We start from the raw sequence: 140,103 nt of genomic DNA, 5'->3' as shown, positions 1-140,103 counted from the left end.
TATTTTTGTTCTATTCATATATATGTACAAAGATTGAAGTTGTACTTGGCGCTATAAATACAATCTTCTAAAAAAGTAACCATAATAAGAAAACTAGCTGATTTTAACTTTAAGCTAAAAAATATTGTGTCTATGTACTTTTCATGATCAGAAAAACTTTGACAAAAAACAAAAGTTTTTTTTATCATAAAAGTTATGATAAAAAATAAATATTTTTTACAAAAAAATATACTTCAAAGCCTTCAGTGTTAAATCTATCTACACACCCATCCAACAGTTACTGCAAATATTTATTTTTGGTCTGATGGCCCCCCTTGTGGTGGATTTGTGTTCAAGATGTCCGCGCTCAGGAGTTTTTGTTCAGTGTTTCTATTTTCTGTGTCACTGTGGCTCCCGAGCGCAATAATAAACAGCAGAATCTCCAGCTGTCAGGCTGTTCATCTGCAGATACACTTGACTTCTGCTGTTTTCTCTGGAGATGGTGAACCGGCCTTTTACTGAGTCAGAGTAGTAGATATAGGTGCTGGTATCACTGATAGTAGCGACCCACTCCAGTCCTTTTCCAGTTGCCTGTCTGATCCAAGCTATGTCAGGAGTGCTACTAAACCCAGAATATGTGCAGGTCAGTCTGTGAGATTCTCCAGCCCTTTTAACCACTGATTCAGACTCAGTCAGTGTTTGACCATCAGTACCTGCAGAAAAACAAATCAATATTAATTGCCTTTCAAGCAAGCTTTTAACTTGATTAAAAACATCTTGGTTCTTACCGTTCCAGCTTACAGATACAATAATAAAGGTAAGGACAACCTGAAATCTAAACATTGTAAAAGCCATTTGCTTCTATGCATTCAGTGTTTGCCACTGAATCACTCTGTGGCAGGTCTGTGTTGAACGAACAGATGTATAAAAGTGGAGGAGTTAGTATTTGCATTGACTCCTCCTCCTGGTGAAGAAACAGATTCTTGTCATTCATGAATTTGGCTAATTATTTTACATTGTGTCCAAATATTTTAATATTTTAAGTCATTTTCAAATAAATGCCATCTGCTTCATTCCATTGAACAGATAGGAATACTTTAAATTTATGTCTGTATTTATTTTTTTTATCTAATCTCAAAATGCAAAATCTATTTCTAATGGATTTAAATCTTCTGAATAGTCCTATAATTATTTCTTCTGTGTGAAGCATCTTGTAAATATGAATGGGTTGGTTGTGATGAAGAAAACTGGTGTTATGTTTCCCTGGTGGATTCTTGTTAAAATGAATAACTCACAGAGGAGTTTGTTCAGTTTTTCTTCAGTGTTTCTGGTTTCTGTGTCACTGTGGCTCTCGAGCGCAATAATAAACAGCAGAATCTCCAGCTGTCAGGCTGTTCATTTGCAGATACACTTGATTTCTGTTGTCTCTGGAAACGGTGAACCGGCCTCTTACTGAGTCAGAGTTGTACATGAAGACACTGTTCCAGTTGATATAAGAGATCCATTCCAGTCCTTTTCCAGCTTCCTGTCTGATCCAAGCTATTTCAGGAGTTCCACTAAACCCAAAATATGTGCAGGTCAGTCTGTGAGATTCTCCAGGCCTTTTAACCACTGATTCAGACTCAGTCAGTGTTTGACCATCAGTACCTGCAGATAAATAGACCAATTAAAATTGTCTTGCCACCATTTCTTTACATCAATCATGAACTTTTTTTTTCTTACCACTCCATTTTAAGGACAAAATGATGAAGACAAGGAAAACTTCATATCTAATCATTGTAGAAGCCATTTGTCTTTGTTCAAACTGTGTTTGCCAATAATTCACTGCTGCTCTTAAACTAACAGACTTGTAAAAGTAGAGCAGTCAGGATTTGCATTGACTCCTCCTCCTGGTGGAATAGAAACACAAATCATCTGATCAAAAAAGCAAAATTGGACGATTATTTCAGATTATTTTCAGACATTTTGAGATTTGAAGACATTTTTAAATAATTTGATGTTGATTCCTGTTTTACCAAAACATCTAAAGCTTTACAGCAGATTTCACTGATTTCAACACAAACTGTCAAATTAAGTTATTTTGAAATCATAAATTAACAATAAAACTTGAACCCAAATTGATTAAGAAATTACATTTAATCTGATTTTAGTGCATTTGGAACCTTTTTATTGATGTTTCACTCTTGTTTTGCCACATGATGTTCTGTGCAAAACCCTGCATTTTATTAAACACAATGTTTGTCTACTAAACATGTTTGTCTCTTTTTTCCTTGTGTTAAACATTAATCAGGTGAGATAGAGTTGGAGATTAAATAAATGATGGATTCCAAATAGATCAGTAAAGGTGTTGGTATAAGTTAGGAAGAACTATTTTAACAACACTGAGAGTTTTTAGAGTTTAGAATGAGATGCATGTATCCTCTGTATATTTTATGTCTTCAGTTCTGATTGAGAGAATTAAACCAAATAAGAAGAATATAATATTTGTACAATATTATTGTTGGTGACAAAAAACAAATATTTATTTAGTAAACTAAATGTTTCTGACAAACCTTTCAGTGGAAGTTGAAACACATTATTTATATAAAATCATATTTTATGTCAATGTCTCCTTGAATACATTATAAATATAACAGTTTCAATTTTCTGAATCAAAATCAGCTTCAATCACCATATTTTTGTTGTAAGGACCTATTTCTACAAAGTTTTTACAAAAGGGTAAAATAAGGTTGACTAAGTTTCCACAGATGGAAAATGAACTAAAACCTCCTTTGGTGGTTTGATATAATCTGTTTTTGTTCTCAGGGGTTTTTGTTCAGCTCTGCAGCTGGTTTGTGTCACTGTGACTCTCTGGCACAATAATACACAGCAGAGTCTTCAGGCTGCATATTCTGTCCATTCAGAGTCACTGTTTTACTGGAAGTGTCTAAGTCGATACTGAATTTGTTTCGAAGTGAATCTTTGTAGCTAGAACCTCCAGTATATTTCCACCCAATCCACTCCAGTCCTTTCCCAGCAGGCTGTCTGATCCAAGCTGTTGCATAGGTGCTCATAGAATAAGAGACCTGACAGCTGATGGTCAGACGTTGACCTGGCTGCACAGTCTCAGAGGCTGGCTGGGTCAACTGTTCACACTTTATACCTGTAGAGAAACACATTAAAACTGTATTGTTACCAACAATGAATTTAATTTACTGTCATCATGCTGTAAATGATTCTGTGTCAGTGGGACTCACAGGATGCAGCAGCCAGCAGCAGCAGCAGAGCTACAGAGAACATGTTGGTGTTGAAGATGATCTGATGGGAGTTTCTCCTCCTCTGCAGCTGACAGCATCAGATCAAGACTTTATAACACAATTCTTTTCATTTGCATAACACACCAGCCCCACCAAAATCACATGATAAAAATACTTTTAAGGTGCTGTTGGCTAGTATTAAGAAATAGTATGTTTCCAATTATATTGTCCTTAAATTAATTCTGAGATGTAAATATTTGAAACTGAGAATTAATGTGTAAAGTTTAAATATGTAAACATCCTCAGCAAATTAAGTATTTGAATAATGTATTTTAATATTATGGTTGATTCATTCTTTTGTCAGGTTGGAACAATCATATAAAAATCACTAACCATTTTTAAAATAATGATTTTTGTGCATGTTTCAATTCATTATGTGTTTCTTTTCTTATCTACAAATCGTCAAAATTAAGCAAACACACTCAAACATTTATTCAGTCATTCAGTAATAATACACCTCAATTAAACACTTCTGCCATAATTTCAAGGTTTTAAAACTTTATTTTTTACTTGTTAAAATCAGATAAATCTATCTACTCCTTTTCGCTCCATGTTGTCTGACCTGATTTACAAAGCAATAGGTAAACGAGGACACAGATTTGTTGCAAGGAAATATAAGAGCTTCTTCCACATTTTAGAGCACATGACTGGAAAGAATGACTCCATACTCTTGTGTATAACATCTAATCATAACATAAGTAAAGTTACCAGAGAGGTGAGTGTGACAGTCATGTAAGAAAAGTGGTGTTAGGGCTCCCCCTGTGGTGGGTTTTTGTTAAAACTATTCATGATTACAGGAGTTTTTGTTCAGTGTTTCTGCTTTCTGTGTCACTGTGGCTCTTCGAGCGCAATAATAAACAGCAGAATCTCCAGCTGTCAGGCTGTTCATCTGCAGATACACTTGACTTCTGCTGTTTTCTCTGGAGATGGTGAACCGGCCTCTTACTGAGTCAGAGTAGTACATGCCGCTGCTGTCATCCCAGATAAAAGCAATCCACTCGAGTCCTTTTCCAGCTGCCTGTCTGACCCAAGCTATGTCAGGAGTGCTACTAAACCCAGAATATGTGCAGGTCAGTCTGTGAGATTCTCCAGCCCTTTTAACCACTGATTCAGACTCAGTCAGTGTTTGACCATCAGTACCTGCAGATAAACAAATCAATATTAATTGCCTTTCCAAGCAAGCTTTTAACTTGATTAAAAACATCTTGGTTCTTACCGTTCCTGCTTACAGATACAATAATAAAGGTAAGGACAACCTGAAATCTAAACATTGTAAAAGCCATTTGCTTCTATGCATTCAGTGTTTGCCACTGAATCACTCTGTGGCAGGTCTGTGTTAAACAACAGATGTATAAAAGTGGAGGAGTTAGTATTTGCATTGACTCCTCCTCCTGGTGAAAAAATAGATTCATGTGATTCATGAATTTGGCTAATTATTTCAGATTGTGTCCAGATATTTTAATATTTCAAGTCATTTTCAAATAAATGCCATCTGCTTCATTCCGGTTGTAATTTTGAAAAACAGGAAGATATTTTATGAACTTTTCTTTAACAGAGTGTGTGACTCTAATATTGCTTCGTAATGTTCTTCGTTGAGCTCTTTGTAAAGGTTTGTGTTTTTATTTGACATTTATTTCTTACAAAACATGTTTGTCTTTCTTCTCTTTGATTTTCACTTTAAGAGAGTGAATTAGAAATTAATTCAACATAAAAAGGATGTTGAATCCTTAATTCAACATTAAGGATTGTTGAATTAAAACATTAACAGAATGTTTTACTGTTAACTGAATGTTAACTATAAAACATTCAGTGTATTTTTCCTTCATGTTCAGTTAAATAAATCAATTTCAAAACTCTTGTCAATAATCAATAAACCTTTAACTGAAGGTCAAACTTTCAGGTCCTGGGATTTTTGATCATTGGTTCAAGTGATTTGATGACGTATTATACATATTCACTTTTTTAAATCTGTTTGTTGGTTGTTTGTTTCGAATCCATATCAAGTATTGATAGAGACACAGATTATTGAAATATTCTTTATAACCTATAAAAATGTCAAAAACAGTAAATCACATCATGTATGAATAGATCTTTTTTTTTTTTTGGTTAATTGTCATGTTGTCACAGTTAAATTTTAGTCATAACTGTTTTAAGTTAAAATAACAAGGAAGTCAGAGATCTCCCTCTGGTGGTTTGACAGCCTGTTCAGGGGTTTTTGTACAGCTTTACTGCTTGTTTGTGTCACTGTGCCACTCTGTCTGGCACAGTAATACACAGCAGAGTCTTCAGGCTGTAGATTCTGTCCATTCAGAGTTGCTGTTTTACTGGAAGAGTCTAAGCTCCCTCCAAATTTGTTTTTTAATGAATCTTTGAATTCTGTGTCTCTACCAATCCACTCCAGTCCTTTCCCAGCAGGTTGTCTGATCCAAGCTGTGTAGTAGCTGTTCTGATCATAAGAGACCTGACAGCTGATGGTCAGACGTTGACCTGGCTGCACTATCATAGAGGCCGGCTGTGTCAGCTGTTCACACTCCACACCTGTGAGAGGAAACATTAGAACTGTTATCAGCAATAAATATTCAATTTGAATATGTTTCTGTCTCAGGGAGACTCACAGGATGCAGCAACCAGCAGCAGCAGCAGAGCTACAGAGAACATGTTGATGGTGAAGTTGATCTAATGGGAGTTTCTGTTCATCTGCAGCTGACAGCATCACATCAATTGTATTACATCTGACACTTCTGATTTGCATAATTGCAAACCAACCATATCAGAAGCACGTGATAAAAAATTGCTTTACATATGATCAACTATGGACAGTGTCCTTCAGTACATAATGATAATTTCACATTAATTCTCTGATTATATTACAAAGGGACAATCTAAATATTAATGTAGTTTTTAAGTAGTTTGAGTTTTTATCAGTATCATTGAGCCACATGCAGAGAAACTCTCAAGAACAACAAAGAGAGTTTAAGAGAGTGATCTGCTTTATTTTATGTGTAGAACTACAACTGTATTCTTGAATAATGTTTTTAGCTAGTGATATTTATTTTGACATTCTAATAAACATATTAAGAAAATTCTGTGTATTTATAAAGAGAGAACATTAAAAGATATCAAATATTGTACAGATAGGAATACTTTAAATTGATGCCTGTATTTATTTTTTATTCTAATCTCAAATATTAATGCAAAATCTATTTCTAATGATTTATATTTTCTGAATAGTCCTATAATTATTTCTTCTGTGTGAAGCTTCTTGTAAATATGAATGGGTTGGTTGTGATCAATAAAACTGGTGTTATGCTTCCCCTGGTGGATTCTTGTTAAAATTATTAATTCACAGAAGCGTTTTTGTTCAGTGTTTCTGCTTTCTGTGTCACAGTAGCTCTTCGAGCGCAATAATAAACAGCAGAATCTCCAGCTGTCAGGCTGTTCATCTGCAGATACACTTGACTTCTGCTGTTTTCTCTGGAGATGGTGAACCGGCCTCTTACTGAGTCAGAGTAGTACATGCCACCATTGTTGTACCAGATATAAGCAATCCATTCCAGTCCTTTTACAGTTGCCTGTCTGATCCAAGCTATGTGAGGATTGCCTAGCCCAGAATATGTGCAGGTCAGTTTATGTGATTCTCCAGGCCTTTTAACCACTGATTCAGACTCAGTCAGTGTTTGACCATCAGTACCTGCAGATAAACAGAACAATTAAAATTGTCTTGCCACCATTTCTTTACATCAGTCATGAACATTTTTTTTCTTACCGCTCCATTTTAAGGACAAATTAATGAAGACAGGGAGAAACTCAATTTTAATCATTGTAGAAGCCATTTGTCTTTGTTCAAACTGTTTTTTGCCACTAGTTCACTGCTGCTCTTATGCACATACATGTATAGTGAAGCAGTCAGGATTTGCATTGACTCCTCCTCCTGGTGGAATAGAAACATAAATCATCTGATCAAAAAAGGCAAAATTGGGCGATTACTTCAGATTATTTTCAGACATTTTGAGATTTGAAGACATTTTTAAATAATTTGATGCTGATTCCTGTTTTACCAAAACAGATAAAGCTTTACAGCAGATTTCACTGATTTCAACACAATCTGTCAAATTAAGTTATTTTGAAATCATAAATTAACAATGAAACTTGAACCCAAATTGATTAAGAAATTACATTTAATCTGATTTTAGTGCATTTGGAACCTTTTTATGGATGTTTCACTTTTGTTTTGCCCCATAATCTTCTGTGCAAAAACCAGCATTTTATTAAACACAATGTTTGTCTACTAAACATGTTTGTCTCTTTTGTCCTTGTGTTAAACATTAATCAGGTGAGTTAGAGTTGGAGATTAAATTAATGATGGATTCTATAAAGATCAGGAAAGGTGTTGGTATAAGATAGGAAGAACTATTTTAACAACATTACAGGTTTTTAGAGATTAGAATAAGATGCATGTATCCTCTGTATATTTTATGTTTTCAGTTCTGATTGTGAGGATTAAACCAAATAAGAAGAATATAACATTTGTATTATATCATTGTTCATGATAAAAACAAAGATTTATTTAGCAAACTGAATGTTTCTGACAAACCTTTCAGTGGAAGTTGATTATTTATATAAAATCATGTTTTCAATCAATGTCACCTTCAATACATTATAAATATAACAGTTTCAATTTTATGAATCAGAATCAGCTTCAGTCACCAACTCTGTGCTTACAGGTGAGGAATTTGACTTTTGTTTATTTTAATTAAACATATAAAAAGATTAGACAAAAGCCATATTTTTGTTGTAAGGACCTATTTCTACAAAGTTTTTACAAAAGTTTAAAAAAAGGTTGACTAAGTTTCCACAGATGAAAAATGAACTAAAAGCTCCTTTGGTGGTTTGATATAATCTGTTTTTGTTCTCAGGGGTTTTTGTTCAGCTCTGCAGCTGGTTTGTGTCACTGTGGCTCTCTGGCACAGTAATACACAGCAGAGTCTTCAGGCTGCATATTCTGTCCATTCAGAGTCACTGTTTTACTGGAAGTGTCTAAGTCGATACTGAATTTGTTCCGTAGTGAATCTTTGTAGTTAGAACCTCCAGTATATCTATATCCAATCCATTCCAGTCCTTTCCCAGCAGGCTGTCTGATCCAGTGTGTTGCATAGCTGCTCATAGAATAAGAGACCTGACATCTGATGGTCAGACGTTGACCTGACTGCACAGTCTCAGAGGCTGGCTGGGTCAACTGTTCACACTTTATACCTGTAGAGAAACACATTAAAACTGTATTGTTACCAACAATGAATTTAATTTACTCTCATTATTCTGTAAATGATTCTGTCTCAGTGAGACTCACAGGATGCAGCAGCCAGCAGCAGCAGAGCTACAGAGAACATGTTGGTGTTGAAGATGATCTGATGGGAGTTTCTCCTCCTCTGCAGCTAACAGCATCAGATCAAGACTTTATAACATGATTCTTTTCATTTGCATAACAACAAACCAGCCCCACCAGAATCACATGGTAAAAATAACTTTTATGTACTGTGGACCACCATTGAGAAATGCTGGTCAATTTCTCAAAACTGTTATATGTTTCTAATTATATTGTCCTTAAATTAGTTTTGACATTTACAAACTTGAAATTGAGAATTCATTTGTAAAGTTTAGATATGTAAACATTCTGGCTCAATTAAGCCTTTAAATGATGTATTTTAATATTATGGTTCATTCATTCTTTTTTTCAGAGTAGAACAATCATACAAAAATCACTAATCATTTTTAAAATAATGACTTTTGTGCATGTTTGAATTCATTTTGTGTGTTTTTTCTACACATTATCAAAATTTTGCTAACAGACTCAAACATTTATTTACGGTAGTCTTTCGGTAATAATTCCCTGAGAAGTACACCTCAATTAAACACTTCTGCCATAATTTCAAAGATTTAAAGCTTTATTTGCTACTTGTTAGAATCAGATAAATCCAAATTACTTCTTTTCCCCCATGTTGTTGATCTGGTTCACTAAACAGTAAGTAAACAAGATCACAGATTTTTTTGCCAGAAAGTATGAGAGCTGCATCCATGTTTTACAGCACATGATCTTATCTGTAATCATAATCATAACATAATTAAAGCTACTAGAGAAGAGAGAGTGACAGTAATCTCAGAAAAGTGGTGTTAGGGCGCCCCCTGTGGTGTCTCTTATTGAAACGTTTCATGATTACAGGAGTTTTTGTTCAGTGTTTCTGCTTTCTGTGTCACTGTGGCTCCCAAGCGCAATAATAAATAGCAGAATCTCCAGCTGTCAGGCTGTTCATCTGCAGATACACTTGACTTCTGCTGTTTTCCCTGGAGATGGTGAACCGGGTTTTCAATGAGTGAGAGTGGCTGGTGCCACCACCACTGTTGATATAAGCAATTCATTCCAGTTCTTTTCCATTTGCCTGTCTGATCCAAACTATTCTAGGATCGCCACCAAACCCAGAATATGTGCAGGTCAGTCTGTGAGATTCTCCAGGTCTTTTAACCACTGATTCAGACTCAGTCAGTGTTTGACCATCAGTACCTGCAGGAAAACAGTTAATTATTGTCTAACCACCAACCCTTTTCATCAATCATAATGTCGGTAAAAAATATCTCTTTTCTTACCACTCCAGTTTTCAGACAAGATAGTAACAAGAAGAAGAACCTTAAATCTAGTCATTGTAGAAGCCATTATTCTCTGTTCATACTGTGTTTGCCACTAATTCACTGCTGCTTTTAAACTAACAGACATGCAAAGGTTGAGCAGACAGCCTTTGCATTGACTCCTCCTTCTGAAGAAGAAATAGGATTTATTTGATGTATAAAAACAAAATTTAAGGTTGATTTCAGATTTTACATATTTGTACATTAACTGTCATATTATATCATTATTGTTATACATATTTAATTTCTGACCGGTTACGTAATTTGCATTTATTGATGTTTTTGCGGAAGAAACAAACAAGATATTTTCCTTTGAACCTCATGTTGATGAAAATCTGAAGAAACAGGAAGTCATAAAATATAACATGAACAGTTTTTAACAAAGTGTGTAACTATGGTTTTTGTCACCCGTTGATCTGTGCAGAAACTTTTGTATTATCTTATTAAACATTTTGTTCTCTCTCTCAAAACATGTTTCTCTCTTTTTGCTTTGTTTTACACCAGGGGTCTCAAACTCCAGTCCTCGAGGGCTGCTGTCCTGCAGTTTTTAGATGTACCACATGTACAAAACACTGGAATAAAATGTCTTAATTACCTCCTCCTTGTGTAGATCAGTTCTCCAGAGCCTTGCTAATGACCTACTTATTCTATTCAGGTGAGGCAGAGGCACATCTAAAAGTTGCAGGACAGCGGCCCTCGAGGACTGGAGTTTAACACCTGTGTTTTACACAATGAAATTAGATGATTAAGAGTTAGAAATCAAATCAAGAATGACTGCATGAAAAGTTTCATTCATTCATTTGAAGTGTCAATGATGCCTGAGCCTCTAAACTTTACATCAGTCCTTCAGATTCTGATAGAGTTTACAATCATTAATTCATATATTCATTATTTTAAATGGAAATTCTGAAAATGAAAATAACTATCTAGTTGTGAAATTTAAATTTCTATTTGTAACAGTTTAGCAAAAGAGAATTTTATAGTATAGATTTTTTTTGATAAATCATTTGACATAGGTTTATGTAATGCATCTTACTTTAATATTGTTGAAAACCAATTTATTGAAATATTTGCATATTTGTTGCACCCATGCAAAAGTTACACTGACTTTTAGGTAGCTTTTAAAGCAAATTTAACATTCCTCTGAAGGACTTTCAAGATATGACACATATATCAAATAGAGTGATATGAATTTATTTCAAACACAAGATCTGACTTTTTAGCCAGATATAGACAATAAATGAACAACCCCCCTAGTGGTTTGAAATAATTAGTTGATGGGATTTTGTTCAGCTCTGCAGCTGGTTTGTGTCACTTTGGCTCTCTGGCACAGTGACACACACCAGAGTCTTCAGGCTGCAGATTCTGTCCATTCAGAGTCACTGTTTTACTGGAAGAAACTATGGTGATACTGAACTTGCTTCTGAGTGAATCTTTGAAATATGGGTGCATCCATCACATGATCTGCCAATCCACTCTGGTCCTTGTCCTGTTGGCGGTCTGATCCAAGATGTCCAGTAGATGTTCAGAGAATAAGAGAGTCTGATGGTCAGACGCTGACCAGGCTGCACAGCCTCAGAGTCTGGCTGTGTCAGCTGTTCACACTTCACACCTGGGGAAAAACACAGTAAAACTCAATTCTTACTAACAATGAAGATTCAGTTTTATCATCCATCAAATGTTTCTCTCTGAGTGAAACTCACAGCAGCAGGAGAGCAACAGAGAACATGTTGGTGTTGAATGAATCTGATGGGAGTTTCTCTTCTTCTGCAGCTAACAGCATCAGATCAAATCTATAAACCATGATTCTTCTGATTTGCATAATACCAAACCAATCCTGAAAAAAACACACAATAAAAAGAAACATTTTTTGTGTACTATTTACCATTGTGAAGAAACAATATGTTTGCATTTTTGATACTGCTCTAAAATTATTTGTGTGATTTTAATGGAAATGGTTGACATATGTATGCTTTATGCAATGTTTTAACAAAAAATGCATCTTCTGTACATAAATTTTCATTTTAACTGAAATGTTGTTTCAAGACTTGAGTAATCATGCAAAAGAAAAATGTTCTAAAATTCAAAATAATTTATTTCGTAGTTGTTTTTTCTTATATGGGCTCATAATTATTCATGCAGGGGTCAAACATTTATATTTACCACAATTAATAATTCAATAAGGCTCTTTGAAAAATGCAACCTCAATGGAATACGTCTGGCATATTCTTGAAGATTAAAATCTATCAATATTTGTTACTTGTTCAAATCTGACAAATCCACTTATGTGCTTTTTCCCCAGGTTGTCTGACCCACATCATAAAATAATAAGTGAATGAGAAGTTATACTTTTAAGTGGACAGAATGAGAGTTGTATGGTGTTTGTTCAGCTCAGGATTGAAAGGAACGACTCCATCTCATAACAATAAAGACAAAGGAACCAGTAAGGGGAGAAAGCCAGTCGCCTAGAAAAGAAGTCTTACATCTCCCCCTGTGGTGTTTCTTGTTGAAACTATTCATGATTACAGGAGTTTTTGTTCAGTGTTTCTGTTTTCTGTGTCACTGTGGCTCTTCTAGCGCAATAATAAACAGCAGAATCTCCAGCTGTCAGGCTGTTCATCTGCAGATACACTTGACTTCTGCTGTTCTCTCTGGAGATGGTGAACCGGCCTCTTACTGAGTCAGAGTAGTAGATACTGACGCTGCCATCACTGATATAAGCGATCCATTCCAGTCCTTTTCCAGCTGCCTGTCTGATCCAAGCTATGCGAGGAGTGCTACTAAACCCAGAATATGTGCAGGTCAGTTTATGAGATTCTCCAGGTCTTTTAACCACTGATTCAGACTCAGTCAGTGTTTGACCATCAGTACCTGCAGAAAAAACGGATAATTATTGATTCTCTCACCACCATCTCTTTTCATTAATCATAATTAAAATTGTCTTGCCGCCATGTTTTTATATCTATAATGAATTTGGTAAAAAAAAAAAACTTTTTATCTTACCGCTCCAGTTTAAGGACAAGATGACAGCAGCAAGAAGAAACTCAATTTTATTCATTGTAGAAGCCATTTGTCTTTGTTCAAACTGTGTTCATAACTAATTCACTGCTGCTCTTAAACTAACATACATGTATAGTGAAGCAGTCAGTATTTGCATTGACTCCTCCTCCTGGTGGAATACAAACATGAATCATCTGATCAAAAAAAACAAAATTGGACGATTACTTCAGATTATTTTCAGACATTTTGAGATTTGAAGACATTTTTAAATAATTTGATCTTGATTCCTGTTTTACCAAAACAGATAAAGCTTTACAGCAGATTTCACTTGTTTCAACGCAAACTGTCAAATTAAGTTATTTTGAAATCATAAATTAACAACTTACTTGAACTGAAATTGATTAAGAAATTACATTTAGTCTGATTTTAGTGCATTTGGAACCTTTTTATTGATGTTTTTGTGCATGTTTCAATTCATTATGTGTTTCTTTTTTTATCTACAAATTGTCAAAATTAGGCAAACACACTCAAACATTTATTCAGTCATTCAGTAATAATACACCTCAATTAAACCCTTCTGCCATAATTTCAAGGTTTTAAAACTTTATTTTTTTACTTGTTGAAATCAGATAAATCTATCTACTCCTTTTCGCTCCATGTTGTCTGACCTGGTTTACAAAGCAATAGGTAAACTAGGACACAGATTTGCTGTAAGAAAATATAGGAGCTGCATCCACGTTTTAGAGCACATGACTGGAAAGAATGACTCCATACTCTTGTATGTAACATCTAATCATAACATAGATAAAGCTACCAGAGAGGTGAGTGTGACAGTAATCTCAGAAAAGTGGAGTTAGGGCTCCCCCTGTGGTGGCTTCTTATTAAACTTATTAATTCACAGAGGAGTTTTTGTTCAGTGTTTCTGCTTTCTGTGTCACTGTGGCTCTTCGAGCGCAATAATAAACAGCAGAATCTCCAGCTGTCAGGTTGTTCATCTGCAGATACACTTGACTTTTGCTGTTGTCTCTGGAGATGATGAACCGGCCTTTTACTGAGACAGAGTAGTACGTGACGCTGCTCTCACCCCAGATAAAAGCAATCCACTCAAGTCCTTTTCCAGTTGCCTGTCTGATCCAAGCTGTAGCATAATTGCCACTAAACCCAGAATATGTGCAGGTCAGTTTGTGAGATTCTCCAGGTCTTTTAACCACTGATTCAGACTGAGTCAGTGTTTGACCATCAGTACCTGCAGAAAAAACGGATAATTATTGATTCTCTCACCACCATCTCTTTTCATTAATCATAATTAAAATTGTCTTGCCGCCATGTTTTTATATCTATAATGAATTTGGTAAAAAAAAAAAAAAAAACTTTTTATCTTACCGCTCCAGTTTAAGGACAAGATGACAGCAGCAAGAAGAAACTCAATTTTATTCATTGTAGAAGCCATTTGTCTTTGTTCAAACTGTGTTCATAACTAATTCACTGCTGCTCTTAAACTAACATACATGTAAAGTGGAGCAGTCAGTATTTGCATTGACTCCTCCTCCTGGTGGAATACAAACATGAATCATCTGATCAAAAAAAGCTAAATTGGACGATTACTTCAGATTATTTTCAGACATTTTGAGATTTGAAGACATTTTTAAATAATTTGATGTTGATTCCTGTTTTACCAAAACATCTAAACTTTACAGCAAATTTCATTGATTTCAACACAAACTGTCAAATTAAGTTATTTTGAAATCATAAATTAACAATAAAACTTGAACCCAAATTGATAAAGAAATTACATTTAATCTGATTTTAGTGCATTTGGAACCTTTTTATTGATGTTTCACTCTTGTTTTGCCCCATAATCTTCTGTGCAAAAACCAGCATTTTATTAAACACAATGTTTGTCTTATGTTTTGTGTTAAACATTAATCAGGTGAGTTAGAGTTGGAGATTAAATAAATGATGGATTCCAAATAGATCAGTAAAGGTGTTGGTATAAGATAGAAAGAACTATTTTAACAACATTGAAGGTTTTCAGAGTTTAGAATAAGATGCATGTATCCTCTGTATATTTTATGTCTTCAGTTCTGATTGTGCTGATTAAACCAAATAAGAAAACTATAATATTTGTATTATATCATTGTTGGTGATAAAAACAAAGATTTATTTAGCGAACTGAATGTTTCTGACAAACCTTTCAGTGGAAGTTGATTATTTATATAAAATCATGTTTTAAATCAATGTCACCTTCAATACATTATAAATATAACAGTTTCAATTTTATGAATCAGAATCAGCTTCAGTCACCAACTCTGTGCACACAAATGAGGAATCTGACTTTTGTTTATTTTAATTAAATGTATAAAAAGATGAGACAAAAACTACATTTTTGTTGTAATAATCTATTCTGCAATATTTTTACAAAAGAGTAAAAGAAGGTTGACTAAGTTTCCACAGAATAAAAATGAACTAAAACCTCCTTTGTTGGTTTGATATAATCTGTTTTTGTTCTCAGGGGTTTTTGTTCAGCTCTGCAGCTGGTTTGTGTCACTGTGACTCTCTGGCACAATAATACACAGCAGAGTCTTCAGGCTGCATATTCTGTCCATTCAGAGTCACTGTTTTACTGGAAGTGTCTAAGTCGATACTGAATTTGTTTCGAAGTGAATCTTTGTAGCGTGAATTTCCAGTATATTTCCACCCAATCCACTCCAGTCCTTTCCCAGCAGGCTGTCTGATCCAAGCTGTTGCATAGCGCAGATCATATGAAACCTGACATCTGATGGTCAGACGTTGACCTGGCTGCACAGTCTCAGAGGCTGGCTGGGTCAACTGTTCACACTTTATACCTGTAGAGAAACACATTAAAACTGTATTGTTAACAACAATGAATTTAATTTACTGTCATCATGCTGTAAATGATTCTGTCTCAGTGAGACTCACAGGATGCAGCAGCCAGCAGCAGCAGCAGAGCTACAGAGAACATGTTGGTGTTGAAGATGATCTGATGGGAGTTTCTCCTCCTCTGCAGCTGACAGCATCAGATCAAGACTTTATAACATGATTCTTTTCATTTGCATAACACCAAACCAGCCCCACCAGAATCACATGATAAAAGTACTTTTAAGGTGCTCTTGGCTAGTATTAAGAAATAGTATGTTTCCAATTACATTGTCCTTAAATTAATTCTGGGATTTAAATATTTGAAATTAAGAATTTCTGTGTAAAGTTTAAATATATAAAAATGCTGAGCAAATTAAGTCTTTGAATAACGCATTTTAATATTATTGTTGATTCATTCTTTTGTCAGGTTGGAACAATCATATAAAATCACTAACCATTTTTAAAATAGTGATTTTTGTGCATGTTTCAATTCATTATGTGTTTCTTTTCTTAGCTACAAGTTGTCAAAATTAGGCAAACACACTCAAACATTTATTGAGTCATTCAGTAATAATACACCTCAATTAAACACTTCTGCCATAATTTCAAGGTTTTAAAACTTTATTTTTTACTTGTTGAAATCAGATAAATCTATCTACTCCTTTTCCCCCCATGTTGTCTGACCTGGTTTGCAAAGCAATAGGTAAACTAGGACACAGATTTGCTGTAAGAAAATATAAGAGCTTCTTCCACATTTTAGAGCACATGACTGGAAAGAATGACTCCATACTCTTGTGTGTAACATCTAATCATAACATAAGTAAAGTTACCAGAGAGTTGATACTGAACTTGCTTCTGAGCAAATCTTTCAAATATGGGGTGCATCCATCACATGATCTGCCAATCCACTCTGTTCCTTGTCCTGTTGGCGGTCTGATCCAAGATGTCCAGTAGATGTTCAGAGAATAAGAGAGCTGACAGTTGATGGTCAGAAGTTGACCTGGCTGCACAGCCTCAGAGTCTGGCTGTCAGCTGTTGACACTTCACACATGGGGAAAAACTCAGTTGTTCCCAACAATAAAGATTCAGTTCAGTTTTATCATCCATTAAATGTTTCTCTCTCAGTGAGACTCACAGCAGCAGCAGAGCTACAGAGAACATGTTGGTGTTGAAGATGATCTGATGGGAGTTTCTCCTCCTCTGCAGCTGACAGCATCAGATCAAGACTTTATAACATGATTCTTTTGATTTCCATTACTCCAAACCAGCCTCAACAGTAATAAACAGCAGAATCTCCAGCTGTCAGGCTGTTCATCTGCAGATACACTTGACTTCTGCTGTTTTTTCTGGAAACAGTGAACCGGCCTTTTACTGAGTCAGAGTAGTAGATGGGAACGCTGCCATCACTGATGTAAGTGATCCACTCCAGTCCTTTTCCAGCTGCCTGTCTGATCCAAACTATGTGAGGATCGTCAAGACCAGAATATGTGCAGGTCAGTTTGTGAGATTCTCCAGACCTTTTAACCACTGATTCAGACTCAGTCAGTGTTTGACCATCAGTACCTGCAGAAAAACAGATAATTGTTGATTTTCTTGCCACCATCTCTTTTTGTCAATGAAGAATTTTGTTAAAGTATCTTTTTTTTTCTTACTGGTCCAGTTTAAGGACAAGATGATAAAGGCAATGACAACCTCAAATGTAATCATCTTAGAAGCCATTTTTCTCTGTTCAAACTGTGTTCACCACTAGTTCACTGCTGCTCTTAAACTGACAGACATGTAAAAGTGGAGCCGTCAGTATTTGCATTGACTCCTCCTCCTGGGGAAGAAACACAAATCACCTGATCAATAAAAGTAAAGCTGGACAATTATTTTAGATTATTTTCAAACATTTTGATATTTGAATTCATTTTCAAACAATTGGATGTGGATTCCTGTTTTACGAAATCGAATAAAGTTTTACAACAGGTTTCACTTGTTTCTCCACAAACTATAAATTATTTTTGAAATCATAAACCCAAATTGTTTAAGAAATTACATTTAATCTGATCTTTGTGCATTTGGAACATTTTTGTGGATTTATTTCACTTTTGTATTGCCACATGATGATCTGTGCACATTTTGTTGTGCTTTTATTAATCACACTTTTCACTTAATAAACATGTTTGTCTTTTTTCCTTGTGTTACAGACCAGGTGAGTTAGAGTTAGAAATGAAATCAATGATGTATTTCAGATAGATCAGGGAACTCTGATGGTATTGGTGTAGTTTAAGAAGAAATATTTTTCCAAAATTGAGGGATTTTTATAGAGATTATAAGAGGATGCATGTATTCTCTGTATGTTATATATTTTCAGTCCTGTTTGTGTTGATTAAACCAATTTATAAGAATGTAATATTTGTGTTATATCATTGTTGATAGCAAAAATAAATCACATTTTATTTCTAACCTGTTATGTAATTTGCTTTTATGGATGTTTTTGTAGAAGAATCAAACAAGATATTTTCAGTTGAACCACATGCTGATGAAAATCTGGAGAAACAGGAAATCCTAAATTTAACCGAGTGTGTAACTATTGTATCGTCACCTTTTTTCTGTGCAGAACCTTTTGTAATGTCTTATTGAACACTCTGTTCATACATTTGACATATATGTATGTAATGCATCTTACTTTAATATTGTTTGAAAAAAAGTCACTGAAATATTTGTTGCACTTTTAAACAGTTACATTTACATCTATGAAGTATTTGGAAGCTAATTTGATGTTCGTCTGAAGGGCATTCTAGAAATGATCAATGTTTCAAATAGTGTGATGTGAATTTTTTGAAAATTCTATTTTAGACAAGTACAGAAAATAATATAGAATAGTTACATTGTGTTTGCTCAGCACAAGTTGAAAGGAATGACTCCATCCAATAATAATAAAGACAAAAGAATATGTAAAGGTAGAGAGACAGTCAGGTAAGAAAAGTGGTGTTAGGGCTCCCCCTGTGGTGGCTTCTTATTAAAATTATTAATTCACAGAGGAGTTTTTGTTCAGTGTTTCTGCTTTCTGTGTCACTGTGGCTGCCGAGCGCAATAATAAACAGCAGAATCTCCAGCTGTCAGGCTGTTCATCTGCAGATACACTTGACTTTTGCTGTTCTCTCTGGAGATGGTGAACCGGCCTCTTACTGAGTCAGAGTAGTAGATGTAGCTGCTGAATGCACTAATATAAGCGATCCACTCGAGTCCTTTTCCAGTTGCCTGTCTGATCCAAGCTATGTCAGGATTGCCAAGCCCAGAATATGTGCAGGTCAGTTTGTGAGAATCTCCAGGTCTTTTAACCACTGATTCAGACTCAGTCAGTGTTTGACCATCAGTACCTGCAGAAAAACAGATAATTATTGATTCTCTCACCACCATTTCTTTTCATCAATCATGAAAAAAATTTTTATCTTACCGCTCCAGATAAAGGACAAAATACTAAAAGCAAGAACAACCTCAAATCTAATCATTGTAGAAGCCATTTGTCTCTGTTCAAACTGTGTTCACCAATAATTCACAGCTGCTCTTAAACTGACAGACATGTAAATGAGCTGTCAGTATTTGCATTGACTCCTCCTCCTGGGGAAGAAACACAAATAATTTATCAATAAAAGCAAAGATGGATGATTACCTTAAATTATTTTCAGACACTTTAATATTTTAATTCATTTTTAAATAATTTGATGCTGATTCCTGTTTTACCAAAACATCTAAAGTTTTACAGCAGATTTCATTGATTTCAACACAAACTGTCAAATTAAGTTATTTTGAAATCATAAATTAACAATGAAACTTGAACCCAAATTGATTAAGAAATGACATTTAATCTGATCTTTGTGCATTTGGAACATTTTTATGAATGTTTCACTCTTGTTTTGCCTCATGATGTTCTGTGCAAAACCCAGCATTTTATTAAACACAATGTTTGTCTACTAAACATGTTTGTCTCTTTTTTCCTTGTGTTAAACATTAATCAGGTGAGTTAGAGTTGAAGATTAAATAAATGATGGATTCTATAAAGATCAGTAAAGGTGTTGGTATAAGATAGGAAGAACTATTTTAACAACATTAAAGGTTTTTAGAGATTAGAATAAGATGCATGTATCCTCTGTATATTTTATGTCTTCAGTCCTTATTGTGAGGATTAAACCAAATAAGAAGAATATAATATGTGTATTATATCATTGTTCATGATAAAAACAAAGATTTATTTAGCAAACTGAATGTTTCTGACAAACCTTTCAGTAGAAGTTGATTATTTAGATTATTTATATAAAATCATGTTTTAAATCAATGTCACCTTCAATACATTATAAATATAACAGTTTCAATTTTATGAATCAGAATCAGTTTCATTCACCAACTCTGTGCACACAAATTAGTATTTTGACTTTTATTTTAAACGTAAACATATGAAAAGATGAGATAAAAACTACATTTTTGTTGTAATAGTCAATTCTGCAATGTTTTTACAAAAGAGCAAAATAAGGTTGAGAAAGTTTCAATAGATGAAAAATGAACTAAAAGCTCCTTTGGTGGTTTGATATGATCTGTTTTTGTTCTCGGGGGTTTTTGTTCAGCTCTGCAGCTGGTTTGTGTCACTGTGGTCGTATCTGGCACAGTAATACACAGCAGAGTCTTCAGGCTGCATATTCTGTCCATTCAGAGTCACTGTTTTACTGGAAGTGTCTAAGTCAATACTGAATTTGTTTTGAAGTGAATCTTTGTAGAGTGAATTTCCAGTATATTTCATCCCAATCCACTCCAGTCCTTTCCCAGCAGGCTGTCTGATCCAAGCTGTGTACCAGTCGCCCAGAGAATAAGAGACCTGACATCTGATGGTCAGACGTTGACCTGGCTGCAGAGTCACAGAGGCTGGCTGGGTCAGCTGCTCACACTTCACATCTAAAAAAGCATCAAATATTGTGCATCAGTGTGAGAACAGTAAAACAACGAAGTACGGTCATACTCAGAGAAACTTACAGGATCCAGCAGCCAGTAGCAACAGAAAAGCTACAGAGAACATGTTGGTGATCTGATGGGAGTTTCTCTTCTTCTGACATCAACAGATCAGGTTTTTAAATCATTAGGCTTAATTTGCATAATGACCAACCTTCCTGTCAGTATGTTTGAAGTAAACTTCAACTATTCATTTCAGGACCAAGTAGAGCCATGCTAGAACTTTTAATTTAGCTGTAAATGTAAAAGAGATAATTATACTTGATTTCTTACTAGCTATAATATATTATAGTCCCCATTTTTCTATTTTCTGATCATAAAATGAACAAGAGAAAATAAAAAATTCAAAGAATCATCTTTTAAAAAGGAAAAATATGTTTTCAAAAACATTTTTTATAAAATTAAATGCAGCCATATTGTCACCACATTGGAAAATAATAATTATTTTCTTATTTCTTCATTAAATATATGAACTCTCTGTGTTGTTATTTTTTATCATTGTGGTTTTTTGAGTTGAGTGTCGTAACACCAGATCTAAGAGAAATTCACCACTTTTCATCCTTTATTGAATGATTTATTGCTGCTTATCAGTTACACAATGAGGATCAAAGTTTTTTGAATCCACAGTCTGTCATCTCTCCCAGTGCTCCAAATGGTTTGTGTATGAGGTGATAATCATCATTTTATTTTAAATATAGTGGGTCTAGAATCTAGATGATAGAGAAGCAGCCAGTCAGATATTAAATCGCACAAACTATTTTTGAATTGTTGTCAGTTTGTTAGAGTGTTATCAGGTGACAATAACATCACCAAAGAAAGACACATCCATTGATCATACATAAAATAATTAGAAATGTTCTTGTTCTAAGTTTTATTGTATGGAATGGTTTTTATACAGAGAATGTAAACATTGCAGTGCTGTTCATTATTATATAGTCTAAATTCATTTATGGTCTGAGAGCGCCACCTCTGGTTGATGGATAATGACAGTTTGAAGGCAAAATATAAAGAAAATGTAAAGAAACAGTAAATATCCTATCAATGGGAATATATTTATCATTTGTGTTTACTTTGTATCTAAATTTGTTCTGGTCATTAAATACTAATACATAAACCTAAAAAGATAATAATACACTTTAAAATCTTCTGAATGGACACAAAGTTATTTCTTCAGTGTGAAGTTTGTATGTTTTGGTTGTGACAAAGAGAAGTTGTGTTAAGGCTCCTCTTGTTAAAGCTATTCTTGCTCAGAGGAGTTTTTGTTCAGTGTTTCTGATTTCTGTGTCACTGTGGCTCTTCGAGCGCAATAATAAACAGCAGAATCTCCAGCTGTCAGGCTGTTCATCTGCAGATACACTTGACTTTTGCTGTTTTCTCTGGAGATGGTGAACCGGCCTCTTACTGAGTCAGAGTAGTAGATGTCCCCACTGCCATAGCTGATATAAGAGATCCATTCCAGTCCTTTTCCAGCTGCCTGTCTGATCCAAGCTATGCTAGGATCGCCACCAAACCCAGAATATGTGCAGGTCAGTCTGTGAGAATCTCCAGGCCTTTTAACCACTGATTCAGACTCAGTCAGTGTTTGACCATCAGTACCTGCAGAAAAATCAGATAATTATTGATTCTCTCACCACCATTTCTTTTCATCAATCATGAACCTTTTTTTTTTTCTTACCGCTCCAGTTTAAGGACAAAATACTAAAAGCAAGAACAACCTCAAATCTAATCATTGTAAAAGCCATTTTTCTCTGTTCAAACTGTGATCACCAATAATTCACTGCTGCTCTTAAACTAACAGACATGTAAAAGAGCCGTCAGTATTTACATTGACTCCTCCTCCTAGAATAGAAACAGAAATCATCTGATCTATAAAAACTAGTTTTTGTGATTATTTTAAATTATTACCAAACATTTTGATATTGGAAATAATTTTCAATAATTTAGCATCAACTTGATTCCACTTTTATCAAAAATTATAATGCTATTCACCAGGTTTTACTTATTAATGTGTAATAATTAGAACAGATGAATCAATAACGTTGGAACAGAAATTGTTATAAATGTTTTATAGCTGTCTTTATAGAGACTTTTGTGGCTACAATAATTTTTCAGTTGACAACATGCTGATGTAAATCCTACAACAACAGGAAATCATAAACCATAACATGAGCTGTTTATTTAACAGTGTGTGTCACTCCTGTACTGCCATCTACTGTTCTATGTAGCACTTTATTTTGCAAACTCAATGCAAAAAAACATATTTATATATCTTTTGTCTTGTTTTACATACTAAAAAGGTGAGTTATAGTTAGAAATCAAGCTAAGAATGGATACATGAAAAGAATACTGGTTAATACTGGTTAATACTGGTTAATACTGGTTAATACTGGGTAACAGTAAAACATCCAGTGTACTTTTCCTTAATGTTTATTTAATTTCAATGAGTTTAATTACACTAAGCTTTTAAGCTCAAGGTCAGTTCGTCATATTCTGCTTTTTCAAGCGTTGATTCAGATAGTCAGAATAAACTAGCTAGTATTAAAATGTTTATTATTCTTTCAACAGGTTCTAAAACTCAAAACTATCTTTCTTTATTTGTGGAAATGAAGTTTGAGTTCAGAGACTGAAGGGAATTTATAGGGTTAGGATTTTATTTGTAATATGTTAGGTATAATTTTGTATTGAAACCTCCATTAATATTGTTAAAAACCAGCTTAATGAAACATTCATTAATGAGATTGATACAAAGGTTTATTCGACTATTACGTCATCCTTAATAGCAAACATAAACTATCTCAAACCTTTGAATGAATTTCAAATCATGGTAGACTGTGAATTCAGTTCAAGTTTAGCTCTGTTTTAGCTCAGCAAAGTAAACAAAATAGAATATAAATCACAGAAAAGTCCCCCTGTGGTGGTTTGAAGTAACTTGTTCAGGAGTTTTTGTTCAGCTCTGCAGCTGGTTTGTGTCACTGTGTCTCATCTGGCACAATAATAAACAGCAGAGTCTTCAGGCTGCATATTCTGTCCATTCAGAGTCACTGTTTTACTGGAATCCTGTAAAGTAATGCTGAACTTGTTTGTCATCATATTATTGTAGCTTGTGGTGTATCCAGTCCGTGCAGCACCGATCCACTCCAGTGTTTTCCCAGCAGCCTGTCTGATCCAAAATGTAGCATAGCTGTCCAAGGAATAGGAGACCTGACAGCTGATGGTCAGACGCTGACCTGGCTGCACAGTCTGAGCAGCTGGTTGTGTCAGCTGTTCACACTTTACACCTGCAGGAAAAAAACGTTGCACACAATTTTTAAAAGAAGATAGCATTCATGTGTTTTCATTATTTCTCCATCAGCGACACTCACAGGATGCAGCCGCCAGCAGCAGAAAAGCCACAGAAAACATTTTGACGTTGAAGATGATATGATGGGATGATATGATGAGATTTTCCTTCTTCTGCTTCAGCTGCTGTTTTGAACTGTTTTTTATTTGATGCCTGTAGGTTTACTTTGCAAACAGGGAGGACCAAAAATAAAGCACCCAATCAGAAGTGCAGCATCATCTTATGCTATTAGCATCTATTATCATAAATACAGCTCAACAACTCTAAAGGTTAGATAAGATGTGCAAACACTGAGAGCAGAATATCAATTACTGATTGACAAGTTTGTAAATGTCAGAATTAATGTTCTCATATTTGTTTGAATCCATATTATCATATTGAAGTAAAAACCTGTTTATCATTTCATTAGATACTGAGATAACTAGTCTGTTGATTTGCAGCCTGAACTCTGTGCTCTCAGACTGAATCTTAAAAATAGAAACTTACAAAGTTTTTAAATTTTAGTGCTGACCTCAGATGTTTGTCTTGATAAATGCAGATTTATCATCCGCATTCATTCATGGTGATGTTGTTATTTACTGTATCAGATTACCAAAAGATAATAATAATAATTAGTTAGATGTCAGGAAAATGTAAATATTCTTCCAAAACTTCTCAAATACATTTTTACGGGTATAATGACATGTTGATTTATTCCTTAAACCAAACTGAATGTTTCTATTGTACTAAGTACATTTTTGATCATAATAAATATATACAATTATTTTTAGTCCAATGTCACATTGACAGACTTTCCTTTTAAAAACAACTTTTAATATGATTCATCTTTATTTGCTGACTATGTGCAGACAAACAATGCATTTGACTTCAGTTCAGATAAATACAAATACAGGAAAAATTTAAATTAAAAATGTAAATATTATGTAGCGTTTTAATTTAAAAACAAAAACATAAAAATGGTCTTATAGCTCCCCCTCTGGTGGTTTAATACAACCTGTTCAGATTAGGAGTTTTTGTAGAGCACAGTAGTAGGTTTGTGTCACTGTGGTCGTATCTGGCACAGTAATACACAGCAGAGTCTTCAGGCTGCATATTCTGTCCATTTAGAGTCACTGTTTTACTGGAAGTTTGCGCATCTATACTGAATTTGTTCTTCAGTGAATCTTTGTAGTATGAAGATCCACCACCATGTTTCATCCCAATCCACTCCAGTCCTTTCCCAGCAGGCTGTCTGATCCAAGCTGTCCAGTAGCTGCCTGTAGAATAAGAGACCTGACAGCTGATGGTCAGACGTTGACCTGGCTGCACAGTCACAGAGGCTGGCTGGGTCAGCTGTTCACACTTCACACCTGTAGCGAAAAATATTGAATTCAGGATTAGTGCAAAAATATTAAATAATTTAGATTTCAGAAAATATTTAACGGTTTAATGTGATCAAGCTGTAAATGTTTCAGTGAAACTCACAGGATGCAGCAGCCAGCAGTAACAGCAGAGCTACAGAAAACATGTTGGTGCTGAAAGTGATGGGAGTTTCTCTTCTTCTGCTGCTCAGATCAGATCAAGTTTATAACCAGAAAAGTTCATTTGCATAATGATAAACAGCCACTTAGTGCTTTTTCTTCTTTCTGTTCTTTAACCCAGGATTGAGGACAGTATGCTTGAATTAGCAGGGCTGACATTAAATTATTTTCACTATTGCAAGAGAAACATAAACAATAGCCTATTACTTTTTTAACTCTTTGTGAAAACTAATGATGCTGCCCCTGTTCTTTTTGAGGGAAATAACAAAGATGTATTTCTATCTTTATCTTAAAAGAAATGCACATTCAGATTTGTTTTTACAGAAATGGTAACAAATTGGTAAATAAATCCTGTAATCAGGGGATGCAGATTAACTGATCAATTGATCAAGCTATTATTTTGCAATATAAAACAGTCCAAATTGGTAAAACAAATCTAAAATCTATTTGAATGGATTGATATATTAATAATATTATTAATTGAGTTTTCATTATTCATATAAAAACAATGACTCAATGATGTATTGGCAGGAAGATTAAAATGATGCTTTAAAATATATTTATATATGTAAATATATTTATTGTCTATATGTTTCTTTATTTGTTCTGCTTTTTCAGAGGTAGCATGACTGTTCATTTTTAGATGTTCCCAGAATCTATGTAGAGATTCAGGGAAAAAATAAAACAATTGTAGTGTATTTCTTTTGACATCGTAAAACGTTCAATCTTGTTGCTAATTATTTTTAGTTAAATGATAAAATAAAAGGTTTTTTTACTACTTATCAATCAATCAATCAATCAATCACTTTATTTTGGTAAATTGTCCACATTAAACACAAGAAACAAAAGAAAAAAGAAAACAATAAACAAACCCACAGTTTACCAAAAAAGGAATAGGCCGAAGCAAAGCTTATTCTTGCCTATCCTATTTTTTTACTTTACAACCTACCAGGATTTCTTCAAATTCAGATTCAAGTACATAGTACATATATAGATCTACATAACAGCGTAAGATTTTATAATTTTACATTTTAAAGCTCTTTTGAAGTTCACCAAGAAAGGACATAACTTTAATTCATCATTCAATTCATTCCACAGTTTCACACCAATAACTGAAACACATCTAGACTTTATCTGACTTTTCTCTTTTGCACATTATCTTAACAACACTTTGATTTTTAATGTTAGAATGCAGACAAATTAATCTTTAAAGCAGTTAATTTTTTACCTCAGAAGTTTGGGAAAGGAAAACAGACAAAAACAGTGAATTTCTTTCCTGGCCTAATAATTCAGTGGTCTCATGCTTCCCCTTTTGGTGATTTTGTGTGATGCAAGTAAGGAGTTTTTGTTCAGTGTTGCTGCTTCCCGTGTCTAGCGCAGAAATATACACCAGAATCCTCAGCAGCCAAACTGTTCATCTGCAGATACACCTGATATTTGCTGTTTTCTCTGGAGATGGTGAACCAGTTGTTCATTGACTGAGAGTGGTAGATATTTTTACTATCCCAGCTAATAGTAGCGACCCACTCCAGTCCTTTTCCAGCTGCCTGTCTGATCCAAGCATTCCAGTAATGGGCACTAAACCCAGAATATGTGCAGGTCAGTCTGTGTGAATCTCCAGACCTTTTTACCACTGATTCAGACTCAGTCAGTGCTTGACCATCAGTACCTGTAGACATATTCATAATTAACCACTGCAAACAAAGGATGTTGTTTTCATGTTAAAACATCAAAGAAGCTATTTAAAGCAATCCTTTGTTCTTACCTGTCCAGTTATCTGACAGAATGAGAAAAGCAATCATAAGTTCAAGTTTGATCATTTTGTGGTTGTTTATGTCTGCTCAGTCTGAGTGTTTATCGCTGGTTTACTGCAGTTCTTAAACTCTCTGACATGACATGCAAATATGGATACAATCGCTTTGCATAAACTCCTCCCCTTGAAAGTTTAAACAACACTCATCTTAGTTTAAAGTCTGAAAACATTTTAGAAGATAATAAATGGATGCATATCTAAAATTATAGCAATATATCTGTTTTAACTCAGGGTGTATTTTAAACAGTCTTTTTAAAACATGCAAAATATAAATTAAAAAATATATTTAAAAAAATATTAGTTGTCAGCACATGACTAAATTGCTCTCAGCTTTACCCTTAAATCTTCATCAAAGGATGTAGGTGAGAGCTAGCAGGAGAACTACACTACAGAAATTAGGTGTACAGAAGTGTTTATTAGTTGAACAAACTGATAATCTTATTGATACTGATCTTAAAACAATCATTAAACTTTTTTCCTGATTGTATGATTATTTATCTGATATTTAAAAAAAAATAATTTTCAATCTTGCTATAGTCAAACAGATATTTCCACCAGATGATGAAATTTACCTTTTTATTGTTTTTTATTATTGTGGTTCCAAATACCACTCCATATTATGTGTATTTAAATAGCCTTTTAAAAAACAACACACCAAGTAAACAAAAATAAATAAAAATAATCACATACATAGAGCCATACATCAGTGTGAAATTAAAAGGTGCACAAAAATTGGTCTTGGACTACCTCCTCTGGTGATTGCAAGCAGCAGGTTTTCAGGCTCTTTGTGGTTTTTGTTCAGCTGTGCAGCTGGTTTGTGTCACTGTGGCCATAGCTGGCACAGTAATACACAGCAGAGTCTTCAGGCTGCATATTCTGCCCATTTAGAGTCACTGTTTTACTGGAAGTTTGCACATCTATACTGAATTTGTTCTTCAGTGAATCTTTGTAGTATGAAGATCCATCACTACGTTTCATCCCAATCCACTCCAGTCCTTTCCCAGCAGACTGTCTGATCCAAGCTGTGTAGTAGCCCAGAGAATAAGAGACCTGACAGCTGATGGTCAGACGTTGACCTGGCTGCACAGTCACAGAGGCTGGCTGGGTCAGCTGTTCACACTTCACACCTGTGGAGGAAAACATTAAATGTAAAATTACAATATAAACGTTGGTTTAGATTGATCCTGCTGTAAATGATTCTGTCTCAGTGAGACTCACAGGATGCAGCAGCCAGCAGCAGCAGAGCCACAGAGAACATGTTGGTGTTGAAGATGATCTGATGGGAGTTTCTCTTCTTCTGCAGCTGACAGCATGAAGTCTTTAAAAGTCAAGGGTTAATTTGCATAATATAACCAATCTGTTAGTTTTGACTGAACATTGCTGAAATTTTATGTGTTAATTCAAGCAACATTTGGAGAAAATACACCTGGATTTCACAGAGTTATAAAATAAATATTTTGAAAAATATTCTTCTTGACAGAATAAGTTATCTCAGTGACTTTTGGTCTAGATTTACATCTAGTTTTTGAAAGAAAAAAAAGACGCCCTATATTTTCTTAAACTTATTAAAATTGACAGCATTGTTTATCAAACAGCCACAAAACCAATATGAGTCTTCAATACAAATGTATTTTTTTGTTACATAGGGCTATAGGGCATTTGTGAAGATTATTTAAATTTAAAAACATGTTTTGTTTGTTTTAGGTTAATGTATATTTATTGGACATTGAATTTTAATTGAAAATGGCAGCCTGAAGCTCACACACTTTAAGAGTCTTTGTTGAAATGTTATGCATTGCCCAAAAAGGCTTTGGAAAAATTCTTAAAGCTAACAAAATGTAAAATACTTTTACATTTTAAAAAGAAACATCCATTAAGAAACACACTTACAGTTTTGTGAATGTCAAAAGTGATTCACAAAATCTACCAAAATGACTCAAAAAATTATTTGCATTACAAATTTTCTATTAATGAATTTATTGGAAAATCAGCTTTCAATAAAATACATTTCAAATTGTTTGTATATTTTTATTAAACGTATAACAATTCCCCTACTGTTTATGTCTCACTGATTTTGTAGCAGTGGCTAGATTTCCTGGCTAGAGTTACATCGCCACACAAAATCACAGCTATTACTGTCTTGCAAAATAACTCGAAGCTAAATTGTGTCATCGGCACTTTAAGGTTGAAAATAATGGTACAAACATCGACCAGTTCAAATAACTAATTCTCTGATTCAGTATAAGTCACTGAATCAGATTGGGATTCAGTGCCATTTTCTACTGTAACTGTTAAAGAAAGTTTTAAAGACACCAGGTTTGATTGTCGGCTGTGCTGTTAGGTATTACTGGAGTTAGAAATTAGGCAGAAATAATCTTTAAAGACATACTTCTTCAATATGCTACTGTATCATTCTTATCGCAGCCCTTTTAAAAACATTTATTAGTCCTGTCAAACAGTTTGAATAAGTCTGTAAAACCTAAAACTTAGATTAACTAGAATCAAACCGACTTTTCAAACTTGAAAACAGTTTTTATTATCTTTGAGCATCGTAATTTGGCACGATGCTTCCAAACTTAGAAAAACAAGAATCCATATTTGGCAGCAAAATGTCTAATGTTGATGATATCTGTATAAAACTGAATAATGAAAATGGCAAACTGTTTTTTTATGAAGTGGTTGGAGTTCAGTTGTGGTTTCTAGACTCCTCCTACGGTTGTTTATTAATAATGCATGGAATGCATATGTTGAGGTTCTGAAGGGGTTTTGTGCAGCACTGCTGTGTGTCTGTGACACTGTGCCTCTTGGCCTGGTAGAGTAATAACAGAGTCTTCATGTTGCAGATTCTGTCCATTTAGAAGCACTGTGTAACTGGATGTCTCTAAGTTTAAAAAAAACTTTTTGTTCAGTGAATTTTTGACATCTGGACCTCCATCACTGTCTCGTCTCACAAATCACTCCAGTCCTTTTCCAGCAGACCATCTGATCCAAGCTGTGTAGTAGATTAGATCATAAAAGACCTGACAGCTGATGGTCAGACGTTGACCTGGCTGCATAGTCACAGAGGCAGGCAATGTAGTGACTATAATTTAAAAGTTTAGTGTGATCAAGCTGTAGATGTTTCTGTCTCAGTGAGACTCACAAGATGCAGCAGCACTGCAGAGAAAATCTTGGTGTTTAAGTTGATATGATGGGAGTTTCTGTTCTTTTGACAGTTTGAGATGAAATCTGTAAAACCTGAATTTGCTAGTGGACTAGGTGTCCAATCAGGGCATTAAAACTCACATCACATCATGTTTTGTTTTTGGTTTTTTTGTTAGTTTTTTTTTGTCAAGTCTGCTGAGGGTTATGAGTTCATGATGTTTCATAAAAATAAAAAATGTCACAAATCACAAACATCACTGGGCATCTTATATTTCATAATATTGAATGCTACACAGCTTCTCTACTTGTAATGACTTTAACAGTGTTTTTCTCTGGCACATTGATATACTGCAGAATCTTATGATTTTTGTTAGGTTGTCACAAATAAACCAATAAAGTGATCTTTTAAAAAAGGATTAATTCTACCACATTACACCAGCCAACACTGATCCGTTTCAGTGCTTTTCCCTTAGTTTGTCTGATCCAGAGCAAGTAACCAGAAACCAGAGAGACCAGATGGTCTGACTGAGGGTCTCTAAGAAAGGATGGTGAGAAATATTCCTGGAAACTCAGAGAAACAGCAACCAGAAGAAGAGTGACAGCATTCATTGTTTTTAGTCTGATTTCACCATCTTTGAGCTAACTTCAAAAGCTGGACATACTATCAAATAATAATCCCTTTCCTGATGTCTTGTTAAAGAGATGGGATGTTTCCCAACCCATTCTGAGCATGGAGGGTAGCAAAATTTCTCAACTGGCCGGTCTGTCCCAGGCTGAACCTGCGGGTGGTGAGAATGCGTGTGTGTGGTTTTTTTTTACCCAATAAAGAAAACTTATCAGTGCTGCCACAATTCAGACAATACTTTCACAGACACTTTAGAGAAACTTTTCAAAATTTTCTCTGCATTGAAAATGCTTGAACATTTTCTTATGACAAAACAGTTACATGAAATGGCTCCTCCTGGGATGATTTTATGTCAAAACTGTTTATGGACTCAGGAGTCTCTGAACCTTTTGTTTATTTTGGTACACATCTTTGAGCTGTTTGTTGAAGGGAGGAAATGAACAATTAATCTGTTGAAACACATGTTGATGGATTCCTAAAAAACAGGAAATCTCAAACCACAAGAACCGTTGAGTGTCTTTTTTTTACATCTATACCTGTGTCACACAGTCAGAGAAGGAAAGCCAAATAGTTTCTTTTCTCAGTAAGAATGAAAATGATAAATTCTATTTTTACTTTTATACACACTTTTTTGCAAGCTCTGTTGTTTTTGTCAACTTATGTGATATAGAACATTTGATATAGAACATAAGGAAGAAGAACCAAAAACAGAGCACAGAGAGAACAGAAAAAGAAGACTGTACTGTGGTCATCGTTTTAAAGCTGGAGATCAAAATTGCAAACTAGTAAGCAGGGCAGAAATACACAGCAGTTATGAGGAATTAAATATTTTATTTACTGAGAACTTCTTCAATTTCAATATTAAATTTAACTAACCCTGTTTAAGATTTTAGTTTAACTTTTTCTTTTACTTTTTATGAAATTTTGATTTTAAGAAAAGGTGGAAAAACAATAGTTGATCCACATTTTTGTACAACGGCACATATGTAAGCTGTGTTCTAATTTTTGATAATATATATAAGATGCCTGTCTATTGATTGTCTTTCTTTGTTTGTACTTGTTTTGTTTGCTACTGCACTGGTAGATGTTGCCTGAATTAAAAATCAAGCATGAAAACAAAAATACTTCAAGAAGCACAATAAAATTTACACGACATTCTTTAGTCATATCATGTTTTGGTTTGTATAACCTAAAAAATTATTTATGCAGCCTATTCTACTCCAAAAACCTAACTGACTTCCAAATAGTATTATTTTATTTTAGATGATATATAGGCAACGATACATTTTCAGTAGTAGGTAATAAAAAGCCAATTTGAACAACTGGATCAATATGAATATAAAAATAAAAGCAAATTCTAACTGAATGTGGTGTAGTGTTAATGTTGTAAAACTAGGAAATGTAGGAAATTTTCTAAATTCATTAGTGGGCATAAAGCGCCCCCTCTGGTTATTTATTAGTAATTCATCAGTTCAGGCTGAGAGGGGTTTTTGTTCAGCTCTGCTATTGGTTTCCATCACTGTGGTCGTATCTGGCACAGTAATACACAGCAGAGTCTTCAGGCTGCATATTCTGTCCATTTAGAGTCACTGTTTTACTGGAAGTGTCTACGTCGATACTGAACTTGTTCGTCAGTGAATCTTTTAAGCGTAAATCTCCATAGCTATCATTCATCCCAATCCACTCCAGTCCTTTCCCAGCAGCCTGTCTGATAAAGGCTGTCCAGTAGCTCAGGTCATAAGAAACCTGACATCTGATGGTCAGACGTTGACCTGGGTGCACAGTCATTGCAACTGGTTGTGTCAGTTGTTCACATTTCACATCTAAAAAGATGAAATAGATGCATTAATTTAACACAGAGCAAGCAGTCTAAATAACTGAAACTGAGCTATTCAATGAGACTCACAGGATCCAGCAGCCAACAGCAGCAGCAGAGCTACAGAGAACATGTTGGTGTTGAAGATGATCTGATGGGAGTTTCTGTTCCTCTGCAGCTGACAGCATCAGATCAAATGTATAAAACCTAAATTTGCATGACCAAGCAGCCAATCAGTGCATTAAAAATTACGTCACATCACATGCTTGATCTTTTGTCTGGTCTGCTGGAGTTTGCATAATGACTGTCCTGCCTCTTAGTATTTTTGACCACATATTGCAAGAGGTATTATCTTTTTTCTTTTGACCCCTCAAACTTTACCTCCCCCTAGCATTCGCAATTTTCGTCCTAGATGAACTGCCGATGGAAAACCAATTTGTTTCAGATGTGAACAAAGTGGGCATATTGCCAGAAATTGTACTGCTACTGTTAATACTGAGCCTAAGCAAGCGGAAAACTAGAACCCGCCAGTGTGCAGAGCCAAACATTGGTGGACAGTTTTCATGGCTCTATTGACAATAAATCAAGTGCATTTAATCTAGTTGGTGAATGTCTGCAGAGGGAGATGGATCTTGCTGGAGTGAGGACAAATTGTTTGTTGGACAGTGGCTCTATGGTAACCACTGTAACAGAATTTTTTCAAAAACAATTTATCTCATTTGTCTGAAAAAGAACTAAAGGGCTGTGGTTGGTTGGGTTTGAAGGCAGCAAATGGGTTAAAAATTCCTTACCTTGGCTACGTGGAGCTTGATGTTGTTGTGTTGGGGATGTTGCTTCTTCGTCAAGGTATATTGATAGTTAAGGACCCAACAGACAGTTACATGAGACAGAAGAAACTGGATGTACCTGGTGTTTTGGGGATGAATGTGTTTGACCCTCTTTATCATGAACTTATAGACAATGGGGATCTGACCTTTGGGAAGCCCCTATACTCATGTCACCACGGGGATGGAGAAGAATACTGAGATACTGTCAAATGATGGAAGCGATGGCCAACTCTCCCAACCCTCATCAGGTCAGAGTGCAGTGTTAACATGGATTATTAATAAAAGTTATTTCATCAAGGGTTTGAATATTTTTATTATTTTACTCATGTATATTCTACATAATGCATTAAAGGACATAGTTTGCCATGATACTAACTGTTGTTTCTGTGTAACAAATTGTCTACCTCTTGAAAAATGCAGCAGGAGATGCCTGACCACTGTTGAGCTGCGTTTGTTTTGGGGTCGCTGACCTACACTGTTGACTTCCATCTGTAAACCATTAGTTAGAAACTGTTTGCACTTTTTTTCTTTTTTTTTTATGTGCTCAAAAAATAAGAGGGAGACCGAAGCGGACAGAGACTCAGAAACTCCATTGACACAAGCTGTGTGTTAACTGTGACTTTCTCCAATTGCAATTGCTGTAATAAACTTATACTTTTGCTCTGATGTTTGCCTCCTAGATTAATGTTGCTTTAACAGCAGGGTAAGAAACCTTTGTGTGTCCCAGCTGGTAGTCTCTGTCATGTGCCAGTGACATGCCCACAGATGCCTTTACACCAACCAATTTGACTAGGCAAGGCTATAACACTTGCTTTTTACAAATAAATCACTGCCTCAGTTTAAACTGAGGCAGTTTAAACACAAACCACAAACTGATGGTTTGTGTTTTTCATCACATGCTGTCAGATCTAAGCTAACCAAGTAAGTTTTATATCAAATGCTCATTTTGAATAAATAAAATTACTGAACAAGTGGAAGATATTTTTTCCTGCAAGAGAAAATAGCAGTTTTCAAATATTTTGTGATTTTAAATGCAATGATGCTTAAAAACAATTATTTTAGGTAATATATAGTTTCATCTGCATTTGTCTGTGTGTGTTGGTTTCACTGATCCTCTTCTGCCCCCTTCAGGCTGTCATAAAAATGTATTTTATGTAGTTTTTGTACAGCCTCTGTGCTCATTTTAACCACTGTGTCTCTGCAGCACAGTAATACACAGCAGAGTCCTCTGGCTTCAGGTTGGATAATCTCAGATGAGTCATGCTGTTACTGTCTTCTCTACTGATTGCAATACGTCCGCTCACACTGCTGGCATAGGTGTTTCTACTACTAGTGGAGAACCCTCTTCCTATCCATTCCAGTCCTTTTCCTGCAGGTTGTCTGATCCAGGCCATAACATAGTTAGTAAATGTGAAGCCAGATCCTCTGCAGGACAAACTGAGAGTCTCTCCAGGTTTTTTCACCACTGAACTGGAAGGAATGGACTCCATCCTCTGACCTGTACAACCTGGTTATATGAAAATAGAAGAACCATTGATGAGAATTACGAAAGAAGTGACATTTAGTTAGTATTATGATATAAAACATAAGAAAGTAGGACAACTTACAGCACAGAGAGAGAACAAGAAGGAGGACAGTGAGAGTGTTCATCATCTTGAGGCTGCAGACACAAATGATAAACCTGACAGCAGGACTGAAATACACAGCAGAGATCAGTAATTTGCATTAGTATGAAGGAGGAGGGACTAATGGCCCTTTTCCACCTCTGCTTGACTCAGCTCCACTCAGTTATAAGTGATTTTAATCAACGGTGATCAGGTGGTACTGATTTTTTTTTAGATTCCACTTTACAGGGTTTTAAAGAGACAATGGCCCAATTTCAAGCTGTCAAATTGCAAAGTCAAATGTCTTTTAAATCATGTTTGATATATCAGTATTTTTATAACAACTGAAGGTAACATAGTTACTAATGCACTATGTGGCTCGAGCACAGATATCAAACTCCAGTTTATCCTATGGAACTCCATCCATTTTGTTCTACCAGAATACAGAGTGTGTCTGAACTAATAATGCTGATTTTCTTCTGTGAGAAGTGAAGTTACACATTATACCAGTTTCCTTTGATTTTGAACCCTGATTTTTGTGGTTCTTTTTTTCACTCTGTGAATTACAGTCTGGTTTTGTCAGCTGTTCATACTTCATACCTACAAAGGACAATATTAAATTTAGGTTTACTATTCAAACAGTGGTCAGTATGTTTTGTGTCATTCTGTTGTAAATCTCGGTCTCAGGGAGGCTTATAAGACTCAGCAGCAGCTGAGCTACAGAGAACATGCTGAACTTGAGCAAATAGGAGATTTTCTTCTCCACTTGATAGCATGAGGTCTTTAAAAGGGTCGATTTGTATAGTGCAACAAAAATCTCCTTGTTATCTATGTCTAAAAGAAGAATATTAATTTATATCATCTTGTCTTTCAAGAAAAAACAGATATACATTTAAATTAATTTGTCTTTATATCTTGCACTAAGAGGTTAGCTGTTAACAATTCATAACATTAAATTCAAAACATTACATTAAAATGGAATGAAGAATAAAAAGCAGTATGTGTACATTCATAAAATTTATTGATCAGATTGATATTTATTCTGATTAAATAGTACAAATGTATTACTTCATGAAATGCAGCTTTAAGGACTTTTTCCCATGTATAATTTTTAATTTCAGCAACACCTACCAGCACAGCAGTCAGTTCACTAAACTAAACAAAACAAATACATGTTTTCAAATATTTGCATGAGAAAACTGCTTACATACAGTACTTGCTCAGAACTGGTCAGTTTACTATCTTGCAACTTTTACCTCCAGCATTAAATAGATTATCTATTTGTCTCACTGTTAACTTTAATGAGTTTGGTTCTTTTCTTCAGGTAGTTTGAAAAGCCTTTACTTAGCATTTTGCGGAAGCCTGAAGTAAAGTATCACCTGATAAAAGTCCTCAGAGAATCAAACCTCAGCAAACATACATCCTTGGAAAATTATTTGCAAGAGATTCAGGATTAAATAAATTGTTCTTTCAATGGTTTCATCCACAGGACCATGTAGAGATGGTTTCTCTCTATACTGGAAACCAGTGAATAAACCCTTGTTCTGATCATGTCATTCTGTGAACCATATGTCAAGCTGATATGCCAGTACTGCATTTGTTTTTATGTTCGGCACAGGTGGAAGTAGCTTCTTCTTCTGTTTTTGGTGGAAAATTTTACAATTAAATGCTTGTCAGTGGTTGTAGCTATTCTAAGTTAAACCTGGTGAATATAAATGCATGTCATGATTAGATTAATTCATTTTTTTTGCCCATATAGGTACCTGCTATTTTACATTACAGTACATTCTTTATAAGAACTTGATAAGTCCTATCTAACACAGAGTTGTCTACATTTAGATTTATTTAACTTAGCTGATTTCAAAAAGTTCGAAATTAGTGTTTTACCATTTTAGACAATATTTGGCAAGATGCTTTCAGTGTTGGGTAAATTAAAACCTATTTGAACAATTATCATTGTATATATAAAATATAAAAGCAAAACCTAACTGACTGTAATGTTAATATTATCAGTGTAAAGATGATAAGTGGTCCTAAAACGCCACCCCTGGTTGTTTGCTAGTAATGCATCAGTTCAGGCTGAGAGGGGTTTTTGTTCAGCTCTGCTACTGGTTTTTATCACTGTGGAGCTCTGGCACAGTAATACACAGCAGAGTCTTCAGGCTGCATATTCTCTCCATTTAGAGTCACTGTGTTACTGGAAGTGTCTACGTCGATACTGAACTTGTTCTTCAGTGAATCTTTTAAGCGTAAATTTCCATCGCTATCATTCATCCCAATCCACTCCAGTCCTTTCCCAGCAGCCTGTCTGATAAAGGCTGTCCAGTATCTCAGGTCATAAGAAACCTGACATCTGATGGTCAGACGTTGACCCGGCTGCACAGTCATTGCAGCTGGTTGTGTCAGTTGTTCACATTTCACATCTAAAAAGATGAAATAGATGCATTAATTTAACACAGAGGCAGCAGTCTAAATAACTGAAACTGAGCTATTCAGTGAGACTCACAGGATCCAGCAGCCAGCAGCAGCAGCAGAGCTACAGAGAACATGTTCGTGTTGAAGATGATCTGATGGGAGTTTCTCCTCCTCTGCAGCTGACAGCATCAGATCAAATGTATAAAACCTAAATTTGCATGACCAAGCTGCCAATCAGTGCATTAAAAATTACGTCACATCACATACTTGATCTTTTGTCTGGTCTGCTGGAGTTTGCATAATGACTGTCCTGCCTCGTAGTATTTTTGACCACATATTGCAAGAGGTATTATCTTATTTCTTTTAAATAGTATCCAAAAAGGATATTTCTGAATTAACAATGTCTGTGTTAAATTATTATTTTCCATTTGTTGAGTGCAATGTGTTTACTTTCACTTGGGTAGAACATTGATTTTACCATATTTACTGTTTAGCTGAGCTCCTTCACTGTTATTATAGTTCAATCTTGCAAGTGGTTCTGGTGTAAGTCTACAAAAGTAATGAAAAAGTTTTGGACATTAAAAGACAAGAGGTTGTAAAATAAAACTCTAATGAGCTGCCAATTTTATGAGGTTTTTTTAGTCATTTGAATAAATCACATTTCTCTGCTCACTACTGACTTACCAATTAAATGTTAATCAAATCTACAAGTTATAAGGTTTTTATGTTAATGTGTAGGTGCTGAATGAGACCCAGATAGAGTTTTTTCTGGGGTCCCATTCCAGTTAAGTGGGTTCATGACATATGTAAATGACTATGATTAAAGTGTATTATGATGAAACATGTGTGTGATCCCAGCACACTGGATTTTCTCTGCATGTCTTCAAACCAACATATTCATTAGTAAACAAGTTTTTTATCAAATTTTATTTTGCATGATTGTGATAACTGTAGGGTTGGAATGTTTTTTATCCTGTGACAAAAAAAACTCCATGCCTCGTAGTATAAAAGGTCCAACCTTGTGTACTTTTAATACAAAAAGTATTGAAAGAATGGTTTTGTCTGCATTTGTCTGTGTGTGTTGGTGTCACTGATCCTCTTCTGCCCCCTTCAGGCTGTCATAAAAATGCATTTTATGCAGTTTTTGTACAGCCTCTCTGCTCATTTTAACCACTGTGTTCCTGCAGCACAGTAATACACAGCAGAGTCCTCTGGCTTCAGGTTGGATAATGTCAAATGCGTCATGCTGTTACTGCTGTCCTTTCTGACTTCAATACGTCCGCTAAGACCACTGGCATATCTGTTACTGCTGGGATTGTTGAAACCACTTCCGATCCATTCCAGTCCTTTTCCTGCAGGTTGTCTGATCCAGTGCATGCCAGAGCTGGTAAATGTGAAGCCAGATCCTCTGCAGGACAAACTGAGAGTCTCTCCAGGTTTTTTCACTACTGAACTGGAAGGAATGGACTCCATCCTCTGACCTGTACAACCTGGTTATATGAAAATAGAGGAGCCATTGATGAGAATTACAAAGGAAGTGACATATAATCAGTAATATGATATGAAACATATGGAAGCAGTAGAACTTACAGCACAGAGAGAGAACAAGAAGGAGGACAGTGAGAGTGTTCATCATCTTGAGGCTGCAGACACAAATGATAAACTAGTCAGCAGGACTGAAATACACAGCAGAGATCAGTGATTTGCATTAATATGAAGGAGGGACTTAAGATCCTTTTCCACCTCTGCTTGACTCAGTTCTATTCAGTTGTAAAGGATTTTCACCAGTAACTGTTGGGTACCATTACTGCTGGCTAGAGGAACGAGTCACTGGTTGCGTCCCACAATCTCCTGCACTTTGTTTCACCGCCCAAAGCCTTTTCTGTGTCTCTTTTTCATTGAGTCAGAGGAAAAGTCACTGACTGACCAGAACGTTCAACATAGTTTCTCTTTCCACACTAGTTGTTGTATTTTTGTCAAGTTACTGATCACGCTACGCTATATTTTTCAGAATTTGGTGTCGTCCAATTTTATGACGTCCATAACTCTGGAACTGTTTCTCAATTTTGATGGAAAATCCCCCAAAACTCTGTTGAGTTGTGTTGAGACAAGTTCAGATGGGCTGCAGAGGTACTTGTGGGAATTGCCATTGATCCCTTAAACATCACCCTTAAAATGCTTACAGGTAAGTTAATGTGTTCATTAGGACACAGACATCATCGTGACAGTTAAGGTTTTAGTGTACTGTTGTAATTTTCATAGCATTAAGCATTAAAAGAAAAAACAAAATTGTGCTTTTCTAGTGGAAGTAATGAATTCTGTGAAATGAGAAATTTTCAAAAATAAACTTGAATAAAGTAAGTGCTGTAAAATATTGCTGGACCTTTTTTTGAATATCTATTTACTTCTGCAGTTTTCTAACTGTTGGATATAAATACAGATAGAGTGAGAGATATATAGCACAGTCTATGTTTAATTGTAACTTGGTTAATTAATATTATCTCTATGTTCTTTTCAAAAAAAATACTTTCAGTCCTATGTTTTATTTAATTCAATTCACTTCAGATTGAGAGAAGATAAAAGAATCATACCCGATGTATTTTCAAAACCTATAGATAGTTTGACTATTTTAGCAATAATAATATATCACTCATAAAATGCTAGAAGACTGATTAATTCATTTGGGAAGCAGCAATATGGATTACCATTTAGCAGAAATAAGAAAACTTAATCCATGTGATCAAATAATCACACAAATGATAATACACTGAAATGTGTTTAAGGACATCTTGTAATCTGATGCAATGCAGAGTCTTCAGTCTAAACATTCACATTCATCACTGCTATATTGGAGGAAACAAAGGTGATAATAAACTTGTTCGTTGTGGAATCATTATTATCCACAAAACCAGTCTGCTATTGTCTTTTTCTTGCTGTCTCTCTGTAAGTTAGGAAAATGAACAAAACAACATTGTATGTTTAAAAGCTGAGTAGGCCTTATTACAGAAATATCTTTTGTAAGCCATTCTCTCAGAGTGTTAAGTGTATTTTACCTTTACTTTAAGCAGTTATAAAATACTTCTTGGCTTAAGAGCACCTCCTCTGGTTATTGAGAGATAATAAAAATGTGCAAGCTCAGAGAGGTTTTTGTTCAGCTTTGCTCCTTGTTTGTGTCACTGTGTCTCTCTGGCACAGTAATACACAGCAGAGTCTTCAGGCTGCAGATTCTGTCCATTCAGAGTCACTGTGTTGCTGGAAGAAATGAAGGTGATACTGAACTTTTTTTCAAGTGAATCTTTGAAGCTTGGGCTGCATCCATCACATGAAGTGCCAATCCATTCCAATCCTTTTCCTGTTGGCTGTCTGATCCAGTGTGTCATGTAGCTGCCCACCGAATAAGACACCTGACAGTTGATGGCCAGATGCTGACCTGGCTGCAGAGTAACAGACGTCTGCTGTGTCAGCTGTTCACACTTCACACCTGTAGAGTAAAAAACGTTGAAACTGAACTGGTAATAAAATTGAACAGACAGTGTGGTGTGATCACATCTGTTGTTTCTCCCTCAGTGAGACTCACAGGATGCAGCAGCCAGCAGCAGCAGCAACGGAGCTACAGAGAACATGTTGGTGTTGAAGGTGATTAGATGGGAGTTTCTCTTCTTCTACTGCAGACAGCATCAGATCAAGTCCTTAAACCAGAGTGCTTTATTTGCATAATGACATCCAGCCACATGGTGCTTTGTCTACTTAATGTTTAAAATGTATGTCACTCAGTAATAAGGGATGTCCATCCATCCATTGTATCACTTAATCCCTAGTGGGGTCACAACGGATGCTGGTGCCTCTCTCCACCAGTCAACGGGCAAGAGGCGGGTTACACCCCGGACAGGTCCAAGATGGGACTGAATTTACAATGTTCACATTAAATTATTTTGATCACTACTGGGAAAGTGTTTGTTGTCTCCCTGTTATTCCTGCTGATTTTTTTCTTTTCTTCCAGTATTTTTAGAAACAAAATTACCGAAGATGAGATAATATCTAAATCGGCCGAATCTCCAGCTGTCAGGCTGTTCATCTGCAGATACACTTGACTTTTGCTGTTGTCTCTGGAGATGGTGAATCTTCCTCTCACTGACTGAGAATAGTAGGTGCTACCACCGCCATCGTTGATAGATGAGACCCACTCCAGTCCTTTTCCAGCTGGCTGTCTGATCCAAGCGTTCCAGTAATTGCCACCAAACCCAGAATATGTGCAGGTCAGTCTGTGAGAATCTCCAGGCCTTTTAACCACTGATTCAGACTCAGTCAGTGTTTGACCATCAGTACCTGCAGAGAGGTTCATTATAAACCATGTTAACAAAAAAGCATTGTTATATCATAATATTGTATGTATTCATCAGGGAGCTATTTAAAGTTATCCTTTGTTCTTACCAGTCCAGTTAACGGATAGGATGAAAAAAAACACCACAACTTCAAGTAAAATCATTTTTGAGGATGTCTACTTCTGATCAGTCTACTGATTGTTTCTCCAGGCAGAAAAATTGCATCCATCACCTCATGACAACAGGACTGCAGACAAAAAAATACATCGTAGAAATTCAAACATTTCTCATTTTTTGGGAATTTTGAAAATGTTGCATTGTTTTCATCTGTTCTGATCAATTAAAGAAAAAGAACAATAATTAATATTAATGAAATTAATGTCTGCTCTTTAAGAGGTCATATCCCAACATAAATCACAATTTCTTATTGTAATATTGATTTATTTTCTATTTAGTTAGGTTACACATGCTTCAACATGTACACTGTGAAACATTTGAGCCGTATTTAGTTGTGTCTACTATCTTCTAGTCTTTAAGTCAAATAAATATAGTGAGTTTTAGATTTTGTGCTTAAATGTGTGAATCTATGGAAGATAAACTTACCATGGTAAGTTAACAGAGCAGCAATTAGTGTTTTGCATTATTAAAAAGAAGGAAGGACCAAGAGTTTATTTTTTCAATGTGAATTTATATCATATCTTCTTGAAAAGTAAATTTGTTCAATTTGATCTTAATTAGTAATAAACTGATTCATTTTCAGGTTACTGTAAGATGTGAAGAAAAAATATGCAATAATCTCCTGAGATGACATTGTATTATATTTATATTATAGGATTTATATTGTGACTTCTTTATAGAGACTGTTGTGACTTTCATTTGAGGAATATAAATTGTGTTCTAATCTTGATATCTGAGAAGTAGCTTTTGACTGGTATTATTTTTTCACAAAAATGTTTTATGTTTTAACATTTCTGTTTTTGTTTGCTTTGGTTTCCTAAGATCAAAACCCTGTTAACACTTTTCAGTGACTGTATTTATGATGTAACTCTGTTACCTTATAGCCAGTTGTTTGTGAAACTAATGTCACGTAAAAAGAAAAATGTATTTGAATTTATTTACAGATTGCAATGTCTCAAATTGCCTAATGTGTGTCATATTTTTCTAAATGCATTGTCTGCTCAGTGTAGGAATAACACGTTGTATGTGTGGTGAAACAAATAAAATTGCACAAAATCACAAAGAAAGTTTGCTTTAAACAGTTTAAAGTAAACATATTTAACTATTTTATAAATTTACTATTTTAAAATAGTTGAATTTTATAGTAGTAACTTTCTAACTTTATGAAAGTATGGCCATACTTTCAGCAATATTTGTTGACTTTAGTAAAAATGCAGCAAATCTAATATTGACTATAAATATTTTCATAGTTATGGTTGCTGCTCTGAGCAAGTTTCAAATCTTCAGTGGTCAAAGAGCTCCTCCTGGTGTGTTTTTCATGTTGAGGCTCTGAAGAGTTTGTGTACAGCTCTGCTGTGTGTTTGTATCACTGTGCGGAGCCTTCCATTCTGGCACAGTAATACACAGCAGAGTCTTCAGGCTGCATATTCTGTCCATTCAGAGTTGCTGTTTTACTGGAAGAGTCTAAGTCAATACTGAACTTGTTCTTGAGTGAATTTTGGTAGAATGTGTACCAATTACTTTTACTCCCAATCCACTCCAGTCCTTTTCCAGCAGGTTGTCTGATCCAAGCTCCATAGTGGCTACCAAAAGAATAAGAAACCTGACATGTGATGGTCAGACGCTGGCCTGACTGCACAGTCAAAGAGGCCGGCTGTGTCAACTGTTCACACTTCACCCCTGTGGATAAAAGTATATTAATTCAACTGACAATGTGAATAAACTCAGTGTGACCATACAGTTTTTTCATCAGTGAGACTCACAGGGTGCAGCAGCCAGCAGCAGCAGCAGAAGAGCTGCAGAGAACATGTTGGTGTTGAAGGTGATGGGAGTTTCTTTTCTCCTGCAGCTGACAACATTAGAGCAAGCCTTTAAATCAAAAAGTTAATTTGCATAATTGACAAAAGCTTGTCTGTATTTTTTGACAAACCAATATGACACTTCTGCATCCGTGAATTTCGAAAGCTATGACGGTATTCAGTGTGTGACTGTAAAACAATGGAATATTTTGTTTTCTGACTTTTGTATTTGGACTGGCAACATGTCCAGGGTGTACCACACCTGTTGCTCCACTGGCGATTGGCACCTGCCTTCTTTTTACATGATGACAGTCCTGCCTCTTAGTATTTTTGACCACATATTGCAAGAGGTATTATCTTATTTCTTTTAACCAGTATTCAGAAAAGATATTTCTGAATTAACAATGTCCATGTTAAATTATTATTTTCCATTTGTTGAGTGCAATGTGTTTATATTCATTTGGGTAGAAACTAAATTTTACCATACGGTGAATGTATAATAGTTTACAAAATGATGCACAGATTCTGTGAATGTAAAACTAAAAACCATGATGAAACCATTTTGTTTTTCATTTAATGCAATGCAAAACAAATTTTGCAAGATTTTCCACATGTTCTCGGCATCTTCTCCATATTTACTGTGTTGCTCAGCTGGTTCACTGTTATTATAGTTCCATCTTGCAAGTGTTTCGGGTGTAAGTCCGCAAAAGTAATGAAAAAGTTTTGGACTTTAAAAGACAAGAGGTTGTAAAATAAAACTCTAATGAGCTGATAATTTTATGGGGGGGGGGGTTGTCATTTGAGTAAATCACATTTCTCTGCTCACTACTGACTTACCAATTAAATGTTAATCAAATCTACAAGTTATGAGATTTTTATGTTAATGTGTAGGTGCTGAATGAGACTCAGATAGAGTTTTATCTGGGGTCAAACCAATATGTGCCAATAAGTGCTTTAAAATATTGCTGGACCTTTTATTAAATATCTATTTACTTCTGCAGTTTTCTAATTATTGGATATTGGGGGGGCGGGATTAGAAAGGTGCAAATGTGATAAAGAACTTCACTTTTTTAGTGGTTTAAAGACCTAAACCTAGTCTGCACCAAGGCAACAGTCATATTATAAATATATTGCTTACAACATCATGACAAAACTTTTTTATTATTTTTGTTGCTTCCTCTAGTAAGAAGAATGTTTTAACGATTGATTTTGTTTCCATGTTTGAGCTCTTATTTATTTATGACAATGACACATTGTTTCTGCAGTAAAATGAATCTTTCAAGCAGTTCAACTTTGAAATTGTCCTGAGAACATCCCAGTTTTTGAACTAAATGTTGTAAGAACATTTTGAATGTAAGCATCCAAATTATAGAAAATGTCTTGGCTGTTGTAGAGCTAAATGATTTAGTGGTCTGATGGTGCCACCTGTGGGGATTTTTGTCTCATGCAACTGAGAAGTTTTTGTTCAGCGTTTCTGTTTTCTGTGTCACTGTGGCTCCCGAGCGCAATAATAAACGGCCAAATCTCCAGCTGTCAGGCTGTTCATCTGCAGATACACTTGACTTTTGCTGTTGTCTCTGGAGATGGTGAATCTTCCTCTCACTGACTGAGAATAGTAGGTGCTACCACCGCCACCATTGATAGATGAGACCCACTCCAGTCCTTTTCCAGCTGGCTGTCTGATCCAAGCGTTCCAGTAATCGCCACCAAACCCAGAATATGTGCAGGTCAGCCTGTGAGAATCTCCAGGCCTTTTAACCACTGATTCAGACTCAGTCAGTGTTTGACCATCAGTACCTGCAGAGAGGTTCATTATAAACCATGTTAACAAAAAAGCATTGTTATATCATAATATTGTATGTATTCATCAGGGAGCTATTTAAAGTTATCCTTTGTTCTTACCAGTCCAGTTAACGGATAGGATGAAAAAAAACACCACAACTTCAAGTAAAATCATTTTTGAGGATGTCTACTTCTGATCAGTCTACTGACTGTTTCTCCAGGGTTTACTTCTTAGATTCTCTGTAAAAAAAAAACATATATGGAAGCAGATAGTTTGCATTAACTCCTCCCACTGGAAGTAAATTGAACTCATGTTAGAATAAATTTCACTTTTATGAATCAATCATTCGACTCATGGTTTTAACATTCACTGTATTTTTAGTGTTTTTAAATCATTTGGAGAAGCAAAAGGCAGAAAAATTGCATCCATCACCTCATGACAACAGGACTGCAGACAAAAAAATACATCGTAGAAATTCAAACATTTCTCATTTTTTGGGAATTTTGAAAATGTTGCATTGTTTTCATCTGTTCTGATCAATTAAAGAAAAAGAACAATAATTAATATTAATGAAATTAATGTCTGCTCTTTAAGAGGTCATATCCTAACATAAATCACAATTTCTTATTGTATTGTTGATTTATTTTCTATTTAGTTAGGTTACACATGCTTCAACATGTACACTGTGAAACATTTGAGCCGTATTTAGTTGTGTCTACTATCTTCTAGTCTTTAAGTCAAATAAATATAGTGAGTTTTAGATTTTGTGCTTAAATGTGTGAATCTATGGAAGATAAACTTACCATGGTAAGTTAACAGAGCAGCAATTAGTGATTTGCATTATTAAAAAGAAGGAAGGACCAAGAGTTTATTTTTGCAATGTGAATTTATATCATATCTTCTTGAAAAGTAAATTTGTTCAATTTGATCTTAATTAGTAATAAACTGATTCATTTTCAGGTTACTGTAAGATGTGAAGAAAAAATATGCAATAATCTCCTGAGATGACATTGTATTATATTTATATTATAGGATTTATATTGTGACTTCTTTATAGAGACTGTTGTGACTTTCATTTGAGGAATATAAATTGTGTTCTAATCTTGATATCTGAGAAGTAGCTTTTGACTGGTATTATTTTTTCACAAAAATGTTTTATGTTTTAACATTTCTGTTTTTGTTTGCTTTGGTTTCCTAAGATCAAAACCCTGTTAACACTTTTCAGTGACTGTATTTATGATGTAACTCTGTTACCTTATAGCCAGTTGTTTGTGAAACTAATGTCACATAAAAAGAAAAATGTATTTGAATTTATTTACAGATTGCAATGTCTCAAATTGCCTAATGTGTGTCATATTTTTCTAAATACATATTCTGCTCAGTGTAGGAATAACACTTTATATGTGTAGTGAAACAAATAAAATTGCACAAAATCACAAAGAAAGTTTGCTTTAAACAGTTTAAAGTAAACATATTTAACTATCTTATAAATTTACTATTTTAAAATAGTTTAATTTTATAGTAGTAACTTTCTAACTTTATGAAAGTATGGCCATATTTTCAGCAATATTTGTTGACTTTAGTAAAAATGCAGCAAATCTAATATTGACTATAAATATTTTCATAGTTATGGTTGCTGCTCTGAGCAAGTTTCAAATCTTCAGTGGTCAAAGAGCTCCTCCTGGTGTGTTTTTCATGTTGAGGCTCTGAAGAGTTTGTGTACAGCTCTGCTGTGTGTTTGTATCACTGTGCGGAGCCTTCCATTCTGGCACAGTAATACACAGCAGAGTCTTCAGGCTGCATATTCTGTCCATTCAGAGTTGCTGTTTTACTGGAAGAGTCTAAGTCAATACTGAACTTGTTCTTGAGCGAATTTTGGTAGAATGTGTTCCCTATACTTTTACTCCCAATCCACTCCAGTCCTTTTCCAGCAGGTTGTCTGATCCAAGCTCCATAGTGGCTACCAAAAGAATAAGAAACCTGACATGTGATGGTCAGACGCTGGCCTGACTGCACAGTCAAAGAGGCCGGCTGTGTCAACTGTTCACACTTCACCCCTGTGGATAAAAGTATATTAATTCAACTGACAATGTGAATAAACTCAGTGTGACCATACAGTTTTTTCATCAGTGAGACTCACAGGATGCAGCAGCCAGCAGCAGCAGCAGAAGAGCTGCAGAGAACATGTTGGTGTTGAAGGTGATGGGAGTTTCTTTTCTCCTGCAGCTGACAACATTAGAGCAAGCCTTTAAATCAAAAAGTTAATTTGCATAATTGACAACAGCTTGTCTGTATTTTTTGACAAACCAATATGACACTTCTGCATCCGTGAATTTCGAAAGCTATGACGGTATTCAGTGTGTGACTGTAAAACAATTGAATATTTTGTTTTTAGGACTTTTGTATTTGGACTGGCAACATGTCCAGGGTGTACCACACCTGTTGCTCCACTGGCGATAGGCACCTGCCTTCTTTTGGAACCTTACAATGAAAAGTGAGCTCACATTTTCTCTCCTTATCATTTGACAAATGGAAGAGTTATCATAAATGGAAGATTTGTCATCTTCCATCTGCTCTCATAAGCTCCTGGTTTTTGTGAGGTGTGATTAAAAAGAATATTTAAATTAATTAGAAGATTTTTGTCAATTGATTGTAATTTATTTCACTTTAAATCAAAAAGCAATACTAAACATAACATCAGGGGTGTTATTTGAAATGACGTCAGCAGGGATGTAAAACGTAAAGTGTTTAAGGGCAGTGATGATTATAAAGTTTAAGAGGTGCTAGGAGGAAGGACCTGTGATAATGCTCCTTCATGCAACAAGGATGCTGCAGTCTGTCACTACATGAGCTCTCCAGTTCAGTAATAATTACAGTTTTCCTCTCAGCTGTAGATAAATTTCTACTTTAAAGTGACAATAGTTAATTTGCTATGAACTATAGCAACTCTCAAAATAAATAAGAAACTTACTTGCATTGCTTTGTTGTTTTTATATTTATTTCTTTATTAATCATGCTTCACGTTTGTAGATTTGTAGGGACATTTCTTCTTCTGTTATAAGGGACCATAAGCAAACTTTTGTGTGCTTCACATTAAATTTTTCTTACCCAGTTTATTTTTTATGTATCCTTGTACTGTGCATCTTTGTTTTATATTTAAAAGCTTTACAATACTTTTTGAACTGTAATATATTAAACCTTTTAACCTGGAGTACATCAGTCACTTATGAAGACAATTTTAAGCATTTTAGGAGAATGACTTTCCTACCATAGTTAATCAGGAATCAAAACCTTTTAAAACGGTATGTATTCTTATTTAATTGATTTAATTCTTGTTTTTCATACTATGGTTAAACTAGAGCTTTTTATTTTGACTTGTTGTGTGTTGAATTATGGGAGTCTGAAGGGACAGCTATTTGAAAAGAGTCATAAACCTTTCATTGATTGTCTTCTTTGTTGATTGTTGTTTTTTGGTTTGTTTGATTATTTATTTATTTATTTATTTATTTATTTATTTATTTATTTATTTATTTATTTATTTATTTATTTATTTATTTATTTATTTATTTATTTAATCTTCTGATTTAGAGTGACACTTTTTGTTTCTTGACTTACATATCTGGAACAAAAATTGGCCATATTATGTTAAAATCAAATTCACTCGATTCATTAAAATGTCAGAATTTGAGGGTGAAAAGTATATAAGCCATTCAATAATCTAATATCAGTGTTAGTTAAAATCAATATGCAGTTTTCATACATTCTGCGATACAAGAAATAAATCATTTTGTCACAAAATAACATAAAGGGCCTATAATATTCATAAAAAGGAACATTTTGAAAAATCAAGTAATTAAAAATCAAATAATTGCAGAATCTACCTGATAGCTATTTATTTTAAATATTTTCCAAAGATGTGTAAACATTTTTAATAAATTCAAAAATTTTAACCATTTTCTTTTAAATATATCAAGTAAATTGTCTAAAAGAGTCTCCTCTGATCAATATCTGTAGAGCAGGTGTTGAGGTAGTGAGGGGTTTTTGTTCAGCTCTGCTGCTTGTTTGTGTCACTGTGTCTAATCTGGCACAGTAATACACAGCAGAATCATCAGGCTGCATATTCTGTCCGTTTAGAGTCACTGTGTTACTGGAGCCATCCAAACGGATGCTGAACTTGTTCTTCAGTGAATCTTTGTAGTATTTGGTACTTCCAATGCGTTCCATCCCAATCCACTCCAGTCCTTTCCCAGCAGGCTGTCTGATCCAAGCTGTGTAGTAGCTGCTTATAGAATAAGAGACCTGACAGCTGATGGTCAGACGTTGACCTGGCTGCAGAGTCACAGAGGCTGGCTGGGTCAGCTGTTCACACTTCACACCTGTGAAAGGAAACAATTTAAAATTGTTACCAGCAGGGAATTATTGTGGTGTGATTATTGTATCACTCTTTGTAAGACTCACAGGATGCAGCAGCCAGCAGCAGGAGCAGAGTTACAGAGGACATGTTGCTGTTGAAGATGGTCTGATGGGAGTTTCTCTTCTTCAGCGTCAGGTGAAGCCTTTAAACCAGGACACATCATTTACATAAACACCCTGCCAGTACTTTTAGAGAACATCATAAGATCTGTTTATTCAGTTTTTCAAGGTTGCAGTGAGATGCATTGACTTGCAAAGTAAATACTCCATTTATTTCATGGTTATAAAAACAATATATTGTGTTTGTTGTTTATTATCACTTGATCTACTTTTTCTAGTTCAGAAGTCATTTTCACAGCTACAACCATTGTTTTACATCATAAAACCTTTTGTGAACTATTTTAAACTCTTTAGTTCCTGTGTGGCTTATTTCAGTCTAAAATATTAATACATATTATTACCAATGCTATCGATATTTCTAATTTACAGAAACAATAAAAATTTATTAATCTTCTGTCAGTTTTGTTACAGTCCAGAGAATATTCTTCACTTTTCATTTTCTACCCATTTTGTGGGATAAAAGACTTATTCTATAGCTTATCTAAAAAAGGTTTTGAAGTAAAAAAAAAATAAAAAAAATAAAAAAAAACTAGATAATGTAAAGCACTTTGAGTGGTAAACGTAACAGAAAACTGCCTAATAAAGTCAATCTATTTCCATTTCGCTAAATCAACATGTAGTCTTATAGTGCCTCCTCTGGTCATTTATGAGTACTGCATGTCTCTATGGGTGGTATCTTTTTTTCTTTCTCTCTTTCGGTGCAGCTCTGCTGCTGTGTTCTCTGTGTTCATGTGTGGGAGTCATAACCGTAACTGATACTGATACTGATACTCATCCACCACCTGTTCAACTCTATTATCCTGCACCCTCATAATAGATCTGACAGTTGCTGGTAATATGTTGACCTTGGCACACAGTGACAGAGGCTGACTTTTGTTGCACCTGAAACAATAATTTATCATGGCAGTTTAATATTAAGTCAGCAGCAAAGCTTCTGATTTGCATGTTGAAGTAGAGTTTCTCTTTTTCTGCAGCTGAACAAATGGCATCAACTTTGCAAATTCTGTGTGTTAAATTTGCACAAAGGCAAACAAGCCAGTCAGCATTTTTGACTTATTCTGCTCATTTAGGCAAACAAAACCTGTCATGTCAAATCAATATCACTAATTTTAAATCTATTGTGTTAGAAGCAATAAACATACTATAGCCTTTTTCGTAACTTTTATGAATTTGAATTCTTCTGGTTGTTTTTTTCTATACAATATTTAGAGTATAAAAACCAGGAAGAGTCATGTATAAAAAGTGTTTGATTATTTATTTGGTTTCTCTCTTGTGTTTGTCTGTTTGTATTTTTGCGTGCCTCAGTATCTACATTTAAATATCTGATTTATGTATGTTTCTATAAACATTATCAAAAAAGAGTAAATCATTGCTTCTAGTTGTAACATATATTCAGAAAAATGTTTTAAAAGTTTTATAATACCTGACAAGAAAAGGTGTCATTCTCAGTGTGTTCAACCCAGTGTTAGCTGTCATCTAGCGCCCTCTACAGGTTTAATTAAAAATAACATATCACATGTTTTTGCACAGTCTCTCTGACATATTTAAGCAGTTTGTCTTTTCCTTTGCGCGGTAATATTTTGCAGAATCATCTGGTTTTAAGCTAGAGAGTCTCAGATGTGCAATGCTGTTACAGTCACCTCTGCTGATCTCCAAACACAGACTGCTGTCATAAGTGTAATAACTAGAAACAGGTGAGCCAAACCCCTTTGACTCCAGTGATTTTCCCTCTGGTTGCTTGATCCAGTCCCTGTCACAGCACGTAAAATGAAACCCAGATCCTCTGCAGGACAGATTTAGAGTCTCTCCAGACTTTTCAACTGGAAGGAAGTGATTCTACATTATGCTACTACACTATCTTGTAACATAAATTATATAGTGAGATAATTTTCTGGATGTTTTATCCTTCTGCTAATCATATAACTGTGTTTAAAGCAGGAGAAGCTCACAGGGCAGTCAGGAAACAAGTAGATGAAAAGTGTGTTCTTCATCGTGAAGGTGGAGATGAAACCAATGATGGGTCACAAAAAGAACAACATCACTCAGCAAAACAGAAGCACAACCACAGATATTTGCATCAGACTATCAGTTCTCTGAGATTAGCTATTCAGATTACTCTGGTTCTTTGGTTAATCAGCTTTTATTCTGTACAAACACTGTAAGTAAACATTAAATCATGTGTATAACATCCAAAATGTTCAAAATAACCCATTAATTGGAGGTCAGTTAAATATTATACAACTTTACCAAAATCTTTAAGCATAAAAACAAATAGTTAAATATTCATTTGAATTTTCTCTCAAAATTATATTTGTCAATATTTCATGAGCAAATATTTCTAACCACAATATTTATTGTATGAAACAACAATGTATATTTTGATCCATTCATGTCATCCATTGTTTATTTTACTTATTGAAAATTGTTTGTTAAAGTTTTCTCTCAGCAGAATTTAAGTTCAAAGTTTGAATTAAAGAATGTTTCTTGTATGAGGTCAAAGGTCAATGATATGATCAGGTCAGTCGTTTTTCATTTAGAGCTGGTTTCTAAGACCATTACATTTATCTAAATACTTTTGAAAACCACATATATGTATATAATATATGTTGCTTGATGCCTGTGACTGCTTTTAGTTTTGTCCTAATTTCAGAGACATTTTTCAGTTCTTATAAACTCTGAAATCTCCTTTTGACTATTCTCTTGGAATGGAAGAAAATGTAAATCTTTGATGGTGTACAAAAAAATGTGACAGGAGAAAGTATGAAAATAAAAATCTGTCTTTTTCATTAATCTTGTTTCCCACTAGCAAAAATAAAATAAAACTATTAAAATCTGTTTCTAGTTTAAACATTAATATAGTATGTTAGCCTGAGACGTCTGTCTGTGAACAGGATGTGTTGATGAGTTATCTGAGCTCAAATGAGGGTTGAAGACAAATACCTAAAAGGTTTATATCTCACATTTTTAATGTTTCATCAAGAAGAAAGTCACAAAATGTGAAGTATTTCCTTCACTGATCTACTTCCTGACCATTTTATGTCAAGATGTAAGTCAGGAAGCAACTTGAACTGAGAGCTACAGCTGACATTCAAATGAACAGAGTCAGATGCGTTTCTGCTGTCTGAAAGGTTTATTTATATTTCTGGTGGTTTTCACAAAGTTTCACAGCTGCAGGTGTTTTCCCAGAGGTACACAGAGAAAGAGGAATCGACTCTTTAAAGGGAAACTGGAAACCTACAAGACTTAACTGATAACGGCCGGTCACGCTATAATGGCTTCCAGGGTTGGTGTCTGAAAAAACAGATGTCTTCTCTGATCTGGTTAAAAGAAAACCTCAAAAGTTCTTGTTTGTATTTACATATTTAATGTTTTCAACACACATAAAAGTAAAAAAAACTACAAAAGATGTTATAGCAGTGATTCTTGCTGTACGTTGTTATCTCTAGCTCTAAAAAAAAGAAAGCATTGTTTAACAATATATGGAAACTTATGTCACAGATTGCTAAGAAAGCAGATGACTGTTATATTTTTGAAGAATATATGTTAAAAAGCATAAACAGATCTGATTGGAAATCCACAGCTTTGTGATGGTTCATCCATTCATATAGGAAAGAAAAGATTATTGTGTTTGTCGCACATTCCTCTGCTCTTGTGTCATCTAAAAAAAAAGAAAAAAGCAAATAAAAAATTTAGACATCTTACAAAAATATTGCAGCAGTTCAGCAACATTAAGAGACATTAAGTTATTGTACATTAAAAAATAATGTATTCTTTCTGTTTGTCAGCAAACAACAGCCACCAAATTTACCTTGTGCAGGGAGAGCATTAAGCTGTATGACAGACTGAATATGAAGAGGAATAAGAAAGACGAGGCCGTGAACCAAAGGCTGCTGTATTCATCTTCATCACCACCTTTATCTCTGCTGTTCGGAGTAAATGTCAGACTGGAGAAATCTGATGAAAACACAACAGAGACCAATTAGATCAATTCCATATGTAGAATTTTATTTACTAGTTCTGATGTCTGAAGGTAAGATGTTGCACAGGATTTAGCTTACAGGTATTAAAGTAAAGGGGGCTGTATACATACGTAGATTTTTCAGATGTTTATAAAATATCAATCAGTTATTATTGGTTGAAATCCATGTATCTGTTATTATGCATCTATTTTCTGTCACATCAGTTGTTTGATACTTTTAATTAAAATTGATAAGAAAAATATTTTTAAAAATACACTGAAACTTCAGGCTGTAATATGACAAAATAAAAGTTCACAGGGTTTGGATATATTTGCAAGGCACTAATGTATGCAATAAATAAAAAATATTTCTGAGTGCAAAAAATATGCATAATTTAGCACTGCTGCCTAGCAACAAGAAGGCCGTGAACTATAATATCATCTTGGGATCTTTGTGCATGGAGTCTGCATGTTCACTCTGTGCATGTGCTGGATCTCTCCATACACTCTGACTTCCACCCAAAGACCAAAAACACGGTGACCTGTCTGGGTCACCTTTCATCTAATGACCAAGAGATGGGACACCTGCCACCCTGTGGCCAAGCAAGGATAAGCAGGTATAAACTATGAATGGATGGGTTTTGCTTGCACATGAGTAACTTGAACCTCAATTGTTTCTCATTAGATCCATATAAAGAAAAAAATCTGACAATAGTTTGGCTAAAATTTTTATAAGCTAGTTGTCATTGTAAAAAAAAAATATTGATTTAATAAATGTTCCCAATATTTTAAAACTCTTATTATTATTATTTATTTTCTCCTTTGTTATTTATTCACAAGCATACAACAAAGTATTTCCATGCAACATTTATTTAAAACATTTGACAGCTGGACACTGACAGAGACAAATCATTGTTGAAAACTGAACAGAACGACAGTAAACAGACAAAATGACTTGTGAATATTCACAAAAGACAGATTTTCACAAGAACAGAACAACATATTTGCAACAAAAAAAAAAGTGTCACATTTAAAAGCTGAATCTAGTCATAACATTCAGTAGCGTTACCCAAAGCCCCAGATACTCCACTGGGTTTCATGCGATTCCCACGGCCGGCAGGCCACACGTTGCAATAGAAGACGTAGCCTCCGCTCCACTTCTCCTTGCTGGTGGTGTAAACACTTACAACTGAGTAGCCATTTTTGGTCTTTCTTGGAGGAAAGTCGATGCCGTCAGAATACACTGAGCTACTTTGTCCAACATGTTCAGTCCAGGCAATATAGTAATCCTGAAGCACATCACTGGAAACCAAACACACCAGAGTGACCTCAGCTGATGCTTCTTGGCCAATATCCTTCTCTGGAAGCACGTGGACTGTTACCTTTGGCTCTGTGCCGTCTGAAAGAAATAAAAGATTGTTTACTGATCAAGTTCAAACCACAAATCCTTTTATTAAGACAGAAGACAGCACCCTGAAAAATATTAATACATTTTTTGATGTTAACTCACACCATGAACACAGACCTCAGTAAATTTTATTGGTGTTTTATCTGAAATCCCAACAGAAAGTACAACAACACTTTAAAGTGAATGCAAAGAGAAAACATGGCTTTCAACTTTTTCTACCAATATAAATCTAAAAAGTGCGGCGTGTGCATGTGTTCAAAAGCTCATGGTAACTCTGGAGGAGCTCCACAGTGATTATCTATGAAAATACAAGAATCCCAAAATGTCAAAAAGATCAAGAGGCATAGATATTTTTTACAATGCACTACATATGCAGGCCATCTGAACTCTACATCCCCTCTTTTATCTATTCTCTTTATGAGTAACATACCTCCACTGTTGACAGTCAGGTCTTGAATAACTGGTCCCACGTCTTCTGCTACAGCAGAACATCTCACTTTGCTCACTGTCCTCCAGTCGGAGGAATTAAAAGTGATGATGCTGTGTTTACTGTACTGACTGCCTTCAAACATTGTTGCTTCCTTAGTCTTACTTCTCATAAGTTCTCCATTAATCTCCCAGGTGATTTCAGTCCCTGACACAATGTCGTTGTCCTGTCCAGAGACGACACACTCCAACTCTGCCTGGTTGTTGCTGAACATTTTTTTAGGACTCGGAGGTTTCAGTGTCACTGTGATAGGAGCTGCAAAACAGAAATAAATGATTGAAATACAAATCAAATGAAATATTTAATCTGTTCACAAAAGTAAAATTTGTCAATATCTGAGACACACTTTACCTTTTGAAACTTTCTTTGTGTAAGTTTTTCCAAGGTGAGTCACTTCACAGGAGTAAACAGCTTCACTGTCCCAGTCAGAGCTCTTCAATTTTAGGACGCTGGCGGCTGAATACAAGTCTCCGAGTTTTTTGGGAGGCCATTCATTGTGTCCAGACAGCTCATTGCTATTCTTTTTCCATTTGACTGACAGATTTTCAGAAGAAAAATCCTCAATGACGCACACTAGTGTCTGACCGTCTCCAGTTGTCACCGAGAGTAAAGTCAGTTTTGGGGTACAGGAGGCCCCTGAGTGAGTGAGGAAGAGCAGAGAAAAATTGTCAGTGTGACTCAGATCTGTTTATATGACATACAAAATATTATGAAGAAAAAGACATGGAAAAATCAGGATCTAATAGGAATTAAAATATTAAAACTAATTACAAACTACTTACATTTTGCACTCACAGTCTTGGTGCCGCCAGGATGAGTCACTGAACATTGATAAGACTTCAGATTTGCTTCAGATCTGGACATTTGAACCAAACTGACTTCTGTAAATCTGTTGTTTGTTTCTACTGCAGGATAACGTACAGAATCCAGCGGTGCCCCACTCGCATCGCTCCACTCAAAAGAGAGACTCTGTGGGTAGAAGTCAAGAGCCAGGCAGCTGAGGGTGACTTTATCTCCAGATGTAGGACTGAACCAAACCATCGGGACCAGAACCGGAGGTACAGGTGGTTCTGTCAGGAAAAAAGAGAAAAAGAAAAACATTAGGAAAGACCTAATGTAATTAACTGATCAATGATCATTAAGAAATATTTATTCTTTGATTCCCAAAGCCAAATTCTAATATTTATAACTAATAAATATTTAGAATTGTGCTGATAAACTTCTTTAATCCTCCAATAAGTAAACAAGTAAAATGAAATAAAAAGATACATTTTGTCCTTTTCTTTTATTTAAGATTTTACATTTTATTTGGCCAAAATAATTACATATGACTCTTTGCACTGTTATTAGCACCCAGTAATCGTATCCCCCTATTCAACACTTTTATTTAACAATAAATGTAAATATATTTTAAAATCCTAAATGGAGAAAAATTGCAGAGTATTGTGCATATTGATTTATTTGCTTCAATTTATGTTTTTATTTTTCAAGTTAGAATCACAGGATTTTCTCTATGTGTGAATTTACACATGTTGTAGTTAAAGCCAAGCAAAATTAATAAAAGTCTGCTGTTTTCATGACACATTTTCTGTTTTACTTGTGTACCGTAATAGGATTCTAGGATTTAATGTAAAAAAAAATAATACTATCTAGATAAAACATGCTCAGCATGGCCTTTAGGTATTTGATAATAAAATAATTGGATAAAAAAGTAAAACAAAAACATATTCTAATATCTAAAAAAAATCCAGCTTACCTGAAGTCACTGTGACTCTGGTCCCTTCACCCCAATAATCTAAGGCATCACAGTGCTGCCATCTCATTCACTGTCTGAACAAAAACACCAAGCACATTAAAACATGCTATATGTTAAAATGCAGGTAAAGAAAATACAGAGCAGGTATATTCTAACATCAGCATGATATCCCAGTGAGTCTTTGAATTTGTGTAATTCAATTAAACTTCAACACTTTTGATTATGTGCAGGAACGACAGAGAGAGCAACTTTTGCATCTACACACAAACATGCTTTTTATGATTTTTATGAGCTAAACAGAAGTTTTCTTTTCCTTCAACACATATAGTAAAAAGCAACAAGCTTATCTTTAATTTTATTTTGAAAAAATTAGGATTTCTTCTGTTGTGCTTTGACCTCTTTCTTTTGGTAGCTTTTTGTATTGCCATATTTCTTAGTGGCATAGCCTCCGGCCCACCACAGTGATAAACCGCCATACAAAAACCACCAGATCAAATTTACATTAAGATATGCAGAATCTTGTTCTAGAATGGTAGAGATTTTTTCTGCTTTTGTGGAGAGAGAAAACTAGCTGTTTTGAGGTATGTCCTGCAGGAAATAAGGTATCAGATTAGGCCCAGATTTTGCTGGGAGAAATATTAAAACAACAGGATGAATATTTTCCTGCCAGAGACAAATTAAATTCAAATTAAATTCTTTTTTAATGTATTTATTGTCTCCGTAGCGAAATCTAATCCAAATCTAGAGTTAGTTAAAAACTTTATTCAGTTTGAAACTTTTATTAGAATAATCCTGAGAAAGAAACTAAGGATTAGGGTTGGGTACAGTGCTGTGTAGAAATGAAAAAAGGAAATTATCAAGCCATCCAGCTGGTGATGCACCTGTTGCACTCTGTCATCCTTGAAAGCCAGAAAACAACTCCAGATGTGCAAACAGGAAGAGATTAAGTTCATTGTGAATTCTGACAATTTAACACAGAAGCCAAATTTTTAATTGCGAAGGGAATCACAATTAATCAACAATTGTTTTTTCTATATATATATCAGCCACAGTTGTTTTTCTGACATTTTCACACTTTCACAAACAATATTAATTGGATCTTTATCTTAATGTTGACCTGATTCTTTTTGTACACTACATTAAATATGAATGAGAATATGCTTTAGCTGTGATTTCATCCCTTGTTTTTCTCTGGGAGGTTTTTACACTGGTGTTGTGGCGTTTTGAGCCACTGTGCTGTATGAGCACAGAAGTACACGGCAGAGTCTGCCTCTGTCAGACTCCTGATGCTGAGGTGTGCAGAGCTGCGGGACGCGTCATATGAGAGAGTAAAACGACTTTGAAAGGATGAAGAATATTCTTGCTGTGACAGAGACTGTCTTCCGATCCACTCGAGAGCTCTCCCTGTCTTTTGCCGTGTCCAGTGAACAAACTCGTTAGCTTTGTCAAATCCATTCACAGAGCAGGATATCTTTGTTGCTTCTCCGGGCTTTTTCACCACAGAGGGCGACTGCTCCAGTTTGATCTGACCCACGACTCCTGAAAGTAAGGAGATGATGTTGGACAAAAGACTAAAATCATAGAAACACACAAAGAGCATCCAGCAAATAAAAGGCTTGTGCTTCTCACCATGAATGGCAACTGCAACTAATAAAGTCTTGATTTCTAGATTTGTCATTCTGCGTTAATGCAAGCCTGCTAGTTTCTGGTTAGCGTTAGCGTTCCAGTCAAAAATAAACCAGCTTCTTGTTGTTCTGCCACAGTAACTTGCTGGTTTTAAAAGCCCTTCCCCTACTGCTTTAAATAAGGGAAGTACTTCTAAACTATTTAAATTCATATACAATTTACAAAAGGAGGAACATAAATGGTATCTATGAAAAGCAACATCACACAAACAAACAAGAAGGATTAAGAGTTTATTTTTCATGTCAAATTATTTTTGCTCCATTGATGATTAATTGTCCTTTTTCCTTGACTTAAAAAATAAAATAAAATATTGGTATTTTATTTTTAAAAATAAAATATTCCTATCTGCGTTATAAAGACAACAAGAAGTTGACTTTATAGCTATTGATGTATAAAGACTAGTCCTCCAGCTCTTGACAGGACCAAAGTATCTCACTGTAAACTTCATTAGATAAAGTTTTTAACTCCCTTGACAGTTTTTCTGCTTCGCAGGCATGAAGCTTTTTAGAAACAAGCAAAAACTGTGCAGAGAGAGAGTGAATGAATGTTGGGACATTTCTGTCCCAGTTCTTTTTGTTGCACAATATTTAATTAAATCAGAATTATTTTGGAATCAAATAACATTACTATGGGAACTGATGAAATAATTGACAGGAACGATTTGTTGAATCTCTCTAACATATTTGACACTTTTGATTCCAAAATTTAGACTGCTAAACTTTGATCCATTTGTTTAATCATCATCTTTTTGCAATTATTGTGCATTTCAGATCATTTATTTGTTTTGTTTTGTTTGTTTTTTTCATTTCTATTGTTTTATTACCCTGCTAGACCTACTACTGAATTATTTACCAGAGAAATTTCTACTAGTAAGAAATAAGACATTTAAATCATGCTACGGATGCCTTTCGTTATATAAAGTCACTAGTTGGGTGGAGAATTTTTTTTTTCTTTTTTTGTGACGGCCGGATTAAAAAAACCTGCATTGTCAGTTTTTATCAAAGTTGTGCACAGATAATTAAATGAAATTAATATGATTGTCTGTGTTAGATCTATGTCTTTCTCCCTCTGTCCTAAATCATGACTGAATTGCCCTTGTGCATGGCTGGTGATTTAAAGTAGCCATTTCTTCTCGTCCAATGACTGCTGCAGAAAAACACCAGCCTTTAACCACTAGCCACTGACCATGTGAAGCCATGGTCCCCATTAAGCCTATGCTGTCTCTCTGGACAAAAGCTGAAAAGATAATCCACACGAGACGTCACCGCATAGCGCTGCAGAGTTCACCACTGCTGGATTCATTCAGAGAGATCCTCGTCCTCAACAAAGACACCTGTAGATACAGCCTGGTGGAATGTAAGGCAGGAAATTTTGTTTCTTTTATTTTTCTAGTGAGCTACAGCCGTTAGAAGAGGATTTAGACTCAGCATCTCATCATGAGCATTAAGCAGCCCTGCATCTTTCTCAGAGGAGGAGCAAAGAGGACACAAGTAAGTCAGGAGAGTTTGATGATTTAACAGTAAAGGGTTGCAGTTGCAGCATGCTTTTTGGTTTAGTATCTTGATCAGTCCAAATGATTTCAGCAAATTCAAATTCAATCAATGGCTAATCTTTGTGTTCACATCTTTGTTATTGCAGCCAGCTTTTTTGTGACCTTTGATTTACTGTACAAAGGTCAAATAACTAAACTGCAGTTTGAGAAGAGCAAACTTTCTGCAAGTTATGGGGAGTTATGAGTACTCAACTTCTTTCTGCTCAAACACTAAGTTTACTTAAAACCATGTCACTGGATTTTGTATTTTTATTGCAATTGTCACTCATGTCCAGATTTTGACCAAAGTTAAGAATCTCATAAAAAGTCTGAGCTGAAGAAATACAAAATCCTGATTAAATTTATTTCATAAATAAAGGATAAGAGGTTATTTTATACAATTATTTAACAACAAATAAAGATTCAAGATATTTCACGTGTAATTTTGTACATTTTTCATGAAACTACCAGACGATAACTATAAAATGGACATATTTTAGTTTTATTGACAGATTATTATTTTCTTGTTAGCATATATTTCTGATTATGTGTACATTTCCAATAATATATGCTTCATATATGAAACTTATATATTTTGAAAATGGACACAATGTGCAGCATTGAACAAAATATATTATTGTGTAGCTGTATGTATCACTTCATCTGAGGTAAATGTTTGTCTTTGAAACAAAGTTTTTGTTCCTTTACAGACAAGAAATCTTACTCGGGACGAGCTCGAAGGTAATGTCAAGACGGTGTTTTCAGCTGTTTTTAACCACTTGGTTAATGAAGCTATTAAGTTTTGTCAATTCTCTGTTCTCTGTGTTTGTGCGACCTTTAGAGCTACGTGAAGCTTTCATAGAGTTTGATAAAGATAAGGATGGTTTTATCACCTGCAAAGACTTGGGGAACCTGATGAGAACCATGGGCTACATGCCTACTGAGATGGAGCTGATTGAACTGAGCCAAAATATTAACATGAACTGTGAGTGAACTGTGTATTTAAAGTCCTTAAAACAATATAGATTAATCCCAGGTCAAATACAAGAAGTTCCATTGATGTTACTTTCACTTATCTGCAGATAATTAAAGATAATATATGCTAAAGCCATTTTTCTAAAAGGAATGCCACAATCAGTCATTGCATCTTTTTGAAGTTTTCCCGAAATACTCAAGAAAAATAAGCTAATTCACCTGTTTTAACAATTTAAATGCAAACCTCTGTTTACAGGATTTTATAAATATATAATTATAGAGTATAAATGATAATGTCAATCACAGCAGCTCACTGTGATGTAAAATGAACCGAATGTTTTTCTCATTTGACTGTCCTGTTGTCGTAGTGGGGGGACGGGTAGACTTTCAAGATTTTGTGGAACTGATGACCCCCAAGCTTCTGGATGAAACGGCCGGGATGATCGGGTTGAAAGAACTCAGGGATGCTTTCAGAGAGGTGAGCTCAACATGTAGTACATTTCATTTATATCTACATGCAATGTGGAACCCCACTGGTGATATTAAATGTACATACTAAAAATGCATAAAATTGGTTCTGTTTGTGTAGTTTGATATAGATGGGGACGGATCCATCACCTCCGAAGAGCTGAAATTCGCTATGATAAAGCTGTTAGGCGAGCAGACGAGTGAGAAAGAAATAGGAGAGGTGGTCAAAGAAGTCGACGACAATGGAGATGGAAAAGTTGACTTTGAGGGTAAGAAAGAGGAAGAAGACATAATCACAGTGAAATATCAGCATTATGTAACCATCTGTACTCAGATGTGAAGTCAGAGGATTGCTTTGTGAAATTGCATAATTAATGTGGTTCAGAATGCGGCAATGTTACATAAAAGAGGATTATAATTAATTTCTTTCTAATAATACATTGTAATCTGCTGGCTTCCTGCTGGTAGAAAACTTTCTCTGGTCTCTGGTCATTTCTGATTTCCCTAATCTGACTGCAGATTATTGAAAAAGGCCTTGGATTTATTAGCTAGAGTGATACTGTTTGTCATTGAATTGTGGTGCAAAATTTTTGTTAGCAATTATTGCTACAGTGAAATGTGTTTTATTGAATGAAGTTTAAATGTCTTGATTGAGGTGAACTGAGTTCAGTTACGTTTTTCTGTTTTCTTTTTGTTGAAATTTTCTGTCCTCTGAAGAGAAACAAATTTGGACTAACTAACCTCCTTGTTGTGTATTTGTTGTTTTACATTATAAATTACAATCTGAATCATTCCTAATTCTCAATTTCCTCATTAAAGAAGTTTTTGTGTGGCACCTCTTTTCTGTTTGGATGAATTATCTGAACAATCTGCTGTTTATTTTCCCTCCAGAGTTTGTGAAAATGATGTCAAAGAAGTGAGAGCAACAAAATGAAGACAGAAGAGGATCCAAGTTGTTTTGATTTTTATCTGACAAACTCTTCTTTTTGTAAATAATCTGAATTTCTAGTTACATTAATAGTATGTTTACTTAATTTATTACAAAAAAAAAACAGTTGTTGAAAAATGATGGGCAAAATTTTCAGCAGTAGTTCTTAATTTGAGAAAATAAGAAATAAACTTTTTTGATGTATCTTTTCACAGTTTTCTGTTACATTTGTTATATTTTTACCTTTTGTTATCCAGAACATTTTCACTGAGTTCCCAGTTCGTCTCATTTGTTTAAAAAATGTTGTTCAACTATCTAAGAAAAAAATTAATAAAGAAAATGGTGTTTTAACAATAATTGTACGGACTTTGAATTGAACGCTATACTGTAAAATTAAGCTAAAGCAAGTTACTTGAGTCTGAGATAATTACATGATGGATGGAAGAAGCTAATGCACGTGCCCTTTACTAACTTGAAACATTTTTGATAAGATGTACAAGGAAAATCTTTTCATATGAAAACCCTTTTACATTCAATTTTCCAACAATTAATATGTAACTGGTGATTAATGTGGAGATCTAGATGTATCATAATACAGTAATGTTTTAGTGGCCCTTTGTTGTGTAACTTTAGGTTAACTTTGTCTTGACATTTTTCTTCCACTCTCTTTTAGATATAAAGCTCATGTGAATGACTCAATATTTACATAATTATATTATGTACAGACAATGAATACTAAATTTGCTTCTAACATTTTTAGTAGTAAGACAATCCGATTAAATGATTATGACATTAAGCATATATTTTCTCATACTTGTTAAGCAGCACTGAACAGCTGACAGTGGGAAATCTTAGCTGTCAGTATTTCTGTCGTATGCAGTGGCAGCTGAAAACGATTGTGGTAGACAGAATTATTTCTGTCATGATGGACTGCAGCTTCTCTCACTTCATTGATTGTATCTGCAAGAAACTGCAGCTGGTTTAATGGAAATGAGCCTCCCAAAGACAAAAACTGTCTCTGCCTCCTCAGCATCACTACAACCTTGAGTTAGGGCTGCAGTTCTTTGACTCATTGGTGACACCTAGAGGACAATCTGAGCAGCAAACTGTCTCCTGTCTACTTTTTACCCCCAAACTTTCATTTTACAAGGATTTTCACAGTATTTCAGGCTTGGAAATCCAAATAGGTGCTTCAGGTTTTTTTTTTTTTTTCTTCTAGTTATCCATTTATGAAAAAAAATTATATCAGCTTTAACAGTATTTCCACTGTAAATACTGCTTTTACAGTATTTCCACTGTAAAAATTGATAGTAAATTTTTTTCTGTTTTACAAAGATTTTTTCATCAGTCTTCTTTATTTTAGATAAATGTTGAAATAGTGCCATTTTTTGTTACGAGTATATCTTGTAATTCAAGTAAACATTTTTTAAATTTCGAAATAAAGTAGATTTCTTTTCCCCTCTTAACTGCCTACAAATCCTTGTTTTGGAGAAAAGGTTTCACTGATGTGGTACTGAAGGTCTTGCAATTCACTCAACGCTTCATTTTCAAGCCATTTTCACATAAAAATATGTCTAGAGCATGAACCACAATCAAAACAAACACATAAAATACAAAGACGTTCCACAAATGGTGTAATACTGCAAATAAAAAGCTTTTACATGTCTTTATATTGTTTTTTTGCAGAGGAAAAAGAAATTTGATTGTCATATTTAGATATTCACATGCAACTGATTACTGAGTGCTTTGTATCCACTAATACTTACATGTACATTTCCTGTTAAGCATTAAAATAAATAAAACACAAGCTTACACCCACCACATTAATCCAAGCTGAACAAGTATGACTGGCCTGATATTATGCTTAAATGTCAGACTGATGGTGAGTACAGTGGGTATTTTTTCTTCCCAACCACTTTACTCATTCTGCAGATTTTAACTAATGCTATTGCATAACAGAGGAACTATTTAATAGTGGGAGTCAGCTCTGTTTGTTAAATAAATAGCAAACAAAGAGTTAGATTTTAAGCTACATGAATGCAGCCAGTGGCCTTTCAACATGAAATCTGGCAGAAAAGGTGATATTTTCTGTCCTACAATCTCCATTTAACTGTCAGTGAGTCCCTCACTCAGTAACAAGCTGTAAGATTGTTTTTTAATTCATTTAAATTTGTATGTTTTTTCAAACTTTACATCGTACCTCTCTTACCCTGCATAGAACAGAGACAAATGAGTTATAGATCATGAAGCAACATACATACAACCACATGTCAACAATCTCTGGACTAATCTGTCTCTCTGGGGTGGGATTATTTCTAGATCTGTAATCCTCAACATGGGACCCTCAGAGGAACAGATGGCAGATAAGATAAAATCACCACACTAATTCTAATTTACAGTCTACAAAAAAAGAAAGAAGGAAAGAATGACTGAAGCATTGAGGAGATAGGACTGTTCAACGTGCTGTTTGTAGTTAAAATATATGTTTTAAATGGATGTGTAGATTTAGCTGACTTATCACTGGCCTGATGCAATTGAGATTTTATTTTAAACATTTCAAAAAACTGCAATTAAATACTTAAAACATCTTGTGCAACTTGAGTATATATAAAGTTATTATTACCAATTCCTTCAGTCTGTCAAAAAGTTAATCCTATTTCTGTTCCTTAATCCATGCATGTTCTAATCCTGTCTAAGGTCAGAGGTCATGGGGCGCTCGCTCCTATCTCCACTGATCAGTGGACAAGACAGACCTTGGACAGGTCAGCAGGCAGTCACTCAGTCAACATAAACAGACACAAGACATGCAGGCATACACACCATACATACACACACACTCCTAACAGTAACTTCAGAGTCAACAATTCATTAGCTTGATAAAACATTTGTTTTTGGAAACTGTATTAGTTACAGTAACTGTATTATTACAGAGATTGCAAACTTCGCCCTCTTTCGTCCAAATGCAATGACTGCGTCATATCCAGAAAATTGATTTTTAGTTTCATCAGATCACAGAAGACATATCAAAACATGAAGGTCTTTGTCTCAGAGTGCATTTGAAAACTGTCATCTGGCTTATGTCTTCTTCCTCTCTGAGTCAGTCCATGCTTGATTCAGCGTGGATTATAGCGCTGTTGCCCGCTTCAGAAAGCGTCTTTACAAAAAGTTTCGCCTTTCGTTCTGAAGTTGCTCCCACATTTTACACAAAAACTTATTTTTGTTTCCCTCAAAATAGATTTGAAGGAAACAAATGTATTTCTCTTTGTAACATCACAAAAAAAATCTAATGTCTGTAGTTGTTTTATGATGGTACACAAGAAAATAGTGTGTTTGAGTTTTTGCCTTAAAATACATCTACAAGTGTGTCTCTATTAAAGGCTTAATAATCTTAATATATTTAAACTTCAAACTTTGAAGAAAAATTCATTTGTAATTATTCTGGCATTCAGAAAATAGAAAGTGAAATAAGTATCTTAGCTGACATGAAAAATGTAATCTGATTTAAAGTGAGAGTAAACATGAGATTTCAATTGCATTTTCTCTACATTTTTATCACATTTAAATTCAGAGAAAATTCTGATTCACTTTAACTCAAGAAAATTACACAACTGACAACAACTCTCATTTATACTCTTTTTTTTATCTTTTACTGTACATAAAATATGTAACAACAAACAAACTAGCAAAAAGAATTTATAAAGAAATCAAAAATATAATAATAACTTTGTGACCAGAAACATTCCAGCATACAAACAGCTTTGTGTTATCATGGAAAGAAAAAACACAGTATATTTGGTTACATTTTGATTGGAAATATCTTAGGAGAGAAAATACATTTAAATTTAAATTTCTGTCATTTTTACTGAAGTATTCACAGTTTTTTGGTTGAATCACCGGTAGTCACACACCATTTCAAGAAAGTTTCTAAAAACCCATGCACATGCAACAACAGCTCAGATAAGGCCAGTAACAATAACAAGTCTGAGGCTTTGCATGCAGGTATTAGCATAGTAAACAGATTCAAGATGTTAAAATTTACATCAGTTAACCCCTGTGCTGCTGTTTGTGCTTCCAGGTGCTGTCTGCTTGTATTTTTACATCAGAATGCCATGCAGGTAGCATAACAGTAAAACTGTTTTAATGATTACAAATGAGGACCAAACATCCAACGCTGCTTGAATGTGTGGCTAATGGCTTGTCTAATTCTTAAGGGAGGATTCACACAGTGATTCTCTGACTGGAATGAGACACGTGAACCGTGGGCTAAGTTAAGGCATCCCTGCACAGTGCTCACGGGGAAAACTCAGAGGTCAGGGGTGAACATGTAGTCCAAAGCTTGTCTCTCTGCTGCAGCCACATTTGGATGCCACAGATCCACACTCAAAATAACCCTAGGTCCAGATTCTGGAGGACCTTTAAAGAAGACACAAAGAACCCAGCTTACAGGTGGAGATATATTTTTAAACTACACCAATTTTGCTTTTGCTGAGTGAGGATTTCCTACCCTTGTGAGAGATGGTGTGAAGGAACGAATCATCAAGAAGGAGGCAGTGCCCCTCTGACCAACACTGAGGCTCCCCTCCCACCACCAGCTCACAGGAAGTGGGGGTCTGCAAACCTGTGGAAGTGAGTTTTGTCACGGTTCAGCTTCCGATATGGCAATACACAGAAATGTCCCGTCTGGTTTTAAAACTGAGAGGATTATTGTCAGATGGGCCAAAGTACAAGATGCACAACACAGAAATTAACCTCAACCTCTTGCTAATGCATTTCTAGCCATTTACATAACTTTGAGTACAGTCGTCTCATTGGTGATTTTGTTATACTTACATGAGATGATTGGTTTTGTAACAAAGTGCATGTGAAGTTCATGAAATTATTAGACTTAGAATTAGACTTAACGCCATCGAGAAACCCAGAATAGAACAGCAGTGCATGGAAGTAAATCCTAACATTATGGAAGGAAAAAATCAAAATCCTTTCATGACTGCTGAATTTGTTTTTTTACTTAAAAAGTACATATCGCTCACATACCAAGGTGACAGCGAAGGCGTGTGTTTGTCATTCCGTAGGAGCTCCCCAGTATCGCTCCAGGGCCCAGCAGCCAAAATCCTGCAGATCCCAACGAGTTGCTGTTTATGAAAGTACGCAGAGAAAGAAGTGTGCGGTATGTGGAGAGACAGGAGCGGCAGTTCTCTGCCACACAGACCCCGGCGCTGTACAAGGGAAACACGGCCTGGCTCTGAAAAAGAAAACATATTCCATGTTTAAGTCTCAGACATGGCTTAACCCGACACACTTCTTCTAAATATCTTTTACAAATTAAATCTGAACCATGTGTCAAGAACTCTTGTATTCATAATTTTTAAAGGCCTTCTTTCTTGATGTTCACAGCTGCAAGTGGCATGGAGAATTGAAAAATTGGTTGAGCCGACTCAGACTGAGTGGAGAGAAAAACTGAAAATTGATGTCCAAGTGTTAGCATAAATTTTCAATTAGACTTTGGTCTTGAGTTTGATTGACCCACTTTAATACACGGCTGTAATGTTAATTTAAATCTGGCTGCTTGTTCAGAGTCACTGTCCTGCTGCATACTTTCCTTATATCAGGCTTTATTATTATTTAAAGAAACTCTAATGATTTCTTATATATCTCCTTGTTTCAAAATAAAGGGTTCTAAATAACATTGTTTACATGTATATGTAAAGACTATTTTTAAACCATGCAATATGTTCCTCAATCACTTCATAATCATTCAGTGTTTTATGTTTGCCTGTCTCATAAAGTGCCTAATAATCCAGGTATATTAATATACTTACCACTCACGGTATGTCTCATTATATAATTTTTGTATGTATTTATTCCAGTCACCTTTTCAGTGTGAACTTTTAAATAAATAAAATAATATCCTTCATTTGTGAACATTTTCAGTAAGTATTTTTCTCAGACTGTTGCCTTCTGTGCTCGTGTTTCTTGTCTTTGTTGTGTACCTTCGGCCCCAGACAGGTCCAGCCTGATTTGGAGTCTGTGCCTCTCTGGTAAACAGCCTGGAATTCAGCCAAGATGGCGGGATAATTAGCTTCCAACACCTCGATATCATGTCGGTGAGCATCACGCGGGAAGAAAGGAACACTTGGGACATCCGGCAGGAAGAAGAGATGTGGCTTTTGTATGGTGGAGAGATCGTTCAGTCTGACCTGAATTTGGAGAAATGTTTTTTTGTGGGGGAGGTTGCTGTGTTTCTTTTTATTCTTTAAGACATATCAGTAACACTTTAAGTAAAATTTTGTGAATGATCCCCAACTCTCAGTAGTAAGCTCTGAGTCTCTTACCTGCTCACGAAGGCCTTTGTGAATGCGGCCCATGCCCACCCAGCTGTAACGCTTGGCATACTCTTGCAGTGCTGCGTATAGCTTCTTGGCTTCTGCAGATGCCTGGGCAGGGAACAAGGCATGACTCAGCACTGGCGTGAGGTATCCCTGTCCCTGCTCCTCATCCTTCGCTGTTTCCATGGAAATGAAAGGTGCAATTTGATCGCTCCTGGACAACTTAGACCGGGCGCTGCACTTTGTTCCCATACACACACCGCTCCGAGAAATCATGGACCGCCTTGAGCTCGACTTTAACTTTCCGGCATGGCCTGGGATTGGCAGGTCAGAGCCAATTCGATAGCAGTGCCACAGAAATAGGAACAGCAGAGTCCACAGAAGGCCACTCAGTGAATGGACACCAAGCTCAACATACTCAGGCAAAGGCAGTGTGTTTATCGACCAGTCCATCCTTTAGACCAGGGTGACACAGAACAGCTGTAAGCAAAACAGATGAAGAAATCTTCACTTCAGATTTAACTGTTCTTATAATTTATTGCAAGCAAAGTTAAAGCCTTGAAACGTTTTCAGATTTTGTTATTTTGCACCTACAAACTTCACTGCAGAACAATTTTTTGGCCGTTACTTTTGTGTGTCTGTTTGCTCAGTGTTCTAAGAAGTTCACGGCTCGGTGGGTTAGCTAAAAAGATAAATCAGCGCTAAACTTACACACAAAATTATGCCCCCTTATGGTTATATTTGCTACTTTTGTTGCAGTCTGTTCATTAAGAAGCATAGCTAATAATGAAACACAAAGTTTTCACTTATGCTTAATAAATATTCAATGGGCAAATGCAACAGTTTACAGCAAAGAGAACAATTGTTTATTTCTTTTACTCTAATCTTCTTTACGGTCAGTATGGATCGAGGGCTTTCCCAGCATGCACTAGGAGTCAATTTGCTCAATATTTAAGGGGAGAGGCTTATCCAGCACAGAGCCAAAGACCTTCATAGTTCTCTCTCAGCCACATGGTGTTATATGCATCCAGAGCCTATATGTTCTCTTACAAATTAGAAGTAAGGAAGGATTTATTGCAGGAAGAACTCTGAGGTCATGCACCCAGTGCTTCATAAGTTTGTCCTAATCAAAATGAGACACTGACTTTGTTTAGTGATTTGCTTTTACAAAGCCAAGAGTGCCTCTGTTTCCTTCCTTTGAGATGCATCTAAAATAATTCACTTGACGTGAATTTATTTTGTTGTATCTTTAAACAGAATAAAGCAATTATTAGTTACTTAAACCACACTGACAACTGAAGATAAATCTTTATTTTTGATTATATCACTGCCCAAAAGAATGTAAAGAAAAAATTTTTTATCAACATCACAACTGACAAACTTATTATTACCTCTGCTGACTTACACCTTTACTCCAAAAAAGTCAGATTGAATGTGTTGTTATTGCAAGTTTGTTTCTGAACTAGTTAAAAATCACAATTATTAATTTTTTTGTGTATTATTTCAAACATTATATATTCTTTGTTCTGTATCTAAGTAATTTGTTGAGATTTGCCAAAACATCAAAAGGTTTTAACACTTCTACTTTGTAATGTAAATTATTAAATAATTTTTTGGTGTAAAATTTGTGTTAGGAGTCCTTTTTGTAAAAATAAATAAATAAATAAATAATAATAATAATAATAATAATAATAATAATAATAATAATAATAATAATAATAATAATAATAATAATAATAAATTATTTTAATGGCTTTTTTTATGTTGCATCAATTATACGTTGGATTTTTCAAAACTTTCTTTGTGGGATTTTTTTTTATAAGTCTTCACTAACAGTATGAAGCCATTTTAACTAACAACAGCATAGTTGTGAACAACTATTCTGTTGTTCACAACAATTCATAGTTGTGAACAAAAAACATTATATATTTTTAATATTATTATTGGTCCAGTATAATTTGACATAGATGTAAGTTTCAGAAAGTTAAACAAATCATATATGCGCTAAAATAAGTGGTGATAAAGAGGCAAGGGGGAAGATCTATGTTGTTTGAATGTACGGTTACACTGATGCAAAAAATAAAAGTGCATGCACGGTTTGAACGTATGTGCATGCGAGTTTTGTGTTATTGCAGACTTGTTGTTGCATCAACCCCAATGATGCTCTCCACTGGCAGGCGTCGGATGCTTCATAAAATGATGCTTCTCGCAGTGGCGTGAGCATTCATTTTGTCTCTTTGCTCTGCACCAGCCCGCACAGCTCAGCTGGCTCGTGTTTACTCCCCACATTGGCATAAACATCCACCATTCAAGGGAATTCCTGGCACAAAATGTTTGCCATGCATTATTAAGCAGCGCATGCAAGCGAAAAATCTCTTTCAAGCGCCGGATCAAACATATCTGTCAGATTACCTTGGTGCACCGTGGAGCTCCGTGTCTGACAGCTTCAGCACCGCGTTGGTTGGACAGCTCCAGCTCTCCAGCAGACAAGAGATGTAAACTTCTGCAGTTTCACCGTTCGGCCGCTAGGGCGCACTTGACGCTCCAGCACAAATGCCCTCACATCTTAGCCGAATGCGTCAAGCACACGGTAACCAGCTAGAGGCAATCTCACCAGTACAAGCACAGCATTGTTTACGGCCTTGAGCAACGCAAAACCAACTGAGATACGAGAATTTTTTAAAAAAGAAAAGAAAAGAAAGGAGGAAAAAAGAGCAGTGGAAGCATCCTGGAAGACAGGTAAGCAGCTGGCACCTTTTTATTGTTGCTGCGGAAACAACAGCGGTGATGACTGATGTTAAAAAAAAAAAATCGTCCTCCGCACAAAGAGGGCCGGGTGATTCTCCCTCGAATAACCCCCATCATTTATGTCACACACCCGACTGGTATCTTTGACAGAGGAAACGCCTCGAAGAGCAGCGGAGGAGCATTTTTGATACACCTAACAGGTTGGAAACAATGAAATTCAAGGGGAACCTTCGGAGACGATATGGGCTCGCTAGCTGGATTTTGGAATAGCGCATTTTTCGGCGCGTTGTTGCAGATTTGGATGGGAAATTGCAGAGGAGGGAAATTCTGAGTATTACACCTAAAAACCGAGTGTGTTCCCGTGTTATAATTTTACGACCTCTGTGTCAATGCTTTGCATACTGACTTCTAACGTCACGTTTCATTCTACGCATCAATTGCATTAGGAGAGCCCTTTACAGCATCATGTCGACTTGATCTGATTTCAGTCAATTATGACCCGTTTTATGTAAACATTTCAGTCAGATTGGCGGTGACTAATACATTGTTGGCCTATTCATTACCACGGTGTGATTCCTTTGCCTCTTGTTGCTGTTATGAGCTATTAATAGGCAGAGAAATGTGCAAAATCACAAAACGCTTTCTTTGGATTCTGCTTCCTTTCACCTTCTCAGGTCATTCAGAAACATGGGGTTCGCACACCTCGCTGTGATGTTCTCTGTCACCATGATGCACATTGTTTCAGGTAATTTTGTTTGTGTTCTCCGGTGCATGCACGTTTTTGTTTGTTTGTTTGTTTTTTCTTTTTGTTTTTTTTTTCTTTTTGCTGCATCAGTCTGATGCTTGTTGTTTTTTCTCCATTTAAAATCTAAAGGTTATGACTCCACTCTTTTAGACTTTGCACTTAATTTACACTGTAGTTATTCTGCTGAGGGGAAATTCACGTCACCACAGCACGCGCTAAATAATAAAATGCGAGGAAATGACACACCATGTGAATAATTAAAGACATATACAGAATTTTGGAAGGCACTGTGTTTTATTTGCGTTGCAAATAACAAATGCAGTAACCAGTGTTGATTGTTTCAGGTATGACCTTTATGACTCCAGAGTCTGATACTTCACCGACGTCAGCTCCAGACTCCTATCCACCAGGTGAGCTGATACACGCTGCTCTGCAAAGTAAAGAGTACCTGGGACAGGTTTCCGGAGGATCAGGTATACAGAAAACAGAAAACACTTTGCTGTCAGTTCCACATGTACTTTATTCCCCAAAGTGCCCCTCGCATGGGAAATTGCATTAAACTGAAGCCGTTAACTTTGCAGGTACCACCACCAATCCAACACAGGCGGTGCCTGGGCTTGGGATGGCTGAGTCTACAGCAACAGCCATATCACCAGGGCTCCTCACCACCGCTTTAGGGTCCTCTTCTGCCGCGGGCAAAACCGGATTGAGGAGTCCTATGTCTTCATTCCCTTTGGAAGAAGAGACCACCACCACGCTGATTACCACCACCACTATCACCACAATGCACATGCCAGGTACAGCTTTACCCTCACTTTTTGTCTCCTTGAAAGGGATGATTTTTTTTTTTTTTTTAACAATGGCTTTCTGTTTTATTATGATGAGATATCAAATATAATTGAACCGCATTGCCATTTGCTCTTTAACATCTGTTTCTCGAGTACCCTCGTATTGCTCATCCTACAGTAGCTGGCCTTTATCTACAAACACTCATATTCATTCTCACTCAAACTCTGATGAACATCTGAGGGACCCAGGGGGTAGCACAGTGCCTTGTCCAGAAGAAATTCACACAGTGCAGGATTTGAATTCAAAAACCGCAGTCTTCTAACTGAAATATGGCGAGCTGGTCTTACTTTGCTTGCAAAGTTACATAATTATTGGAAATCATGCAAAGTTTATATAAATTTTACGATCACAATATCTCTTGGGATAAAGTAACATTTTCCTCACACCTCTAATCACCAACTCTCATTGAAATGATCCTAACTTTCTTTGTGACCTTTAGCATCTTTGCCATTTCTTCTGCATCAGGTGTTTGTGCTTTTACAGTTTAAAGCACATATTTGCATTCTCTGCACAAAAGGTACTTGGCTGTTTTCCTTACCATCTGAAATTAAAGCCCATTTAAGGTTAGAAGCAATTATTTAACTGATAATAAATGCTAAACCCCAGAATAGGAAAAAGCTTGTTTATTTTTTTAAATTTCATCGATGTCAGAGGTTTACAACTGTATCCTCATTTGGTAGGGTACCCCTTTAAAGTGCTTAACTTGGTTAAAACATATTTGGTTTTCTTCCAAAAGATTCTCACAGTAGCTTGGTGGAAATTTTGCTTATTCCTGCTGACAGAAGTGGTGCAACTGAGTCAAGTTTGCACAGACCTTTTCAGACACAAATCTTCTCTGTGATTGATATCTAGGCTTTAAATTGGCCATTTCAATCAGTATGACTAGAAAAGCACTTTTCTAAATCAATCTGTTTAGTTTTTACCATTTAGCATTTCAAAGTATTGAATTTATTATTACTATTTATTATTATGGTTTTTCTTCCACTCGATAATTAGGCTTTACTTTGTGTCTGTAAATCACACAAACATGACAAAACGTGGAAAAAATTCAAGGAGTATGAATTTTTTCACATTTTGAGTATGAAGATGACAAGTTGCTTCCCAGCTTTGAAATTTGACGCAACCCAGAGCAAGAATAGAAACTGATAATGAGTTAGATATATTTATTCCATATTTTTCACCCTGATGCATAGAGTAAAGACAGTACCAGACATGGAGCACATAACATTCTTATTTGATGAACATATAAATATTAATAGTAGGACTATCCTCGCCTGTCTGTGGACTGTCAGTCAATACCACGCCTTATGACCAGCATGGGGTGATGGAGACGATCCAGTGGTAATAAGTGTCAGAAAAACCATTTTAGACCCACCAGTGCAGCATTTCTACTGGCTTTTGGTGCCTGTGCAGCTCTCATAGTTTGTGATTGAGAGCTGGGGAGAAATGTCATGTGAGACAGATGATCTCCGAGGTGTGAGCATGCTTGAGATAAAAAGACAGAGGGAGCGTCACCTGGGTCCCTCAAGTGTTTCATTTTGCCGTCAGTGGTCATTGTGGTTTGCTGATCTCATGTTGTCTGCAGGAGACATCTCAAGCATGTTTGTTCACCAGCAAGAGTTGTGCCTTAAAGTAACGCTTCAGCTGTCTTGAAAATATTCTTGCCGTGGCTCGATTGTGCCGGGGGGCATACTAAATTTGAGTCTGCAACAAAGCGTTGATTGATTTGCAGTCACCCTGCATGAATCTGCAAACGGTGAAGAACAACTAAAACCAAAATGGACAAGTGGGGATAAAGCGAAAGCTCTCCTCCACTCAAAGCTGAGAGTATTGCTTGAAAGAGACATGTTAGACTTAGTTTTTACTAAATTTAAACTTTTTCAGAGCTCTTGATAGAGAAAATCTGGCTTTTTTTTTTACCATAACCTAGAAATTAGTAAAAGCAGCCAGTTTTTAGTAAAGCTTGCCAGGTTATGCTATTTTTTTTATTATTATAATACACGTTTTGACTCATTTCTAATTCCTTTTCTGTTATCTCTCTTTTTCTACAGTGCAGTGCAATGCCACGTTGTCAGCAATGGAGGATTTTGTTGAGTCTCCTGATCCTGGATCATCGTCCTCATTTTCTACTCTGGAATGCACCTACAGCATTACTGTGTATCCAGGCTACGGTGTGGAAATTCAGGTTGTGTGAACTGAAAAGCCTGTGGCCCTTCAAATTTAAGAATGTTTTTCTACTGCAAAACAATTATCGATTTGTTTTATGCTAACTTTTAACAGAATATATAGACAATATGATTCATATTACCAGTTAATCATCTCAAGTTATTTTTTGAAGAACACTTTTCATGAAGACAAGAGCAACACAAAGACATTAAAAACAGATTAACAAAAAACATATTAGTTTTAAAGAAACTGATCACATAATCAGCTTATGTAACTAAATAAACTGATAAATAAGATAAGACTGTTGTTAAGGGGCAGTATTATGTAAAATTAGCTTTATATCATGCTATAATCTTATTCCATCATCAAAAACATACCTGGAGTGTTGCCTTGATTCCTTTATGCATGTTTGAAATATCATTTAATCTCCCTTGGCAACCATTCAGCTGTGCAAAATGACTGGGTGGACCTAGCACCACCTTCAAGACGAAGCTCCTCCTCTGAGCTTCAGTTTCCAAGCTACAGAGCTTTTACCTCACAGTGTCCTGCTCCCACCACTCCCCCACTCTGCTCCTTCAGACTAGTGAGCAGCAATTAGCAAACACCTGGTGGAACTGCTGAGGTCATTAGTCAAGCTCCTTCTCAGGGAAATGCTGGTAAATACATTGTTGCAGGACTAATAGAGGAGCAATGTTGTGATGACTTTCTGGAGGCAGAGTTTCAGAAAGAAAGGGAGTTTTTAAAGAGACATAGGCCCGATTTCAAGGCATTACATTACAAAGTCAATTTTTATAAAGTCATATTTGATTTGCTATTTAGTTTACAAAAACTAAATCGGATAATCACATTTTCAGAGCAAAATTTAGTAAATATTGCAACTTAAAACATAAATCAACATGGAACAGTTAAAGATTATATCACCCAGGACAATGTTTAGACTACAATATGAATAGCAGATTTTCAAAACTGTACAATTTCAGAACCAAAGGTGAAAATCAACACAGTAGGATTAGTTAATCAATAACTGAATTTCTGAGTTATTATTTATTTAGATTAGGGTGTGTAAATCTTCTTGTTTCTTCCTCAAGGTGAGGAAGACAAACCTTTCAAAGGAAGAATCTCTGGTGATCACGGGTCACGGCGGTGCAGGGCCAGAGCTCTTAGCCAATGAGACGCTGATGAAAGAGGGGCAGGTGATCCGCAGCACCACCAATCAGGTTTCCATTCACTACCGCAGTCTCCGGCAGTCCAACCATGGCACATTCAGCCTCCACTATCAAGGTAGAATAACTTCTGTCTGTTTCATGTCACCATTAGGCTCTTTAAAAAAAAATTGAGATCTACACCTGTGACATAGCAGGCAGCAGGTTCAGTGGTGAATTTATACTCCATGCAAATCTCGTGATTAAGAACGATAATGAAGCCAGACAAAGATAAAAAAAGAAGACATGTATCAGTATTGGAGATAGCCTGTTTTACATTGTTATGATCAGTACCTTGCAGATTAGTTAAGAATGTCCATATAAAGGTTGAGTAGATATTTAAACATTATGACAAAAGACATCCTACATTCACATTTGCAGAAGACTGAACACTTGTCAAAGTGGATAGAAGTGAAACTCGCCATTAGGAGATGTTTTGATGTATAATTAGACTATTTTTACATCTTCAGCATTAATTTTTATTCTACCTTTGTTGCCAGCCTTCCTGCTTTCCTGCCCTTTTCCCTCTTCGCCTGAGGGCGGTGGAGTGACGGTGACAGACATCCATCCTGGAGGTCAGGCACACTTCCACTGCGATCCAGGTTTCCAGATCCGTGGTCATGAGGTGGCAACATGTGTCAACACAACGCAGCCACACTGGAGCACTCATGAGCCTCAATGTGTTGGTGCGTACGACGATTAAAATCTAAAATAATGACACCAGCGGTGGCTGATTTACGGTTTGTAAAAAATACGATTTTTCCATCAGTTGTTTCTTGTGGAGGATGGATTCGTAACGCAACTGTGGGACGGATACTGTCACCACCTCCTCCGCCTGTCAGCAACCACAGTAATGGAAATAATCTGAGCTGCCACTGGCTGATAGAAGCCAAAGAGGGGCACAGGCTGCACCTGCACTTTGAGAGGATCGCGCTAGATGAAGATGATGACAGGTAAGCTTGGAGTTTAAGATTTCATATCAATGCTCTTGCTTATCTGAAGTAATAATAGCAAAGTGACCAAATGGATGAGGGGAAAAATACCTTTTTATTGTTACAGAGGATGAAATATGTTGGAGACTTACAGTGGCGCATGCGATCCTCGCTGAGTTACAAAAATTTGGAGGTGCATGAGCAAGCATTATAACATAGAAATAATATGAGAAATAACATGAGGCCAACAGGCAGACGCAGAGATGATACAAATGGTACGTGTGCCCTTACGCCCGGCTCAGTGCGTCAACTATACACCTAGCTTAATCCGCCTTTTCTATCACTGTTACTTGTGTAACAGTGATAGAAATCCCAGTATGGATTTTTAATGGCCACAAAATGTACCATTAAGACCATTAGGTAAAAATCTTTGGGTATTCTTTCACAAAAAAAAAAGGTCAAAAGAGCAGCAATAGTTCAGAGACCAGCATGTTTCACCAGAGAAGCCCTTTTCCCTTTGGTTTCCAACTACGGTCCAGATTGAGACAACAATTATAGTATTTTTTCACATTTATGTCTCGTCCTGTTCCAGGTTACTTGTTCGCAGTGGGAACAGCTCCCTGTCCCATCTGCTCTTCGACTCTGATCTTGATGACGTCCCAGAGCGCGGGCTGCTGAGCGAGGGCTCCACGCTGTACCTGGAGCTCACAGCTGATTCTTCCTCCATCCCGCTGCTGCTGGCACTCAGATATGAGAGTGAGCGGGGTCTTCAGATGCTAAGCCTTCTTCTTTATGCTTACCTCATTTTTTTTTTCAAATTCCGCCAAACAAAGTAGAACTAAGAATGATCTTTTTCTCTGTGTGTCTGAAGCTTTTGACGATGAACATTGTTGGGAGCCCTACATGCCTCATGGAAACTTCAGCAGCAGTGACATCTCATATCAACTGGGCACCATTGTCATCTTCAGCTGCTCTCCAGGCTTCGTCATGGAGCAGGGCTCAGGAACCATCGAATGTGTTGACCCCAGCAATCCCCATTGGAACGACAGTGAGCCTGTGTGCAGGGGTAAGTTTAATCTATGACCTATGGTTGTGCAACAAAAAGACAGCTGGGAAATCAAATTTTCTTTTCTAAGTCCTATGTTTTAATTTTCCACATACCTAAGGTAGCTAAAACAGTAATCTGTATTTATTTGGAACACATGATGTTTTCAGCATGTCTATTTCTGGGTGTTCTCGCTGCATTTTGATAAGATGGGCGCCTGAAGCTGCAGGATGTTGGATCCACACTGATGGTGTGGTGTGAAAACGTAGAGCAGCGTGGAGCGTATGACTCAGAACCTTAGCTAAGCACTAAAAGCTAAACACTGTCTTCAATTTTTAATTCCAGAAAAAAAAATTAGCTGCCGTCTGCAGTACCTTTGCAAGATAAATGATTAGATGCTAATAAGCTGAATCCTTGAGAATCCATGCAGTAGCAGAAAGGAAATAGAGAGGAAACTGCTAGCAGCAATGTGTTGGAGCAAGTAGAACCGATGATCGGTAATACCTGTTTACTTGCTGAGTGCATGCATTTATTAGCTGTTTGAACTTACACTATGCATGTTTTCTTAAAGTCTCTGAAATATTCATTGTTCATCCTTCAGATTTTGGTCTCTTGTGTAAGCTTCTTTGTAATATCTTAAATTAATTTTACAAATAAGCTTTCAGATTATTTTCAGTGGACATATATTTGCTTATTAATCTCTAAACCCTCAAATACTTATTATTCTGCCTTAAAAAGGCTAAAGCCTAAGTCAAGGAATGGACAAGTGATGTGCACATTTTTCCAGACTCCATTTTCCAGAATTCTGCATTGTTTTTTCTGCTTCTTAAACTATAAACAGAAAAAATCACAACGAATAAAACTTATCTTTAGGTACAAAATTAATGTGCTCTTCATTTTTGTTCTATTGATCACGAGCCCAAAAACCCATTCACTAATGGCTTCATATGTTCTCTCATTAATCACGTTCAGTTCATTGAAACATTGTTTTTTGTAATCTGTAATTTACTGATTCCCTGTTTATCAGTCCAGATTCTTACTAATGCTGCTTTGCTCTGTAAGCTTTGTGTGGAGGAGAGCTGACTGAGCCTTCTGGTACCATTCTGTCCCCCGATTGGCCCCAGAGTTACTCCAAGGGTCTTGACTGTATGTGGCAGATCCGTGGTAATGAGGAGAAGCGAATTGAACTGGAGGTCCAGATGTGAGTATGCTGACAAAGGAGTGTTTGGCATTTTATCAGCAACATTATGGGGGGAAAAGTGAATTGAATATTATTCATTAATTATTCAGACTCTACATCTGTTTAATAAAATGTAAATACAAATCTTGCTTTCAGCAAAGGAATTGACAACTGTGGCAAAAATATATATATATATATATTTTCAAATTAAGCTTTAAGCTTTAATTTTTATAGGAATTTGTAAAACTGCACGACTCTGCAAATTTGACTTTTTGATGCATTTATTTTTCCTATGTCCCATTTTAGAGTCCCAACTTGTGAAAAAAAGCCATTATTTAAAGCATAAATATATTTTTATGTAGATTTCCTAATAATTACTAAATGGTGTTTATTATATATAATATAAATGATGTTGTATTAATATGCAGTAAATTAGTTTGAAAGGCTACATTGAAAATAATAACCTATTTGTTACAAGTGGATAGCTATTCAAAAAAATTGTGAAATATTATGAACATGCAGTAATGAAGCATACTGTACAAATGTGTAAGAACTTGTTAATATCACCATATTATGATACCCCAAAGGAGGAACATGAGGTTTACTGGTGAACAACTGCACAAAAGAAAAACTGTTTCATTTCCAAAACCAAATCCATATATCTTTTATTTAGTAATTATTAATGAAAGATGTAGATAAATAACTTCATGACTTTGTTTTATAAAACCAACTGCCTGTAGTGCCATTTCCTTTCTTCATTCTCCTCTATGCCATAAAATAAAGCAGTAGCTGGGTGGAATATTCAACTTAAAAAGAAAAACTCTTTCTGAATTGAAAGCTGACATATTTATGACTTTGCTTTTTCATATTTCTTTCAGCTTGAATATTCGTCACACTGATGTGCTGACGGTGTTTGATGGACACGACACTATGTCTCACGCGATCGGCCAGTACATGGGCTCTAAAGAGCGTTTCCAGATTGTGTCTGGGGGGTCAGAGGTCACCATTCAGTTTCAGAGCGACCTGAATGATTCCAGCTTCATCCTCAGTCAGGGGTTTCTTATTCATTATCGTGGTGAGTGAACTGGAAATCCAATTTGCTTTACCATATGAAGCTTGTTTAGATTTGTTTCACTGATCGGTAAAAAAAAGATTTGCTTTCACTAAGTCTCTCTCTTTCTCTCTCTTTCTCTTTCTCTCTCTCTCTGCAGAGGTTGAGCCGAACGACACATGCCCCACTCTTCCTCAAATCGAGTTTGGCTGGATCAGCTCATCCCACTCCTCTCCTGTGAGAGGCAGCGTCCTGACCTATCAGTGCCAGCCAGGTTATGACATCAGCGGCTCAGACATCATCACCTGCCAGTGGGACCTGTCCTGGAGCAGCGCCCCACCCACATGTGTTAAAGGTCATAGGATAATAGAAATGGTCAAAAGTTACTTATTAAAGTTACAAAGCTAATTTGTTAGTAGACTTACCTAAGAAAATGATCTTGCCTCTCTCATTTTTACTTTAGTTTTTTTTTTTTCATTTTGAAAAAACATGCTGTGTAACCAAACATGACTGAGAATAGGACGTTACTCCTCCTAAGGTTTCTTGAGCAGATTTTTAAAATATTTTTGATTGATTTTGTGTCACTTTACCCCTCACAGTGCAGCAGTGTCCTGATCCAGGAGAGGTGGTGAACGGGGCACGCTCTGTGCGTCCCGAAGCGGGGTTTGCTTTGGGGACAGTCGTGCGTTTCTCTTGTAATCAGGGTTATCAACTCGAAGGGCCCAGTCAAATCTCTTGCTACGGTCGTGACACTGGTACCCCTAAATGGAGCGATCGCAGCCCGAAGTGTGTCTGTAAGGCTTCTTTTCATCTCTTCGCCAACATTGTTCGTCTTTCATGATTGCTGTTGATGCCAATCTAACAGTAAGAGTGTTTTTGTATGTTGTATGCAGTGAAATACGACCCATGCCCAAACCCTGGAGTCCCTGACAACGGCTACCAAACTTTATACAAACACAGCTACCAGGCTGGGGAAACTCTGCGCTTCTTCTGCTATGAGGGCTATGAACTCATTGGAGAGGTCATTATCACATGTGTTCCTGGACACCCATCTCAGTGGAACAGCCCGCCACCCTTTTGCAAAGGTAAAGGTTGTAACACTCCCAATATTTCTTTTTGCTGATTGTGGCTCTCCATTCCACACTGTCTACACCTCATTTTTCTTTTCTAAAAAAGAAAAGGTTTTTTTTTTTTCTATATTACCAGATGTTATCATGTAAAGCACTTCAATATGTCTTGTTGCTCAAACTGATGAGATCTTGTTTTATTGTTCTCAGTGGCATACGAGGAGCTTTTGGACGACCACAAGTCAGAAGGTAATTTCTCATCTCAAGCGCATTTAAAATCCATTCCTACATGATTAAAAGCTGCTGTCTGTGGGATCTAAATGTGCTTCTTTAGGCATATTTTTATCACAAACTGAAGGACACTTTGCATTAATGAGGACAGAAAATCATCACAATTGACGTTTGATTGTTTTGCAGTTTCCCAGTCTTTCGAGCCTTCCCGTCAGATCTTGAGTGAAAACATCGCCTTGGCGATTATTCTGCCCATCATTCTGGTCATCCTCCTGATTGGAGGCATTTACATGTACTATACAAAGTAAGTTATGCTGATAATTAAAGTTAAAGGTTAAAAGGCCATGTTATTAAAGCAGAGGATTAAAATTAAGGTATAGTTATCAAATTCAAAATAATAAATACATGTTAGAGATAAATAAATAAATCAAAGTCAGTTATTTTATTTTGGTAGCAGTTGTTTCTTTTCACTTCAACATAAAAGCAGGTCACTATATAATATGTTTATATAATTTTATAATACTGCTATCCATAGAGTTTTTACAGTTTTGGATTTCCATTCAGGACTATTCTTAGATTTAATTCTGCTTTTTTTTACTTCTGTGCCTCAGTTTTTTTACTCAGCGCTTGATGAGTATTATCTGTTTCTTGTAGCATTTGCAGACTAGAATGGAAGCCTCTCTTCTGGAAATCTCTCTCTCACACGCACTCCTACAGTCCCATTACAGTCGAGTCGGATTTCAACAACCCTCTCTATGAAGCGGGAGTAAGTAAAGGAGCCATCACTCAATGAAATTTGTTCATTTGGCTCTCAGTCTGTAAATGTTCCCAATTTCAGAGCTTAAAGTAATCCATTTGTTTCTAATGTGATCACAGGACACACGGGAGTATGAAGTTTCCATTTGAAGAAGAGCATTTCTGGGTGAGAAATAAAACCACAGAAGCATTAAATTCTTGAAGAAGACAAAGTCTTTTTGTATGAATAGGCCTCACTCCCCCTATAATACTTTTATTTCTTTATTTTTGGGTTTTTGGTTGTTTTTTTTTTTGTTGTTGTTTTCTTTTATTTACCATTGCAGTTTGTAACTACTTTATATTGATTGTGCTTCATCTGCCAAAAGTGAGACCCGGGTAATGGTGTAACTTTCTGTGTTATTAGGACTGGTGCCTTATGAAGGATAAGAAATTGACTTGTAAAAGAAAATGGAAAAAAATTGTAGGCAAAGAAAATGTAAATGAGAAAAGGGGGAATTTTTTTCAGCTATTATTTTGTTACAAAGCTAAAACATTAGAGAGCATGGCAATATTTTAGTTGAAACAATCAAAAGTTATGTTCATGGTTCAATAAAAAATGCTTTATTTTTGTTTTTACTTTCAAAAGCGACTCTTATGTTTCAGAGTTTCGCAGCAAAGGGAAAAGAAACCTCTTTTAAAACAATAAACTTCTCTTTCCTTTTTTTCTCACAGGTTGTAACAAATTCACACTATTTGAATGTAAATATCTGACTTAATATATACACTTGGTGGCAGGAGGCTATATATTTTCATTATATACACATAATGAAAGTTCTGTGCCAAAATATAATGTTAAATAATTTAATGTCTCTTAGTGTTTCATTCGTTGTTGGATTAGTGTTTACAAAGGCAGTGTTTATTTTATTCTTCGCTGTTTCTGCCGTCATCTGCAAACTGTCGCACCACATACTGTATAAGCAAAGGTGAGGACATGAATGTCATAACGCTTCGAGCATGCACTGATTGTAAATTATATTGCTTTCGCTCAATCTCTTACATTAACATTATAGTTACTGGCAGGTATCATTGTTATCAAATTTGATGTTGTATGCACTACGTTAATGAGAAACTTTAAATCTTGCCGCTTGCTGTGATGCGCATTATGTATTTATTTATAAATGATTGTTTGAACAGTGAATTTTAGACATTCACTGGGCCAAATGAGGGATTCCTGGAGACTGTTGATTTGTTGACTTAAATCCTCTATGATCATCAGCAACATTTCTTTGCTTCATATATAAAAACACTTTTAAAGACAGTGACTCATTTGCAGAATTAAAAATAAAGTCTTTGTTGAATGGTGTAGCAAGTGCGCAAGTGTGTTTTCATTTTCGAAATAACTGGGACTCCTACTTCACATGTTAGCACACATTTAATATCACTAAGTAAATAAAGTAGCATCCTTTTGACACTGTAGAAGAAACATTAAAATGATTTATGGATTTATTCCATATATTCTGTTACACACTTAATGGCTGACACTCCTGGTAAAGTTTGGGGGAAAAAAACTTGAGTTCACATTGCAACAGTATGATATGGAAAATTTTAGAAAAATACATTATTTAATTTGAAGTGTGTGAGGACAATATCCTGTTAAGTTTTAAATGTTTCTAACAAAATTGGCAATATCAGAATTCCATACAGCCTTCTTAATATTTTGTACAACCGCGTTTTGCAAATGGTAAATCACCTTCTCTTCCTTAATATCACAAGACGAATTGGAGAGTGAAAAAGGTTGATTTCTAGTCTTATAGATCTCTTTATAGGCTTAGCCATATATTTGGCATCATTATCCTATAGAAAGACCTTACAGCCAATTTTCAGTCTTTCTGCCCGAGTGCTTCAGCTTTTTATCTAGTCTCTCCTTTTTTTAAGGGTAGTTATTATACATGGGTTTCTGTTGTGTTATATTTGGAAATTAGGAAAAATGTGTGCGTTTTATTTGTTCATCATTGACAATCATTGACAAGTAATATTTGGTGTCAGAAAGGAGGGAACGCAGCTTCTTGTGTGCCATAAAAATCAATCCGATGGAGATGATGTTACAGTTTCCCATTTTAACCACAAGGAGGCAGGAAAACCTAAATTCACCACGGAATTACAAATTACCTTCCTCATGTCAAGAGACTTTCAGAGCAGAATTTTCACAAATTTGATGTTATGAGTCTTTGTTCTACGTGTTTTCTCCTCTGATTTTACATACAAAAAGGTTAGAGAATCATAACAGACTCGGCACCTGAAGATTGACATTAATAAGACCAGCCAGCAGGTGGCAGTAAATCACGTCCGAACTGCGGAAAGCAGCGGAAGAGGATTGTCTTGTTTTTCATTTCCGAGTGACCTATTTAGCTTCTCACATTAGCATCAGTTGATAATCAGCTTCTCAAACAATGGGGATAGCGTCAGTTGATATAGTAATTTTGTCTTTTGATTTGGTCGTTTAGACTGTTCACCACAGATGAAGCGGTACACAGTAAAATACATCTGTTAGCATGAAGTGAATGAAAATAGAGTAGTCGTGGTTAGCTTGTTTATTTGGGAAGGTGGTTGCGGTAGAAAAAAAAGTGATGTTTGTGCTGCTAGCTGCGTTGTTAATGCTTGTGTGTTAATTAGCTTGTTTATGCTAGCTGATAATTTCCTGATATATTATCGCTACGCTCAGAAAGAGTTTTCACTCTTTAGCACCCTTGGATGTTCAACGTGGTGAGTATGTTCTAATATAAATAGCCTAGATTTATTTGCGTGTTTACATTTGATATATTCGTATCTAGACATCAGTTGGTTCTGTGATGTATTTCTTTTTCACGCAGGAAACTAAGGTGCACATTTTAACTTAAAGATTAATATTCACAAAAAAATGAAGCCCGAGGCTAAAAATTGTTTTCCAAAAAAAACGAATTAATCACAATTACAGATCAAAATGCATTCCGATAAAAATAAATTTTAGGCTTTTACTTTAGTCAGATCTGACTGATAAGGCCATATGATTTTGTTGTTGTTTTTATATAGTTTAATCCAACAGTAATTTCAGTGAGGTAGATCAAGTTATTGTACTGTAAAAAATTATTATATTGTTTACAGAAATGTTTTGATATGATGTCTCGCAGAAGTGTGTCTTTCAGGTTCAAAATTAAACAACTGTAATGTTAGAGACTACCTGCTTTTGTTTGTTTTACAATTGCTTCTTTGATGATTTTCTATCAAAATATTAGATCATTTATATAATCAAAGTTATTTGTCTATTTCATCTCAGATATAAATAACTGTGATCTTAAAAAGTCAACTTTCTAAACCTGGAATAAAGTCCTGAAAACAGCTAAAGTAGTGTTATCATCCAAATTTCACTTATACTCACCCGCCTTGTTTTTGTGGTTGAATATGACGGGGGAAATAAGCTAGCCTGTTCTTCTGTACTGCAGTCGAGAAGCGACCCCACAGCCCCATGTCTGCGGAGGCTTCAGTCGGCGGTCATGATCCTGACTCCGTCCAGTCTGCCGTTTCCCAGCCTGCCTGCCACGGCACAGATGGGCACAGAAATCCGGGTCTGATGGGGAGCAAGTACGTCAAGTTAAATGTTGGCGGCTCCCTGCATTATACCACCATCCAGACGTTAAGCAAAGAAGAGAGTCTTCTGCAAAGCATTTGCACTGGCGCAACAAATGTTACCATAGACTCTGAAGGTCAGTAGATGTATGTCTGATAGCTGCTCATCTATCAGCACATCTAACAATGCATGATATTGTTTAATGTCCTTATTTGCTGCTCCAATGTGGCCTGATCCATTTGAGAAAAAAAAAAATATGTTGGAACTATATTACAGTCTATGCTTTTCCCTGTTAGCAAATCTGTTTATTTTTCTGCAATTTGCAGAGACATATCGCTGTCTGAGAGAAATGTTCCTGTGGCTTTAGGTTGGGTGGTTTTGGAAAGGTCCGGTCGACATTTTGGATTGGTCTTGAACTTCCTGCGAGATGGTTCGGTGCCACTTCCAGAAGACCACAGAGAACTTGATGAGATCCTAAAGGAGGCCCAGTTCTACAGGGTACAAGGACTAGTCCAACACTGCCTCAATGCCATGCAGGTAATTAGAAGGATTGAGATTTTAACATGTTTAGTTGTTGACATAAAAAAATGGAGATTTTAAAATGAGCTTGAAATTAATTTTAAACAAGTTTGTCAATGAGCTCATCTAATCTGTCCTAACTAGTTTAGTTAGCTTCAATTAAACTGACTCACAATTTAAATACAATTTTATTTTAACAAAATATGAAGTCTGGAATAGATGGTCAAATAATTAGTAACGGTTCATCATGATTTACTTTCTAATAACTAACAAGCAGCTTTTATTTTAATGTTATTTTAACATTTACATAGGTCTTATTGTTTTGTCTCCATTTCATATAATTGGGGGATTCTAGTTTGTAAGAAATCCTTTTTAGAAAATTTGCTCTGGCCTCTTATTAGAAATGTAATGATGAGTTGTAATGTTAAGTTCTGGGCAATATTTTTTGTATCAATTTTCACTTAGGTTTTTTAAGTGTGAAGTCATGAGTGTTTTTTGTTTGTTTGTTTGTTTGTTTATTTTTGTTGTTTTTCTGTGATGAGTTTTAGGAAATTCCTAAAATATTTGCAAAATATAAATTTTTACAGAGTGGTTTTCCGTAATGTAATTGACATATCTCATGCATATTATTATAAATGAAGAAATTTACACATCTTTTTCTTACATATGTAAAAACAATTTTTTTTGTCTTTTATTTTTAGAAACAACAAGATATTTTTGAAAGTGTTTGCCGCATCCCAATGATCACATCAGCCAAAGAAGAGCAGAAGATGATTGCTTCATGTAGAAAAGTAACTCAAGTCTAAATGAAACAAAAATCCTGTAGGAAAGATATTTTCTTGCACATGACTGTTCCCCGCCCCTTTCTTAAAATAATTTTCAGTTTAATCATTTTTTATAGTGTCATTACAGAAATCTGATCTCGCTTTGCCTCATGTATTCTTGTTCTCTATTTGCAGCCAGTAGTCAAGCTCCAAAACAACAGGGGAAACAACAAGTATTCATATACTAGGTAAAAACACTTACTAAACATGTATTTTTTCTAGATTGCTGATTATTCTGATTATTCTCCATCTTGTCATTTTGTCCTGTTACTAGTAACTCCGATGACAACCTGCTGAAGAACATCGAGCTGTTTGACAAACTGGTGCTCCGATTCAACAACCGTGTCCTGTTTGTGAAAGACGTGCTCGGTGACGAGATCTGCTGCTGGTCCTTCTACGGCGAAGGCCGCAAAATCGCAGAAGTGTGCTGCACCTCCATTGTGTACGCAACGGAGAAGAAGCAGACCAAAGTAAGCTTTGTGTGACCGGTTTCAAAGCTGTTGTTACATGTTCTGGACAACAACTTATTCACTAAAATAAGTTGTTAAAAATGTGTTCAATTCTTGGAAAATGTTCACATTTTGTCACGTCGCAAGTACAAACATTGATTAATTGCACAGTATAAGAATTTCTTGTAATGAAATCCTTATACTGGATACTACTCAAGACAAAGTAGTATTTGATTCAAAGGGAATTAATTTTATGCAAAAAAAAAAAATCTTGAGTTTGGTTCACTTTGTATTTAGCCCTCTTCAACTTTGATATCCCAAAGTAAAAGTGAACAAAGCATTATTTAAAAGAGTAGCTTGAAAAAGGGAACATCATAGAAATGAATAAGGGGGCATTCATATAAAATAAATCATATTCATGTTCTTAGGTTGAGTTTCCCGAAGCGCGGATATTTGAAGAAACGCTCAACATCCTCATCTATGAGAACAACCGATCCGGTCCAGGAGGGTTGCACCTTTTAGATTCTAGAGGCTCGGGTTCGTCGCTCGGAGCCGGCCAATCAGAGGAGGAGAGTGCAACGGGTGGAGGGGACAGACGGGTACGCAGGATCCATGTAAGGAGGCACATAATGCATGACGAGAGAGGACACGGCCAGCAAACTGTGTACAAGGACTAAATGTGACAGAAAATATGGCATGGAAGAATTCAATGTTGTTGTTTTTTTTGTATGTTTGCAAAATGAAACATTCTTTGTTCACAGCAATAGTGAAGTCTTTACTTATTTCATGAAACGTCTTTAAGCACTTGCAGAGATCCGGCGGTTGATTGATTTTTAAGTGAGGAGAGAGTTTAGTGATGTTTACAACAAAATCAATTTGCATATTTCAACAGAACGTGTAGAAAGTCAGCTGCGACTGAAACTGGTAGAATAATATTTCAAATGTTAGTACCTTCCTGCATGATACTGAATGAGCCTCAAAACCCATTTCTCTCGTAGAGCAGACCACCTGCCTTGTATGTGGGTGTAAATAGTTTGAACTGGCAGCTTTGTCTGTGTTTAATATGTAGGAAACATTTATCCAGGATGTGATGCGTCTGGTTTCTCTGTTGGAGGACGATGGTACTGCTGCACAGAGCCTGACTGACAGGAGTCGGTGAAGTTGAGCCTCGACATGTTAACACTGGAATTAAAAAGAAAAGCCATGTTTTTAGTTGTTGAGCAGCTCTGTTTTCTGTGTTTAAGTTATTATAAATGCTGCTTCAAGCTTCTTCTTCTTTTTTATTATTAATTTATAAACTTAATTTATTGTTTGGTATTTACCTTTTGTAAATGAAATCCATCTTTGTTACCTGATGCTTGAGTGAGTTTTGATTCGGCTGCTTTTGAGCGCGCTTTGTTGTGCTTGGCAGATTTTGAGATTGCTCCTCTAGATTAGTGCAACCTGAACTCCTGGCTTTAGTTCAGTGTTAAAAATTGAGCTGTGACTGTTATCTTGCTATGTTTTTCTGAGCCATGTTCTCTCATGTTTGCTTTATCTCACACACAAATCACACGATTTAGCTTAAATTCATATGTAATGCAGTCTGTAAAAAGTTTAACTAGACTTGACTGTCATTTCAGGAGGGTTTAAGGTACTATTTATTTTTTCCTAATTATCACTGGTGGTAACCTAAGCACTCAAAAAAATAAGAAGGAAAAAACACATTGAATGCAAATGGTATGTATGTATGACCTTGGAAAATGCACTAATTTAACTTCCGTCCTGGCAATATTTGAAATAAATTGCTTGTCAAACCTGTCTTCTGCTTACTTTTTTTTTTCTTTAACATATTAAATGGATATAAACCTTAAATGTGGTTGACCAGCTTTATGCTTTTGGGATAGCTTGAAAAAAGTATTCACTCTACCTTCTCCAGCTGTAGCTTTACTAGAGTATGAGCCTGTTGTTTTTTTTAATCTTTTTTACATTGTTTATCTACTCCTGCTAGAATTTAGGAAGTGTTTAAAGATGCTAAGAGGTATCAGAGAGAGGTGAGGACCGACCTCTACCCTAGGTTCAATATTGGCTTGTTTGTCAACATCCTAATTGAAGAGTTACGGTATACTGCCAGTGCAATCCAGAATGTTGACATTTGTAGCCCATTTTTAGTATTTGTCTGTGCTGTGGCTCTCTTGGAAAGGATTTCACTTGTCAATCCTCTCACAGCTGAGGATCTCCCTGGTGATAGGGCACTTTCTCCTTCCACTCGGTTTTCTGTTAATATACTTGGATACAAAACTCCGTGAACAACCATCTTCGTTAGCAGTGACCTTTCAGCATGGTCTTCCCTGTGATTATGTCGATTACTGACCCAGAGAGTGAGACTCAACAGCTCAGGAAACCTTAGCAGGTGTTTAGAATGACAACAATTTTCAATTGTTGACTGTGTGTTCTATAACTTTGCATTTTTGTGCTTTTATAATGTAAAGCACATTTTAAGACAATAACAATTTGGGTCTTCATTATCTTAAAGCCAAAAATAAATTCACAAGAAAAAAAAGGCTTGGAGTATATCACTATCTGATTTATGAGTCAAAACATTTTTTTAAAGGGGGCGCGGTTGATTCTACGTCACTTCCGCCTATGTTCGAAAGACCAGCCGCCAAAAACCCAGCGGAGTAGCTGTTAATGATGGTGTCAGAGAAGGAGAAAATCGATATCCGGAGGTTTATAAAAAGTCAACTCCTTGATGAGCCAGACCTTAGGTACGTTTAAATCTTATTATCATAAAGAAAAATACTAACATTATTAAAATACCCGTTTTTTGCGGTTATTATTCATCTCCACGAGTTCTGTTTGTTATTTGCTGTTGCTTCATTTTGATAAGGAGATGTTTGCTTTAACATTGACGCCGAACACAGATATTCAATGGTCTTTTTGGCGCTCTAATTGCACTTTCTTCTTTTAGTGGTTTAGAGTCAACCACATGGCTGATCTGTCAATTGGCGACTCAGCATGATAGTGTTTTAAATTTTTTACGGTTCAGTCGTAATAAGCTGAGCCACCTGTCCTGATTCTAGTTTTGATTGATCTAACTACATGTTTGAGAAAGGTTTATTTTATTCCGTACATATCAATCGGCCCCCTCTGGTGACAAAGTGTTGCCACTGCAGAAACAGACCCACGTGTTTTCACTGTTTTGTTTTTTACAGAAAGTTTTTTCTTTAAGAATAGCTGTTTGGGTATGCATTTAAATATTTAACTTGCTGCCAGTACATCTGATTTTTCTCACCGTGAAACAATAAAGGATATATTTCATGCTAATCTTTTCTATTATAAAATGCCATGAATTGAAAATTCAAAATATTAGGGACATATTATTATGGTAACTGATTACTATGGTCGTCCTCTATGGTATGGTGTTTTGACAGTACTTCTTTGTTTAAAAAATAAATAAATAAAAAGGTTATTCCCTTGTTTCTCAGGTTGATCAAGATCTAGTGAGGGTCCAGGTGGTTCCAAATCAGACAGATTTTTGTTTTGAGATGCTCAGGGTGCAGACATGTTTATTTATTTATTTGTTTGTTTTTAATCTTTCCCAAGATCTGTGCTTTGACAAACCCGGTGTTGGAGGTCTGAAACAAATGTCTTTAACATTATTCCTTAGTTTTTGTTCTGATATGCATTTATCAGCTGTGGAACCTTAAATTGTATGTCATTAAAGATCAGTAAAAATCAGATGCAGCTTGCTTCTGAGTGTCTTGGCAAAAAGTGTAAATATTTGTGTACATAAAATTAAATTTTTTTTTTGCATATTTGAAATTTCTATATCTTCTTTACATATTACAAAAATGTTTGACAAAATGCTTTTACTTTTTGTGTGCATTTAAAAAAAAAAAAAGACTAATCTGTGCTCACATCATTTGTAGAATTACCTATAAATATAACATTCGGTGGAATCATAGATTCATCTGTGAATTGTTCCATCCTGCTCACCAAACGTGTTTATTTTCTTATTTTGTTTCAGCACGCTGACCTTAGGAATATTGAAAAAACGATACCTGGCTGAAGCAGGATGTGAATCATTGAGCTCTGAAGCAAGACAATTCATGAAACAAGTTGTGCAGGAAGAACTCATGAAAATGCAGGTATTTAAAACAAAAGGTTGTCGAGCCTTTAACTGTTCGGTTCAAAATAAGATTTTTTTTGTTGTTGTTGCAAGTTGGTGAAGCAAAAAAATAGAAGGGAAATGTTTCCTGATGCAGAACGCTGCACCTCTATTGATTGTATTGCTAACGTGCTAGCAGTGTGTTTTTATTGTTCATGTGTAAAATATTGTAGGAAATATTTGTACTTCTATTTTTGCAGTAAACAAGTTCTGCTTACTCTAGGAAAATGATGAAAGTGAAAGTGAGCCGGACACCAAAAAATCACAGAAGAAAAGAAAGAGAGAGAAAGAAAAAGAGGAGTTGGAAAGTGAAGATGAAACCGAATCCACAGCAAAGAAATCACGATCACAACAGTCTGGCTCATCATCAGGTATGAATTATGTATTTTATTTTAAAGGCCCACATTTAAGTCATTAACATGCTGCTGATTTGTTAACATTAAATCTCCTGCATGACATGAAGAGCACCGCTATAAGTACATCATCACATATAGTCTGTTTTTAGTTATGTTTTTATTCGTGGCCTGAGAGAATATGTCACAGCAAAACTAAACTCTCAGAGTGTGTTAGAATAACCTGCTACAACATGAAATTACTGATTTACTGTGAACTAAAGCTCTACAAGCTGAAGTAGCTCCACCTTGCATGCAAAAGCAAAACATCCATCAATGGCATTTTTTTTGTCCTGCTGCAGTGGAAATTCTTACTCTGTGCTTCCATAAGTTTTAAAAACACGGACAATCTTCAATGTGAAAAATGTCCGCCTTGCAGATTTGAAGGTGTAGGTTGGTGCTGCTTTAGCTCTCTAGAAGAAAATTGATGTTCTCTTATTGTGATCATCATTTAAAGGTAAACTGATTTTATCTCAAAGCAGACTTGCATCCACGTTATCTAATTTTCAATCATTTTAGGAGTCTCGCCTCATTTAAACAACTGTTGCTACAACACAATAGATTAAATCTTTATAACTACCAAACTTTCTTTTAACTATAAATGATGGATGTTATTTACATGTTTTTGACATTACAAGGAATCAATATTTTGTAGTAGACTTGCATGCTGTGTTTTGAGATATTTGGGGGTTGATCTTAAACAATATGGATACAGCAACTGTGACTTACGTGAGGAAATGTCACCAAAACTCTATGATGTTCATGACAGATTCTGAAGACATGCAGAACCATGAAGCAGGAAGTCAAAACAAAGAACAAATTAGATCTCAGTCTAAAAATAAAGAGGCAGCAAAAGAATCGGAGCATGAGAAAAGCAAAAAAACTAAGCGCCGTGTCGCAAGCGATGAGTCTTCAGATGAAGAGATGAATGAGTCAGAAGAGGATGGGAACGAGAGTCCAAGTCCGGAGGAAAGGGTGAAAAAGAAGTTCAGTGCTGCTGAGAGCAAAGAGACAAGATGTGTTGATGCAAGTGGAGGGAAAAAAACACCAAGGAGCGACAACAAGAGTGACAGTGATTCGGACAATAATTTGGAGAAAAGTGAAAATATCAAGGATGATGATTCTTCTGCCAGTGAAAAAGGTAACTGTTCAACATGAGTATATATGCTTTACCATTTACACAATAATAATGACTTTGCTTAATGCTGTTGAATGTCTTCCCTTGTGCCAAGTAGAAGAAAATGCAAAGAAGAAAAATGATTCAGACTCGGATTCATCATCGCTCCCGTCTTTGGACGACGAGAAGAAAAGCAACCCAGAAAAAAAAAAGGATGTAAAGACGAAAAAGAAAACAAAGAAGACAGATGAGAAGAACCGAGGCCCAAAGGTGAGCTCTTCGCTGATGCAAGAAATCTCAACTTGCATCAGCGATGCAAGTCTGAAAGTTATGCTTTCAGACTTTTTTTAAATTTATGATGGTAAGATGACTGTAGAAGGTGCTGCAGTATTGTTGTGATTTTTAAAAAAAAATTTAAAACAAGTCTTCATCTTCTCAGTTATCTTCTTGTTCCTGCAGGATGAAGACAAAGCAGTAGTGCGACTCAAACGCTACATCGCCCTCTGTGGCGTGAGGAGGAATTACAAGAAGCTACTGGACGGCTGCCGCTCCACTCGCTCCAAAGTGACTGTTCTAAAGAAGGAGCTTGAAGATCTTGGGCTCCGTGGTCAGTTAGTCTTTTCACTGACTTCAATCTTGGGGCCTCTCTTTCTAACCGAGAGTGCAAAATCATGATCAAACACCTAGATAAAAAAATTATAATTACATTGTACTAACTGTTTCAGGACTACAATTAAAACATACACCTCTGTTCATACTGAAAATGCAGATTCATGATCATCCTCAGCCAAGCATTGGGATTTGCTTTGATCTGCAGCATCTATCCTCAAATGAGGAAGAGGAGAAAAATGCCAACAACATTTGAAAGGACAAAAAACAGTTTTAAATTGTCAAAGGATCAGCAGATGAGCTCAAACCGACTCTTTTCAGGTTATTCTCTCATTCAGTATCTCCAGGTACTGAAAAAATACAATCTTAATGAGTTGAGATATTATTCAGCTACCAGGACCTCTCTATTTTTTCTTTCCTTTCGACATCAGTCAATAAAACAAACGTCAACGTAGACTTGGTTAAATTGCTGTTAATGGAATTTAACATTTATTTGCTTCTCTAATAACTAAATTCACAAATCAAATCACTAAATTATTACTCTGCCTTAAAGTAAAATGACTATTCTCCTGTTGTGTAGGTAACCCCTCTATTGAGAAATGTAAGAAAATTCGATTGAAGAGAGAGGAAGCTCAGGAATTGGCTGAACTTGATGTCGACAACATAATCTCCACCGAAGGTACATTCTAAATATTTTTTTTTTCCTTCTTGAAGCCCCAAATGAGTAAGCACCTACAAATATTATAATATTACGGCTAGCTGGTTGTTGTTGTTTTTTGTTTTTAAATCCAGACACACTGATCAGCCACTCATAACTTTTGAAATCTGACAAGTTTGGATTTTATTCTGTTTACATACACATAATAAACCTACTTGTCAATGACATTTTTTTATATCTTCCACCAATTTTAATAACCGAATAGTTGCATTACTTGTTTTGATCCAGTATGGTTCTTATGATGTTTAATAAGCTTTTGTCCTGCATAAGCTGATGATATGTCCACACACCTTTCAAGCAGGTCGGCCGAGACGCAGAGGAACGTCAGCCATGCAGGTACATAAGGAACCTCCCTCCTCTTATCAGCGGACTCTGAACTCTGATTCAGAGAGTGACCAGGAAAATAACGCTCCCAAAGGACGCAGAAAGATATCGGAGTGGGCCAACCTGCATGGGATCATCAGTGATGATGCAGACACTGACTGAACATGAGCTGTTCCACTTTTATACCATTTGTTGTTGACTTGTGCATAGTTAACATGTTCTTTGTTACTGGAAGCATAATACTTTTAATAATCTCTTAAGTGAAATTTGATTTTTTTGAGTGCTCCAATTAAAATAAAAGTTATGATACATGATATCTGATTTCATTTGATGTTAATTTTATACTTTAAGCCAATTTTATATCTGCCTGTAGATGCCTTTAAATTTTGCAGAGACTGATACAAAGATTAATAAAAAAAAAAATTTCAGCATTTCCACAGTTGCCAAAATCTTCTCATGGTTTTAAACTCAAAATACACAATAAAAACAAATCGGTTTATTAAAGACTCAGAAATGTGATTAGATTTGACACCAGGAACTTAAATAGGAGTTTGTGTAAAAATGGTCTTCTATTTAGGATTGCTGTGTATATACATTTATTCAACTTTTTTTATTGTTACATGAAGTTTTGAACTTCTAATCATGGATTTTAAGACCACAGAAATCCAAAAAATATCTTTTGTGTTGGTGAAATTCAACCATTAAAATTAGGTCGGCTTCTAATTTATAGATCTAGTCCTTTTGTGTTTTATTTACCCTTGCCATAGCAACTGAACTAACCAGCGCCGGGAGGAAAACAGTGACTGAGGTTCTAGTTAGCTGAGGTATAAAGCTACTGTACAGGTAGCTTACCTCAGCTATCAGTGTTGCGATCTGTTTTTATGTACAGATTGCTTAACATACTCCCAAATTAAGCTCCCTGATTCTTGTATTCCATCTTTGGCACTTATTGCATTTACGTGATCTTAGTTTTGGATACTACATGGTTGACTTCCGGTTTGTAATTTGATGCTTTTATTTTGATAAAAGAGCTTCCTTTGTTTATATTATAGAACTGCAGTTTAACAACAGAAAGAAAGGAAGACTAGTTGCAACAGCGTAGAAAAATGTATCTTGTTATTAGCGGCCCACTGGATAGAAGCACAGGGTATGCTTATTTTGTAAATAATGACATTTCTAATATTGATCGGTGTGAATTGTAACTTTATTTTATTGTATACAAACACATAGTGTTTGAATTAGAGCGGATATTTTTAGTAGTTAACGTTGTTTTCAGTTGATACGTTACGGTTGTAAGAGCGTGTTTTTGTAGCTTACACTGTCTTTTTGTGTGTGTGTGTTTGTGGATACAGCTCTTACGGTGAAACTCAAGGTTTACTCTCAGTAAACATCACTGTTCAGTAAAGCCACAATCCCTCATTTGGGGGCGTCTGCTACAGTATGAGCTTCAGAGGGTCGAGAATGAGTGACCTACCTGCACATTGAATAGAGCGTCTCCTCCCTTCACACAACGCGGCCTGGACTATTTAAGGACTATTAGTAGTGTGCTGAATGTGCATATAATTTTACTTAGGATAAAATACCCGTATCCGGAACTTAAGTCAGCATTCAATAATACGGAACGTTTCGTTGATGGACCTGTCCGACATGGTTTTATGTCCGCTTCAGGTCACGGAAGATTTTAGTTTCTAATAATCGTTTACTTTTACTGTTGCTGTGTGAATATATAGGATTATTTCAGATAACGTTACACGATAAAGAAAATGAGCTTAGTGATTTAGATTAACCAGTCCTAAATGCTTTTTAAAAAGACGGGTCAACATCAAACCAGCTTTAACTGTATGTAGCAGTCACAAAATTATTATTTTTTCCCTAGATAATTATTATTAAGCTTATATTGTAAGTGTGCGATCCGTTGAATGGTATAGTCTGAATCAATAATAGTCAAAGGTAGCGATAAGTCTTCTCTTTGCCTCTACTCGTTAATTGAAGAAATACAGCCAGTCATCTGTTACTACAGTGTCATAAACTGGTCTTCTAGTCCAAGCCGTATTGACTTTATCTTCTCCAAGGCTACATAATACGCGGATCCTTACATTATGGATATATAACATTTCAACTGTGAATTGGACTCGACTCCCACTCATTTCTTGCATAAATGGATGATGACGCACCAGATGAGGTGTTTACTGACCTCAGGACCAGACACCTTGGAGGTTGGGGTGTTGTGCAGATAGCTGCTGGCACTGGGCTTGCTGTCTATGCCATGTGGGTTGGAGTCCTTCAACCTGGCTTTCGGAGGGTGCCACTGAAGTTACAGGTTTGATGTGCATCTTTCTCAAAACTTAGGAATTGTAGGAGAATGTTTGAATATGCTCTGAACATTCAGTTCTTGTAGGTCCCTTACATCCCTGCCAGCAAAGCACAAGTAAAAAATGTGATGACTTTGATGAGAGGTCGAACAGGAGATCTAGTCGATTTGGGATCTGGTGATGGTCGTATTGTAAGTATGATTGTATTAACAAAAAAAACATTTCACCATACTGTGTGACAGGGTTCTCTTATGATTTAGTCAAGCATAATGACTAATCCAAGTCGGAGATTGTTTTTAGAGGATTTTATTCAGCATCAGATCAACAGTCTCACCTCCAGCGTGAGTCTAAGCACAGACTGCCTGCCTGTGGCACAGAGCCCTGCTTTTAAAGCCACAGGCTCCACCCACAGACACTCCAAACAATCAAGAACTAAACAATTACTTCCAACTCAAATTAAACTCTTAAAGTATACAAAATAATAATAATAAGAAGAAGAAGAATAACAACAAAAACAGAAATAAATAAATAAACTTGTAAACAAAAATACAATACTCAATTTGATACAAAACACCTGGTACTAATCTGATGCCATCATACAGTCATCATGTGACTGCCTCCTAGCAAGCCACCATCTAGAAAAAAAAAACCCTACTTGAAAATAAAACCAGGAAAATGTTTGATTCTGAAAATAATGGATTTAGGATTAATGTTTAACTGAAATAGGAACACCGCGTGTGCACCCACAATGAACCTTCTCAGCTCAACCTGCAACAAAAAAATAAGTTAGTGATTGTATGTATATGTGCGGGTGTGCCTGCATACTGACAAGGACTCTAAATATGTCCTAACTCATGACGGCTCCTCCGTCACATACTGATAGTCAGTTTTAAGTTGTGCTCCTTAACCATTTAGGTTTTGGAAGCCTATCAGCATGGCTTTAGCCCAGCTGTTGGCTATGAGCTCAACCCCTGGCTTGTACGGCTAGCTCGCTTTCATGCCTGGAGAGCAGGATGCTATGGAAAAGTGTCATACAGACAAGAAGATCTCTGGAAGGTTTGATATTTTTTATTTATTATTAATTCTACCAAAGCCAGTTGTATAAACAAAGTTTGTAACAGCCACCAATCCCCTTTTGACCTTGGGATTCCATGCATGCAGCCAATATGAACCTTTAACCAGAGAAAACCTCTCAAATCAAAACTGGTTTTTGGTCTTTTCAGGTTTAATTGCAACTAAAACTGTAGCTTAAAATTCAAAGCTTAAAAAGACTAATAAAAAAATGAAAAATCTTAACAGTTAATATTACTTGCATATTAGTGAGTACTGAATGAAATGAATAAAGATTGAAATGTTTACTTCAGACAAAATCTTTATGCTTGCTTATACACTAATGATTGGGTATATATATGCCTTTCACTTGTTGCCAGTCAGAACTTCTTTGATATCATCAGTGACATATAAGAAACTACATTACCTTAGAAATTATGAATACAAAAACACCAGTTTTTTAATTTTTTCTATCTTGTTGAGTTTTTTTGTTGCTTGTTTTGTTTTTCAAATATTTAGGGTGTTTCTTGCTTGTTTCTTGCTTGTATTGTTTCTGCCTAAACCTGTTGGTCTATTTACGTTCCTCTTTGTGTCCCATCTCAGGTCGACTTGTCCAAATGCAAGAATGTCACAGTATTTCTGGCTCCAAGTGTGGTAGGTGCTGTTATGAACACATGGCTCTTAGCTGGAAGAGGGTGTGGTGCCTCCTTTTACAGACATTACTGAAACTAAATTCTTAAAACTGAAGATCCTCAGGCAGGTTGACTCATTAAAATGCTTTTAAAACACTTACGTTACATTATATGTTAACCATGACCTACTTTATTTGTTATTTTGTTAATGAAAATTGAGATTCTTACCAGCATCACCTAATATTGTTTTAGTCAGTTTAGGTACACATTTTAAATGGATTGGATTGGAACAATTGGTTCATCATATTTTTTTAAAAGTGATAAAAGTCTCATAAGGAATCTAAACATAATGCTATTAATAAAAATAGACTTTCTATTACATGTAGGTTTTTGAGGAATGTCTGTCTTTCATGTATTTCTAGCTGCCTTTATTACAGAAGAAGTTGCAGGTTGAACTTCTGGATGATGCCTTAGTAGTGGCCGGCCGTTTCCCCTTCCCAGACTGGAGCCCTTGCAGGGTTGAGGGGCAGGGAGTGGACAGGGCCTGGTCGTACAGCATGCAAGCACAACGACAGCACACAAGTCAAAAAAATTAAAACCTCAGGCCAACAGTGAGTGATTCTGACAAGAAACTGGTTCAGGAATAACGATGGACTTCGAAGATAAATTGATGCACTTAGTCAGAATAGCAAAGGTTAATAGACTTTACTTTGGGTTAACCATTCTGAAGTAGTGAAGTTTTAGGTCTCAATTTGACAGTTTTTACATTTAAAAAAAAATAGTATACCCTCCTTATGTCATTTAATTTTGACATCATTTAGTCTTTACAAAGTTTTCAATATTGCACTCTTGTTTATTTATACAGGTGCTAAATTAAGACACTGGTATAAATTAGACAAAATAAAACCCATGGGAAAAAGGCTTGTGCAGTGACCTTTGGTATATTGATTGAGTTATTGGAACAAATTTTACTAGAGAATAGCTACTCTGCCTAAAATGTCCTACTTTCTAGGTGCACTGTCCTGTGGAACTGGAGTTATGTTACCATATTAATTTTTTGTTTTGTTTTTTTTACTTGCCATATCTCATATTTTAGCTTATTTAAAACAAAAGCTGATGAGCAAAATATTCTGTCGTTATTAAGGACAGTAAAAATTGCTCTCGCATTTTTTACCTGCACCATCATAAAAAAAAAAAACTTTTATGTGTTCTATAAGTTGTTTTGCTGTTTAAACTGTATACCAATAACTGATGATTAAGGGTGCTGTGTTCAATGTAGATAATTATCATACATTGATATTATATTTTGATTACAATGCGAGCAATGGAAACCAAGTTAAATTTCTTGTTTGTATCCATGAACCTGGCAAATAAAGTTGATTCAGATTTTTATTTTCATGAACAAATAAGGTTCACAGTGGTGCATTGATTTGCATATTTAGCTTTAATGTGTTTTTATGTATTACACACTTGTCTTTTGTGTATTTTTTTTCTGACAGAGATAACCTTATTTATGAAACATACTGTATTTTTTTTTCCCTAAGCTATAAATAAAAAGTATTGCTATTATCTATCTATGACTAATAAATTACCTTTTAATGCAGAATGTCAGTGTTGACTCAGTTTATCTATTTTGACATCAGCTAAGTGCTTTCCACTCAGTATTTAAGATTATTTGTGTGATTCCCAAGTCAGGTAGTCGACATTTTAAACCGCTGTCTTTTTCCCCCCAAAGTAAACAAAACTTACATATCAAGTTACACAAGTCACCACAGGTCAGATCTTCCGTTTTATTTTGTTGTTGTTTTGCTTTTTTTCGTGTGTGCGAATTTCTTCATTCAATTTTTAGTTTTCAGAATAAAAGTTCCAACATATTTACAATTTAATTTTCCTTCCTGTTAAATGGAGATGCAGATCCTGCACAGTGAGTTGCTTGATGGAGTTTGTTGGGCATCCTTTGACAACTTTTTACTAATTGGCATTGTATAATCAAATTGGGATCCAATTATACCGTATGATATGAAATTAAAATCTGTCTGTATTTAGATAATATTTACAAACTGAACTCAATTGCAATGAATAAAATTTAATTGAGGAGATGTTTGTCTGATTAAAATCACAGCACAAAATATTTTGGTGTAAAAATAGCAAAAGCAATTTATGGGTTTCCTGACAACGTAAATTATATGGGTATGAAAGGCAAACAAAAACCTTTGCATATATCTTTGCATATATTTTATTGTCAAAGTAGTTATGTTGAAACACAAAAGGTCAAAGGTTTTTATTGTTTTTAATCAATTATATTTAATCTAAATATATACATTTAATTTTAAATGCCTTTTAAAATTGTAATTTGGATTTACATTTGCATACATAAAAATCAAACAATATTTTTTTTCTTCAGAAGCCGATATGGCCCAGTTTTTAGAGTTTTATCTTAACCATAAATAAGGAGTAATTTATTTCCTTATAATATTTTCATAACATACACTCAAAACATGTATGTTGTCAAATAGACTCTATAGTTTGAAAAATAAAACCGGATTACGTTTCTTACCCTTTGTGACTTGACAGGAGCTGATTGGGTTGGTTATGTCAAAAGAGGAAGTTGTGAGGCAGACTCCAACCTGACGCTAGCCGCCCTAAGCTTTGAAAAAGGAAATAACAGGAACATACGTGTGTAGAGATATTCGATTTATTATTGCACGGTTGTAAGATAAGTGTTCGATATGAATATTAATTTGAGCCGAAATAATAAACCGTAAAGAGAATTTGTCGTGAGCAACGGCCACAGAACCATGCCTGCGGTTGACATTTAAGCTAACGAAAATGATGCTTCCAGCCTTCTAGAAAAGCTAACAGCTTTAGCCGCAGCAGCGGTAGCAACTGGGTAATTTGGCGACGAAATGGCAGACTCTGAACGCTGATTAATGCTTTGTAACTTCAGTGGGATCGAAAGAGGCAAATCTGGCTCTGTTTTCGACAAATGGTTGTTCGGTTTGTAAAACTAACGGTAAATGGCGACTTACGACAATGCAGCTAACTTTTAATTTTAAGACCGACTCTTCAACGTTCAAACTGTTTTAACTTGCAAGGTTTTATTACAGAACGGTAAATATACCGGTCGCACTGCAGTCGTTATTTTAAGTAAAACGGCAACTATTTTTGGCCATCGCTGTGTGCAGAGCACCAACCCAGCAGTTGTGCACCATGATAAATACGGTGTGCGGTTGCGTTAGCCAGAAACACCTTAGCCTGTGTTAGCATAGAATTTACTAGCAACGTACTAATGTTGGCCTATTACGGTCAACTGATCAGCGACTGAACAAACTGAAGGACACATCTGAGTCAGGCTAACATGGTAAGTACAGATTATTTTCTGTTATTTGTCTATTTCTGTCTTCCTGTTTGGTGTCTTTGCAAAGATCGTTTTAAGTGTGAACCGAAACGTCTCTTCAGCTGAATAATTTCGGTACAGCCTGATTGAATATCCCACGAATCTCTGTGGTGGTTGTGCCATCTAGCAGTTTGAGGCCAGGCACCTCTGTGAAATCTGACAGCTCTTTGAGCCATTTCACTGTGCAAGACGCCCGTGTTGCAAAATATTTGCTTCGCGTAGTGTTTAGCCTCGGCAAGTTGTGGCTTATTTGAGGAATTCAAACCTGCCTGCCAGGTGGACGGCTCTTTATAGGCTCCTCGCCTTTGCAAGATAGGGCCTAGCTTCTCCTACAACAGAAAACAAGAAAGCAAAATTACGTTTTTGATCAACAGGACTGCGTAAAAAGTTGCTAACTATTATATAAAAACTAACATAGTAGAAAGTAAGACTACTAGATTTGCATGCCTGGACATGCAGAGGAAGTTAGGTTTCCATCTCACTAAATGACAACTCTGAGCACTTGATTCTTGTGCGTTTTCTTTGACAAATTACATCAAAAGAAATGGACAAATAAATGTTTCTGCTTAATATTGTGCACAAAATATAGTTTGATAATTTTTACTCTGAAGATTTTTGTTGCATGTGCGTGCATATATGGAAACACTTTAATGGAGCAGCTTATCTGGCATGAATGCGTATTTTATCTTTTGTTTACCCATTCCTTTCTCAAACTCTTCAGATTAATTTATTGGCTGAATGCACACTTTGCTTTTACCATCTCTCAGGCTTCAGATGAATCATCGCTGCGTGCGTTGGAGAACCTGATGACAGAGTTCTTTCATAGCTGCACGACCAATGAGCGGAAACGGGAAATAGGTATGTTCAAATTAACAGAGAAACGTAACAGATTCATTCATGGTTTAGTAAAAGGTTCCTAGTTGAGATGGGAAATTATCACATTAAAAATGTGCTAAAAATATGTAATCCTTTTAAGAATAAGAATAAACTGAATTATGTTTACTAACCCCTAAAATTGCTATTGTTAGGATTTTGCTGACTAAATTATTCGTCACTTTAAATGCTCGGTTGGCATTTTTGAGATAGAATTGAACTTAATAATCTATTGCTTTGCAGCGCAAGTGTACTACTAAATGTAACTTTTGCGGTCTGTCTTATCAACAGTGTAGTAAATACAACAAAATCTTGTGATTAAAATTTAAAGTCGCTCTCTTCCATACTTAGTTTTGACTCAGTTGGAAAAAGGTTTAGTATTAAGAAAGAAATACACATTTTGACATGAAAAATAACATACTCTGCTATTGTGGGTTCATTCTCTCTATAAAAGATGCATGTGAAGCTTTAAAGCAAAAAAGTTCTCTGCAGGTCAAATGTGGTCAGTGGAAAGAACATAAAGCAGCTTCTAGTCTTACTGTCACACTTCATGGTTTTAATCAATTCTTCTGAGTTACAGTTACTGCTCATGATTTTACCAATAATTGCTTTTGAGTAGCTGAGTAGTTGTTACAAGGCGCAGTAGAGACACTTCTCATAATTAGTTTTAGAAACTGAAAATAAGTTTGAACATTTTAATACAACTTGAACATGATCATCAGAAAATCTTAATTTTTCCCAGTGTCCACCGTAGTTTATCAAAAATAATTTACACTCTCAAGATATTTAGTGTGTCCATACAGGTTCCAGACAATCTCACCACTAGTCGTGCTTTTGCCAAGTTTAGGTGTAGTGAGTAAAATTCGCTGCATTCTTAAGAAACAAGCCTGTATGTAGGATATATCCCGTTTAGATTGTCAGTCATGTTGCCTGTAGTTCAAATGTAGGCCATGAGAACCGTTGGTGCACATAGATCCCTCCTACTCATTTCCTGTCAGTATCTCTATGTTCATCATTGAATAAAGCCAACATCACTTGTGAGACATTAAAAAAACGAATTAGGTTTATAAATAATGTTTTATTGATTTATTTAAAGACAAGCCGCCTCAGTTCAGATAACTATTAGGTAATGGTTTACGATGTTGGACTATTTCGTACAGCATATATTTGTCTTTCGAAACTCTGGAACCCTAAATGCAACGTTTTACAGAAACTGAACGTCAAATGATGCGTTGATATTCATTTTGAGTGATTTTTGCTGCCTTTTTTACATAATGTTAAGCACTTCCTGTGTTGCAACATGTTACTTTCAGTTTGTCCCTCGGTAAAGCACTACAAAGTCATCTACCTCTCTAAGATCTCACGCTTACTTCCTTTTTTTTCTGCAGAAGAGCTGTTGAATAACTTCGCACAGCAGAGTGGAGCATGGCGCCACTGCTTGTTCTTCCTCTCCAATACTCGGAATGAGTATGTAATGATGTACAGTCTCACAGTATTTGAAGTAAGTACCAGAAGTGGAAGATCAAAGTTCTTTCTAGAGTCTTCTTCCCTTTAAATGTTTTAGAAAGAAGATGGTTTTAACAGAAGAGTATTGTTTTATTCATTTGGATGATTTACTGTGATCCATTGATGAATCTTTGTGGATTTTTACCCACCTATGAAGAAGTAAACATTCTCTCATTTTGGGTTACATCTCACCTCAGGATAGGAGGGATTTGGGGCAACACTTCTGTACAGAAACTCTTTAAATCCTTCAAGTTGTTTTTTTGCAGCTACTTGAAGTTTCAGCTTCTTGGACAGATTTTTCTATAGTTCTCAAGCATTTTATAACAAGTGGCACTTCAGTAAATGTCACATTAGCCAAGTACTGCTATTTTGGCCAATTTTCTACCTTTTTATCGAATGGTAGAACATTTAAAGTGCATAGTTTTAAAGATTAACAGAAAGTAATGGGAGCCTATGGTTTTTCTGCCATTTTTGACCTCAAAATCAAAAATGACTATGTTGCACGTAAAACGTTCTTCAATTCAACGACAAGTGTTTGTTGAAAAGGCATTGCTAGCAATATTGCGTTCTCTTCTTTTGCATCGTTTTGTATAATTGTTGCCGCATATTTTCAGAATCTGGTAAACAAAATGTGGATTGGATTGGCTTCACAAGACAAGATGGAGATTCGCGGCTGTCTTCCCAAACTCCTACTTGCTCAACACAAGTCCGTGCCGTATTTCATCCGTAACAAGCTCTGCAAAGTCATTGTGGATATTGGTCGTCAAGACTGGCCAATGTTCTACCACGATTTCTTCACAAACACCCTTCAGGTGAGCCCTGCTGATACAAGGTGTCTGTTTGGTGAGCGGCATTTGAAGTATGTGAGCTATCTAATGATTTGCCTTCTACAAACATTGCAAAGCCACAGGTTTTCTTATAATAAACATGTGCTCAGGTAATATAAGCGGCTTCAAAAAGCTTACAATGCTTCTTGATCATTTTAGTAACTGAACTCTAGAAAAGGATGCTTGAGTAAATGTGTGCTGTACTCCTGTGTTAAAAACACTTTTACTCTGATTTTATTACTTTTTTTAATTCTAATTCTGTAAATACCATCAATTGTTCAAAAATCCTTTTACCTGGAAGGTTTTGCCCAAAGATTAAAAAAGGAACTATTTCTAAAGCCATTTTTCCAGTCTTCAATGTAACTCGAGAACAAAGAAGCAAAAATAACCGAAAAATATGAGGCGCTTACAATAGATTTACTACCATTATTTTTTTCTGTGATTGTCCAAAATCAGTCTCAGGTTTTCCTTTAAGTTTCCATAAAAGTGATGACTAGGTTGAAGCAACTTGAACTTTTACATCAATTTAACTTTTATATTTTCTTACAATTTGAGTTGGCTAATTTTCTCAGTGTTTAGATGGAATCTGATTTGAAAACTTTTGCAAAAAGCACAACAGTGTTTCAGTTTGTTTTTTTTTTAAACAAAAAACAAATTCTAAACATTGCAAGTACAATTCAAGTATGACAATGGCTTAAATCTTTCCAACTGTTGCCGTCAGCTGATCCAGACCCAGACTCTTGCTCCACTGGGTTTGATGATGTTGAAAACCACATCAGAAGAACTTGCTTGTCCTCGGGAAGATCTTAGCGTTGCCAGGAAAGACGAGTTGCGTAAACTGCTGCTGGATCAGGTGCCAACCGTGCTCGGACTGCTGACCGGTAAGAACCGCAATTGAGATTTTGTGCAGCTGTGAACAGATGTGGACTTGTGGCACTTATTAGGCCTGATGAACACCAGAGTTATTCTTTATTTTACAACAGTGCGGTTTCATGTTTAAAGCTAATGCTGGAGTGCATTAATGAAAAAGCAGTAGGGCAAAGACCAAGAGGCAGAAAGAGAAAGTTTTGTTGATTTTAAAAGGATATAAATCAATAACTCAAGATTTGGACACATAGCATTAGTGAGTCGGTCATTTGAAAAAGGAAATAGCCAGAGCTGCAATAAACTCATCATGATCAAAACGTATTTGCACATTGATTTTCAATGGTACTCTTTATTTTTGTGTTGATGTGTCACATTAAACCTTAATGAAGTTGACTGTAAAATTGTGGTGTGACAAAATGCGAGCATGAAGTATGAATACTTTTGTATGGCTTTGTATTGGGGCTGGACAATAAATTAATAATGATGTATATTGCGATAGCCACCCAATCGGCATCAATAAATAATATGTCAGATAGAATTTTCAATAATTTCACTGAACCTCAGAGCACTCTGAGGGTTGTAAGCAGAGGAAAGGCTTCAGGCACTCAACCTCTCAGAGCCAGCTAAGCAACCAACCCACTCACTGGTTGGTTACCTAGCAACAACCCGCTAGGCAACTCGCGCAGCAGCAGTTTTAGGTTTATTCACCATGCCTTAAAACTGCTTAAAAATTAAAAAAAAGAATAGCGTGGAGCGAAAACTGTGGACAAAACGGGAAAGGCCATGTCAGGATTTAGGCATTATTTCAGATATTTAAAACAAAAAAACTAATCAATAATTATTGATATTGAGCATTATGAAACACTTAAATTAGGCAAATGTTGGAGTGCAGCCTGTTACTTTGACATAACTTCTTCATGAATGACTGAACTGGTGGTTTTCCACAGGTATCTTGGAGACGTACTGGGACAAGCACAGCGTCATTGCTTCTACTCCACCTCCATCACCCACTTCTAGGGAAAGTGGTAAGTGAATCGTCCTGATTTGTTGTTAGTTTCCTAACAACAATTATGAGATTTCTTTTTCTCATCTTTAACCTGAGTTGTAACATGTCTTTCATCAAACCGTTTGTAAGTTAACATTACCAATTTTTGTTTCTTTAATGTATCAGTGGAATTGCTGGGCAGTTTGTTTCAGGGCAGCCAATACTCAAAGCTGCTTTGTCAGCCTATGGCTGCATTGGACAATGAGAGTCATCAGCTCTGTTGTCTTGTTTTGGAGTGCTTGGCTCACCTGTTCAGCTGGATCCCACTGTCCACAAGTATTACACCCACCCTGCTGGCATCCATTTTCCACTTTGCACGTTTTGGTTGCGATCTACGGACAAAGGCCAAGACGGGAGCGCTCATCTCCTCCACTTCTAACGGACCGCTCAATCCTGGGGCTGTGCCAACGACAAACGGGGAGGGTCGAAACGGACAGCAGAGCGAGGTCAATAAGGCGGATCGCGCTCGCCTCGGCGTGCTTGCCATGACCTGTGTCAATGAACTGGTGTCAAAGAACTGCGTGCCAATGGACTTTGAGGAGTACCTGCTTCGAATGTTCCAGCAGACGTTCTTTCTTCTGCAAAGGCTGACGCGAGAGAACAATGCTCATACAGTCAAGAGCCGCTTACAGGAACTCGATGAGAGGTATGCCTCAGTGCAGAAGCAGATTGTGTTTTTGCATAAAGTTTGAAAATGTTGGTGTGTTTTCACAGATAAATTGGGTATATTTAGTTTTACTCTAAAACCTGTTTCCCTTTTATTTTCTTGGTAGTCCAGCTATGCAAACCCTCTTTCTTTATCTTCATTATTCTCTGCATGGATTCTTTGAATCCATCTGTTTTTTTGTTTGGAAAAGGTGCTTAATATTTATTTACACCATTTATTTTATTCTCTGAGTTTGACCCCATGTCTGTGGTCCGTTGGGAAATAGCTTAAGGATCCAATATGGTTAATACAGACAGTTTTTTATTTTTTAAGCTAATTCCTTTTTCTTCCCAAATGACAGCCTTTCTCTGTTTATGGTAAAATGTACCAATTCTGATGCTAGTTTGGTTTCTCATAAAGAGTTGACACACACAGAAGAAACTATATAAAACAAATTTTTTCCATAGTTTTTTGGTAATTTTTAATTGTTTTATTTTCAGAAAAAAGCCAATTTTACATCACCTGTGAGATGGAGCAGTCGCTCTAAAGCATGGTTTGCCAACCTTGTGATTAGCAAGGTTAGCGTAATTAGCATTTCTTATGTATGCAGCTTTATCTGGTCAAAGCTGCCACCAATTTGCTATCCAGGGTATGAATTCAGACTGTGGTTGAAAGATAAAACAGAGAGACTTTAATCTACTCCCACTAAATTCTTGTGCTTTCTGTTGAAATATTTTTCTTTTCATAATTTCTTACAGCTTCCTCTGACTTGAGTACAGGATGTAACGGCAGCCACACTAGCGAGTGCTGCTGTTAACGGTGACCTGGAATCGCTCCAGCTTTCATTAATTATTTTTAAACCAAGTTAGGAAAAGTCGACACAGTCGTGTTAGAGTTGACGTCCAAAGAAAAACTTAATATTGAATTAAGCAGACAATCAATAAATATATGATTGACAACATTCAGGGGAAACAAACTGCAGCCTTTCATTGTCAGTATTAACTGTCTCTTATTTTTACAACCTCTATCTTTCTTTTCTTCAGGATTGTTTATCCACCAAACTTTTGATGTGGTTTGACAATAATGTGTTCATGGTTTCTATTCAGAGTGGAAAATAGAACATGGCCAGCTAGCTCTATGGTTTTATATTAACATAAACACTAGATGATTCGGTGAAGCAACTTCTAACCACAGATTATATTCCCTTGCAGGCATATAGCTACCCCTTAATATTTGTAACCTACAACCACAAATCTCAATTACTCTAATAAGATTTGTGTGACAGACCAAGCGGAAGGGAAAAAAACACATTGTTTTCAGATTATTATTTTTTTCAAATGACAATTGAAAAAGTTTTGCGAGCATTTGTATTGTTATACCTTAAATAAAACTCAGTTCAGCCAATTCTTGCTAAGAGAGATTCAGAGATAGGCCAGGAAAGAAGTCATGGAGAATTTAGTTACTTTATGTTTCTCTTCATCTCTTCATCATGCAAATTAATTACATTAAAGGTTTTAACAGGGCAAGATGACCAGGTTCTATGAATACTTTTGCTAATAACTCTTCATGTAGTGAATGTCTTGTATTAATGAAAGTCTTTGTAATCCTGCAGTTACTTGGAAAAGTTTACAGATTTCCTGCGCCTGTTTGTGAGTGTTCACTTGAGACGGATCGAGTCAAGTCCTCAGTTTCCAATTGTGGAGTTTCTGGGTCTGCTTTTCAAGTACACCTTCAACCAGGTAAAGATGGTTTCATCAGTAATGATGATCATGTTTAGAACTGCTACAGAGCTTATTTATGCCTTACCCTTGAATTGACAGCCTACACACGAGGGATACTTTGCTTGTTTGGACATTTGGAGTGTGTTTTTGGATTTTCTGACGACCAAAATAAAAAGCAGACTCTCTGACAGAGAAAGTGTACTTAACAGGTAGGTCTGATCAGCTGCAGATTTAAAAAATATATTTTTATGCTTATTTATTGTGATTAAATTACATTCACGTGGGGTTTGACAGGTACAAAGATGCCTTAGTTCTTCTGCTGAGGGAAATTCTCAATCGCATTCAGTTCAGATTCAACCAGGCCCAGTTGGAGGAGCTGGACGACGAGACTCTGGATGATGATGTAAGAATATTTAACAAATGAAAATCCTTGTCATGAATTGTCGTTCTGACGTTCAATTGGTTATATGGTGTCACCCTGCATTAGCAGACGGTTTAGATTTAAAATGTATAGTATTATTATCATGATGATCCATGAACTCCTTTGGCATGTTATGAAGACAAATCTCTCCCTTATTTCAAAGTGTAAATGTTCTTCTTCATTCCATCACTATAGCAACAGACAGAGTGGCAAAGGTACCTACGTCAGAGTCTGGAGGTGGTTGCCAAGGTGATGGAACTGCTGCCATCCCATGCATTTTCTAACCTGGTAAGATAGTTGACTTTATACAGATTTGGTAAATTAAAAGTCTGTAATTAAACCTAACTGAGTTTTAAATCTCCTGTCTGATCCAAGTGTTCCGCTTTTATTTTGAAAGGAACTCCTGTGCATTTCCCCCTTGAGTTGCTACGTCAATAATCATGTGTGAATCTGCATGAGCTGAGGAACTTGGGAGATTCTGAGAAATGATAACATTTAGCATGCATATTGTTGCTTTGTACTCTTAAAAACCATAATAAGAGAAGCGCTGCTGTGTTTACTGGAGCTTCTGCAGATGAAGCATTTTGTCTATTTGGCTATTTGCTGAAGGTGGTTATGATCCAGAGAAATGGATAACGATTTAATAGAAAAAAAAAACAAGGTGCAGTTGGTGTGGGAGGATCATCTCCTAAACTCCTAATGCAAAGCAAACGTTTGATGTAAAACTTAATATTTAGATTTTCAATTCAGATTTTCTCTTTTAGAGTAAATTTTACTACATAACAGGGAAGCACAGTATCATAATCTAGGAAAATATGCATTGTTTTTTTTTCTGACACTTTTTTTAATTTTATCATTACATGATTTCCCCACCATTCCATTAGGTTTTGCATATTAATTACTAAAATAGTCCTGGTGTGGTCCGTAAGTGAAGCTGGAGTCCAGTAGACTCGTCAAATACATCCTAGATATCGACAGTGTGAATGCATTGCAAATGAAATATATCCTGTCAAATATTGCATCCATCCAGTTTTTTGAGATTATAGACTCATGTTAAAAGCTGTATGTTCCCTGTCGCGAATGCTTTATGGTCATGGCTTATTTACTCAGCTCAAAACATTGGCTTTGAATTGCATTACCTTTAAAATGGTTCCTTTTTTAACCCACTTCCTCCAGAGAGACATTCTACTGTCTATATTTACTTCAGACTCTTTATTCTGTGTGCTTTTCTTACAATTGTGTATTGTCCTTATCTGGTAAATGCTGGTTTTGTTGCGTATTGAGCCTAAGATGAGAAAACTTTAAACTTTACTTAAAAAAACACTTCTTTTCTTGTCCGCACACGACTGTTAATTTGACGTATGCACGTTTTCCAAAAGTCTTATTTATTCCTACTTTGTCTTTCAAGTTTCCAGTCCTGCAGGAAAATCTGGACGTGTACCTGGGTTTGCGGCAATTCATCGTCACCACTGGCTCGAGTATGCACAGCGTGAAGCTTTTCTGAAGTTCATTGACTTAATTTGAGTGTCGTTACTTGAACGATAATGATGTCTTTTTACCTTTAGGCCAAAGACTGAACATAACAGCGGAGAATGACTGTCGCAGACTCCACTGTTCTCTCAGGGACCTCAGCTCGCTGCTACAGGCAGTTGGACGCTTAGCTGAGCATTTCATTGGCGAGGTGTTTGCTGCACGCTTCAATGATGCTCTGGCCGTGGTGGAGAGGTCCGTGCTTTATGTTTTCTAAAATGGGGAGTCAGAGTGCTAACATTAATAAACACCTTCACATATGAAAGTTCCTTTCTTTTACACTGAATGTTCCAACAACAATATACTTTTCAAATGTTTTTTATCTTTTTTGTGGCGTTTTTATGAAATATAGGGCATATGATGGATGATTTGCTTCCTCTCTTAGGTTGGTTGAAGTGACTTGCTATGGCTCCCAGACCAGCCTTTATGACCTGGAGACAGCTGTGCCTTCTGTGCTCAAACCTGACCTCACAGACGTGTGAGTATCGCATGTCGTATCGCAAGTCACTCCAAGCACTGCTGGCTTACCAAACGCAGCGCTCCAGCTCGAGAGAAGCTGAGCTGAGTGTGAATAGTCAAAAATGCTGACGTGAATTCAAATGTCGCGGACTGTGAATATATGAAAATGCTGAAAAGCCAATCCAACAGCTTGCAGAGTGGGGGCAGCAGGGGAGTTGGTTCCTGTTTAGAACAGCTTTGAGTGTGCAGAGTAAACATGTTTCCCGCTTAAAATTTTCAATCATCTCTCTTCTCAATCCTAAGGTGTTCTTGTTTTACATGTTCTGTCTTTTCTTGATCATTTTTTAGTGTCGATCGGTTATGTTGGACCCTGTAAGGCTCAACGAGATCCTTCCAAAACTGTTTTATTCTCTTATGCTTCTCTTTCTTACAGACATGCGCAGGCGCTGGCTGCTTTGCAAGCCTATTCCCACTGGCTCACTCAGTTCTACAGCGAAGTCCAGAGTCAGAACCAGAGCCAGTTTATCAACCTCATCACTTCTGCAGTAAATGCTAGCAGCCCACTCATCACAACTAAGGTACATCAAACGGATGTATTCTTTTTTTTTATATTTATAAGGGTGTAAAGGGTTTTTTTTATTGATGTTTCGTCATAAATGCCCTAAATGTGTTTCACCAGATTATACATACATGTAGTAGTTTTATTTATTTATTTTTTTTGTGAAAATATTTGACACACGTCCTTCCAAAAACAATTGGCTGCTCTTTATTCAACAAAAATGATCTTTTTCTAATATTTTACACATTTGATTGTTGCCTTTTTTTTGTGTGGGTGACAGATCAGACTTTTTTTATTTTGCTATGATTGTGCTTCAGGTTTGTCGGCACCAGGTTGATATTCCCATGGTTGTGTAGTAATTTAAGTATAATAAAATTGCCTCTGTTTTTACCCTTGTATACTTAATTATTTTTAATAAGACTTAGTAAAAATGTAGAACAAACCGCTGCCAAGTTTAGCAGGAAGTTTAGACTTTTATAACTGAGGGAAAAGCATAGGAATCTTCTTTTAGCAAGCTGACCAACAGTGTGCAGCATCTGGTGGAGTAGGGGGTTTAGTGTGTTAGCATGTGCGCCGTACCGCAGTTGAATCTGAAGTCACTCCGGCGTTGACACTCTTTAAAGTCTCATTAAGAGGATAAGACCTCTCTAAAGTCCTTAATGTGAACCGTCTGAGAATCGATGGAAATTGCAATGTCTCCTTTGAGATTTGCTCATTTCTCAGACGTGTATTAAATGCATTATGAGGAAGAACATGGGGTTTGAATAACGCAGTTTGACCAAAATAAACTGCTTTCAAATCTGAAATTTTCACCGTGCATTTTAACTGTAGCAGTGTTAGGGAAGAGGAAACTGGTGTGGTTAGTTGTTCCTGGAACACATTAGCTGTCAACATCACATGCCAGGCTGATAAATCTAACAGCTACAACAGCAGTATTATTGTTTATAGAAATGCATACTAACAACTTATAATTTGCATTATTATGATTACGCCCACAAGGTGATTTAATTGCAAAATGTTGTTTCTATGTCGTTTCATTCCTGTCTATGTTGGATCTGTTAGAAAAATGGTTACATTGGAATCTCTCATGTTGGTGTGTATATGTTTATAGTTATTTCTAATAATAATAGCTGAAAAACAAATAGTTTCATGTTGCAGCAGTGGTTTGCTAACGAGGAAGCAAAACTACCAACCTGAGCTTGAACCTTAACGCATAAAAAAAAAAAAAAATGTCTCTAGGTATTCCACTTTCCTGGCCTTCCAGTTTTGGGAATTATTTGTTAATGTTTCTCTAACAACAACCAAAAACCCAAAATGTCTGTCCCTTACCTTATATGTTTCATCATTTTGTTGACATGCTCGCTTTCCCTTTTGTTATCTCATGTTTAATCTCCAGTGTAGGTCTTATGATTTTATGAACTTCAGGCTGTAGAACAGGATCAGTTTTTTTTGTTGCCAACCTGAGCTCTTTAACTCAGCCCTTTGTCAATCTTTTGATCGGAAATGGAGCTGGTGGAGCAAGTTCCTGACTAAAAACCAAAAACGCAGTGAAATCAGACCAAAATAAGATTTTGTTCCACGGCGCAAATGAAGCCGAAATGACACTTTATCTCGATTATTAGGTCTAAAATGAATAATTTCACCTCCTACAAAAACTCGTTTAGAGTAAACACTCCAGTGAGCTGTTGCTTACAATCGTTTTCTAATTTTCACTATGCTAAATAACTCCAGGTACCCGAGAAGTTGCTGCTCTCTGCCAGCCATCTGATGGTTTCCATCACCGCTACAGTGAGGCCAGTGTTTCTGGTCACTTTGCCGGCCATTCAGAACATCTTCAACCGGATTACTACAGAGAATCAGAGCCAAAGACTTCCTCAAGAGGTAAACTTGGCTCATTTCATGGAGCATTTTCATATTACACAGCATTTGTTTTGGAAACCGTCTTCTGCGTCTCGTAGGGCTGCAGATTGCAGTTGACAGTTTTATTTCTGGTTTTAAACGATGAAACATTCTTATGAATCTTTTCAGGAACTGAAATAACCAACGTGTCCGTCTGTGTTTTGTCCAGGCTCACATGCTCGTGTGCAGAGCTTTGTCCAACATGCTGTTGCTTCCATGGCCAAACTTACCGGAGAGCGAGCAGCAGTGGCAAAAGCGCTCCAACAGCCATGCCAGCCTTGTGGCCGCGCTCACTCAGGAATATCGCAGTTTAAGAGGAACGGTGAACATTAGTCCACGACAGCCAGGCCTGGATAACGGTCGGTGTATCTCCTACTTTTTCTGTTGGAAAAAGTTACAATGCCTTTTTTTTTTTTCTTTTTTTTTTTTTTTCTTCATAAGTCATCCATCTAATGTTTTCTCCCTACATTCGCCTCCTCTGCAGTGAAAGCGGTGATACAGCAGACTCTGCCTGTGCTCAGGGATATAGTCGACAGCATTTCGAGTGAATCCACAAAATCCCGTCAGATCTGTTACCAGAGTCTTCAGGAGTCTGTCCAAGTGACTCTTAACCTGTTCCCGGTTTTCATTCAGCAGCCAGGTGTGTTGGTCAAATATGGCTTCAAAAAATTAATAGTAAAGTAAAAACTGTTGGCTCGCATAAATGACTGATTTTAATCCTCACCATCTAGTTCTGCTGACGCCATGTGAACATTTGAACGTGGCGTGTTTTGCATGATGGGGGGGTTGAATTACCCAGTGTACTTGCCAAGCATGGTACACATGCACAACCAGTGGATGCCTCTTCTTCTTAATTCGGATATACAATATCCTATGTAGTTTAGCTGTTTAAAGTGGTTTTTGTTTAAATCATCTTAATATTTGTAGAGTTTACAGAAAACCTCTTTTATTCAAACTCTGTGCAAATGAAGCGTTTGTTTATTAAAAACACTTAAATATATGCAGCTATTGGTCACGTTTACCAATAGCCGCTTCTAAGTTCTGCTTACCCAAGTTTAAATGAATTAATGTACACATTTCACCAGCTAAAGATTATGACTCAAGTTTATAATAACTCTTATGAATCAGCTTGTAAAAGGCATATTAATACTAGTACCGTGATGAAGTATTCTGAAAGTAATGCTAAAAATAATTTCACTGATCTCTTTTAAGCTCTTCGACTTCTGCTTTTGTGATCATCTCTTCTTCTGTTGCAGATGTGACAGACGAGATGCTGGCCTTCTTCTTGACTCTGTTTCAAGCGCTGCGGGTCCAAATGGGTGTTGCTTTCACGGGGCAGATCATTCACACTTTCCTCAGCATGTTCACGAGGTAAAAATAAAAACTTAACGTCAGGTTTGGTTCAGAAAAAAGAAACTTATCAGTGTTGTCAGGGAGTTTATGAATATTTCCCGTTTGATTGGAAATTTTAAGTGACGTGATGCGATGCCTCCGCAGGGAGCAGCTGGCTGCCAGCATCTTGCAGGAAGGCAGCGCCGGATGCAGGGTGGTGCAGAAGTTTCTGAAAATTCTGCAGGTGGTGGTGCAAGAACCCGGTCAAGCTTTCAAGCCCTTCCTGCCCAGCATCCTGTCACTGTGCATGGAGCAGGTCTACCCAGTGGTGGCAGAGGTCAGTTGGTATTTGGAAAAAGTCACTCTTGACTTTAGAGGCCCCCACATACTCGGACGAACTGTGCGCATTCCATGAACCACGCGTACTGTCCGCCGACGGTTGGGTCTTCATACTCGAGCGTACCGATTACCTAAAATTCTCTTGTGACAAATTTCTTTATTTCACACAATCCTAATGAGAACTAGCAAGTTTGATGAACTATTTGGGCACCCAGCTCTGTTTCTTCTCCATCTGGGAGAAGAAACTCCCCTCTTAACTCACCTCTCAGTGCGAGACAGAAAATGGCAGTCACATGTCGGTTCATCCGGCAAAGACGGTGAACCGCTGCGCTGGCTTTAGCTGTAATCAGCGATCCATTCAACAAGCTCTGCTTATTATGTTCCAAAAGCACAATTGTGATCGGTGTAAAAATTTGAATGGAAAATGAAAAATGAGCACATACCCGATCATCCTTTCCTTGCTGTTGTTCGAGGAAAAAAAAAAAAAAAAAAATCAGACTCAACTTATCGGACCACCTCTCTGCTCCGCTGCTGATAAAGAAGTCTGGGATGATGTCTTGTTTTTTGTTCTTAGAATTCTGCACAATTCACCATGTCAATATTTTGTGTGAATATATAAAGCCTGTTGCTGTTGAGCATTTTCGCTTGCGTGTCTCTCACTTCCCTGTGACAACTTTATGTTGACTGTTATCATGTTGATGTCAACTTTGAAACAACGTGAACTCATAAAACCCTTATTCTCAAGCTTATCAGCCCGGTGTCGCATGAAAACCAGTTCGATGTGAACACTGTTTCCACCAGGTAGTTTAATATGCGACACCACGTACGCGGTCATAAAAATCTATCCTTGCGTGGACCGAAGTGCTCCTGAGTATGTTGGGGCCTTTACTCTCCCCTTTTTCTGCATGGAGCAGTTCTACTTGATGTGAGGATTTCTCGCCTCATTTTACACTGTAGGCAGAGTGTTAACTGACTTACCCATGTGTTTGGTTGCCATGACAAACTCTTTTTTTTGTTTGTTTTTTTTTTTTGCAATGCGTTACTGTTAGTTAGGACATCATTTTGTCCAAACTAAATGAGAAGTGAGAAAAGTGAAGCAGTGATGTTTCACCAGGTTTCAGAACCACCAGGGGGCGTCATTTTCTTTAACAATGCCAAACTTTTTAAAAAAAGCTGAATTCTGCTGATTTTTAATTGTTTTATAAATTCTAAATAGAATTTAAAAAAAGACCAGTAAAAACAAGAAAATAATAATGTTTAGAATTTGCTTCATGGTTTCTGTTTGTCGTGGGCTCAGATATTCCACATATCTCAGGCGCAACAAGAGGTTACAATTGTTACAATTTCTTGTTTGTATCATCTCAAACCGTCCCGCCCGTTCTCTTACCTCTTGCACCAGTGAGGCGGTTTCTGTTCATATATCTGCAACTTGCCCTTTCAAAGTTACTTCAGTTCTTCTTCTTTCCCTTTCTGACTCTCAACACATCTAGACACCTAAATGGATCGAGTTGCTGTGATGTCATTGGCTGATCACTTTTAGTTTAGGTTTTTTGTTTCTTTTTTACCTAATAAAGTGGCTTACTGTAGCCTACTGTGTTTGTCAGATTGTTTTTCAGGACTATAACTAATCCTGTCAAAGTGACAAAATATTGATTAATAAAAATATCTGTTACTCAGTAATTTAGCTTATTTTGTTTCTCAGGATATCCATCAATTGTTTGAGCTACAACATGAACACACAGTATTTTGTATTGTTTGTAACGGTGAAGATGACTTCCTCTGCTTAACCAAAAGGGGTGAAGAGTGAAAGTTACGAGGTTGAAAATGCTCTGAGGGTCAACTGAATATATCTAAAACCTTATCGGTTGAAAAGGTCGTTGTTCTTCTGTGAAGTCCTGGAACAGCATGCAAAGTCTCATACTAGATAACGGAGGTAAAAACAAATCCTTGACCAGATTATCTGACTTTATGATTTCTCTTGCACAGCGATCCTCGCCGGACGTCAAGGCAGAAATGTTTGAGTTGCTTTACCAAATACTTCACCAAAACTGGAGGTACTTCTTCAAAACCTCAGTCTTAACGAGCGTGCAAAAAGGAGGCATCGACGACACCATGGAGAATGAGGCCCAGTTCACAGCAGCCATGCAGGTGTGTTTGTGTAGATCCCATTAATCAGTACAGCAACTAAAAGAAGAAGTTAAATTTTAGGGATTTGAGTTTTGCAACTATTCATCCTCATTTGCATCTGATTGACTTTCTGCTTTTTGTTGAACTATCTTGTCAGGCTTTTGGACAGTCCTTCCTGCAAACTGATATCCACATCTTCAAGCAGAACCTGTCGTATCTGGAGTCACTTAACAGCAAGCACAAGTTGTACCACAGAGTACGTCCAGCTTTTTACTACCTTAACATCTTTAAGTAACAAAGAACACACAGAGAAGGGAATATACCGCAATATATCTCAATATCTAAGACAAGTAAAACTTTCATAACATTCAAACAATGGAAAACAGTATATATGATAGTATATATATTTATTGTTCTTAATCTCCAGAAGCTTTTCCGGACCTCGATGCTCTTCCACTTCATCAATGTGCTCCTCCAAGTCCTTCTGCACAAAAGTCACGACCTCCTCCAGGAGGAAATAACCCTGGCCATTTACAACATGGCCTCTGTTGACTTCGATGCCTTCTTCTCGGTTTTCATGCCGCAGTTCCTGAACGGTTGTCAAGGTGTGGACAGCAATCAGCGGGCCGTTCTCGCACGCAACTTCAAGCTGGAACAGGTAAAAAAAAAATAAAAAATTTAAGATAAAATCACTTTAACTCACCACTTTCTGATGCACATTTTCTTTAGAATGGAGGTGAATAAACAAGTTTTTTTTTGTTGTTGTTTTTGTTTTTTTTTCCCATATTAGCTTGTAACCACTTCAAATAGCTGCATGTGATTCAAAAACAAACATCTTCATTCATGGAATCTTTCAGCTGTAGTGCAGATAGAATGAATAGCTCTGATTCATTCTCATCATTTATCATCGATCTTTGTAAACATAAATACATCCTAAATCCTGTTATCTTGTTTCTTAAGTGAATATAATGTCTAACAAAATATCCACACCCCTTGTTCCACTCTTTGGCCTGTTGTAGCCACAAGCCTCAGCGTTTCACTGATGTAGTTTTACTCTTCTAGTCTTGTTTTGTTTTATACAAATGAATTTGTGAAAAAACACACAAATTCATTTGCATAATGAATTTGTACAAATTCATGTGTGTGTGTGTTGAATACAAATAGTATTTTCCACACTATATCTGCCAAATAGTGAGGCAGATATTTGTTTTCTTGCCTTTCTTACCCTGCCTCTTTTTGCACTGAAAAATATTTCATAAAATACCAATGGCGAGAAAACATTTTCCACACGGGGGTTCATACATCGTCACATACTGTTTATTGTCGTTCTTGTCGTTTACAAAAGTTAGGTATTAGAAATGCATTTCAGGTGATATGGACAAATAATGGTGCTTTTTTTTTCTTCTTTGCATTCACTTATACCACAATAAATAAGGTGCAAATTAAACACCATATTAACAATTCACTTTGCCACCAGAAGACTTCACATGTTAACACTTTTGAATCAGCAGCTCCTCCTCCGTTCTTCACTTTCAGCAGGATTCTAATTGGAAACACTAACTAACATCAAGTCATCGTTTTTCATCGTTCATTGACACCAAGATATGTGTTGAGTATTGCATTCCACTTCAGAAAATCCTCCTTTTGTCACACAAAAATGGTGTTTTAGAGGATAAGACACTTTTGAGTTGACTTTTTGTATCCTTAAAGCATTCATGCGACATGAGACAATCTGTGAATGAATTTGTTTTCCACCTTTACTCCAGGACCTGCCCTCATTCACTCAAAGCGTGCAGAGACTGGTGAACGACCTTCGCTACTACAGACTTTGTAACAGTAGTTTGCCCACTGGCACCATCAAGCTATAGCAGAACGGCTGTTTGAACCACTCCACCTGCCCGCTGTGATCTTCAAAGACTGCCTGTGCTGACCACTCTGACCAACACTCCTCCACTGCGGCTTCGCCACACTCAAAGCAACAGCAAGGAGCAACACACATTTCTTGGTTGAGTAGCGGGAGGGTGAGCATGCTGCTGATTTTGTTTGTTTTTTTTTATTATTATTTCTACTGTAAAAGGTCGGCACATTAGTCTTTCTCTGTGAGCAGTGTCCTCCTTTAGTGTCTTGCCAATGAACGTTTGATGAGGAAATGTAAACCTGGTCTGCAGTTAGCATCTGCGCAGACCTGGAGCTGTCTGAGCCAGGCCTTCTCTCCCATTCTGCTGCAATAAAGCTGGGCTGGGACTGAGCACTTTCAACTCATTATGAGTTTTTTTAAATGTCTGCTTTTATTCATTTTTGCCTTTTTCATCTCCAAAGGAGACCGAATCTCAACTTAAGATCTTTCATATCATTCCATTCTGAAGACGTGAAAACTGCTTGATTTAATAAATTGCTTTTTTTTTTAACTACAGTTTGTCTTTATTTGTTATTGTTTCTGGGATTTGACTGTTTAGTGTTGATGACATAATGGTGGTTTTAACACTGCAAAAACACGATCGTAACTATTTTTGATTAGTTTGTAGTGAAACCTCAGTACCTTTTCAATAAGATACAGGCTTGTTTTAAGTCTGTAATTCCTTAATATTGATTTAAAAAATATTACCACTGGCACATTGTTTCACTTATAATATAAGAAAAATGTTTTGTAATAAATGAAATGATCTTCCACTGGACTTAAAACAAGCTTTTATAACTTGCTGAAAAGGTACTTGTGAATACGTTTTGCATTTTTTCCAAGTGTACTGAGATATTTGCAAATACTTGGGAACATTTTGTGTAATATAAATATATATTATCATCAGTAGGTAACTTTCAAACCAGGATGAAATGAAAATGGTATTTCTTTGGGAACAGAACTGCCACACTGCAATTTTCCTTTTTTTTACTAATATTTTTACAGATTAAATTTAACTTGTCTAATACTGGAGCATTTCAACTTTTCTAATTTTAATTCACAAAAAAAAAAAAAAAACTTGAGACACTTTTGCATATCAGCCTTCTCTTTCAGTGATGTGGGAAAATATGCAGGCAGGGAAAATAACAGCATGCCACTTTTTTTAAACAAATGACTTGGCATACCCAATTTCATCTTCACCTGAGCCATCACAGCTGAGAGACGCCATGTGATTGTGTTTAAAAATCGCAAAAGGAAGTTAATGTTACTTAAACAATGGCTGTCCTGGTAGAAATTACTGTACATCCCCACAGATCAACATGTTTTATATGTAAAAGGAGTGGATTTACATCACTGTGGTCTTTCCTTCTGTGGAAGAGAGTGCAGAAATTAATTGGTGTCTCAAATAAAATTATCACACATGCTTTAAAATGTATACTACAATTACAAAAGTAGAGATAACAAAAAACCAGTCTTATTGTTGGAAAAAAATGTTAAAGAGGTTATACTTTGTCAAAGGGCTAGACGGAAAGGGTGATAAAATGGGAAAACTGTCTTGCTGCTGTAGGACAATTCCGGCCTTATTCCCAATCTACATGCACTATAGAAACCGGGAGCACAAACCCAAAACAAAAGCAATTCACACACATCGGAGGTAACGGAACATGATCTGGAACCCGTGGAGCCACAAATGGCTCTTTGGTCCTTCCACAATGGCTGATAATAATTTGGCTAAAATGTTCAGAAACATTTTTTTAAATATACAGATGACATAAATACAGAATCTCAGCTGCTTTTTAATATTTCTTCTAGTCCGATAGGAAACTGAGTGCTTTTGTGTATGTTATTTCCCACAAATATAAACATCCAAAAGAAAATAATGTAGACAACCTCTTTTTGGAATTTTAATAAAATAATTTCCTTTATTTTAAAACGAAAAAATAGAAATATTTATGAAAAAGTTTTTCTCTCAAAAGCTTATGTAATACGTGGCTCTAAAATAGTTTTATTTTGCAGGACTGAAGGTGGAAGTGGCTCTTAAGAGCCACAGATCTAAAGGGAAATGGGTTCTTAAATCTGTTATCCTTTTAAAAAAAACTGCTGCATAAACTTAACTTGCCTTTATTTCTATAGCACCTCATTTAAAAGTGATTTACAAGACAAACAACAAAGTAATAAACAAGATTTAACGGTAAGTTAAAGACAAAGTTAATATAAGATATAAAAACTGTACCTGGCAAAATAAAGATTGTTGGACAAATGGGTTTAATAAAAACCTTTACGTATAAAAAGATTGTAAAACCTTGAGTGTAAGATCTGGGAACAATTTGAGGCCTGTCTGTTGAGAGCAAAGATTTCATGTGAAATGGAGGATAAGATCTTCATGCTAAGCAGAAGCAGTGACTTTAACTGCTTCAAAACCAATAAGGGCAAGAATTTTACATTCTTAATTCCTTGATTTTTGCAGACCCCCTCTTAAAATGTATCTGTTCATAGGAATTTTGTTATTGAATATCATTCCAAATTAGGAGAATCTTTATGGTCTCTCTGGTTCTAACGGGCTCAAGGTTTTGTTTTGTTTTTGTTTTTTCTTTTTAAAGCAGACCTGACCAGCATTGAAGAGTGAAAGAGGTTTGGCTCAACTCCAGTTTGTGACTTGACCGGTTATTCTGCTTCAAATGTTCCCTTTTTCACAAGAGTTTTGATTTGCGCAAGGTCTTTCTTTCTTCACGTTGACACTTGGGAAGGCAAGACCAGTGACTGGCTCAAAGTTATCACACACTGAGATGGTGGCTGCAAGGAGGAAGATGAAATTAACTTTATGTATCTTTTTCTAAAGCGCTTAAAATGCATGAAGGAAGGGGGATCTGGCACGAGTAGAGTTAAATATTGAGGAGCGAGTGTCAATGAGTGGAGCCGGACAGAGGGGTGGGGATGACTGGTGAGTTTTTAATGGGGAGGGCTGACTTCACTCCAGGGGCTGACAAAACACGCGTGGAGTGCACGGTCATGATGCAGCGCAGGGTTTTCCACACGGCTCTCAAGCACTTTTTCACAGGGACTCAGGAAACCAAACGAACTCTGCCATGTGGGCTCCCCTGTGCGCAGAGGTGGGGACACAATCTCGTCTTGCACAGTCACAAATCAAGTAAGTGAAAAGTTATTTTTTTTTCTTCTCTTTTTGTGGAGGTGATAAGTTGGAGTCATTCGTGCATTTCGGTAAGTTCCTTTTTGCGCGTTTGTTTTTTTTTTTTTTTTTTCCTTTATAAGTGGTGGTTATTTGTTATCTTTCATCCACTTCCTCTCAGAGTAACGGTGTTTTTAAATTTGAATGGAAGACGCGAATCTCTGGACAGAGTTCGCTCGAGTCAGAGACTTTAACCCCGAAGCGCAAAAAGTTTTTCCCCCAAAACTCAACGACAATGTTTGACAAGAAACCCGCCCTCCAGACGAGCGGGGTCATGAACCAGATACAGATTAGTGCAGGGGCGCCAATGTTTGTGTTCTCTCCCGGGTGGTAGTAGCAACATTTTCTGCATGTCAATGTTCTTCTTAGGCCATCTAATGAGACATCATTTGATCCAGGTGCATTAAACCAGGGAGGGAACTAAAACATGCAGGACGCCACGGGGTTAGTGTGTTAAAGGTTCGTGGCTGTGATGTGGGTGACCGTGTGGCAACAGAAAATCCGCAGAGGTACCCGGATTCAATAAGGATCTACGCTTTTTAAAATATATGTCTACAGTACAACATCATCGCGTAGATTTGAACGTTTACGAATTCGAACTCGCAACCAATACGTCATTGTTCACGTCTTGTCTGGCGCCGTTTCTCAGCGGCTCTCGTGGCGGGTCTCGTGTGTTGTTAATGGATCGCATGCAGTCATTCATGCGCTCCTGGTGTTGTGGCCCCTGTCAGGAGTCGTGGAGTACAACTGAACTGGAGCTGACATGTGTAAAACATTCATGTGGAATGAACAGCTCACAAGGTTTATTTAAGAGAAGATGGTATAGAAAATGTTGACTCCTCTGGGGGGAAAAAAGTATTCGCACTCTTGCATATATTTTTTAAAACTTTTTTTTGCCACTGTTATTATTTTTTTTATCATAAAATGAATTATATTACTAGTTTTAAGTCTGAACAGTTTTCCAAACCTATCGAAAAATAATGACCTCCTGAGCTCGATTATGGGTTGTACAACCTTTAACAACAACAACTGCTGTCAGGTTGTGTGGTTGTTTTAGGAATTGTGTTTGTAGAATTGTTAATTTAATCTGTTTTTTGTTGTTAATTTTGGAGTCCTTTGTGGACTTTACTGGTGTGCTTATTGTGTGGCTCAAACAAGGAAAGGGATCAAAGTTGCTCAAATCTGATGATCACAATACAGAATAATTCAAGGCCATGCAATGAGGTCTAATTAGCATGCTGTTTGCTAGCGCAGGAAGACGGCATGTTTCCTTGTTGAGTTGCACTTAGAAATGTGCTTCCTTGCTCCAAGATGTTGAATTTGGACAATCATTACTCATCTTCCCTGCTGGATAACTGCTGCTGATTCACCAACATGTAGCTATGCATTTCATTTGTATATTAACTCCTATGTTCTTTTGCCACATCAGGTCTCCCAGATGTGAGGGAGCGGACTCTCATCGCCATAAAGCCAGACGGAGTCCAGCGTCGCCTTGTTGGACAGATCATCCACCGGTTCGAGCAGCGAGGTTTCAAATTGGTCGGGCTGAAGATGCTGCAGGTAAATAAACTCTATGTGTTGACTGTGTGAAGAAAGCACCCTCTTTATAACTTCTAACACCAGCTGTATTTGCCGGAAAGGCGTCCCAGGATGTCCTGTCCGAGCACTACTGTGAGCTGAGGACCAAGCCGTTCTATGGCAGTCTGCTGCGCTACATGACCTCTGGACCCCTGGTTGTGATGGTGAGGGTTTCCCTTCTTCTCTGCCCGGCTTTGGGCTCCTTGCTGTTTTTACATTGTATTTGTTTTATCGCGCTCCTGCTTATCAGTCCGCTGCAATGCATGAGTGGTGCTTTTATCTACGTTTAGGTATGGGAAGGGCATAACGTCGTTCAGACATCACGGACTATGGTGGGAAACACTAACCCGGCTGAGGCCCAGGCAGGAACCGTCAGAGGAGATTTCAGCATTCATGTCAGCAGGTGAACACATATCATTTAATCTCGTCTTGTTTTACGAAACATTTACCGTCACAGGATCAATCCAAGACAAACATTAGCCAGAGAAGGAGCCAAGTCACCTGATGGTAGCTCTGAAGGAGCTGCAAATATTTACAGCTCAGGTGGAAATATCTGTCAACGCAACTGCTGTTTGTTACGCATTCAACAAATCTGGGTCTTATAGCAGAGAGTGACGAGAAGAATAACAAGGAGAAAGAGTTAAAAAGGGTCATGAATAGTTTCGCAGTTCAATGTACGTAAATGCCCGTTATCAACTCGTGTCAATAAAGTAATCACAAGTGTTGCTTATTTAAAGGAACGTGGTCCATGCCAGTGACTCGGTGGAGAGGGCTAAGAAGGAGATCCAGCTGTGGTTTCAAACCAAAGACCTTTTGGACTGGGAGTCCTGGGACCAGACCAGCACCGGCGATGTGTGAAGATGGCATCAATCGAAGGAAGTGAGAGAAAGATTTACTGCCTCTTTCCCTGCTGCTCAGTGGTTCGTCACTTCAGTGCGACAAAAGGCGATTGTAAAACATGAGCCGTATTCAGTGATCTCAGTGATTTACCTCAGAATTGCACTCAAATAAAAATGTTGATGTTCTGTCAGATTTAGTTTTTAATTCTTGTTTGAACCGGTGCATATTTTATTAATTTGTAATCAATATGTTTCTGTGTAATGGTTAAGTTACTTAAGGGTTAAAGATGCAGAATGTTGACTTAAGAGTACACAAAGTTAATTTATTATGATTTTTTTTTTATATTCTGTTTGAACCTTTCATCCACATTCTCTCAGCAAAGAAACACATTTTACACAGACTTTCTAGATTGATTTTTTTTTTTTTTTTTTTTGTAAAAATGTTGCATTTTAGCCAACTTTTTCTACATTTGGCCAGATTTGTTTTGAGGCCATAATTTGGCCATGCACTGAAAATATTAATAAAAGAGCAAAAATGGTTAAAATTTTTTTAAAAATGAAACAAAAACGGGGCTTCAATCATAACTATTTTTTTAGGACATTTTTTTCACATTCTGATCTCTGCAAAATATTCAAAGCTGAGGACAAGATTAAAAATAATTGTTTCAAAATGATTTTTGCTGTGCAGGAGGAGTTTAAAAGTTGGATTCACACAACGTCACATGCTGAGTACTGAACATTTGTCCCTCATCCTTTCCTTCATAGGACTGATTTTTATTGTTCACAATGTTACCTGCTAGCTTAAATCTTCCTTAAGACTCTCCCCAAGGAGCGCCCACACTTTGACATTGTTTTAATTTATGCTTTCGTTTACTTGTTGTTCTTTGACCGCTCTGAAATAGGACACAGCAATGGCACATTTGTAAAATGTCATGCATCAAAATATCTAAAATGAGCAATAAATATAGAAAGTAAATGCATCTTCATCCCTGTGATGATGTTAAGGAAGCCAAATCAGGACAGGCTTGCAAAACCAACACAGGGTAATCTGAAAGGTCAGCTGTTGTTTACACGGTAAAATTTGACCTCTGGTGAAAGTTATTTGTAAAACTGGTGAAGCAACGTTATGTTCACATCACGTTGATTTGCCTTCTGCTTGTGTACCTGGGTGGGTGTTTTGTTTTTGCATGTGAGGGGTCACAGGTTGAAAAAGTTTTCACAACTGGTAGGAAAAGACTTGAAAGCTCATGCTGAATTTAGTGTTGAGAGATATCATGAGTTATTTAAAATAAATCATGAGAGGATTTAAAATAAATATTACAAATGCATCTATTGACCTCTACTGGTGAAATATGAATATTTCTGTGTTTTAAGCAATACTTAACAGAGCAAATGATCACCTCACTGTCTTGAACACAACAGAAAATAAACACTAATGTATTTTTGTTTTTGTTTTTTTTAATGTGATATGTTTGTACATTTAGACTGAAACAACACATGGATGTACAAAGTGACATAATAAAATAAAATGTGAAATAAACATCAATGAAAGCAAAAAGTGGACAATCTGGAGAGGTTTTCTGTTAATGTAATCATTTTACATTAATTCTTTCTCCTTTATTTTATTCACATTGTTAGTATCCACAGAATATCAACTGAGACGTGACTACAACAAATTAAAAACAGTAAGAGAAATTTATTTTGAGAACGTGTGAAATAAAAACATCTTAACATGTCAGTGCGGCCAATAGGGCTGCATCATTAATGCGTAGTTCATGCAACCTTCATGTGCAATAATACAAGGCCTCACTTTTTTGTAATGCTGTGTTCTGGATGCTTTTTGACACAACGAAAATAATGGCTAACAGCATATTAAAAAAGACATAAAACTCGAGCAAAATGAAAACACTAAGAATAAAGTTAGCAGAGTTTATTTAAAAAAAAACAAGTAAAATATTTTTCTGTCAGTGCAGATATTACTCTATAATTAACACATGTATATCAATACAATCTTCATGTTACTGTGTAATCTTCATGTATATGAATTTATGTAGCCTTCATGTACAACAGATTGGTCTCGTATCCCTTTAAGTCACTATTGATTTCTTCTCTTGTATCGTGATGTTTACCAATCCAGGTCAGTCATCAGATTTCACATCTCCACCACCGTCTCTAGTTCAGAAACTTTGCGCACGTCCTGGTAGGAAGCAAAACAATACGTTGGTTCAATAGAACAACGTTATAATCACTGTTTTGAACCAAAAGATGACACATCCACCTGTTTTGCTGTGTTTCCTCAATAGAGATGGAAAATTAAATCGGCTCAATTTCTAACACAAACAATTATCATTGTTACCGTCTATTAAAACTACAACTGTAATACAGTAAAGTTCTCTTTTGTACAATTTAGCAATTTTTCACATAAGTAGATTCACCACTGTTTATTGGTCAGAGGGACTATAACTCTGCCACTATCTGCCTCACCTTATCAAGTGAACTCCTCATTTAAAGGTTTTAATGACATCTTCAATATAAATAAATTTGCAATACATTATATGAGGGCTATTAGGTGATTAAAAAATGAAACGGAGTCAGAGTTGATTACTTTCTTGTCCTTGCTCACTTTGAATGTAGGTCAGTTCAGTAACAAGTTGGCAAAGTGATGCAAGTCTGTGCATCAGTCAAGGCCGAGCAAATAAATGTAATGTTGTCGGACGGTTACAGTCTGGTTCTGTTGTCAACAGGGTACAAACCTCGAGAAGGGACTTTTGTCCCAGCACCTGCAGGTAAATGCGCTCTCCTTCCAGCGGACACACACTGCAGAGCTCCTCATTCTTCAAGGAGAAGAGCTGGGCTCCATTCAAAACTCCCAGCGTCTCCACTGTCCTAACAGAGGAATTGTGAAAGAAACGGTTTAGTTTGTCGCCAGAATTAGTTTCAAATGGAAATTAAATACAAATATTTACGAGAGAGTACGATAAAATGAAAGATGCTCAAGGGAAAGCAGTGAGTGGTTTAATCTGACTCAAAACATTTTCATACTACCTCAGAGAGAGATGCGAAACAATACAGGACTCTGAAGAGTTTGCTCTACAGTCAATCATTCACCCACTGATGGTGGTGAGCTACATTGTAGCCACTGCACTCTGCAGCAGACTGAGACATTGGTACCACAGGGACACATCTCCAACTGTTGGGAAACCAGTTTATTTCCCTTTAAATGGTGCCACGTTTGTACGGAGGATGCATTTGTGGATTAAGCAGAAAAGTTGAGGATATTGGCTGTCCCTATGAAAACATGCCAGTTCTTATTTGGTAATGCCAAGCAGTTTTGACTGTTGTTTTGTGTCGTTTTTGGTTGGATGACTGGAGTTTGACGAATAGATTTGCTATTTATTTGTTTTACAAACACGGCTCCAGCAATGCGTGGAAGAACTACAGGCAAACACACCAAACTCCTTCCCGTGATGGTCACCAGCTTAGTCACACACTGCTGAGGGATTGCATCCCATTCTTCAAACAGCATTTGTAGCAATACGGATGTGTTGGTGACCCTGAGCCAAGCTGACACTCAGTCTCCAAATAAACCAACTTTCTAAATGGATAAGGCTGATTGCCAACAAACAAGAACATTGTTACCACATAACAACTACGTCATCTGTCTTGTTAAAATATACCATGAGGAACAGATTGTTGCATCTGTTGTCATATCATCTCTCTGAAGTATTCAACACTCACCCCCGACTGAAGCCCTTCGCAGAGAGCCAGGCCTTCACCTCAGCTCTTTGGGAGTCGTAGTTCAGGGGGATGGAGGTGCCAGCTGTGGAGGAAACCTCCATCTCTTCAAGCGAGTTCCTTTTTTTAGCCAGCCGCTGCAGAAGCTCATTGTTCATAAACATGACTGTTAGAAGAGCGGGGGGAAAAGCAATGTTATTCAGACTTGGAATAGAGAAAGATTTTCTAAAATGCAATATCCTGACTGCTTTTTCTCTCATTTGTATAATTTAGGCCTGAAAACTTTGGGGAAATAAAGAACTTTAAATTGGATCAGAAAGAAAAAGATCTGGTCCTAATTGTGTAGCCACATCAACACAAACCTTAATTCGTGGTTAAAAGGTTAAAAGATGTGGCAAAGTTTAGGTCTGAATAATGAAATCCCCATTAATTAAATTCAGATTTAGGCCATAACTGCATGTTTAACACAAAGGAACAGAGAGAAAGCGAACAAGATCTGTTATTTATTTATTTTTGTTTGTCATTACTTTAACAGTACTGCACTGCGTGGACCGGCGTGTTACCTCGGCCGCCATCTTCTCTTGTCATGTTGGATGGCAGATTCATGCTCTGATGTCGCTCTGCTCGGCTGGTCGCGGTCGACCTGAACCCGTCGCCGCTCGACGGGACGTACGAGAAACACCGATGGGTGAGAGCTGTTTTCTGTTGAGAATGAAGCAGGACTCATTCCAAACCGAGGGCACGGAGTATTTTCAGAAACACAAACATAGCCGTGTCCGTACCTTCGACTCTGTTCGAAGCACCGGATGGATTTTCTCTGTGTTGTTCAGTGCAGACAGAGGCTCCAGAATATTACATGGAACAAGTCCTATCTCGTCATAACTATTCCGGCACTTCCAAAAGCGGTCCGATGATAATTCAAGGACCTAAAGAAAGATAAGTTAAATCAGTTTCTGCCTTTACAGGTCAGTCCATGAATATTGAGATCACTTGTGGGGGTGCAGTGTACCTCTAGTTTTTCCCCATGTAGTACTGAGAGTTCATCATTGTTTCTGGCCACAAAGTCGTAATTACAGTGATACATTCTCTCGCCATTTGGTGGGATCCCATTTTTATTTCTGAAATTACATTCAGATGTTTCACAGCTCATAAAACAACAACATTGTCCAAGTGAAGTATAATTCCTTTGCATTCATTTGCTTTTATTTGCCCTTCCTTCACACCAATCTGACATCAAACCACAACAATAAAGTTCATCTGAATTTGGGAGGTCTATGTGCTGCCATGAAAAGAACTACTTCACAAGCATCCTCTTATGCAGCTAAAAGTTTGATGAAAGCCCTAATGGTGTTTCCTTCACCACTATGGTAAGGCTGGAGCTGATGGTTATGGCACAGAAACCTCCCATGTGTAGTATTAAGAGAAAGAACAGAGATTGTGAGGATTCAGATACTTGAGGCAGAAACATTAAGGTGGCTGGAAAAGCTGCAGGCAAAAAGATGGCACACAAAATGAGGATTTCAAGATTTGTTGCAGTACGACATTTGAAGGAGCAGGAGGTGCTGGATGCCATGGGGGAGAACTCAATGAAGTTTCATAACATTCTGACTGAATGTTCATAACATTTATATTCAATCTTATGCAATAAATTAAAAACATGCTTTTCAATGTTTGTTCACGATAAATCTACCTTTTAAAAATAGCAAAATTTAAGTAGGTGCTGAACATACTTTTCATTAATTCCTCATTTCTGCATTAAAAATGAGTTTTTATTGATCTAATGTAATGCTCTTCTCCTAAATGTTCCATTTTCATTAGCTGCAAACTGAAAAAAATCATCATAATTAACAAAAATAAGCAACACACACACACACACACACACCAGATATATTTTTTCAATAACTAAACTCTTACGCTTTTTCGGTCCCTTCTCCGTAGTTCTTGGGTGCAGGTTGGACATGTTCTCGTTGACTTTGCTTCTGCACGCTTATATTAAAAGCGTCCTCTTTGTGCTGCAACTGGATGGGATCTTCCAGCAGCCGACCAGCTGAGTCGTAAGCCTGAGGCTGCCACCCATCTAGGAAGACGGGCGAATATGGAGGAGCAGAAACGGTCTGCTGCGAACTGAGGATGACAGAGAGAAAGAGAGCGGGTCTTCTTAGAACAGAGGTGCTGTAAGCTGAAGCAGAGATTGGTGCAGAGAGAAGGACACAGACGATTCTGAGGTCCAGTTGGGTCCCAGTGATTTCCACAGCTCCTTTTCCTCTCCAGTCAGGTGCTCTTGGAGCAGAGAAACAGCACCTTTGGTCATACATGGACTCTTCACAGATGCAGCTAATGTCGGCCCCTCGGTGGTCTTCACCATCTGTAAAACAGAGAATGGATGCCACTCAAGTTAGATTAAAAAAAAGGGAAGCACTAAATCAAACATTCTCATAAGGTGGGTCCTACCAAGTTCAGAGGTAAAAAGACGTGGTGGAGCAGATCTGGTGCATCTGGTTGTGAGATGGATGACTTCAAGCGATCCTATATCAAACAGGAAATAGTTTTATGCATGTTTTTTTTAAATAACTTCCAAGAATTTTGTGTGGATTCTTATATATTACCAATAAACAGAAGGAGTACTTTATTTTCTGAAAGATGTCCACAAATTCCTGCTCTGACGGAGGGGTCGCTTTCTTGTTCAGCAAGTCTTTTGCAAGACAAGAGAGAGCAATCACAATAACAGCCATAGTTGTAGAGCAGAGCATGCACGTAACCGCGGACACAGAGCCGTCACTGTCTGAAAACCTTTGCAAACACGGGCAGGTGGTTAAATATTGTGACTCATCTGATGGGAGTGTAATTGCCTGTGTAAAAAAAATAACAACCGTGCTTTATTTCCCAGTGACATACTGTACTCACTGTGAAGTCCTACACAGAAAGAAAATGTCAATTTAAAACAATATTTAAATACTCATCCTCAAATTAAATGAGACTTATTAATTATATACTTTTAACCTTCACACTGTAAAAATAACAACATTTTATGTTGAATTAGCTTAGTTTGCTAAAAGATGCATGGAGGTTGCATTTCACAGTATTGTACATTTTAAATGATACTGTAAATTTTGGAGCCAATAACTTATTTTTGTTTGCAGTTAATTGTTATAAAAAGTTTGTTTTAATCACTGTGAATATGTGTGTGGTTAAAACGTTTCCAAAGACACGTGACCCTTTTCTCCTCACATAAAATATTAAAGAAAAAAAAAAAAAAGTCCAAGTCGCACCTATTGCATCTTGTTGACATCAAGCCTCCATAACAACAATGTTAGGATCTACCTGTTCTGATTTGGGCGACCTCTTTTTTTTATGTCTTAGCCCCAGAAATCGAATTAATATTGATTAGATTTAGTAGTAAATTAGATTTAGTAAACGATGGATAACGATGTGATGTGAATGTAGGTGTGTACAGAGTTGCATGAGATGAGAACAAAACCAAAGTAACATTAGTTGAGTGATTAATCAGGAAGGAAGAGCAACATTACAGGTTGACCATCCCAAGTCAATAAGCTGCTCTCTAAGATTGGTTTGTCCTGCCCTGAAGACAAAAGGTGGAGTGTTTCAGCAAATGCAAGAATTTTCTGAATAACCTGGGAGCTTTTTCAGCAATCTATCCAGCATTCAACTTTTTAGTGAATGCTAAAAAGTTTTTTTTTTTTTTTTTTGCCTTTTTCTTATTATGACCAGTCAATGTAGTAGATTATTTCACAAAAACTCAGTTTCAAATCAATTTTTTAGTTTCCCAGCTTTGTGGTCAGCAGAGTTTCATTTGCGTGGACCGGTTTGTACCTTGTTTGTCATGTTTGGTGTTTTTCTTGGCACTCCTTTTGGTCCGTTGGTTGAGAATGCTCCGGGCCTCCGCGGTTTGTTGCAAGCGAGCCATGAACCTCTCGATGTCATCAAAACAGTGATTCAAGATTTCCTGAGAAATATTAACCACATGTCGCTGCTAAATCAGCAGTCATTACACAAGATGTGTAAAACAACACCGTTAAATGTCAAACATATTTTCAGATAGGTGGCTACATTCTCAGGATCTTTGGAGATAATATTACCTAATTGCCTATAAACAAAAAAAAAACATTTAGTATATCATGAAATTTATCTTTGAGTCTGAATTTTTTTCACTTTTTGTCAATATCAGTAATACATATCTAATGTCCTTCTTATTGTCTTCCTGACTTATCGGATTTAATCTGTAGATACTGTAACAAGGGGAATTACGGACTCTACTAAGTATCCAAATTTTTCAGACTTACAACTTCTCTTTCTGCAGTCATCAGCTTTTCTTTTCTTGACTTCCCGCTCGTGCCGTTCTCTGTGCCAACACAAAACAGCCACATTTAAGGAAAAACTGATACACTCTACAGATGCACTCGGTTCAGAGTTTCGACTCAACCCATGTAGTCTAAAGAAATGGTGCAAATTGTCAGGGTGGCCATAAATACCTCTCTCAGCGTCTGTGATGATGGGCAGCCCATTGTGACGATGTTGCTCTCGAAGTGGAGTCAGTACTTTGACCCCAGAAGGCTTTCTTGGAATCACTTGAGGAGGTGACGTCGACATTTCTACGACGCAGATGCGAGCAAAGTGAAGTAAGTTCCCAGTACAAATTAGGAGAACTGAAAGACAACATTAGCTGGTTCTTCCTGTAAAGCTTTACATTAAGCCTAAATGCAAATATCTTTTAATAGTAGGAGCACAGCCTGAAAATGTTTCAGGATTTGAACCTCGTAACAGATTTTATTGTAGATTCAGTCAAGAGATAAAAATAAAGTATCATGTTAGAGAATATTTGTTCTTTACAGAAATCTGCAAGTGAGACCATGACTGGTGGTGCTAATAATTTTACTAACATGCAGTTAGATTAATGACTGCATGGTAAATAATTTTTAGTTTGGAAATGTTTACACATTTTATACATTGCAACACTGTGTATTTTAGTATAAAAAATATTAAACTAGTTCACCGGTTTGGACATTTTAGAGGATTTGTGAGCCGCCTTGTCTTACCCTCTGTTTTCAGAAAAGGACTTTCAGGACCATTAATTCCCTCAAAAGCCTTTTTTGTTGAAGAATTTTTGATCACGTATCTCTAAGTTAGAGTGAGTAGAGCATGATTTAGGTCAAGATAAACCTTTCGAAAAAGTCAAACCATCAGGTTGTAATACTGCACCTGTTTCCATAAAAGAGGGTTAACACACTATGAGACGTTGTAATATACAGATAAATCCTCCACATTATGAACATTTGGGTGCTTTAAAGCACTTTAAAAAAAGTGAACCATTAAGTCAGGTTTAACACAATTTGTGGAAGCCTTTAATGTCAATTTTGATACGTTTTCACATTTTAACACCTTGGTGATTTCATCTGAAATATTTTTAAAAATGGTATAAAAAACTTGAATATTGTCTGGCTGACCATTTATCTTAGGTTACGGCCTAACAAAGAAGTTCTGTTTGGAAAGTTTTCTCCTGGGTGTCATTCTCAGAAAAATGACAGATAAGTGAATTCAGGAAAAACCACCATGACCAGTAGGCCTGCAGGTGACACAACCATCAGAATCTAAAGAGAAACCTTTACTCATGGAATAAAAACAAGATGAGTGGTTTCAGGGTATCCCTTTGGCTTTCTTCATCTCTCTTTCCCCCTAAGCTGCTATTTTTTATGTAACAAAGAAATTATTCTTATGTCACAAGCTGCCGATTTGATTTCCAAGAAGACCTGTAATCTGTTACTGGCAAAAACTGCTGGTGAATCTCCGTATTCATTTCTCATTCCTTTCATTTTCTCTCCTCATCTAAAAAAGAAAGAAAGAAATTCAGGTAAAATCAAGCTTCATCACTGTACCTTTTGGAGAGATGTGGACTTGCGTGGCCAAGTGGCAGTCACCACTCCTCCAGCTGAGCTGTATGAGCACAGAGATTTGGTTGTTTACAAGAGGACGTCCTACCTACTTGAGATCTGTCAGAACAAGTAAAACAAGCTTTTCTTCTGCTGTCTCTTTCCGTTGCTCTCAACTTGATTCTCCAAACACACACACACGCACACACACACATCCTGCCTCTCTCTCTCTCTTTCGCTGTGTAATTGCCAGTTTCTTCCTCCTTTTGACAGGTATTTGTGTCACCTGCCTGTGGCTTCTGCCACAAGGTCAGCCAAAAGTGCAACAAATGCCATTCCAGGACTGTTTTCAGTCTGCTTAAATCCCCTGCCAACAAGCAGTTTCATTTGAAACTATTACAGCAAAAGCTAGAGTGAAACAGTTATTAAAAAATCAATATAATAATGAGGGGATTGAAAAATGTAGACTTAAATACTTTTTGTTATGTAGGATTTTTTTGGGCATGCATGCTTTAAAAAAAAAACATTAGTTTGATCCAACAAATAATCCAAATAATTTAAGTGTGAAATCCACTCATTACAGATAATTTGCAGAAAAGTTAATTATTTCAATAATTGCTGTAGGTATCAGTGGGGCTCTGTATGTAATGACCACAGGGGATTCATTTCTCTAAAATAAGAAACAGAGGCCTTGAAAATCTACAATTATATTGATTGATTCTACATAGAGTTTCAGGATGAAGCTGAGAGTTTTTGATAAGATTACAGAAACGTAGTCAATGCAGTCCAAACAGAGATTAGTCATTGAGTTTTACTGAACAGCAGACTATGTGTAACGTTGAGGTGGACTGGCTTCGTTTATGTAAGTGAGGAGTGACACCAGCTGGCCATTGGGTCAACATAACAGAGTAACTCTTCCGAATGCCTGCATGGTTAAATTTACAGACACAAAACAGAATCAGATGCACTCTGGACATGATTAATAGCATTTTTTTCATTGAAAATTACAGAAAATTATGTTGTTGGGTTTTTTTTTTTTTCAAACTTATTCTTACATTGAAAAAGAATACGTTCTTGCAGTTTGTAATTTCAGAATATGGCAAATAATTTTAACCACAGAATGAGAAGAAGAAGAGCTTTAGCGCGATCTTCAACTTAATTTAAACTGCTGCCAGGTTACTGTTAAGTCCTGCTGCTGGAGGAAATGAACACATCAGGTTGTTTATACAAGGCTAAAGGAGGAATGAGAAAGGAACAAAAACACTACACAAGCCTGGAGACATGACAACATGGAGCAGCACGTTGTCAGTCCATCTATGAAGCATGCTGAACTTGATCAACTTACGTCCCTGGAGAGAAGCGCGTACTCGGCACTGTGAGGTGGCTCGGGTGGAAGAAAATTAAAGTAGAACCATTTTGGGAATGCAATGCATCTGGTTTTCATACAGCAACATTAATATATATGCAAATAAAACAGAGTTCCTGCAGTAAAAGACAGCAAAGGCTACACCAAGCTGTTGTTGGGACAAACAAATTAAGAAGTGAGTGAATCACCACATCGACACAGATCGGACTGTGTTATCCGTTATCAAAGTCATGTTAAAATTGAAATCTGAGATTTTGTGTCAGAATAATAACCAGAAGACTTTTCAATTGTCAGAGTTGATAAAAGGTTCTTCAAATTCATCTGTAAGCCTCATTACTGATGATTCTCCTTTTCGATTTAAAGTTGTGTTTGGATGGAAATAATGTCACAACCAGTCTCACCTTGCTTTAATTGCAAGATGGAAGACCAACAAGATTTGCTACTTTTATTGCTAACTGACCTTATAACAGTATTTTTCTTTGCATTCTATTGATTTAAACACCAAAGGAACATAATTACAAGTCGATGTTGTACAGGACTCCACATTAGTCACTTGTTTAATAAAATGTAAGCAACTGAAAGCGAGAAAAACAGTTTATTCCTGTGATTTTCTTTATGTTCCACTCACAATCTGCTGGCTTTTACTGTTGAATTTTTACATTCAAGAGGCTTTCCAGTTTATGTTTCGGTATGCAGAACTCATAAATCTGTTCTTTTCCAGCTACAAAGCGAATATTTTTAGAGGAAAGAATTCAGTGGAAAAAAAAAATTAATAAAAAAATTTTGAAGTCAAACATGTTTTATTACAACTTTAACAGCATTTGGTTTCACAACAAAAAAAAATGGGTATTTACTCAACAGAAATCATTTCCAATTGGACTTTCTTTACAGGTGATTTATTATGCTTTCTTGGACAGGTAAGCTATCAAAACATGTTTACTACAATAAATCCCGTTTTGCACAAAATTATTCTTAGATAATGAGACTTCATTCTGCTCAGTTTGAACTATTTTGACCTCCTTGCAGAATTAACTGTTTTGTGACCACTTGTTTGTTTGTTTTTTTAAATCCAAATAAGCTGCTGCTGGCACAACGTTTTCTCTGACACCTGAGAATGACTGCAAACAGGTGTGCAATTACGCAACAGCACATCTTTGAAAAGCAAAAGTAGAGCCTCCTGCACAACCAGCAAGAATGCAGCAAGTGGTTTCTGTTTGTTTAGTCAATAACAAAACCCTCAATATCTTTTCCTGCAGCCATTGTAAAGCACATACCAGATGAAAAAATGCCTGTAGCTCAGCTTGGGTTGCTAGGTAGCGGGATGAGTTCTGCTGGGGTTGCTGTGCCTATTGATTTG

General features: G+C 36.4%; 9 protein-coding genes and 15 gene segments (V, D, J or C); 7 read left to right on the top strand and 17 right to left on the bottom strand.

Annotated features, from left to right (window-relative positions):
• Positions 1-2,762: 2,762 nt before the first annotated feature.
• Positions 2,763-6,788, bottom strand: LOC122822386. The segment is given in 3 exon segments: positions 2,763-3,121; positions 3,216-3,303; positions 6,776-6,788. Coding segments are annotated over 2 exon segments (348 nt in total).
• On the bottom strand, positions 5,425-5,965 carry LOC122821968. The segment is given in 2 exon segments: positions 5,425-5,813; positions 5,891-5,965. Coding segments are annotated over 2 exon segments (432 nt in total).
• Positions 6,789-8,119: 1,331 nt separating the features above from the next.
• On the bottom strand, positions 8,120-8,688 carry LOC122822390. The segment is given in 2 exon segments: positions 8,120-8,528; positions 8,623-8,688. Coding segments are annotated over 2 exon segments (345 nt in total).
• Positions 8,689-15,393: 6,705 nt separating this feature from the next.
• LOC122822389 lies at positions 15,394-16,037 on the bottom strand. The segment is given in 2 exon segments: positions 15,394-15,799; positions 15,894-16,037. Coding segments are annotated over 2 exon segments (345 nt in total).
• A 4,399-nt stretch (positions 16,038-20,436) lies between these two features.
• LOC122821966 lies at positions 20,437-20,899 on the bottom strand. The segment is given in 2 exon segments: positions 20,437-20,765; positions 20,844-20,899. Coding segments are annotated over 2 exon segments (372 nt in total).
• Positions 20,900-23,552: 2,653 nt separating this feature from the next.
• LOC122822392 lies at positions 23,553-24,267 on the bottom strand. The segment is given in 2 exon segments: positions 23,553-24,097; positions 24,182-24,267. Coding segments are annotated over 2 exon segments (339 nt in total).
• Positions 24,268-25,126: 859 nt separating this feature from the next.
• Positions 25,127-25,883, bottom strand: LOC122822375. The segment is given in 2 exon segments: positions 25,127-25,508; positions 25,624-25,883. Coding segments are annotated over 2 exon segments (408 nt in total).
• A 6,881-nt stretch (positions 25,884-32,764) lies between these two features.
• LOC122821965 lies at positions 32,765-33,210 on the bottom strand. The segment is given in 2 exon segments: positions 32,765-33,084; positions 33,168-33,210. Coding segments are annotated over 2 exon segments (363 nt in total).
• A 1,864-nt stretch (positions 33,211-35,074) lies between these two features.
• Positions 35,075-35,597, bottom strand: LOC122822377. The segment is given in 2 exon segments: positions 35,075-35,411; positions 35,512-35,597. Coding segments are annotated over 2 exon segments (375 nt in total).
• Positions 35,598-37,626: 2,029 nt separating this feature from the next.
• On the bottom strand, positions 37,627-38,057 carry LOC122822393. The segment is given in 2 exon segments: positions 37,627-37,931; positions 38,015-38,057. Coding segments are annotated over 2 exon segments (348 nt in total).
• A 3,039-nt stretch (positions 38,058-41,096) lies between these two features.
• On the bottom strand, positions 41,097-41,572 carry LOC122821964. The segment is given in 2 exon segments: positions 41,097-41,404; positions 41,501-41,572. Coding segments are annotated over 2 exon segments (354 nt in total).
• A 4,622-nt stretch (positions 41,573-46,194) lies between these two features.
• LOC122822373 lies at positions 46,195-48,214 on the bottom strand. The segment is given in 3 exon segments: positions 46,195-46,243; positions 47,903-48,061; positions 48,145-48,214. Coding segments are annotated over 3 exon segments (243 nt in total).
• A 1,759-nt stretch (positions 48,215-49,973) lies between these two features.
• LOC122821963 lies at positions 49,974-50,556 on the bottom strand. The segment is given in 2 exon segments: positions 49,974-50,380; positions 50,463-50,556. Coding segments are annotated over 2 exon segments (450 nt in total).
• Positions 50,557-53,648: 3,092 nt separating this feature from the next.
• Positions 53,649-59,899, bottom strand: LOC122822372. The segment is given in 8 exon segments: positions 53,649-54,195; positions 54,346-54,491; positions 55,565-55,894; positions 56,334-56,645; positions 56,742-57,026; positions 57,173-57,460; positions 58,147-59,685; positions 59,776-59,899. Coding segments are annotated over 7 exon segments (1,467 nt in total).
• On the bottom strand, positions 59,321-59,824 carry LOC122821962. The segment is given in 2 exon segments: positions 59,321-59,685; positions 59,776-59,824. Coding segments are annotated over 2 exon segments (414 nt in total).
• A 1,369-nt stretch (positions 59,900-61,268) lies between the features above and the next one.
• On the top strand, positions 61,269-63,768 carry cabp5b (calcium binding protein 5b). Its single transcript, XM_044100998.1, has 6 exons — positions 61,269-61,322; positions 62,074-62,104; positions 62,205-62,348; positions 62,707-62,816; positions 62,928-63,075; positions 63,698-63,768. The coding sequence occupies exons 1-6, from the start codon at positions 61,269-61,271 to the stop codon at positions 63,724-63,726; spliced, it is 516 nt and encodes a 171-aa protein (XP_043956933.1). The 3' UTR covers positions 63,727-63,768.
• Positions 63,769-67,342: 3,574 nt separating this feature from the next.
• On the bottom strand, positions 67,343-72,565 carry asphd1 (aspartate beta-hydroxylase domain containing 1). Of its 2 annotated transcripts, XM_044100995.1 has the most exons (7): positions 72,473-72,551; positions 72,198-72,380; positions 70,067-70,540; positions 69,725-69,931; positions 68,769-68,976; positions 68,239-68,352; positions 67,404-68,147 (listed from the first exon to the last, which is right to left on the bottom strand). In XM_044100995.1, exons 3-7 carry the CDS (start codon positions 70,511-70,513, stop codon positions 68,038-68,040), a joined length of 1,086 nt encoding a protein of 361 aa, XP_043956930.1. In that variant the 5' UTR covers positions 70,514-70,540; positions 72,198-72,380; positions 72,473-72,551; the 3' UTR covers positions 67,404-68,037. The 2 variants fall into 2 exon arrangements, with proteins under 2 accessions (XP_043956929.1, XP_043956930.1); XM_044100994.1 differs by lacking the exon at positions 72,198-72,380 and having other exon boundaries at positions 67,343-68,147; positions 72,473-72,565.
• A 67-nt stretch (positions 72,566-72,632) lies between these two features.
• Positions 72,633-85,376, top strand: sez6l2 (seizure related 6 homolog (mouse)-like 2). Of its 2 annotated transcripts, none has more exons than XM_044100992.1 (19): positions 72,633-72,799; positions 73,483-73,553; positions 73,898-74,026; positions 74,135-74,350; positions 76,454-76,587; positions 77,657-77,849; positions 78,271-78,456; positions 78,540-78,723; positions 79,295-79,458; positions 79,574-79,768; positions 80,810-80,948; positions 81,806-82,002; positions 82,139-82,333; positions 82,578-82,772; positions 82,872-83,063; positions 83,256-83,294; positions 83,463-83,580; positions 83,931-84,042; positions 84,153-85,376. In XM_044100992.1, exons 2-19 carry the CDS (start codon positions 73,496-73,498, stop codon positions 84,180-84,182), a joined length of 2,676 nt encoding a protein of 891 aa, XP_043956927.1. In that variant the 5' UTR covers positions 72,633-72,799; positions 73,483-73,495; the 3' UTR covers positions 84,183-85,376. The 2 variants fall into 2 exon arrangements, with proteins under 2 accessions (XP_043956927.1, XP_043956928.1); XM_044100993.1 differs by having other exon boundaries at positions 72,640-72,799; positions 73,898-73,963.
• A 977-nt stretch (positions 85,377-86,353) lies between these two features.
• Positions 86,354-91,207, top strand: kctd13 (potassium channel tetramerization domain containing 13). The gene is made up of 7 exons (XM_044100991.1): positions 86,354-86,774; positions 87,491-87,751; positions 87,983-88,152; positions 88,836-88,925; positions 89,094-89,146; positions 89,233-89,428; positions 89,836-91,207. Exons 2-7 carry the CDS (start codon positions 87,514-87,516, stop codon positions 90,082-90,084), a joined length of 996 nt encoding a protein of 331 aa, XP_043956926.1. The 5' UTR covers positions 86,354-86,774; positions 87,491-87,513; the 3' UTR covers positions 90,085-91,207.
• Positions 91,208-92,000: 793 nt separating this feature from the next.
• On the top strand, positions 92,001-97,031 carry hirip3 (HIRA interacting protein 3). 4 transcript variants are annotated; one of them, XM_044100990.1, is made up of 8 exons: positions 92,001-92,154; positions 93,417-93,537; positions 93,781-93,928; positions 94,719-95,090; positions 95,185-95,336; positions 95,526-95,673; positions 96,256-96,354; positions 96,695-97,031. In XM_044100990.1, exons 1-8 carry the CDS (start codon positions 92,078-92,080, stop codon positions 96,877-96,879), a joined length of 1,302 nt encoding a protein of 433 aa, XP_043956925.1. In that variant the 5' UTR covers positions 92,001-92,077; the 3' UTR covers positions 96,880-97,031. The 4 variants fall into 4 exon arrangements, with proteins under 4 accessions (XP_043956925.1, XP_043956923.1, XP_043956924.1 ...); XM_044100988.1 differs by having other exon boundaries at positions 96,692-97,031; XM_044100989.1 differs by having other exon boundaries at positions 95,182-95,336.
• Positions 97,032-97,773: 742 nt separating this feature from the next.
• Positions 97,774-102,314, top strand: antkmt (adenine nucleotide translocase lysine methyltransferase). The gene is made up of 6 exons (XM_044100985.1): positions 97,774-97,864; positions 98,070-99,037; positions 99,116-99,220; positions 99,945-100,085; positions 100,683-100,733; positions 101,134-102,314. Exons 2-6 carry the CDS (start codon positions 98,876-98,878, stop codon positions 101,305-101,307), a joined length of 633 nt encoding a protein of 210 aa, XP_043956920.1. The 5' UTR covers positions 97,774-97,864; positions 98,070-98,875; the 3' UTR covers positions 101,308-102,314.
• Positions 102,315-103,304: 990 nt separating this feature from the next.
• xpo6 (exportin 6) lies at positions 103,305-122,672 on the top strand. The gene is made up of 24 exons (XM_044100984.1): positions 103,305-104,072; positions 104,876-104,966; positions 106,370-106,482; positions 107,102-107,299; positions 108,036-108,195; positions 109,129-109,206; positions 109,353-109,872; positions 111,485-111,611; positions 111,693-111,802; positions 111,888-111,996; positions 112,210-112,302; positions 113,423-113,492; positions 113,580-113,739; positions 113,930-114,022; positions 114,437-114,581; positions 116,294-116,443; positions 116,631-116,820; positions 116,946-117,101; positions 117,718-117,832; positions 117,959-118,130; positions 120,119-120,280; positions 120,417-120,515; positions 120,687-120,917; positions 122,026-122,672. The coding sequence occupies exons 1-24, from the start codon at positions 104,070-104,072 to the stop codon at positions 122,125-122,127; spliced, it is 3,447 nt and encodes a 1,148-aa protein (XP_043956919.1). The 5' UTR covers positions 103,305-104,069; the 3' UTR covers positions 122,128-122,672.
• A 2,393-nt stretch (positions 122,673-125,065) lies between these two features.
• Positions 125,066-128,310, top strand: nme4 (NME/NM23 nucleoside diphosphate kinase 4). Of its 2 annotated transcripts, none has more exons than XM_044100982.1 (5): positions 125,066-125,304; positions 126,773-126,903; positions 126,984-127,085; positions 127,212-127,324; positions 127,659-128,310. In XM_044100982.1, the coding sequence occupies exons 1-5, from the start codon at positions 125,091-125,093 to the stop codon at positions 127,777-127,779; spliced, it is 681 nt and encodes a 226-aa protein (XP_043956917.1). In that variant the 5' UTR covers positions 125,066-125,090; the 3' UTR covers positions 127,780-128,310. The 2 variants fall into 2 exon arrangements, with proteins under 2 accessions (XP_043956917.1, XP_043956918.1); XM_044100983.1 differs by lacking the exon at positions 125,066-125,304 and adding an exon at positions 125,708-125,852 and having other exon boundaries at positions 127,659-127,953.
• A 1,002-nt stretch (positions 128,311-129,312) lies between these two features.
• On the bottom strand, positions 129,313-137,496 carry eps8l1a (eps8 like 1a). 3 transcript variants are annotated; one of them, XM_044100981.1, is made up of 14 exons: positions 137,387-137,496; positions 135,986-136,159; positions 135,797-135,855; positions 135,327-135,459; positions 134,102-134,187; positions 133,947-134,021; positions 133,712-133,860; positions 133,410-133,619; positions 132,505-132,613; positions 132,278-132,421; positions 132,059-132,197; positions 131,499-131,661; positions 130,514-130,646; positions 129,313-129,957 (listed from the first exon to the last, which is right to left on the bottom strand). In XM_044100981.1, the coding sequence occupies exons 2-14, from the start codon at positions 136,101-136,103 to the stop codon at positions 129,913-129,915; spliced, it is 1,563 nt and encodes a 520-aa protein (XP_043956916.1). In that variant the 5' UTR covers positions 136,104-136,159; positions 137,387-137,496; the 3' UTR covers positions 129,313-129,912. The 3 variants fall into 3 exon arrangements, 2 of the variants coding, with proteins under 2 accessions (XP_043956916.1, XP_043956915.1); XM_044100980.1 differs by having other exon boundaries at positions 135,986-136,105; positions 137,387-137,469; XR_006369136.1 differs by lacking the exon at positions 137,387-137,496 and having other exon boundaries at positions 129,821-129,957; positions 130,514-130,641; positions 135,986-137,339.
• Between the last annotated feature and the right edge of the window lie 2,607 nt (positions 137,497-140,103).

Source organism: Gambusia affinis, linkage group LG19, assembly GCF_019740435.1.
Source record: "Gambusia affinis linkage group LG19, SWU_Gaff_1.0, whole genome shotgun sequence".
Classification (NCBI taxonomy): Eukaryota; Metazoa; Chordata; class Actinopteri; order Cyprinodontiformes; family Poeciliidae; genus Gambusia; species Gambusia affinis.
Note: the sequence above shows the minus strand (reverse complement) of the source record. Positions and strands in the feature narration are given on the sequence as shown.

What these genes read in the sequence shown, in the direction of transcription:
- cabp5b (XM_044100998.1), top strand. Translation starts at nt 61,269, where the DNA reads ATGAGCATTAAGCAGCCCTGCATCTTTCTCAGAGGAGGAGCAAAGAGG. An exon ending in GAGGAGCAAAGAGGACACAA is followed by an intron (nt 61,323 to 62,073) that starts GTAAGTCAGGAG and finishes GTTCCTTTACAG; the next exon opens with ACAAGAAATCTTACTCGGGA. An exon ending in TGGAAAAGTTGACTTTGAGG is followed by an intron (nt 63,076 to 63,697) that starts GTAAGAAAGAGG and finishes TTTTCCCTCCAG; the next exon opens with AGTTTGTGAAAATGATGTCA.
- asphd1 (XM_044100994.1), bottom strand. Translation starts at nt 70,513, where the DNA reads ATGGACTGGTCGATAAACACACTGCCTTTGCCTGAGTATGTTGAGCTT. An exon ending in GGACCTGTCTGGGGCCGAAG is followed by an intron (nt 68,977 to 69,724) that starts GTACACAACAAA and finishes TTTCTTTTTCAG; the next exon opens with AGCCAGGCCGTGTTTCCCTT. An exon ending in TCACACCATCTCTCACAAGG is followed by an intron (nt 68,148 to 68,238) that starts GTAGGAAATCCT and finishes TCTTCTTTAAAG; the next exon opens with GTCCTCCAGAATCTGGACCT.
- sez6l2 (XM_044100992.1), top strand. Translation starts at nt 73,496, where the DNA reads ATGGGGTTCGCACACCTCGCTGTGATGTTCTCTGTCACCATGATGCAC. An exon ending in CCCGCCACCCTTTTGCAAAG is followed by an intron (nt 83,064 to 83,255) that starts GTAAAGGTTGTA and finishes TATTGTTCTCAG; the next exon opens with TGGCATACGAGGAGCTTTTG. An exon ending in ATTTACATGTACTATACAAA is followed by an intron (nt 83,581 to 83,930) that starts GTAAGTTATGCT and finishes TGTTTCTTGTAG; the next exon opens with CATTTGCAGACTAGAATGGA.
- kctd13 (XM_044100991.1), top strand. Translation starts at nt 87,514, where the DNA reads ATGTCTGCGGAGGCTTCAGTCGGCGGTCATGATCCTGACTCCGTCCAG. An exon ending in TGTTACCATAGACTCTGAAG is followed by an intron (nt 87,752 to 87,982) that starts GTCAGTAGATGT and finishes CTGTGGCTTTAG; the next exon opens with GTTGGGTGGTTTTGGAAAGG. An exon ending in AACAAGTATTCATATACTAG is followed by an intron (nt 89,147 to 89,232) that starts GTAAAAACACTT and finishes TCCTGTTACTAG; the next exon opens with TAACTCCGATGACAACCTGC.
- hirip3 (XM_044100986.1), top strand. Translation starts at nt 92,078, where the DNA reads ATGATGGTGTCAGAGAAGGAGAAAATCGATATCCGGAGGTTTATAAAA. An exon ending in CTTGATGAGCCAGACCTTAG is followed by an intron (nt 92,155 to 93,416) that starts GTACGTTTAAAT and finishes ATTTTGTTTCAG; the next exon opens with CACGCTGACCTTAGGAATAT. An exon ending in ACAGTCTGGCTCATCATCAG is followed by an intron (nt 93,929 to 94,718) that starts GTATGAATTATG and finishes TGTTCATGACAG; the next exon opens with ATTCTGAAGACATGCAGAAC.
- antkmt (XM_044100985.1), top strand. Translation starts at nt 98,876, where the DNA reads ATGGATGATGACGCACCAGATGAGGTGTTTACTGACCTCAGGACCAGA. An exon ending in GATCTGGTGATGGTCGTATT is followed by an intron (nt 99,221 to 99,944) that starts GTAAGTATGATT and finishes TTAACCATTTAG; the next exon opens with GTTTTGGAAGCCTATCAGCA. An exon ending in GACAAGAAGATCTCTGGAAG is followed by an intron (nt 100,086 to 100,682) that starts GTTTGATATTTT and finishes GTCCCATCTCAG; the next exon opens with GTCGACTTGTCCAAATGCAA.
- xpo6 (XM_044100984.1), top strand. An exon ending in ACAGTCTCACAGTATTTGAA is followed by an intron (nt 106,483 to 107,101) that starts GTAAGTACCAGA and finishes GCATATTTTCAG; the next exon opens with AATCTGGTAAACAAAATGTG. An exon ending in CCCATGCATTTTCTAACCTG is followed by an intron (nt 112,303 to 113,422) that starts GTAAGATAGTTG and finishes TTGTCTTTCAAG; the next exon opens with TTTCCAGTCCTGCAGGAAAA.
- nme4 (XM_044100982.1), top strand. Translation starts at nt 125,091, where the DNA reads ATGACTGGTGAGTTTTTAATGGGGAGGGCTGACTTCACTCCAGGGGCT. An exon ending in CTGGACCCCTGGTTGTGATG is followed by an intron (nt 127,086 to 127,211) that starts GTGAGGGTTTCC and finishes ATCTACGTTTAG; the next exon opens with GTATGGGAAGGGCATAACGT. An exon ending in TTCAGCATTCATGTCAGCAG is followed by an intron (nt 127,325 to 127,658) that starts GTGAACACATAT and finishes GCTTATTTAAAG; the next exon opens with GAACGTGGTCCATGCCAGTG.
- eps8l1a (XM_044100981.1), bottom strand. Translation starts at nt 136,103, where the DNA reads ATGTCGACGTCACCTCCTCAAGTGATTCCAAGAAAGCCTTCTGGGGTC. An exon ending in CATCACAGACGCTGAGAGAG is followed by an intron (nt 135,856 to 135,985) that starts GTATTTATGGCC and finishes GTGTTGGCACAG; the next exon opens with AGAACGGCACGAGCGGGAAG. An exon ending in CACCAAACATGACAAACAAG is followed by an intron (nt 134,188 to 135,326) that starts GTACAAACCGGT and finishes GTCTTGCAAAAG; the next exon opens with ACTTGCTGAACAAGAAAGCG.